The sequence below is a fragment of the Hyperolius riggenbachi genome, chromosome 4, assembly GCF_040937935.1.
Source record: "Hyperolius riggenbachi isolate aHypRig1 chromosome 4, aHypRig1.pri, whole genome shotgun sequence".
Classification (NCBI taxonomy): domain Eukaryota; kingdom Metazoa; phylum Chordata; class Amphibia; order Anura; family Hyperoliidae; genus Hyperolius; species Hyperolius riggenbachi.
The window spans coordinates 83,621,087-83,765,265 of record NC_090649.1 but is presented as its reverse complement, the minus strand read 5'-3'; the positions used below and the strand labels follow the sequence as shown (position 1 = coordinate 83,765,265).

General features: G+C 44.9%; 1 protein-coding gene across 2 annotated transcripts; it reads right to left on the bottom strand.

Moving 5' to 3' along the window:
* Nucleotides 1–34,223: 34,223 nt before the first annotated feature.
* NT5C1B (5'-nucleotidase, cytosolic IB) lies at nt 34,224–99,592 on the bottom strand. 2 transcript variants are annotated; one of them, XM_068279079.1, is made up of 7 exons: nt 99,407–99,592; nt 93,916–94,134; nt 89,251–89,418; nt 61,927–62,056; nt 56,100–56,222; nt 40,686–40,870; nt 34,224–34,922 (listed from the first exon to the last, which is right to left on the bottom strand). In XM_068279079.1, the coding sequence occupies exons 2-7, from the start codon at nt 94,045–94,047 to the stop codon at nt 34,410–34,412; spliced, it is 1,251 nt and encodes a 416-aa protein (XP_068135180.1). In that variant the 5' UTR covers nt 94,048–94,134; nt 99,407–99,592; the 3' UTR covers nt 34,224–34,409. The 2 variants fall into 2 exon arrangements, with proteins under 2 accessions (XP_068135180.1, XP_068135179.1); XM_068279078.1 differs by lacking the exon at nt 99,407–99,592 and having other exon boundaries at nt 93,916–94,202.
* Between the last annotated feature and the right edge of the window lie 44,587 nt (nt 99,593–144,179).

Sequence of the window (144,179 nt, the reverse complement as noted above, 5' to 3'; positions counted from 1 at the left end):
AGGTAGGTAGGTATGGGGCTTTCAGTATAGGTAGGTAGGTATGGGGTCCTCAGTATAGGTAGGTAGGTTTGGGGTCCTCAGTATAGGTAGGTAGCGGGTCCTCAGTATAGGTAGGTAGGTATGGGGTCCTCAGTATAGGTAGGTAGGTTTGGGGTTCTCAGTATAGGTAGGTAGGTATGGGGCCTTCAGTATAGGTAGGTAGGTATGGGGTCCTCAGTATAGGTAGGTAGGTATGGGGTTCTCAGTATAGGTAAGTAGGTAGGTAATGGGGCTTTCAGTATAGGTAGGTAGGTATGGGGCTTTCAGTATAGGTAGGTAGGTATGGGGCTTTTAGTATAGGTAGCTGTGTATAGAGGCTGCCCGCCTGCCCTCCTCCTCCTCCCCGCTCATCCCCCCTCCTCCTCCACCCCCCGCACATCTACAAGCAGCGGCTGCTTACTTCTGCCTCGATTCCAGTGTGGAGCCTGGAGACCACAGCTGCAGACCTCTCTCTCCCTCCTGCTGTTTCCCCGATGCTCGGTTTCTGCTAATGACGTGATCAGCGTCATTGAGAGGGAGTGAAGGGCGGGCGGAGTCGCTGCGATCTGAGGTCTGAGGGAGGGGAGCAAGAGAGGGCGACTCACGGGGCACAGGGGCCATAATTGATTTGGGGCACCATGGCAACAGGTTCATGGGCGGTGCCCCGAATCAAATGGCCTAGCAACGCCACTGTTGCATCATCTGATAATGCAAAGGTCCCTGCACGTGCTGTCGCTTTAAATGTATCAGGAGGGTCTACCTGCAGCCATTTCTAAGACAGGTGCTCTTTGTAAAGGTGCACTTAGCGGTCATGCATGCTGAGACACTTGGTTTTGGGCCTTGCGATATCTGATGATGCACGTGTTGTCACTTTAAATGTATCACGAGGCTCTCGACTGGAACACAATTTCAAGAACGGACAAACTTCCGCGTTAAAACCTGAAATTCCGATTTGTTTCCATTACAAAAATGATCAAAATTACGAAATTCTGCATAAATGCGAAATTTTGCAAAATTACAAATTTTCGTTTAATCGTAATTTTGCAAATTATGCGAAATTTCGTGAAATCTTAATTAGGTCATTACGCTCATCACCAGTCATACTTACAGTTTTATACACACCGTAGGTTTCCTCCAGCCCCATGAGCACGGATCGCTCCCACGCCGTTGTCCTCCGCTGCCTCCAGCTCCGGTATCGGGTCCCGTTAGTTTGGCCAGTCGCGGCCAGTCTATGCAAGAGGAAGTGTGCTCTTTACATATCTCTGGAGATCGTAAATTCAATCTCAACTAAAGCCGTCAATCACAACCAAAACCTCTAGACACAGGAACAGTTTTTTTCCTCAGGCAGTAGCCATACTTAATGCCAGTGGCGTAGCTAAGTAGCTGTGGGCCCCGATGCAAGTTTTACAATGGGGCCCCTCACGCATTCTATAAATAACAATTGATACGGCGCACCGAAACCTGCCAATGGCAACTACAGTGTCAGAGGTGCAAGAAGGGGATGGGGAACAGCTAGTTAATGATTACTACTATTCAAAGTATCTATAGAAGTGATTATTATGAGCACAGGACCAATAGAGAGCTAATACAGCAGTTGAGGGACTGCCCTTTGGGGCCCCTCTGGCCCAAGGGCCCCGATGTGGTCGCAACCTCTCCAACCCCTATTGCTACACCCCTGCTTAATGCAGAACCACGCTAGAGCTGCTAAGACTTGAAAGTAATCAGCACAGAACTGAAAATGAACAATTCTCACCTTTCTTACTGCCATTATACTTACATACTGTTCTTGACTTGTAATATACATACTGTCTGTCCTTGTATCGTTTTTGTTTGTGTTTGTTAAGCAACTGCCAAGACAAATTCCTTGTAGGTGCAAGCTTACTTGGCGAAATAAATGGATTCTGATATGTAAATAGCGCACTTTTTCTTGAGTACACTGGCCACAACTGGCCGAACTAACGGGACCCGATACCGGAGCTGGAGGCAGCGGAGGACAGCGACGTGGGAGCGATCTGTGCTCATGGGGCTGGAGGAAGCTCAAGGTATGTGTAAAGTATGACTGATCTCTGGCTTCTTTTAATCTGCTGTAATCCATCCCAAAGATGTTCTGTTGGGTTGAGTCGAGTTGATTCAAGTTCCTCCACACCAAACTTACTCATCTACGTCTTTATGGACCTTGCTTTGTGCACTGGTGTGCACTCATGTTAGAAGAGCAGGAAAGTGTCATCCTTAAACTGTACCCTCAAAGTTAGGCACATTAAATGGTCCAAAATGCCTTGGTAACCTGAAGCATTCAGAGTTCCTTTCACTGGAACTAAGGACCCAAACTGAACCCCTGAAAAACAGCCCCACACCATAATCCACCTTCCACTAAACTTTACACTTGGCACAATGCAATAAAGTACATTTCACCTGACAGCCTCCAATCCAGGGCTGGTGCTTCCACAGAGGAAATATAAGCAATTGCCCAGGGCCCCAAGTTATTTGATGAGCGCGTCCAGGTCTCCGCCATCAGTCTGCATGTATCCCATTTCCATCTCTGCTGGCCGAATCTTCTCAGTGGCCGCCAGCATGCTATGTGAGTTACATGCCCCAGGTCACTAAGGGGCAGACGGAGGAGCGCTGAACAGGTGAGCTCATTCCACTGCAGAACAGAAGGCCTAACAAAAGCAGGACTCGTCACTGAAGAGAAGTCCAGTGGTGGCATTCTTTGCACTGCACTTGGCGATGCAAGGCTTAGATACAGCTGCTCGGCTATGGAAAATCACTCTGTGAAGAACTCTATGCACTGTTCTTGAGCTAATCTGAAATCTATATGGAATTTGGAGGTGTGTAGCTATGGACTCTGGAGATAGTCAGTGACTTCTGTACTATGTGCAGCTGAGTATGTGCTGACTCCACGATTAGTAGATAGATCCCCACGATTGCCTGTACCCTTCCCCCAACTTATGGATGTGGTGCCTGTTTTTACATTGGATTTGTGAATAAAGAGTTCCAAGTGGATATGCATCACCGCTCTCCTCTCTACGCATGCCGACTCCACTCTGATTTTATGCAACCAACCACTTTGTTGTTGAGTTGCTGTTGTTCCCAGTTGCTTTCATTTTGTTATAACACACCTAACACTCAACAGTGGAATATTTCGTAGAAAAAGGTTCCGCTGCACCAAAGGTTGGGTGAAAAAAGATTGGCTTTTATTGTTCCATCAGCGAATACAAAAGATAAAAAGCTCACACGTATCGAGGCTCATGGCCCCTTAATCATAGCTTGCATACTGATACAAAGTACTGGTTTATATAGTCTAGTACCTCCTCAAAGAAGTGGGGAGGCGTGACTATCAATCTTAAAGTGACAGCGCATTTCTGAACATTTTAACGGACCCTCTAGATGCCTTAGGAACAAGGCCTATATTTCCCAGGTGTCCAGTGTAGCGAAACATTTTTGGAACACACATCAGGGTGACATGAAGGGCTTTGTTTTCCAGGGGGTGGAGAGGGTTGTCCGTTCCATTAGAGGAGGGGATACATACAAACTTTTATGCAAAAGGGAGGCTCTCTGGATTTGGAGGCTGGACACACGGACCCCAAAGGGACTTAATTCTAGGATGGACATCAATTTGGTATATGACCTTGGCTCATAGGTCCTTATATAAAAAGTGATGTCTGCTCTGTCTTAAATGTTTTGCATTGCATAGGAATATTTATTACTATCTTTGAATTTTCCAATATGTACTACTTTTTTTCTCCCATGCCTTTCATACGACTTGATATTGTTGTTGTTTTTGTAAAAGAATTTTTTATATTCTTGTAAATTGTTTTTAATATACTGCAAATAGGATTTCCTGTTACTCTGTACTGAAATTTGTGTGTATGTCACTTTAAGATTGATAGTCACGCCTCCCCACTTCTTTGAGGAGGTACTAGACTATATAAACCAGTACTTTGTATCAGTATGCAAGCTATGATTAAGGGGCCATGAGCCCCGATACGCGTGAGCTTTTTATCTTTTGTATTCGCTGATGGAACAATAAAAGCCAATCTTTTTTCACCAAACCTTTGGTGCAGCAGAACCTTTTTCTACTTGATGTCTTATGAGTTTTGTGGATTCTTGGCTCCCTTTGGCTTATGTGTGTGTGGTTGTAGTAGGTCCAATCCTGTTCTACTAGTGGAATATTTAGAAGCAAAAACATTTTTGAAATAAACCTACTGCACAGGCGGCATCCTTTCATGTTGCCACGCTGGAAGTTATTGAATCCTGAGAGGGACCTATTCTTTCACAAATATTTGTAGAAGTAGTGTGCATACCTAGGTGCTTGATTTTATATACCTGTGGCCATGTAAGTAATTGTAACACCTGCATTCAAAGATTTGTAGGGGCACCCCAATACTTTTGTCAATATAGTGTAATTTGAGCCCAACGCTAATGTAGACCCCTAAAGTGGTCTGAAACTCTGACATAACATTCAATAAAAAATGTGTTTTCCTACTTTTTATTACTCATATTTGCTTTTTGTGCACATATAATATTGTCTGTTAACAAATTACAAGTTTCCAAAGTGTAGTTTCTCTTACCCTATAAGATGGCATTGCATTTTATTTTTTTTCTATTATAACTGCTTTTTATTATATATTAAAATCTTCTAATGAGCTATTCTAAACACTGTGTGTGCCCGAAGCAGAGACAGTTTATCAGAAAGCGTTTGTTTACATTCCAGTGTTGATACATTTGTGTTTAACAATTTAAAAAGATACTGTTATCTCCAGTTTGGATTCAGATTTGAAGCTGAATAGCAGGAGAAAGTGCTTTGTTTAACCATTTCAGTGATGTTCTGCTAGAATTTTTTTTCTGGGATAGTAGCTTTCAAGCTATGAGGAATCTTTTAGAGCAAAGTAGAAATGCTGGCTTTCAGACCACTTTAAATTAACCTCTCAGACCCCCAAAACTACCTGAGCTTCTTGCTCCCAGAATAATATATTTACCTACTTGGATGGGCCTCTGGTCAATGTGGCCTTTCTCAGTAGAACTGCCATTTCTAACCTAGGTTATGTAACGACGAAGAAGTGATTTATAATTTCAAAAATCCATGTTAGAGCCTACAATATCTAAGTAGACATCTACAGCATCCAGCAATCTAACACACTCTTTGAACATTCCAAAAATAACTAACACCGGTGACATCATCTGATTTTTAAACCCAAATACTATTTATTAGTGAGAGGCACCTCTAACAATGAATTTGCTTGACATGACACATTACAGGCCATATTATGTTATCAGTTGGGTGAACTTCTAAACCCCGAGACATACTGTAGACCATTACAGTCCATAGCTGGTATGTTTTCATAACAAGTTAGGTCCAATCAGCTCGATCTTCCACATATGTTTCTCAATTAAAACGTTTTCAAAAGGAAATGTCATGTTTAATATGATATTTAAATCATACAGCTCTTTTGAAAGCTCTGCAGTGACCTAACCCAGACGTTCTGTAGCGTTTATGTGGCTGTGCAAACACCAGTAAAGAAATGAAATATATATGACTTATGCGAATTGCTCTAGACGGGGATTATGACATAAACCAGGAATGAATGGTTCAGTTTGGAATTATTATTAATAAAAACAAGAAGAACATTCTAAATCTAGAAACCTGTTCGATACGCAGATCCTTTTTTTGGGGAGTTCAATCAACGTGATTAGCCTCTCTAACATCTCAGAAGGACATTGCAGGTAATCACATTGTTGTCACAGTTAAATTCATTCATTATTTAATTAAAGCGTATCTGCTTTTTAACCTCTACGTGTGAATGCATATTTGACCTAGAAGTGGTGCATTATGGCTTTGGTTTCTGGATGGATGTGAGCAAATCATGACCTGTAATTGCAACTGAAGGCAAAAGTGGACTTTCCAGTACATTAATTGGGAGGACACATCTAAAATTCATCATCATCAGTCATAGAATGTTGAGGTTTGTTATATCATACCTTTGTCCCTTTAGTTACTACTGCCATAAGTCTCAATCACCATGTCTAATTATCTAATGTATCTATCTACAGAAACAGAGGTGACCACACAAGAGCTCCTGGACATCAGAGGTCCACATGGAGCCCTCCTCAGTCACTGCATTACTGTTGGGGTGGTCGTAAGGATCACCTCTATATGTGTTTTGAACAATGGTAATCATTAACTTACCATTCCTTTAACTCTGCTTACACTTCTCTCACTCAATTACTATTCTTGGAGAACTCGTTGTGGAGGCCTGTATGACAGGATCATTATACATACAGTGGGAGGAGAGGGGTCCTAGTGTAGAGTTCCAATTCTCTTGGAAGTTAATTGATAGGAGTGGCATTGCTGGACAAAATGAACAGATAGAACTGTGTTAATATTTAAGCAGGGAAGGTTCTCTGTCTCACACGGAGAGGGATAGAAGCTTCTCTGCCTTGTTTGATCCTTGGAAGCATTGTTTGATCCTTCAAATACTAAAAAAAAAAGTGATTTTGATAATTTATAGTCACCCTGACACTCTTATCAATTAGCTTCAGTGAAGGGTACCTTTGAGTTATTAACCCTTCCAGGAACTTTATATAGTAAAAAAGTTTTACATAGAAGTTATTATGCGCCATTTGTTTAATGTTTTAGAGCAGAGATTATATTTTTAATGCATAACCCTAACCTACTCCAGGTGTACAGGCCTACCTTATGCCTAACCCTTACCACCTAATCCTGATACTCTCTCCTAGCCCTCCTTAGGTAATGTCTAACCCTAATTTCTTACCCTGAGCGATGCCCGCATTCCGGTGTCTTTGTTTCCATCTGCTTGATTTAAACACTGGCACTCAGCTATTGTGTATCAAATAATGTGTACTTTTGAGAAAATGGAGAAAATTGTAAAAGTAGTACATTGTTTGGAAAAGTACTTTTGTCTACTTTCTACTGATTATTACTGCCCTGAGATACTTAAAGTGAACCAGAGGTGAAATTAAATTTTGGAGATGAACAATTGGATCTGTCCTCCTGCTCCTAAAAATGACTATTTTAGACAACTCATGGTTTTATTTTATGCATAAACATTTTCAAAGTAGATTTAATGTTTTATTGTCTCTGCTTAATTTTAGAGTCTTAGGCATCCCAGAGTGAACATACATGAGCTATTGACTTTTTTTTATCTATCCCTTGCAGTCATAAGCCCAGTTTTCTGCTTAGGAACATGTTTTATAGCTGTAATATGTTATCAGTGAGGGATGCTATATCCCGGCTGGGTCCCGACTGGAGAAAAACTGTCAGCATAGCTAAATATTAACTCTTTCAGACGGGGAAAAAAGAAAAGGAGCACTGCATAGGTGTCTGCATTCTTGCCAGTTTATATACACGTCTATTTCATCACGTCACATGTCATCTGGGACCAGGGCATACATTATTTATTTATTTATTTGTTGTATTTATAAAGCGCCAACATATTACGCAGCGCTGGACAATAAATAGGGATACATACAATATTTAGGGGTGACATACAGCAAAATGACAATACGGGAATACAAGAAAGATCAGATCATGCAGCACAGTATGAGTACAAGGTAATGCTTAGTCAGTCACTGGATGGGAGCATGGAGATTAGGCAAGTTAGGTTCACTCAGATGCCTAGCATGGGTTCACAGTAATGGAGGTGCATGATCAGGTTGGACACAAAAGGAGGAGGACCCTGCCCAAAGGCTTACAATCTAAAGGGAGAGGTAGGGACACGAAAGGTAGGAGACCAGAGTTCAGCTGTGGGTTTAGAGCACTTGTACATATAGTAATAGATGAATCATCCAAAAACTGTCAAGCCAAACACTACTGGATGCATCCAAGTATCTTCTGGCCATTGGTCTGCTCATAGACGGTCAGGCTGATGGCGATGCTAAGTGAACTAAAAATACCTACATTTTATTTTATTAAAGTTTGGGAGACACATGAGCATACTTGTTCAAACTGGCCAAAAAATGTATCAGTTAAGTCATATATTCAAAAGCCCTTGAGTTGCGTGGGGCTAACATTGCCCGGGAGGACACTGGCAGGCGATACGGCGTTACAAAGGGAACATGGTGGAATAGATGGGATTGAGGTCAGTGTTTATGTGGAAGTAGTAGTGGAGGCGATGAAAAAGACGATGTGAGACATGCGGGATTGAGTGTGAAAGACACTACAACAAGTCCTCGCTTGTAACATGCTGAGCTTCCGATCCAAAGCAAACAGCAGACGCAGCTGATGTCATCTGAATGTTATTACTGATATTTGGTACAGCTCAGCTACCCACTGGACTGCCAAAGTAAACAGTATCGGTTTTGGATGTTCTCTCCGTACAAGAAATCACGGCAATATATTTTTTAAAAATCATCTTCTGTAAAGCACGGATAAGCTTGACAGCGCATAACATCCTCTTGTGCATGGATTCTGTTATTCTTATAGAGGTATAGTGCCCAACTTTATTATCTAACTGCTACGTTATGTCATGAAACAGATGCTCCATAGCTGGGTTTATAGATCTCGGTTGGCCACCTAGTACAGTATAGTCTTGTTATAGTAAAATCCAAGGGACCGGTAAAAGTGGTTTACTATATCAGAAATTGTCCTAGAAATGGCCTAGCATGCCCCAGTATATTCTCAGCTGAAAACGACCAACTCTCTCCTCCCATTGGAAGTACAGTACAAGCACTTGCACCTTTGGTGGACCACAAGGTTAAGTATACCTTAGGGCTGCATAGCCAGGCTGGACATAATGCTGGTATCCAGGGCTCCTTAAAGGACACCCGAGGTGAAAATAAACAAATGAAATAAACGATTGTATCTATCTTCCTTCTATTAAAATTGACTTTTTAAGATATTCCAGAGTTTTATTTTGTGTTTAAATCTACTTTTTAAGTTTTGCCGGTTTTATTGTTTTTGCTCAATGACACATTCATTAAAGTATGCCAGAGCTGAAATCTATGAACTATTGACCCTTTTTAGCTCATCCTGCTCTCAGAAGCCATTTTCTGCTAGGAAAGTTTTTTATAGTTGGAATTTCTTATCAGTGAGGGTCACACTGTAGTCACTTCCTGTCTGAGTCAGCCACTTACATACCTGATATTTAACTCTTTCAAGGTGAGAAAGAAAAAAAATCATCAGTGGAGCCATTCATTACAGCAGACAACCCACATGGTTTACTTTACAGGGCCTGTTTTGCAGGGGTATATTCACAAAAAGGATGATAAACTTTATGTTCGCTGTCTGCACCTGCTGAGTTTACTGTCCTTTTGTGAATATATCCCTATGTGTGCTGCTTTTTATGTGTGAAGATGGCCTGAACCTCCGATTTTCAGTTCGCGAACCGTGAACTTCCGCAAAAGTTCGGTTCGCGCAAACTTTCGCGAACGGCAATAGACTTCAATGGGGAGGCAAACTTTGAAAACTAGAAACACTTATGCTGGCCAGAAAAGTGATGGAAAAGATGTTTCAAGGGGTCTAACATCTGAGTTTTTGCATGGATGAGTGGGATAGATGCCAAAAGTCCCGGGGAAAAATCTGGATTTGACGCAAAGCAGCGTTTTAAGGGCAGAATAATAATAATAATCTGAACGTTTATATAGCGCTTTTCTCCTGTCGGACTCAAAGCGCTCAAGAGCTGCAGCCACTGGGACGTGCTCAGGAGGCCACCCTGCAGTGTTAGGAAGTCTTGCCTTGAACTCCTTACTGAATAGGTACTGACCCTAGCCAGGATTCGAACCCTGGTCTCCCATGTCAAAGGCAGAGCCCTTAACCAGTACTCCATTCAGCCACTGCATGCTAAATTGCAGGCCTAAAGTGCTTTAAAACATCTTGCATGTGTATAAATCAATCAGGGAGTGTAATTAGAGTATTGCTTCACACTGACACACCAAACTCACTGTGTAACGCACCGCAAACAGCTGTTTGTGTAGTGACGGCCGTGCTGGACTGGTGCGCACCATGGCGAGAGTGCAGGCGATGGCGGTTTTCAAGCCCATATGGTCGGGCTGAGGTAGCTGAATGATAGAACAACAGTGTCTGAGTGTCCAGCTGATCAAATTTGGTCTGTCCACAATGAAGCAACAACCTTATTATCTTTGGTGTGCCACCCACCAAGACACTCATATAGCCGGCGGTCATTGCTTCATTGTGATACGCAAGCCCCTTCACCGCGGCAAGGTAACAATCACGAAGGGGAATTGACACATGTACATGCCTTTTGTTTTGTTGTTGCAGCCGCAGTGCAGCCAGAAAAATTAGGCAGGCATGTACACGCACCAGAAAAATAAGTGAATGTGTACCGCTTTAAAAATAAAAAAGTCAGATACTCACCTAAGGAGAGGGAAGGCTCGGTCCTAATGAGCCTTCCCTCTCCTCTCCCGGTGCACGGTCCCGCGCAGGATCCCCCGTAGCAGTATTTGACCAGTTCGGTCAAATACTGCCACTTCCACTGCCGAAGGGATGTTTCGGAAGCCTTCGGGAGCACTCGGACTCCATACTACGCATGCGCGAGCGTCCTCTATGACGCAATCGCGCGTGCGTAGTATGGAGCGGCCCGTCTTCGGAAGCCCGAGTGCTCACGAAGACCTCCGAAGTCCCTGCGGCGGCGGACGCGAACGGGGAGCCAGCGCAGCACCGAAGGCATCGGGAGAGGAGAGGGAAGCCTCATTAGGACCAAGCCTTCCCTCTTCTTAGGTGAGTATCTGACTTTTGTATTTTGATAGCGGTACCCATATTTCTGTATCAAAATTCAGGAATCCGCCTGGAGTCCTGGTAGGCCCTGTTGGTGGTGGCGGAGAAGGCAGTCAAGCGGCCTGCAGGCAGAGATGCTGTGTGGGGACCGACTTAGTCTTGGTGCAGGCAGTCACACGGCGTGCAGGCAGAGATGCTGTGTGTGGGGACTGACTTAGTCTTCAGGCAGGCCTGAGCGCGCTTTGCAGACCAGTCATCCGTGGTCAGATGGACCCTTGACCCAATGCTGTGTGCCAGAGATGTCACCACTTGCCTTTCAACATCACGGTACAGTTTAGGTATCGCCTTTTTTGAGAAAAAATTGCAGCCTGGTATCTTCCACTGCGGTGTGTGGCTTTGCTTTTGTGTGCTGCTGTTCCTCAGGTGGTCATCCCATTGCAGTTTGTGCTTTGTAATCATGTGCCTTCGTAAGGTAGTTGTCCCTACGCGGGTCTTGGTCTTTCCACGGCTCAATTTTCGGTGGCAGAGAGTACAGATGGCATTGCTCTCATCTGAGGCAGACACACAAAATAAAATGACCACACCGCTGAGCCCTGGGGTGATGGTACTTTGGTGGTGGCGGCCGACTGAGTGTTAAGTAGGGTGCCAGAATCAGAGCAGGAAGAGGAAGATATGTCACGCTTCCGTGCGGAAGCTGAGAAAGATGAGGTGTTCTGTGTTAAATAGTCAACTACGTCCTGACAATAGACAGAAAAGTGTCCGCACAATGTCCTATGAATCAGGTTCATTTATTATGGACGTATCCAAACGAGCTCACACATCATAGAGCTGACATGTTTCGAACCAACAGGTTCTTACTCATAGCTAAAAGATCAAATGACACTATGCAGCCATATATACCCTCCTCCTGTAGAGGGGGGGGGGGGGGTCTGGGCCAAAAAAGGCAGACACTCCCCTTTGGAAAGGGTCTGTCGCTCCTGATGTGACAAATTAGGTCTACTATCACCCCGGGGCCCCCTCCAATTCAACCAAATCTCTCTCCACTAACTCCTGGAAGGTTTCTACATGATGACTTCGGCTAGCCAAAGGATAAAAAGACGGATTACGGGCATGAATCGGTTTGATATCATCTATGGAGACCAGTCCAGTGCTTTCCGAGGCCAGAGAATCCAAGGCCCATTTAGTACTTAGCTCACTAAAGTCTCCAATATCAGTAACACCATCCACAACCCTATCAACCCGACCCCCAAATTCTTCACTACCAGAAAAATGCTTTCGGAGTAGAATAGCTCTAATAAATCTATTTACATCCACAATAGTCTCAAATACATTCATATGATATGTTGGCGCAAAAGAAAGGCCCTTGGCAAGGACCCGCTCTTCCATATCCGAAAGCACATACTGGGAGAGATTCACCACACTCTGTACCCTCTCCCCCCTGACCTGAGCCGTCCGTGGCGAAGCATTTTCGCCTTGTTCATAGTGGCGACATGTCTTCTTTCCGCTTTCATGGTTTGGAGAGAGTTTTCCCAACCCAGAGGGGTGGGGATTTGTCTAAACGACTCACTAGTCGTGAGGCCCTATGGATTTTTAGAATGGGTACGAGAACCCCCAAGGGTATGAATTCTCGTTGGGATTTAGCACTGATAACCTAATATGTAGCTGCTTAGTATATTTCGCTGTTCTCATACTGTTTTGTCAAAATTTGATTTTATTTATTTTATCAATTGTTCTATACTTTAATGTTTTTAAATAAACTTACATTGCTGGTATACCATATATTAGGTAATTTAAAGGAGAGGTACTGAATAATAGATGTTCATCTCTTTTGGATTGTAAATATCTCTTCCTTGATGTGGAGTTTTAAAGGGGAGTGTCTGCCTTTTTTTGGCCCAGACCCCCCCCCCCCCCCTCTCCACAGGATGAGGGTATATATGGCTGCATAGTGTCATTTGATCTTTTAGCTATGAGTAAGAACCTGTTGGTTCGAAACATGTCAGCTATATGATGTGTGAGCTCGTTTGGATACGTCCATAATAAAGGAACCTGATTCATAGGACATTGTGCGGACACTTTTCTGTCTATGTTCCTTTGGATTGGCCTGTCCTGGTCCTGCACTGTCCTGGGGTGGTGTGAGCGGTTTTCTCCAGTGGTCTCTACGTCCTGACAATATTGGGGGTCGATGGCACGTGCCTTCTTCTGAACACTGTGCTTTGGTCGAGGGCCGCACGAAATCACGACAGCGCAGCCTCAAACAGACCTGCCAGGTGGCCTGCCTCTGGCTCTTCCTTTTGTTTTGTCCATATTGGGGGGGATAAAGCGAAAGGTATGCACTGACTTGACTAATACAATGTACGGTTACACAGGTGCAGTGAACAGGTATTCACGGAGTGGCATATCACACTGCGTGCGCTTACGTAGGTGGGTGCACTGAACAACAGGTAGGTACAGTATATTCTGGCGTATAAGACTACTTTTTAACCCTTAAAAATCTTCTGAAAAGTGGGGGGTCGTCTTATACGCCGGGTGTCATTGATGCCATTTGCGAGATCTGAGAGTCAGAGAAGGAGGTAAATAGGTTACAAGGGCGGGCCAGAAGGGTGAAAGAGGCACAGCGCAATCTATTCTTAAACAGGGAGAGCTGACCAATCCACTATAAGACAGGTAGAGCTATCCAATCTGCTTATAGAGATGGAGAGTTGACCAATCACCTGTATACTGTTATATATACTGGGTACCACATACAGTACAACAGTATCTGTTCACACATAGCACCAGTATATGATTTTTTGGGTGTGCGTTGGAAGAGGGGTAGTCTTATACGTCAAGTATATCCCAAACTCTATATTTTAACTGGAAAAGTTGGGGGGTCGTCTTATACGCCCAGTCATCTTATACGCCGGAATGGTATATGCAGTGATGGGTATTACAAATGTGCACCTGTCACACACACGTACCGTAAACAGGTACAGTGACTGGTGGTATTAAATAGCACACTGCGTGCGCTCACGTAGGTAGGTGGGTGCACTGAACAACAGGTAGTTATATGCAGTGCTGCTGGGTAGTACAAATGTGCACCTGTCACACACACGTAACGTGAACAGGTACAGTGACTGGTGGTATTAAATATCACAATGCGTGCGTTCACCTGGGTAGGTGGGTGCACTGAACAACAGGTAGGTAGGTATATGCAGTGCTGCTGGGTATTACAAATGTGCACCTGTCTCACACACACACACACACACACACACACACACACACACACACACACACACACACACACACACACACGTCCCATGAACAGGTGCAATGACTGGTGGTATTAACAATGCGTGCGCTCACGTAGGTAGGTAGGTGGACTAAACAGTGAACAGGTGCAGTGATTGGGATTACAAATGTGCAGCTGCCTGTCACACACACAGGTAGTCACTGAATGTGCTGGGCCTGGCAGTGGCACAGTAGGAATTACCAAGGTTTCTATGCAACACAAGTGTCTGTGGGAGACACACACACACACACACACAAGATTAGCTCTCAAAAGAGCTGTTGAGGGGTGCTTTTTTAGCAATAAGAATCACCAAGGAGCAGGCTAACAAGCCTACAAGAGCCTAACTAAGCTTTCCCTATGAGAGTCTGCAGCAGCTCTCCCTTCTCTAATTACTGCAGGCACACGAGTGAGTCCAGTGCCTGATGCTGCCTGCCTTTTATAAGGGGGGGGGGGAGGGCCTCCAGGAGGGAGTGTAGCCTGATTGGCTACAATGTGCCTGCTGACTGTGATGTAGAGGGTCAAAGTAGACCCTAATGATGCACTATGGGGGCGAATCGAACTTCCGGAAAAGTTTGCGGTTCTCCGGGAACGCGAACCACGGACGTTCGCTGGCAACTGTTCGCCGGCGAACCGTTCGGGCCATCTCTATTTATGTGACACATTGGAAATTAGATGAGCAATGCACTGTTAGCAGAGACAACGTAACACCTTGGTCAAACTTCAAAGAAATTGATGAAGAAGTCACATCAAGCATCCTCCTTCACGTCCGCCTAACTACCTGTGACCTGGATCCTGGCCCAACACAGTTCATGTTGAACTGCCCCGACCTGTTCGTACCGGTATTCCTCAAAATTGTTAACTGTTCCTTACAATCAGGGATATTTCCAGCTTTACTGAAGGAAGCAATCATCAGGCCTCTCCTCAAAAAATCCTCCCTGGACCCAGATGCAATGACCAGCTACAGACCTGTCTCTAACCTCCCCTTTCTGGGAAAGCTAATTGAAAAAGCTGTATACCTCCAGCTAGAAGCCAGAATCCTACAAAATAACAGTTATGACCCATTCCAGTCTGGCTTCAGGAAACACCACAGCACTGAAACTGCCCTCATCCAAATATGCAACCACCTGCTCATGGCAAGAGACAGAGGAGAGTGCTCGATCCTCATACTGCTAGACCTTTCTGCAGCCTTTGACACAGTTGACCATGACATCTTGATAAACAGGCTACAGGAATACTGCGGCATTGATGGCATAGTACTTCAGTGGTTCCAATCCTTCTTGAGTGGCAGAACCCACAAAGTGTCTATGGGGCCCTTCCTGTCCACCCCTGTAACACTTAAGTATGGGGTGCCCCAGGGCTCAATCCTCTCTCCCCTGCTTTTCGCGATTTACATGCTACCGTTGGGAAAACTAATCCAAAAACATGGCCTGACATACCACTGCTATGCAGACGACACCCAACTATATCTTTCCTTCAAGCCTGGTGTGACAGACCCAACTCTAACTATAAACGCCTGCTTACGTGAACTACAGCAATGGATGAATGACAACTGGCTGAAACTAAATGCAGACAAAACTGAAGTCCTTCTGATTGGAGGGCAGAGCATGATAACAAAACAACTTAACTTGCAGTCTTCACCACTGGGAATAGGAGGCACGGATCTACGCAGCTCTGATCATGTGCGTAGCCTGGGAGTTCTAATTGATGGGGATTTAAACTTCAGAACTCAAATCTCTGCTGTGGTGAAATCATCCTATTTTCACCTGAAGAACATTGCAAAAATCAAGCACCTCATACCCCCAGAAGATCTGCCAACCTTAGTCCACGCCTTCATCACATCCCGACTGGACTACTGCAATGCTCTCTACACTGGCCTTCCAAAAAAGGCCTTGTACCGCCTACAGCTGATACAGAATACTGCTGCCAGACTGCTAACCAACCAACCCCGTCACTGCCACATAACGCCAGTCCTGCATTCCCTTCACTGGCTACCTATAGAATGGAGGGTCCTATTCAAGATCGGCCTACTGACATTTAAATCCCTGAATAATCTAGGCCCTGGATACATGAAAGATATGTTACAGCTGCGTAGCAATCCCCGCATTCTCAGATCCACAGGTTCTAATAATCTAGTCATACCCAGAGTCCACTTAGAAACTTTTGGTCCCAGAGCCTTCTGTCATGCTGCCCCTACGTTTTGGAACTCCTTACCTCAACAGATCAGGACAGCCCCATCCCTGGACGTGTTTAAATCCAGACTGAAAACCCACCTGTTCAGTCTGGCATTTGCAGAAATATAATTTTTGTTGTGTGAATACTTCATCCTACTAATTACTGAATCTGAGAGAGCCTAAGCGCTTTGAGTCCTATGGGAGAAAAGCGCTATAGAAATGTTATTGTATTGTATTGTATTGTACTGTTAGAACCAGTGGACCATTCTCATCTATTGTGGCAATGGATAATCTGCACAATCTAGATAGTAGAAAAGTCCAAAAAGCTGTATTAGAGCAATAAGGTACAGCATAAAATGGCTAACATGTTTCAGACCTGCGTCCTTAATCATATCCCAACATATAAAACATCCACCAAGTATATATACCTGCAGACACACCCCGTAGGGGCGTAGCCCACAAAGAATTTTTGTTTTAAAGTCATAGCATGCATTTTATGATACATAGTGGAAGATCCATTAAAACATCATAAACAAAATAAAAACAAACCTAAAAATTGTAGAAGGATGTTTAGCAAACAAGGTTCAAATCCCACCTGGCATTCAAACTCCCTGGAGCAAGGCTAGTATCCAAAAAGCTTCCCGTAACAGCAATTTCCTATAAGTGTGCCCCTTTCTAACTTAGCAGGTCACCCTCTCCATTTTCATTTACTGCTGCATACATGATCCATTTTTGATGCATGTATTTAATCGTTTTACCATCCCAACCTCAAATACTATGAGATTCACCTAAATATTATCAGCCTATGTAGTTTTGGTCGTCGGCAGAAACTCTGCAAGGAAGGGAGTGCAGGAATCCTTCTAACTGTCCTTGCAAAGCCTTGTCTGATGTCATGGAAACAGAACTATCCTTACCTCTGGACCCCATGAGGAAGTGGGGTAAGCTTTAAGGTGCCCATACACTCGTCAGATTGGCAGCAGATAGATAAGAAATGCATCTGATGATCTATCTGATGCGTTTTTAGAACATTTTTTACCAGGATAGAATTCCAATAGATTTCAGTTTGAAATCTATTGAAATTCGATCTGATGGCATTTTTTTGCCATCAGATTTCCATTAAGGCCAATGCAAACTGATAAGCAATCTCATCAGATCGACCTAAATTTTCCACCCTGCAAGTTCGATGGAAATCCATCGAAATCGGCCATCGATCGGCCAACCGATTTGCAAACGATCAATCGATCGATCGGGATCGATCGGTCGGCCAGAAAATCGGCTGAGTGTATGGGCCCCTTTATGCATGTAGGGAACTGTATGTATCTTATAGTGGATCTTGGAAGGCCTTTTCATAGGCAAGTCTCCAGCTATCTGTCCCACTTCCCCAAGTGGAATGAGTATATTGATTCACTAGTACCCTTTATCCAGCCCCACAAATAATTAAAAGCCAAAAAACAACTGCCACCATCAAAATACACTTTGATTTAAAGTGTACCCGAGGTGACATGTGACATGATGAGATAAACATGTGTATCTACAGTGCAAAACATATTAATTACCAGCTTGAAAGAAAGGGGGAGAACCGAGAGCCCAATATGGTGTAGTATGTTAATGAGGTGATGTCTGATGCAAACACACACAATGGTTATACTCACAAGGACGGGTCGCCTCCAAGGCAACCACTGGATAAGTAGGCGGGGAGAATTGTAACCTGACCCCGCTCAGGGTTAAGAAGTCGCTCTCTGTAGATAGAAGGAAATGGGGATACACCCCTCCACCAAGGGTGGACTAAACAGTTATGTGGTATAACAACAGAGGCGCCAAGTAGAGTAAAATTAGTTAAAATTGTTAAAAAGGGGGAAGTGTGTGGACTCACCTCCCTTCTGAAAAAATGGCCAGACAACGGGCAGGTTACTTCAAGTTTAAAGTAACATTTATTATGAGCTCCAAAAGTGCAACGCGTTTCACGGGTAACAGTCCCGCTTCTTCAGGCAAACAATTTTTGGAGGGAGCAAAGTCGGGTCAAGAGCCAGATATAGCGCCTCTGGAGCTCATAATAAATGTTACTTTAAACTTGAAGTAACCTGCCCGTTGTCTGGCCATTTTTTCAGAAGGGAGGTGAGTCCACCCGCTTCCCCCTTTTTAACAATTTTAACTAATTTTACTCTACTTGGCGCCTCTGTTGTTATACCACATATTAATTACCAGGCTGTTTTACTTGTTTTATTTTGCTGCCTGAGAGAGTTAATTTCTAGGCATAGAAGTGACAGCTTCTATCTTGTCGGTATTTTGTCGGGAATATAGTAAGCATCAATGTTAACCAAATTACAGCCATAAAAGTTTTCCTGGAAAAATACAACTTCTGAGAGCACGGGGAGACATAACAAGGTCAATAGTTTGTGTAGACAAAAAAATATTCAATCTACCGTATAAACTTTTAATTATAAAATAAAACCATGGGATATCTAAAAATAGTAATTTTTAGGAGTAGGAGGATAAATACAATTCTTTATCTCATCAGTTTATTTTCTCCTCAGGTTCAATTTAAAAAGCACACTTGCTTCCTCCCTCACCTTAATCCAAATGTTGTGAGCTGACCCAATTCTTGTAATTCTCTAGGGACATCTTGACAACCTTTTTGGACGGCCGTTATACTGAAGAGGCAGCCCTAACAAAAAAAAAAATCTTTTAATCTCCCATTAATCTAGACTAAGAAGAAATTTATAAATCAGCTCAACAAATCAATGGGAAGCCCCAGGAGAATTCATAGACACTTTTGCTGCGATTTTAACTTGGTTTATTGTTGCAGCGAGATGCATTGAAATGGCAGGTCCAACAAAGGCATTTTTGAATTTAGGGAAAAATATGTATAGATGGATAGAAAACTGGTGAAGTGACAGAAGGTAAAGAGCGGTGGTAAGGTAAACATATCATACTCGGGGTGGCCGGAAGTCCATGGAGTAGGACGCAGCAGCGGTGAGCTCCCGCTCCATTACCCGAATATCTAATCCGTATGTAAAGCCTGCTGATTCTACAGACTTGCAAACTACAGGGAGTGCAGAATTATTAGGCAAATGAGTATTTTGACCACATCATCCTCTTTATGCATGTTGTCTTACTCCAAGCTGTATAGGCTCGAAAGCCTACTACCAATTAAGCATATTAGGTGATGTGCATCTCTGTAATGAGAAGGGGTGTGGTCTAATGACATCAACACCCTATATCAGGTGTGCATAATTATTAGGCAACTTCCTTTCCTTTGGCAAAATGGGTCAAAAGAAGGACTTGACAGGCTCAGAAAAGGCAAAAATAGTGAGATATCTTGCAGAGGGATGCAGCACTCTTAAAATTGCAAAGCTTCTGAAGCGTGATCATTGAACAATCAAGCGTTTCATTCAAAATAGTCAACAGGGTCACAAGAAGCGTGTGGAAAAGCCAAGGCGCAAAATAACTGCCCATGAACTGAGAAAAGTCAAGCGTACAGCTGCCAAGATGCCACTTGCCACCAGTTTGGCCATATTTCAGAGCTGTAACATCACTGGAGTGCCCAAAAGCACAAGGTGTGCAATACTCAGAGACATGGCCAAGGTAAGAAAGGCTGAAAGACGACCACCACTGAACAAGACACAAGCTGAAACGTCAAGACTGGGCCAAGAAATATCTCAAGACTGATTTTTCTAAGGTTTTATGGACTGATGAAATGAGAGTGAGTCTTGATGGGCCCGTGGCTGGATTGGTAAAGGGCAGAGAGCTCCAGTCCGACTCAGACGCCAGCAAGGTGGAGGTGGAGTACTGGTTTGGGCTGGTATCATCAAAGATGTGCTTGTGGGGCCTTTTCGGGTTGAGGATGGAGTCAAGCTCAACTCCCAGTCCTACTGCCAGTTTCTGGAAGACACCTTCTTCAAGCAGTGGTACAGGAAGAAGTCTGCATCCTTCAAGAAAAACATGATTTTCATGCAGGACAATGCTTCATCACAAGCGTCCAAGTACTCCACAGAGTGGCTGGCAAGAAAGGGTAAAAAAGAAGAAAAACTAATGACATGGCCTCCTTGTTCACGAGATCTGAATCCCATTGAGAACCTGTGGTCCATCATAAAATGTGAGATTTACAAGGAGGGAAAACAGTACACCTCTCTGAACAGTGTCTGGGAGGCTGTGGTTGCTGCTGCACGCAATGTTGATGGTTAACAGATCAAAACACCAACAGAATCCATGGATGGCAGGCTTTTGAGTGTCCTTGCAAAGAAAGGTGGCTATATTGGTCACTGATTTGTTTTTGTTTTGTTTTTGAATGTCAGAAATGTATATTTGTGAATGCTAAGATGTTATATTGGTTTCACTGGTAAAAATAAATAATTGAAATGGGTATATATTTGTTTTTTGTTACGTTGCCTAATAATTATGCACAGTAATAATAGTCACCTGCACACACAGATATCCCCCTAAAATAGCTACAACTAAAAACAAACTAAAAACAACTTTCAAAAATATTCAGCTTTGATATTAATGAGTTTTTTTGGGTTCGTTGAGAACATGGTTGTTGTTCAACAATAAAATTATTCCTCAAAAATACCACTTGCCTAATAATTCTGCACTCCCTGTATACCTGCAGCTGGACAGCAGTATCGCTGACCACTGGACCAAGTTGCAGGATGTCCCGACGTGGATCCGAGGCGGTAGCCAAACTACAGAAGTTCAGGCTAGATGCCCAAGATGGCGACAGCCGTGACGGAGTCTGCGCGGAAGATGAAAAAACTCCCCAGCCCTCTCTGAAATAGATAACGGCCTGCCAGGAAGCACTTACCCACATTACCACCAGGCTGGAGGAGGTGAGATCCGACGTCTCGTTACTCAGGGCAGATATGCAGACGCTGCGCACCAGAGTCACGTCGGTGGAAGACCGTGTAGGCGCCATTGAAGACAGGGTAAAACCCCTAGAGCGCGACTCCTCTCAAACCGAGCGTGATGTTCGCATACTGAAGGAGCGCCACGAAGAAACATATCGTACTCAAAATGGCAAACTGTTAGCAAAGGGGTCCCACAAGGGTCGGACTCGGTACTAGGTCCAATCCTTTTTGGTTTATTTATAAACAACTTTGTGAATGAAATAGAGAGCAATTCTCAGATACTTTGAGACGCGCCTGATTTTTCAAATAGTATAAAAATGTTACAATGAGTAGAGCTATTAAATTAAAAAAAATAAATAAAAAAAATAACTAGGCATCATAAAATTTTATAAGAATGTCAATGTATCATAACATTGACATTTGACAGGCCTAGGACTCAACTGAGTAAACTAAAATAAGTAAACTAAACTAAGTAAAGATTCGTATAAAATTTTACTTGCTGGTGGCGTGCGGTACGCTGCGCACCATCTCTCTGGACGTCAGCGCTCGCCATCTTGCCACATTTGCCATCCCATTGCACTTGTTCTCCATCCAATCAGTGCCGTGGGCAATGACAGCGGGGGCAGGAGAGGGTGTGTGCGGCACAGGCGGACACGACGTTGTGGCCAAGTGGTGTGGGGCAGGAGGGGATGCTTATGAAACGGAAGAACGTACAGACACACAGAGGCTGGCATGGAAGTTATTATTATAGACCAGTGACCTTAGCCCGTTTAAAAACAGGCTAAGTCCGTCACTGCTGCCAGCGCGCGTCCCCGCCTGCTACGAGCCAGTGGGCGTGAATGCGGCGGGAGGGTGCACGCGGCCGGGGAGCGCACACGTCCTCCCGGCTGCCCTGCTCCTGGTCCAAAGGGTGTCCTCGCGGCACATGCGCAGTAGCGCAAACGCAGGAACACACACACATGAACAAGGGACGCAGAGACACGGGTTTTATTATAGAGGACAATGCGCAATTAGGGTTCTTTCTTTTAATGGTACTATTCACTATAACATTTTATTTTTTACAATACTACTACAACTAGTATCATTACTCTTTACCAACTCCCCCCCCCCCCCCCCTGCGCAGATGCCTAACTCTTGAACCACCTGGATATGCCTAACCTTAACACCACCCGCCGATGCCCAACCTTAAGACCACCCGCCGATGCCTAACCCCCCTGCAATGCCTAACCGTAAGACTTCTCTGCCGATGCCTAATACCCCACAATGCCTAACCCTAAGACCCTCCCCACTGACGCCTAACCCTAAGGACCCCCTGCCTAAGACCCCCCGGCGATGCCTAACTCTAAAGCCACCTGGAGGTGCCTAACGACCCCCTCCCAATATCCTACCCTAAGACACCCAACGCAATGCTTAACCCTAAGACCCAAAACCTATACATAACACGCCTGCTATGTAAACTGTGGCTACATAAAGCGGGCCTCCGGCACCCAAGTTACCTTTTTACCCAGGCCCCTGTGGATCCCAAATCAACTGCTTTGTGAATGTCACCTTCCATATACCTCAGTTCAGATTATACAGGTAGCCAGTCACGACGGCTCTCGGAAAACAGGTTCATCTTAATGCAGTAACGTCAGCAGGGCAACGGCCGCAAATCACAAAGGCAACAGACATTCTTCCACAGCCATGTTGTCACTGATCCATTCAATTTCCTTCTCCAGCCCTCCAGCTGCATCAAGAAATTGTGAAAATAATCCCTTTGTCTAAATATGGCTTTTCTTTTGAAAATTCACATGCATATTTCTGAGATATTTTTATTTATATTTCATTAGGGAGTGAAGTACGATGCTTTTAAGAATGATGAATACATTTGCATGGCTTTCGCTGCTGCCCCCTTCCTTTGTGCGGACCACTTCCAACTTGTTGATTAGAATTTGGAATTACAGAGCCTTAATACATTTTTAAGCTAAAATAATAGTCTAGTTAACATTTTATGGGGGACACGTAATAGAATTAGCAAGTACCTGCTGCTGATCCAGCCAGGCTGCCTTGCTTCATGTCAGCGTCCCCATGCCAAAGCAAACACAGCTCATTGGCTGCGGCGATGACCGCGGGGTTTACTCTGCTGCACTTGTTTTTTTCCAAATATATAAAAAGCAGCTGCGCACCTGCCCATCAAACCCCACATTAGCAATAACAGGAGACATTGATGAAAACTGGTACAGACATTAATGTAGAAAAATCTGCCGAAAACCACGGGATGCTCACCACGTTTACCATTTCTCAGGGATACACTGCTGTTTCGTTAAAACACTATAGCTTCAAGAGGAACTGTAGTGAAAATAAAGTAATTAATAAAATTGCTTATTTTTTTACAATACTGGCTAACGTTATAACTGTAGTATGCTATAAAGTGGAACTACAGCCAGAATTCCCTCTCTGCTCCAAAAGCTTCACCACACAGCCACACTGTTAGAATGTGTACGAACGAACACATTTCAATAAAAAAAGTGTATGAACGAGTTAATTGGTTTACTTTTATTTTACCCTGGGAGCCTTATCAGAACTCTCCAGGCTGCCAAGGGATGTTGTTTTACATCTGACTGCGTGGGATAAGGCTCATTTACAGCCGGTGGCTTCTGTGTGCAAGCGAAACTGATAGAATGTATGTTCAGGAAAGTAGCAGTGCAATTCTCATGTATCAAACTGGATACCACATTATAATTCAGGATGGCTGTGTGGCATTACTCTGGGCATAAGGCTTTTAGTTGTATGTTATGCCAAACTCTAACTCCTTCTTTTTTAAGAATTATACAATCTTATGGGGTTTAGTTCTAGTGGTAGGTTCTTCACCCCAATTGTTTTAAAAATGCCTGGAAACCACTTCCAATGTTTTCCGTGTGGATTTGAAGCATTTCCCTAGCAGTCTCCAAGACGTTATCAAGCATCTAAAGTTAGTGTTTAATGGCAATGTTACCACTAAGGTTCCTTCCCCCCTACATGAAGGAAAACCATTGTAAAACTGTCTACAAACTGCTTTCTGAATTTGAATTTAAAGGATAACTGTAATGAGAGGGATATGGAGGCTGCCATATTTATCTACTTTTAACCACCTTACGATAACTCTTTATCAGGTGTACGAGGCTTAATGCTTTTAGCTATAGAGCCTGAACAAGCATAATGCAGATCAAGTCTTTCTGACATTATTGTCAGATCTGACAAGATTACCTGCATTCTTGTTTCTGATGTGATTCAGACACTACTGCAGCCAAATAGATCATCAGCAGGGCTGCCAGGCAACTGGTATTGTTTAAAAGAAAATAAATATGGCAACTTCCAGATTCTTCTAACTTCAGTTGTCCTTTAAAGCTTTGAACTGCTATGGTTCCAGTTTTGCAAGTGCTTCTGGGAGCACATCTCCCAGAATTGCAAACACACAAAGAACACAGGATAATAGCATGGGCTTTGCATTTTTGTGGTTGACTTTATGTTGAAGGCTGAATTTGATACAGTAACCCACTTATCAGAAATTTTCACCAGTGGTTGAGGTTTACTATAGTACTTTCTATTTATAATGCTGTAGGTGCAATATAGTCAAATATTTTTTTTTTTCTTAAACGAATTACGTCTCAGGTTTTATACTTACCTGGTGCTTCCTTTAGACCTCTTGCGGCCGCTCCTGTCATCTGCTGGACGGCCCCCGGGGTGCTCCCAGGAGAGTTCTGCGCAGTAGTTACTGCGCAGGCGCAGAATGCTCCCGCCCACGGGAGTGTGACAGGGAAGTGTGAGCAGCCAGGCCGCGCATACAAGACAAAGCGCTACTTCTACAGGGGAAAGGAGCGGCCTGGGGAGATGGCGAGATACCAAGCGGCCTCAAGGAGCTGGAGGAAGCCCCAGCTAGGTATAAAACCTGAGGCGTACTTCTCATGTTTCCTTTAAGGCAGCCTTTAGAACCCCATGTAAGTCAACGTTTGCCAAGTGTTGCGGTTACTCAGCTGCTAAAAATACCATCATATCGCTTCTGAGCACAGTTGCACTCCCATGTGACTCCTGTCCACTGCCCATCCTGAGCGCTACCAAGTGTCCAGCCGGTGCGCAAGAGCAGCTGACAGGCAGTGAATTCACCGCCTTCATTCTCAGGAGAAAGAGGCCTAAATAAGAAAGACAGTCCAGATCCTTGGTGTCCCCACTGGAAATATGTGGAGGTCTCTGGAGGAAGTCAGGCCTAGGCTGAGAATTAAGCTCACAACTCCAAAGCAGCAAGGCGAGAGCTCCAACCCTGATGAAGGGATTTAATTGGGAAAAAAAAAATCACACTAAATATATTTTTTCTTTTTTTTTTATTAAAGCAGACAATTGCAAAAGACACCAAACCAGTATAGAAAAATACAGTATTTTCTTTCAATATTCACAATTGTAGAAAAATGAAAGGAGTAAACAAAAGAAGCACTGCATAGTAATAAACACTGCCTTGCTTTATGGTGGGTGTCGCCTCGTGTAAACATATCACTTGTGACCAATCACAGCAGTGCATTTGGGGTAAATGGCATCACTCACAGAAATGTCACATTATTGCTCTCTTCTGATCAAGGCAGCTGATAAAATTCACCGTTAATACACAATTTATTGTGATACAGTGTCACAAAGGTCATACACAGCACGTCTTAATTGTACAATTTTCCCACATCTATTAAAAGTGGTTTAAAACTCCCTAAATTAAAATGTACGTACCTATTCTTAGGTACATAAAAGAACATTTCAAATCATACTCTGTGGGGAAAGACATTTACTTTCAGTGTGCCCCCCCCTCCCCCACTCTGCTGAAGTGACTCGTCAGCTGTTGCCATGGGGATGTGTCTATTCAGCAGAGAGGAAGGGGGTGCAGAGTGAAGGCACCAGACAGAGACCCTCTCCTGGCCGGTAATGATTATATTTACCGGTAGCAGGAAAAAGTTGTACTACGGTACTCTCTGCACTGAAATAAAGCCTTTGTACACACAGGGAATGCTTTCAAATGTTCTTTTATGCACCTAAAGGTACGTACACACGTCTGATATTTCTGTATGACTTGTCGTTCAAACGACCTGTTTGGAGTGTGTGTACGAGCGATCGTTAGACTGATAGCAGCAGTTTTGACTGATCCGTGTGGCAGATCCGTGTACTAACATCTTGTTGTTTGAAAGTTTAATAGTTTGACACTAATAAACTTTCGAACTACAAATCAGTCATTTGATGTAGTCCATTGTTCTAACAAGTCCATGGACCAGTCAAACGACATGTAAATTAGCTGTAATTAGCATTTCAAACATTTTGTCGTCTGTGTGGACAAGGAGTCTAAACAACTTTATGTTTGAATGGCAAATCTGGTTTGAAAGACAATTGTGCATAAAATCAGACGTGTGTATGCACCTTAAGAGTAAGTACTTACATTTTAGTTTAGGAAGTTTAATCCCTCTGTAAGTATAAAAGCCAACAGATAAAAAAATATATTGATTAGGGAGCCTGTCCTACTAAATGGAAATGGTGAATCTGGTCATAAACTATACAATCTTAATTGTATTTTGTTGCCACAGCTTTGCAGTACGATAGATCGCAAATACTTTGAAAACACTGTTTCACACTACATGGAAGCAGTAACATTGTACAAGATTGTACAGTCACAATCGTGAGATGTATGGTCAACTTAAGTGTAAAGAAAATCTTAAGTCAAAACAAAAAATCAGTTTAACTTACTTGTTTTTTTGCAGCCCCCTGGAATCATCCTATCACCACGACATCCGCCCGAGTCCCTCCGGCAAGCAGCAGCGCCCACCCCAAAGCTGGCTGGCCACATGCCTCCTCACCACGCTCCCGCGGCTGGGAGCGTCCTGTGCATGCGCAGCATGTGAAAACCTCTACTGTGCATGCGTAGAGTGCTTCCAACAGCAGGAACGCGATCAGGGTGTGTGTGGCTTGCAGCAGCACATGTGCAATAGCCTCCGATTGGCCACATCTGGCCTGCTTTGTGGGGGTCGCTGTTGCTCGCCTCTGTTTGATGGAGGGCCTCTGTTAGACAGTGTAGGCACAGGATGACTCCTGGGGATGCAAGAAGCCCCAGGTAAGTTAAACTGATTTTTGTATTTTGACTTAAGTAACCCTTTAAGGATAAGGTTGTATAATTTAGATTGCATGATGTAAGGCCAGCCCAGGAGGTCAGAACACATTAATGTTTTTTGATATCAGTCATTCTACTACATGCCATTTAAAATCATTGCACAAAAAAACCCTCAAATTGCACACACAGATAACCATATGGCACCACACAAGCGTTCATTAATATTCAGGGGGAGGGACAAAGATTGTATTGGGTCGTTCACTCACTTTGCCGAAGAGCTGACAATTACGATGAGGTGAGCTGAGGTGAGGCGTGGCAAATAGTGATTGCACAGACACATCAATGAGGAGTATATAAACTTACAGCGAAAAAAAACAAAAACATGCATTACAGCAAAAAAAAAAAAAAAAAATAGTATTAACTATTCACCAATCCTATACAGCTCACTCATTCCCCACAGCATAAAAATATGTATCATTCTTTTTTCTTTAGTATCCAGCATTAAAATGCAATATCAGAACAGTAATAAACAACCTAAAGTAAACCGTTTACTTTCTCACAGAAAACGAAATAAACTCGTATTTGTGAAACAAGAGATGGTTGGATAGCAAAAGGTATTTCACCATTGCCAAAAACAGGCAAAAAAAAAAAAAAAACAACAACAAAAAACCAACAACAAAGATAAGCAGGAGCAGAGCTGGATAACTTTCTTCACAGCTATATTTAACTGAAGAAGTAGTTTTCTCTACCTTACCTTATTAAGCTTAACCTGAGTTTAATTCATTAGTTGTGAGGAAGTGAAAAGTTAACTTTGAATAAAACTAGACCTCAGGACTAAAGAAAAAATACAATAAACAAAGATATAAAAGTGGTATAAAACTAAAATATTATATTTGGTCTAAAACATTAAACACGGAATAAAACGAATAGAAAAAATATATAAATGGCTTCCAAGTTACTGGAAGGGTTAAAAGTTCAGACTGTGCTCACCTGTGTGTGCAGAGTAAATCTATAAGAAAAGCTTCTCCTGTATAGAGGGGTGAAGCAGAGAACTTCCTCTTTTGCTCAGTAATTACTAAATAACAAGACAATCTGATAATTTGTCCAGCAAACAGGAAATGTAATCAATTAGCTGTAGTTAAATGGAAAAACACTTCCAATGACATTATACCAGTCTTTCCATGTTTTTTGGTATTCTTTATGTTGTGCTTAGTGTTTCAAAGCTTAGATGCAATTTTGAGTTTTATAGCACTTTAAGAAATGGAGGCAAAATAAAAACCCCAACACATTAAATAACTGAATTTCATTGCAAAAAAAGTGCCTATTCACTAATAGGAATGGTCACAGAGAGGCAAACATTTCTGAGTTGATGTTGAATCATGCAAGTATTTTATGCAAATACATGCAGCTTGAAACAGACCAATCACATTAACCTGAGGTGGGATTTGATTGGACCATTTTCAACTGCATATATTTTCATTTAACATTTGTGTAATTCTACATCAGCTTGGCATTATTTGCATCTCACTGACTATTCACCAAGACAGTATGAAGAACAGAAATGGAGGGGATGGGCAAATACAGGTCATTTTTGATGTCATAGTTCCAGTGCTCACACAAAAAAGATCAGAGCTCATCAATACAAAAACCAGCAGCCATGCAAACCAACAGTAATAAAGTTACGCACAGGTGCTAAAATTACCTGAATACATCAAGGCACTAATTCTACGTTATCCAGCAGCTAAATATCTTAAAGGGCCATTCCATTTCTAAATGAAATTCGTTTTTTTTGTGGGGGGGAGGGGGGTAGGTGGATTTACTTAAAGGAACACTTCAGTCATGCAAAAAAAAAAAAATGAGTTTTACTCACCTGGGGCTTCCACCAGCCCCCTGCAGCTGTCCAGTGCCCACGCAGTGTCCATCAGATGCTCCTGTCCCCCGCAGGCAGCCACTTTCGTTTTCGGTGACAGGCTGGGAACGCGAGTGATTCTTCGCGTTACTGTCCGCAATAGCAGTATAGAGGGCGCCATTGCGGCCAGGAACGCGAAGAATAACCCGCGTTCCTGGCCTGTCGGCGCATGTCACCGAAACTGGAAGTGGCTGCCGGCGGGGGACAGGAGCATATGATGGACACTGCATGGGCACAGGACACCTGCAGAGGGCTGGTGGAAGCCCCAGGTGAGTAAAACTCATTTTTTTGCATGACTTAAGTGTCTCTTTCACAACTTCTACAACCTAACTGTGACTACACTAGAAAAGTCTCAGCAATGGACTCCCAGCTCCGCCCACCTGCCACAGCCAGCAGAGAGGTAGTTTCTAAAATACTATTTTTTTTAAAGAATACTCAAGGGTAGGAAACATACTTACCAAGGAAGAGGGAATACTGGATACTATTGAAGCGTCCTGTGTCCTTCTGGCTGCTGTTGGTCTGAACCCTCCCCAACAACGTGGTTGTGCTCCTCTTCAGGCATAAGCGCGGTAGTTCTTCACCTGGGTGAGCATGGCCATGGCCTGTGCAGTAGCACGTGCAGAAGTGGCTCCAGCTTATTGTGCAGGCACGGCTATACTCAAACAGATGCAGTACGGCCGCAGTCACGTCTGAAGAAGAGCGCGGTCCCGACCTTCATTCCAAAAAGCCCTTAAAGAAATTCTTCTTGTAGGACTCAGCTTCACTCTTCTAAGGTAAGTATGTGTTTCTGTACCTGAGGTTCACCTCGAGAACACTTTAATACGATGAATATGTCCGAGGCAGACAAGCAAATCCCTGAGTGACAGAAGAAGCTGGGAGGAGATTCCATAATAAGTGTCCTTCGAACTCAGCAAAGTGGTTCTGGATGGTCTGTCCCTATAACTTACCTACATGCAAAGTGTTTGTAAGGATGTCTTATAAACTAAAGACGGTCAATGAGATCATGGTAATAATTTATAGTTGTAACATGGATGTTAATAATTGGTGCAAATGTTATGCAGCTTAGAAATGGGCCAATCAAATGCAGCAGCAGTCCAACTCCAAGCTAAAGGAGTATGCACAACATTAGCATTAACTGTGAATGATTAGCATGTCATGGGCCATCCCTTGCTATAACCTCCTCTGTTATTCTGGGAATACACCATGAATTTTTTCGGCAGATAGATGGCTCCATAGAAAATTTCCGACAGGTACGATCTGATTTCGATCTCTTTTCTGAATTTTTTTTATAGAAGTGAATGGAAATCGATCAGAAAATCAATCTGGTGGTCGAACGGCCATTGAATCTGCCGAAAAAAATCATTGTGTATTCCCAGCATTAGCTAGGAAAACCTGCACCACTTATCAGTCATACAACTGGGTGAATTGATAGGCTGGTTAATGTTACCAATAGGGTTGCTCAAATCCGGATACGGGGTGCTGGGTGGGCAGGGGGGGTCAAGCTTACATGTCTGGCGTCTTCTTCGTCCGTCCCGCGGCGCCTCCCACGATGCGGTCCACGCGCATCACGTGACTACAAACACTTCCTCCTTCAACCCGGAAGGAGGAAGTGTTTGTAGTCACGTGACCGCCACGTGGAACGCATCGTGGGAGGCGCCAGGGACGGACGAAGAAGACGCCAGACAGGTAAGCTTGACCCCCCGCCCAGGTTTACTGGGAGATATCCGGATAGCAGTTATCCGGGTATCTCCCGGATCCGGATTTGAGCAGCCCTAGTTACCAATACCCAATGATGGCATCAATAAACCATACACAGTGGAAATGGCAATGATGTGCAATAGCCTTTAGCAACCAACCACTATCAATGATGGACTGTAGTGTTACTAATGTGTAGCAGAACTTGACAAGAAGCATGTGATCCCTAAGACTCTGATTCGCTGGCCATGATCATGTATCCGTAAGAGTCTGATTTGCTGACCATGATCATGTGATCCGTAAGTCTCATTCGGTGGCAATGATCATGTGATCCGTAAAAGTCTCATTCGGTGGCCATGATCATGTGATCTGTAAGAGTCTGATTTGCCGGCCATGATCATGTGATCCGTAAAAGTCTGATTTGGTGACCATGATCATGTGCTAAAGCAGGATGGGATCCCAGCGAATCAGAGACTTGGAAATCTATCAGCTGATCAAAATAATCACATGCTTTTCCATGGGTTCAGCTACAAACACCCCTACTGGAGGAATATAGAGAACACGGTAATTAGTAAGAGCAAGAATTTCCATGTACTTATCTAAATAAGATATAAATGGCCAGATAAGGAATACATCTCTACCACCTTCAGAGTTTTCAGACTACAGCTGGCCATACACATATAGATTTCCATGCAATATTCCAAAACAATGGTTTTCAGTCTGGAAGGAATCGATTCCTACCACACACAGCACATTGATTTTTAATAGACTCCAGCGGGGAATCTATTGAAAATTGATAGAACTGCAGTGTTGCACTGTTCGATGCAGTGCAACTTTATGGGCCATCAATCTACCGCTGCTCCAACCCCAACCCATATTGACCTAAATTTCCCATCCTTTCCAATTACTTTTTTGATCAGTAATTCAATTGAGCAGACATTTAAGGCTAATTTCACACTAGCACTAAAAACCTGCGTACATTTACATCTTCTTACCACAAGGTGCTGCAAAAGCAATAAATGTCAATGGAGCCTCATACAGTTAATGCAGTGCGGGGCAGTACGTCGGGAGCATCAGATCTGCTGCAAAGTCTGCAGGCCGTTATCACATGATCTGTGCCTATTGCATGGATTATGCAGCAATGCAAGTCAATGGGCGACGCGGCAAATGTGCACGATGGGAGCGCGGTGCAACGTTGCTTGCATGCACGGACTGAAGGGAATCCCAGTGACATACTTCCTGCCCAGCAAGGAGTACGTCACTAGCTGGGGGCGGCACTATGCATATGGCCCTGTCGCTGCATCTTGGCATAGGGTCATATGAAGGGCGATTATTGTGCTGCAATGTGGGAGAAGCACCACTGCAAACATCAAGTGTAAAACAGGCCTTAAAGAGAACCAGAGATGAAGCACCCTCATGTATTTTACCATATGTATCAGTAAGAACATTACAGAAAACACCTACCATGCTTTCTGTTTCATTCTGCACTGCACATCCTGCTTCTAATCAGCCCTGATAAAATCTCTGACTGAGCATTCAGTCTGGCTTTGCTCAGGAATCTTTATAGCCGAGTCTGTCTTCTCTAATGTCTTTTCAAGCCCAAGCCTGCCCTCTGCTGGCTCTGCTCAGGAATCATTATAGCTGAGTCATTATAGCAAAGCCAGACTGAATGCTCAGTCTGGGATTTTATCAGGGCTGTTAAGAAGCAAGCTGTGCAGTGCAGAATGAAACAGAAAGCATGGTAGGTGTTTTCTCTAATGTTCCCACTGATCTATATGGTAAAATACATGAGGGTGCTTCGTCTCTGGTTCTCTTTAAGGAATCGGTTCCCATCAGAGTGATTAAATCTGCACGGAATCGAATAGGAAATCAATGTGTATGAGCACTTTAATGAAAGCTGGTTGTCAGGTTTTTATGGGTATTGCAAATCATTACTCTTTGACTGTGTTACTGAAGAACTTCCGCATGGAAGTATACTGTATTTGCAGAAGTTCATTGTTCAGCATTTACAGCCTTCAGGTCAATACATTCCACTGAAGAATGAAAGTTTGTGTAAAACGGAGCCCATAACTAACATAAGACACCTCAGTCCCGCAAGCGTGCATGTCCTGCAAACATCTATGGCAGAACTTTCACTAAACCACAGCACTGTTTGTCTTAGATAAGGGCTGAGTCTTCATACAATGATTTGTTCTTTTCTGGAAACAAATGAACTGCAGGTTGTAAAATTAATTAACAGTGATGCAGTAAGTGGAAAGAGTTTAAACTCTCTTCTAAAATACAGGTAGTCCCCAACTCATGAACGCCCAACATATGAACAACCCCACCAATAGGAATGGCCCTAAAAGACAAAATTTTATTCTATGGGAACAAGTTCCAAACTTTTTTTTTTTTCAAAAATACCTTGTAGTTTTTGAAAAAATTGATTAAAAAAAGTTTTTTAAACTCGGTAAAAGTAAAATTGCATTTTGCTGCAGTACACTACACTATATGGTGAGTGCAAAATTAGCAAATTACGATCATCACTAGGAAAGAAGGAGGCACAAAAGGGGGATGGGGGGGAGGGGGGGCAGAGGTGGTACAGAGGGACACAGTGAAGGCTGAGGTGACTCAGTGTGGGGACACTAAAGGCACAGGGAAACAGAGAGACACAGAAAGGGGCACTGGAGGCGCAGAGGAGATACAGTGGACAGAGAGACACAGAAAGGGGCACTGGAGGCGCAGAGGAGGTACAGGGGACAGAGAGACACAGAAAGGGGCACTGGAGGCGCAGAGGAGGTACAGGGGACAGAGAGACACAGAAAGGGGCACTGGAGGCGCAGAGGAGGTACAGGGGACAGAGAGACACAGCAAGGGGCACTGGAGGCGCAGAGAAGGTACAGGGGACAGAGACACAGCAAGGGGCACTGGAGGCGCAGAGGAGGCACAGGGAAACAGAGAGACACAGCAAGGGGCACTGGAGGCGCAGAGGAGGCACAGGGAAACAGAGAGACACAGAAAGGGGCACTGGAGGCGCAGAGGAGGCACAGGGAAACAGAGAGACACAGAAAGGGGCACTGGAGGCGCAGAGGAGATACAGTGGACAGAGAGACACAGAAAGGGGCACTGGAGGCGCAGAGGAGGTACAGGGGACAGAGAGACACAGAAAGGGGCACTGGAGGCGCAGAGGAGGTACAGGGGACAGAGAGACACAGCAAGGGGCACTGGAGGCGCAGAGGAGGTACAGGGGACAGAGACACAGAAAGGGGCACTGGAGGCGCAGAGGAGGTACAGGGGACAGAGAGACACAGCAAGGGGCACTGGAGGCGCAGAGGAGGCACAGGGAAACAGAGAGACACAGAAAGGGGCACTGGAGGCGCAGAGGAGGTACAGGGGACAGAGACACAGAAAGGGGCACTGGAGGCGCAGAGGAGGTACAGGGGACAGAGAGACACAGCAAGGGGCACTGGAGGCACAGAGGAGGTACAGGGGACAGAGATGACACAGTTTTTCGACTTCAGGTTAAGAACAAACCTACAGTCCCTTTTTCGTTCATTATCCGGGGACTACCTGTATTTCTTTAGATTAGCCTTTGTAGAAAGGCGAGAACCACAATATCCATTGTTCACACACCATTAGGTTACAAATTGTAAGTTATGAGGAATGGGTTTTCAAACATTCAACAGAGATACCAGATCACCAAGCTGTAAACTTGCTCAATAACACTAACACAAAAGTACTCTACTTCTTTTTAGGATCGTCCTTTTTTGCCTCCTCTTTCTTAGGTTCCTCCTTTTTAGGCTCCTCCTTCTTAACCTCCTCTTTTTTGGGCTCCTCCTTTTTGGGCTCATCTTTTTTAGGTTCTTCCTTTTTACCTTCCTCTTTTGTTGCTGCTTCCTTTTTAGGCTCCTCCTTTAGAGCTGATTTGTGGTACTTCTGGCCGATACCGTAAGGAACATGCACTGCAATAGTACCCAACTCCTGTGCACCTTCTATGTGGAACATCTGGTCATCAAAGAACAAGTGAGGTCGTATTTTGTCCAAGATAGGTCCTTTTGGGGCTCCTGCTAGGAAAAGTGCTTCATCCACCTCCAGACCCCAGGCCCGTAAGGTCTTCAGAGCCCGGGCTCCCGAACTGGCAGCGCTCCTAGCTGTCACCAGATAAGTCCTTATGGGACAATTAAGTCGGGCGCCTTTAGCGTGAAACTTTCTTTGGAGTTTTCCCAGCGCCTCCAAGAAGCATTTCAGTGGACCCTACAATATATAAGACATTCAGATGCTACATATTGCATTGATGTTGCCAAGATAAAGTCAATACATTAAACTCCCAAGCAGTTTCAGAATAATGTTTACTGATAATATTGCTGACTTTTATTCAGCCTGAGCACCATTTCAAGTCCTGCAGTCTTTATTCAGCAAGAGGCAGTAAACTCTCTATCAGGCACATGTTAAAGTGGATCCGAGGTGAAATTTTACATATTGCATAATTGTGTTCCTTTCCTATTGTTTATAGGGCATTCCTCAAGCCAAATACTTTTTTGTTTTTGTTTTAATACTCCAATTCCCTATAAACTACACAAGCCACGCCCACAGGTTTTCAGAGAGCCTTGGCAGTAGCAAGGGCTCATGGGAGCTCAGTCTGGGCAGGAGGAGGGGGAGGTGTTACTAGCCATTGATGTCAGAGGCAGGAGGGCCGATTAGGTTTTTTTTTACAGGCTGAGTGATCAAGATGCAGATAAGCCTGCCTCTGTGTAATGTTTACAAACAACATGGCTGCTGTCATTGTATCACAGGAAGAAATAATCATATTCTATTAAAGCTGTTTGCAGCTATATTTGCTGTGTAAACTATCTAAACTTTAGATAAGATATATAGACAAGTTACTTGTTATAGTTCGTTTTTCATCTCGGATCCGCTCTAAAGGACGCCTGAAGTGAGTGGGATATGGAGGGTGCTATATTTATTTCCTTTTTAACAATACCAGTTGCCCGGCAGCCTGCTGAGCTATCTGCCTGCAGTAGTGTCTGAATAACACCTGAAACAAGCATGCAGCTAATCTTTTCAGATCTGGCAATAATGTCAGAAACACCTGCTTGCATGCTTGTTCGGGGTTAATGGCTAAAAGTATTAGAGGCAGAGGATCAGCAAAATAGCCAGGCAACTAGTATTGTTTAAAAGGAAATAAATATGGCAGCCTCCATATCCCTCTCACTTCAGGTTCCCTTTAACAGATGTTTTGTAGACCCACATTCTGGATTCCGGGCACACCAGAACAGTGGATTGGAGGTCTCAGGGTATTGGTACAGGGAAAGAGGAAAGGAGAAGTTGATTATATAAGAAGGGTGGACATTCCTGTCATTGGTGTTCATGTAAATGAGCCTTTATACCCACAAGAATGCTTTATTAGGGAAAATATTTATAATCCATCCATGGACTGATTACTACAAGGTAATAGTTATGTTCTGTACAGAGGAAGCTACAGCCAACCATGAAGTCATTCAGAAATGATCATAGGGGATAATGTTGGTCAACAATCACTGTACAGACAGGAAGCTTGGCTAATCTGGGAGGACGACGACACACGACATAAGCAACCAGCGTTTGTGGAAAAACAAACAATGTTCTCATTTGCCATTTGTTGCTTAGTGCTCTGTTGTAACAGGTTGCAAGGCAATGTTGTGGGACAGAACAGAAGATACAGTTCTGTCAGGGATTACCTGAAGAGAGGGTAATTACGGCACTTTTTAAGGGATGGGCTACATTTGATGCTTGACCCTCTGTTCCCTGGTGTTTCCTGTTCAGTCAGTGTTGTTCATCACTTCCTGGCCAGTCGGCTAGTCATTAGCAATGCCTGCGTCTGTCAGAAATTCAGACAGAAGAAAAAGCAGGAAGAATTCCTGCCATGCAAGACCATTTCCTGTGAGGGCGATGGTCTGTCAGAGGGAAGTGGGATGTGGGACTGGAGAGAGGTTTATTATGTCATAAGATCAATGCTTGCTTATTGAGGAAACATGGCTGCCACAGAACTGCAGTGCATACGCACTAACATGTAACTCTGCATGTCTACTCCCTGCAAAATGAACAACGCCAAATTTATACTTAATGGGTATCATTCATAAAGCATTTCCGCATGCGGAAATGCTTAACACCGGTGACTTTCCCGACCACTCAGCATAAGCCCCATTCATAAAGGCTCTTTCCGCATGAAAAGGTGACAGAGCGATACATTTCCGCCTTGTGCGGAGTTTTTCTAGATTAATCTAGAAAAAGCAACAAACACATACATTCATAAAGATTAGAGCAAGCGGTATCCGGAAGGAAAATACCGCTTGCTCGACAGTAGCGATAGGCGGGCGGAATACATATAAATGAATGGGAGGGACCTCCCAAGCAGCATCAGACAGAGCAGCGCAGGGAGGGAATCGGGCAGCTTTTAAGTTTCCGCATGTCTTCCGCCACGCTGCCGCCAGCTTCCTCCAGAAAACCTCCGCACTTCTTCCGCAACAGGCAGACTTCTTTATGAATGGCCACCCAGAAGTCTTAATTACCGGTTGCGGAGAAGAACGGTGTTTTCCCGCACTACCGACAGCCTGTTTATGAATGATACCCAATGTGTCTCTAGACCAAGTATGTTGTGGCTCCCCTTCCTTGTGCAGCAGAGCCCCTCCCATTCCATGTGAAGCTCCCTCATGTGTATCATCCCTGTACTGCAGCCTCTGTCTTTTATGTACAGCTCCCTTGGGCATCAGTTTCTCTTTTTCATGTGTTGCTCCCCATTCTCACCCTCCTCTTTCATATGCAGCAACTACTCTTTTATGTCCAGGTGCCCCCCTGGGCTGCAGCCGCTCAAGACCTGGGCCCTTGTGGCCTTGCCAGAAATCCAGCCCTGAATGAAAATCACAGATCCTTCAGGCAGGGAACACACTTGACTTTCAGTTTTCCGCGCGCGTTTTTCTGCATACTTTTTCTGCACACTAAGTGTGTTTCCATGCAGGAAAACGCGCGCGTTTTTTCACAGCAGCTGATGTAATTGATACAGAAAACTGCCAAAATGTGCAGAATCAGGATGCAGAATGTCAGTTTTTTTTCTGCGTGCGAACAACACAGTAAGTGCGTACTAGCACATTGATTAACATGAGTTCTCAGTTTTTCTGTGCAGAAAACGCGCACGAAAACAGTCAAGTGTGTTCCCTGCCTCACACAAGAGTCCATCTAACTAACTGTGGGGTCAGCATGCTGCTCCACACTATCCTCATCAGTTATTTAGGGGTGGCATAATCAGTAAGGCATTGCCGCGGTGCAATGACAACACAGAGGAAGCAGGCTTTTACCTCAGCACTGATCTGATGGCGGGAAACAGGTGCCTAAATGGGTGCTTTGACCATTGCTCTTAGTAAATAGGCCTGTATAACTGACTCTAATATTTGCTAATTGAACCTGTATGTAGTCTGGCGCACGCATGACGTAACCCAGTCTGGCACTGGGCACAGACTTGGCAACTGTTGCATTTAAAATCATATAACAATTCTACCGCTGTGTTTTGAAAACTTAGAATAACAAATACCGAGAGCGTTCTGTGATACTGGTTACATCAGACACGACTACAGTAAATGAGAGCAAGCTGTTGTCGCAATACAGCCAGGAGTTCAGCCCAGTCTCATCCAGCTGCTTACCCACAACAGCAGAATGTCACCTCAAGGACAACACAGAACCCAGTATGCAGTATAGAGTCACAGCACTCAGGGTGCCCATACATCTATGGGCAGACTGATCAAGAGACGGATCTCTCTCTGAACTAATCTCATTAGAGAAAGAACTGTTGGCTGCCCATACACTGCAGGCCGATTTCAGCAGGAAATCTCTTGTGATGCCGAACCCGCCGCTGTCGCTCCTGATGTAAAATGTGCCCCTGGTACCCCGTGCGGTATACTCTACCTGTCAGTGTCCGCCACTGTATGTGGATGGAGCACGGAGCAAGTGGCGGACACTGACAGGTAAAGTATTTATGCACAGGGCACATTTTACACTAGAGAGGACAACGCAGTCATCCCGTTACCGCTGCGCACTCAATCCAGCATGTTGGCTCTACATCTTGCAGCATGTCCGATTGATACATGCGACCAATTTCATCCCAATATTGGTCACATCCTCAACCTGGCATACTCTTGGCAGCACCGATTTTCATCCATTCCGATAGGACTCGGATCGGGTGGTCGATGGGCCGCCAAGTCAGCTGATGTATGGCCGCCTTTAGGGAAGATATATCTAGGCTTGTTGTGAGTTCCTGGGTCTCTATAAGAGATGAGGATGCACATTTTTTATGCCTCAATCTCGCGGCAAAGTGGGCCTTTCTGGCTCGGCGTGGATTTTCATAATACCATAATTTTTGCCTTTCCACAATTCACCACCATTTTCCGGGGCGGAACTGCATTGAAGAATACCGCCAACATGCTAGAATCTAAGAAGAACGTTGAGAACAAGGGGAAAATCTTTCAAAAAAACCTTGTCCTTTTTGAGGAAATCGATTTTAATGTTACGATAGGAAAAATGTTTTTGTTTTATTTTAAAATGTGGTTAAATGACAGATAATGTATCAACCTATCGGTAGTGACAATTTACATGGATCAACAGAAAGAGCAGTGAATTTCCTGCATGAGTTTCCAGGTGGCCAGTACCCCGTGTGGAATGAAGTGGCAATGATGTGGTCAGAGATGTGGCTGCTACAATACAAGTCTATGGAGTGGTGTGAATCACTTGGCAGCAAATTCATTGAATGCCTTTCTACTTATTCAATCTCTTGATATACAGCAAAGTCCTCTGTATCCTGCACAGGTGGGAATTAAAGGGAACCAGAGACGAAGCACCCTTGTGTATTTTACCATATATATCAGTAAGAACATTAGAGAAAACGCCTACCATGCTCTCTGTTTCATCCTCACTGCTAAAAGTGTCTGTTATCAGCTGTGATAAGAATCCCGGACTGAGCATTCAGTCTGGCTTTGCAGGGAATAATTATAGCTGAGTCATTATGGCAGAGCCACAAGGGGGCAGGCTTGGGCTTAAAAAGACACCAGAGAAGACAGACTCGGCTATAATCATTCCGTAGCAAAGCTAGACTGAATGCTCAGTCGGGGATTCTTATCAAAGGTGATAACAGTCAGATTAAACAGAGAACAATGAAACAAAGAGCAGATTAAGGGCTTGATTCACAAAGCAGTGCTAACCTACTTAGCACGTCTAAAGTCTTTAGAGGCGCTAACCAGGGTGCTAAGTAGGTTAGCACCGAATTTCTCAATCAGATCGTGCGCTAACTTTGCACGCGCAAAGTTCTACGCACGCTAAGTCCCATAAGCTTTAATGGGCACTTCGCGCGGAGCACCCTGCGCTCTGTGCAGTACGCGTGTAAAGTTTTACGCGCATAAAGTTTTGCGCGCGTAAAGTTTTATGCGCGAAAAGCTTGTTTAGACGTGCTAAGGGGGTTTTCACAGGCGTGCTAACAGTTAGCACCGCTTTGTGAATCAAGCCCTAGGTGTTTACTGTCATGTTCTCAATGATTTATAAGGTAAAATACAAGAGGGTGCTTCATCTCTGGTTCTCTTTAAGCACAAACCTCCAATTCCCCCCTCCCCTCGTGCAGCTGAAAATGCTTACCGAGCCTCCAGGCGCCGTCTTCTACCCTTCCTTTAGCTCCTAACGGCTTTCTGCCATCCGCTATGTACAGCTCCTGGCGTGTCACCTGACCTGCATCAGTCAGGTGACAGCCGGGAGCCTCGCAAGGACGCCGAAAAGGGGGCTGCTGGATGGGTAGAAGACAGCTCCTGGAGGCTTGGTAAGCATTTTCTACTCTACAAACCCCCCTATGGTTAGCTGAGACTTCCAATTGCCTGAGTTCTGGATAACGGGGACTTTGCTGTATATTACACTTGCCTTGGCCCAAAGAACTACATGTTCTGAATGTAGGTCCTGTGTTTCCCCTCTTTATTAGCACAACCCTACTTGGTTAGTTTATTTTCATACCTGGGCCAGTGGCTTGTTTTCATTTGTCTTCTCATGCTCGAAAAAGGTATCCAAACCATGTTCTTTCACTATCTGCTCCGATTCGTCTGAGAACAGGACTGCATCTCCATCAAACGCCACCCTCAGCTCCTTCTCCGGCAGGACAATGTCACGCTTTGGTGTAAACATGGTGGCGGCTGCGATACCTGCAAAAAACATAAAAGTCCTTCAGAGTACGTCGGTCATGGTTCCCTTTCACTCAAACAAATCCACTGTGATCAGAATGGAAGGCAGTGTGTGTTCAGTTAGTACAGTATTCCGAGCAGTTAGGAAATGTGCCTTCTGTTCCAGTCTTCTACTATGATTTGTAAATGAGCCACTAGGGGGAGATCTATAGTTGACTCTAATTACTGTTTGTCAGCAACTGTTCAGTTAGAGCCAAATAAAACCCAAAATGTAGAAAAAAAGGCAAATTGCAACAGCAGATAATGGGCTCTTTTCATAAAACATTTGCGGGGAAAAAAATCTTAGAGGGAAAATACTGCATCGGTATTTAAAGAGACACTGAAGCGAGACTAAATCTCGCTTCAGCTCTCATATATAGCAGGGGCACGTGTGCCCCTGCTAAAACGCCGCTATCCCGCGGCTAAACGGTGGTCCCTTCACCCCCAACCCACCCCCCCGCAAAAGTTGGTCGCAAAGTTGGTCGTGGACTTTGCTTCCTGGAGGCAAGGGCTAACGGCCGCACCCCTGCCTCCCAGCGCGTCTATCAGACGCGCATCGCCGCCTCTCCCCCGCCCCTCTCAGTGAAGGAAGACTGCGAGGGGCGGGGGAGAGGCGGAGATACGCGTCTGACAGACGCGCGTGGGGCAGGGCTGCGGCGGTTAGCCCTGCCCCAATGCGGAAGCGCTTCCCCGCATTACGGAGGGGATTTGGGGGGACAGGGACCCCCGCTTAGCCGCGGGATAGCGGCGTTTTAGCAGGGCACACGTGCCCCTGCTAGCTATGAGGTCTGAAGCGAGATCTATTCTCGCTTCAGACTCTCTTTAAGGGCCTGTTTAAATTACACGCAGATTGGATGCAGAATGGATGCAGAAAAACTGACTCCAATGAATGCCTATGGGAAAATCTGCATCAGAAAAACTGCGTTTAGTGGAAACAGGCCCACAGGCTTTCATTGGAGTCAGTTTTTCTGCATCCATTCTGCATCCTATCTGGGTGCAGTGGAAACAGGCCCAAACTTTTGTGTGCTAATTCATAAAAAAGTTTACACTTGCGATAATAGGGCGGGGAATTCCCACACTAAACTAGCTGTACTGGCTGAGTTGTTACATTTTCTCTGTGCAGAGACAGCGTCCCTTTACATATGCATTTCTATTTAATTGCCTCTGCTTGCCCTGAATCTGCGCTGAATCTGTCTATTAGTCTTTCTAAACAATCTATTTAATTGCTGCAGCTTAGAGGAACTTCAAGAAATGTTACATATGCAGGCTTTCTGATGTGAAATATATCTGAAAACAGGTACCCAAGGGGTTAAAAAACACAGCCTTGGTATTCTGGAATGCCTTTTTTGTTCCCATCTCACTGCAGCTGCCTGGGAGGTCTGTCCACATTAGCTTGCCTGTTATCTTGCCTGTTATCGCTGGCTTATCTTCTTTTCTAAACAGTCCCATTCCGCTTGCTCTAATCTTTATGAATTAACCTTCAGTGACCTGTTGTGATAATCTCAGCACAAGGCGGTAATTTCCTGCACTGCTCAGGAATTGTAGCTTTTCATGCGGAAACAGCTTTTATGAATGGACACTTTGCTAAATGGTCGGGAAAGTCAGCTGTTTTGAACATTACGGGAATGTGGGAATGCTTTATGAATAGAGGCCAAAGTGTGATCCCGTTCTGAGCGGGATTTCCTGTATGGGCTTCCCCCGTCGCCATGGCGACGATCGGACTGACGTTATCGACGTCAGGGGGAGTCCCGATCCACCATATAGCGCAGCCTGGCGGTGATTGGCCAGGCTGCGCAAGGGGTCTGCGGGGGCTCTTTCGCGGCGGATCGGCGGCGATCAGAACAAACACGCAGCTAGCAATGCGTGTTTGAAAGAAAAATTATGCAAATCGGCCCACCAGGGCCTGAGCAATCCAGTGCGGCGGTACTGGACGAGTTGAGCTCGCCTGTAACGCCCAGCTGGTTATTAAAGGAGGCTTAGATGCTTTCCTTGCGTTGAAAGACATCCATGGCTACAATTACTAGGTAATGTCCGGTGTTGATCCAGGAATTTTATCTGATTGCCATCTGGAGTCGGGAAGGATTTTTTTCCCTTTTGGTGCTAATTGGACCATGCCTTGTAAGGGTTTTTCGCCTTCCTCCCTCACATATCCTCAACAGGGATATGTGAGGGAGCAGGCTGATGTACTTTGTACTGGTTGAACTCGATGGACCTATGTCTAATTTTCAACCCAAATAACTATGTAACTATGTGACATAATCAATAATAATAATAACAACATACTACACAGCACTATACAATAAATAAGGGGTGTAAATACTGTAACAAACTTTCACACACAACACTTACTGCTCATACGATAACATTGGAGGAAAAATGGACCCTGCCCAGTCCAGCTTATTCAGTCTAGGACATGACAGAGCATTGTATGCAATGGGTAGGGAAAGTGGGCCTGTGATGAAACATGGAAGAGATGGCCGCAGCGAGGAAACCAGGATTCCTCAAGCCTGTTAGAAGAAAACTTTTGGACCTGTTGTATACCTGGCCAGTGTGTTTGCTGTGCAATGCTCCGCCCCCATCACATTGCACCACAAAAACCCTCATTCATATGACCCTGGGTCAGAGTGCACCGACAGGGTCATATGCATAGTGTCTATTTATCAGGTACTCTATAGCTATATCCTACGGTTAGTTAAAGTGGACTTGAACTCTTGCACAGGACAGAAGGAAAACAGAGAAATGCACCCTGCACGTATTAAGAGGGTTTAGCCTGTCTAATTCTCACATACCTGTGACTAACAACAAGTGTAATTTGATCTTTCAGCTGGTTGCCATGGCAGAGAGCTAATTGGTAAACGCAGGATGTTAATAATTTGTTTGCTTCCATGAAAGCAGGAAGTAGACAACTGCAGATTTATTGTACGATTTCTATCAGCTGTAACAAATAAATGTTTTTTCCTTAAAGAGAGCCCAAGGTGGGGCAGTACGGTAAATAAAAAAAAGATCAATGCTATCTGATCCGAGGGGCTGGGCGGATCAGGCAGCCGCCATCTCCTGCTTTCACTTTCTTTTGTGACCCCCGGGGTCACGACGCTGGAAGAGCTGCTCTCACAGAGCAGCGTGTAGGGAGGCGGGGCAGTGGCTGGGGGTGTGGCTGGGGAGAGAGAGCTGCCCAGCTTTGGAAAGGCTGCAGAAACGCCCCTAGTGGGAGTTTAAACAGGGAATACCTCTCTCCTCCCTTACCCTCCGGAATAGCGATACTCGCTAGTCGCTAATTTTGGGGGGTTATAGCGTGACAGTGTGTGTGGGGGGGGGGGGGGGGACATGTGGGGCACACAGAGGCATGTCCTGCAGCAGGGAACATGCCTCTGTGTCCCATCTGCCTCCTTCCACCTCAGGTACACTTTAAAGGTTATTATGATGTTGCTTATCTTTCAGAGCAGAGAGGAAGTTCTGAGTGCAGGTCCGCTTTAAAGTGCATTTCTGGTGTACATCAAAAACACAGAGGTATGCTAATGCTCAAACGTTGGAACATATTGTCAGCCAAGATTCACACCCTGGTCTCCTGTGTCAGAGGCAGAGCCCCTAACCAACACACTTTCCAGGCTTGGTCTGCAGATTTGCGCCACCTGATTGGGGAGGTATGGGACAGGAGACCACTCCACAAGAACATTAAATAAATAAATAAGTACTTATTTAATGTCCTAACTAGATGTGATGTGCCTGGATATATGTATTTTGTTCTTGTTACTGACCCCTGTGGCTAGGGTCTAATTTAGTGCACTCCCTCCTCCCCTGTATGTGTTTGTCAGCATGCACACAGCTTATGCTGGTGTATGTGCATGGTGCACATGGATACATTACGTTAGCTCCCTTGTGCGATTGGTAAGATGCACTGTCTGTCCCAGGAGAGGACGTCAGGATGTGTGCTCCTAATCCATTGATAGGTTTGATGCAATGAATGTGTTTGCATGTCTGCACTATGCATGTTACAGGGCCAGAGTTAGGACACCTATGTTTACCTGGGTACTTCTGCGCAGTATAGGTGACTAAGCATAAGCATAAGGCTTTTAACTTAGCTGTAGGGATAACAGTTGTGCCTGGATGAGTGAATCTGTGAATGCATTTGTTTGAACATTTGCATGTGAGAGTGCGAAGGGTTAATAGATTTTTGCTGTATAATATTTACAGGTGTGTACACACTTATTGCTCAGGAGTGTCTGTGTACATATCCGAGCTATAAATACCTGGGTGTGGCCTGAAACAGAGTCTCGCAACATTTTTACAGTCTGTATGCCATAATGATAGCTGGTAATTTATACCAATGTTATTCTATACTTTCAGTATTGTAGGGAAGGCAAAAGTGGCTGCATTAGATTCCTACAGACCACACCTACATATCAAGTAAGTTTACTAAAGAGTAACGGTATGCTCCATATAGAACGCTGGAAATGTTTCAGCATGGCTGGTGAGAGAAAGATGCAAAGAAGGAGAAGTAGGAGGTGCCCAAGGTATAACAATCTAATATATAGGTAAGAAGATCTTACCTTAAAGCGGATCCGAGATGAAAAACTAAGTATAACAAGTAACTTGTCTATATATCTTATCTAAAGTTTAGACAATTTAAACAGCAAATCTAGCTGCAAACAGCTTCAATAGAATATGATTATGTCTTCCTGTGATACAATGACAGTAGCCATGTTGTTTGTAAACAGTACACAGAGGCAAGCTTATCTGCATCTTGAGCAAAAAAACCTAATCTCCTCCTCCCTCTGAAATCTCTGGCTAGTAATATCTCCCCCTCCTCCTGCCCAGACTGAGCTCCCATGAGTCCTTGCTACTGTCTGAAAGTACCTTGGCTCTCTGAAAACCTGTGGGCGTGGCTTGTTTTGATTATAGGGAATCAGAGTATTAAAACAAAAACAAAAAAGTATTTGGCTTGAGGAATGCCCTATAAACAATAGGAAAGGAATACAATTATGCAATGTGTAAAAGTTCATCTCGGATCCACTTTAAAGTTGTCACATTCAAGAATGCAAGGTTTTCGATAAAATATAACGTTTTATTATGCACATCAGACAACGCATTTCTCGGCAACAAACCTCTTCATCAGGTCAAATTCAAGTGCCCTTGGGAAAGTCCAGACAGAATAATCCCCGAGCCCCTGTGGTGCAGGCGCTCAGGGATTATTCTGTCTGGACTTACCCAAAGGCACTTGAATTTGACCTGATGAAGAGGTTTGTTGCCACGAATTGCGTTGTCTGATGTGTCAGCGCTGCGTAATATGTTGGCGCTTTATAAATAGAATAAATAAATTAAATAAATGTGCATAATAAAACATTATATTTTATCGAAAACCTTGCATTCTTGACAATTTATTAGATTGTTATACCTTGGGCGCCTCCTACTTCTTCCTAGCATATATAGTAACCTCCCGAAGAGGAGCGTACTTAATCTTTGACCTCATATCTTTGCGTAACAAAGACCCCTGTTTTTTGGAGCAGCGGCCACCACGATATCCTATTACAAAGGCCCAGTGAGGACGGTACTTCCTCACATGCTCTTATGAGTGGTTGCTTTCCTTGCAACAATCCTTTGTGAGTATATTTGTACTTATTGATTATCTCCTTTGATCTGACGGTACTACACGATACTGGGCTCCCGGTGTCCCAGTGTCTTTCTGTGGCCTTCACTATCTATCTATCTATCTATCTATCTATCTATCTATCTATCTATCTATCTATCTATCTATCTATCTATCTATCTATCTTAAGGTAGCCATACACTGGTCGATTTACCATCAGATCGACCAACAGATAGATCCCTCTCTGATCGAATCTGATCAGAGAGGGATCGTATGGCTGCCTTTACTGCAAACAGATTGTGAACCAATTTCAGCATGAAATCGATTCACAATCTGTGCAGCTAACCCCCCCCCCCCGCCTACATTACCTGATTCAGCCGGCACGAGCCCCCCGGTCTCCGCTGTCTTCTTCTCCGCGCTCGGCTCCAGCTTCACTTTAAACAGTAGAGGGCGCTCTACTGTTCTAACTTCCTGTCGGGACAGGAAGAAGTGAAGCCTGCAGGAGCCCAGCGGAGAAGGAGCAGCGGTGACACGCACCGGCGGAACAGGTAATGTATTGCCGCTAGCGTCGGTCATTCGAACGGCACTATCGACGCAATCCCGACCCGCCGGCGATTTGGCGAAATCTTCCGCACGGACGGATCGACGGGAACGATCGATTTCGGGCGGAAATCGATCGTTCTGACAGCGTTTGCGCAACGATTTCACAGCAGATTCGACCACAATGATCGAATCTGCTGTATATCGGTGGGAAAATCGTTAAGTGTATGGGCCCCACTATAGTGCCAACATCTTCCGCAGCACTTTTACAGTAAGGATTGTCATTGAGATGCAAATAATTTGGAGTTGATGCAGGATTATGCAAATTTGATTTGCAAATTTATGCATCTTGAAAGGCACCAATCAAACCATTTGTTAGGGGAAGTCAATTAAAGGGAAGCTTAACCCGGGGGGGGGCCTCCCCCAAGCCCCCTGCAGCGGTCCTGTGCCCTCGCATCTCCTCGAGTGTCCTCCTGTCCCCTGCCATGGCTAAGTTTCGTTTTCAGCCAACTAACAGTCTGCTACCGGCCATGCGTCCACCTCTTTGCCTTCATCGCCGTCCAGCATACTGCGCCTGTGCATGAAGGCAAAGAAGAGGACGCATTGCCGGGGGCCGACTGTTAGTTGGCCGAAAACAAAACTAAGCCGCGGCGGGGGACTGGAGGACACTTGATGAGCTGCGAGGGCACAGGATGGCTGCAGGGGGCTTGGGGGAGCCCCAGGTAAGTGAAACTTTTTCTGCCCAGGGTTAAGGTTCCCTTTAACTGATCTGTATGTTTCTAGGATGTGAGAGGAAACCGGAGTGCCTGAAAGAAACCCACACAGACATAAAGAGAAATACAAACTCTGTGCCGTGGCTGGGTTTCAATCCAGGGACTCAGTGCTGTCAGCGAAGAATGCCATCCACTGTGCCACCCTGCTGCCGTACTATCTATAATCTCTGCACGCTTTTTCATGCACAATTCATAGAAAAAATTGTTGCAAAGGTTGTCACACACTAGTAGATTGCACCAAATCTGGCCAAAAAAATCGAGCTCTCTCTGATCTGAATTAGATCAGAGAGGAATCAATTCCTCCCACACACTGCAGACAGATTTTCAATAGATTTCAACGTGATTTAGCAAATTTAACGAAACGCAGAAGTGATCTACTGCCGGTCCGCCCTTCCCCCCGATCAATCAACATACTCTGTACGATCGATAATTCTATCATTTTAAGCTGTAAAGTAGTATTGGAACACACTGTGGTACCATCCCCTCATGAACGCTACTTGAACAGTGCTGTACTGCAGAAAGTAGCGTGTTGCTATAAAAGTGACAAGCAAAAGGCAATCAGTAATATTGGAAGAGAGAGCAAGATAATGATTAACAGTGAGATAATGACCCAATACATAATTTAAAGCTGTGGTGGCAGGTGGTGGCGACAGCTCTGGTCCAGGGTGGAATGTGAACGTCAGCATGGAGCTCTGTTGCTAGACTGCTTTGTTTGTTTGTTATGTGCTATACTGCTGGTTACACTTAAAGAGGAACTGTAACTAAGGATAAAACCTCATCCCAATCAGTAGCTGATACCCCCTTTCCCATGAGAAATCTTTACCTTTTCTCAAACGGGTCATCAGGGAGCTCTGTATGGCTGATATTGTGGTGAAACCCCTCCCACAGTGTGATGTCATGACCAACGTCCTGACAGTTTCCTGTCTGTGAGCCTTGGTGCATTGTGGGAAATAACAACTGTTTCCAGCTGCCAAGCAGCAGTTTCCAACTTCCATCTCCTTCTGTGCATATCTATATATATTTAAAAAAAAAAAAACGTTTTAGCCTATCGCATTGTCAGGCGGTGTGGCTGTAGACAATGGCAGTTGGTGCTGTGTTTTTTTCCATAAAATAATAGATCAACACATTGCAAAGTGAGGAGTAAAAAATTGAAGCAAGATCAAGAAATTATGGATATGCACCATGTAATTTGTTCATATTGTTTGATCCACAATCAGCCTGTATGTAATCATCTTTACTACTGGCAGACATAAAAGAAACCAGACAGCACCAACTGCCATTATCTATAACCACACCCACTAACAATGTGATAGGCTAAAAGGTCGTTTTTATTTTTTACAGATATACATATGCATAGGGGGAGATACTGGTTGCTTGGCAGTTAGAAAAAGGTATTATTTCACACAATGCAACAGGGTTTCACAGAAAACAAACTGTCAGGACCATGGTCATGACATCACACTATGGGAGGGGTTTTACCACAATATCAGCCATACAGACCCACCTGATGCTCTAGTCAAGAAAAGGTAAACATTTCTCATGGGAAAGGGGGTATCAGCTACTGATTGGGATAAAGTTAAATCCTGAGTTAAAATTCCTCTTTAACACAGCTAACTGCAGCTCAGCTCTGCACACTGCGGATGTGGTTTTATTGCATATGCAGTTTGCTTTACTAAACTATGGATTGATGCAATTATATAACAGTGGTGGAATCTAAAGAAATTGAAGTTTTAAACTTGACCTTGTGCCTGCCTATTATTTTCTTCTTGAGGCTACTTACACACCAGGACGTTGAGTTTAGGGGATGTTGCGTTTAGGGGACGTCATAGGGCACATAACGTACGCCTGGTGGTGTTGGAGCAGGACGCTACCAAGAGCCGCGTTACAAGCAGCTCTTGGTGCGCCTGCTCTGTCGGAGGCGCTGCGGAGACCACGTGAGCGGAGCTCTCCGCATCACGTGGTCCCGCCAGCCAATCCGCGGCCGCTCCTGGAAGTAAACACTGCAAGTGCAGTGAATAATAAGTAGCCATGTGCCTGGCTACGTAGCGGCCTCTCCCCGCCTCCTCTCCGCCCATAAAATGAAAAAAAAAAAAAGAAAACCTACTGAGCATGTGCAAACCGTCTAACGCGGCTTAGCCTCGTGTAAAGTACTGCATGCAGTACATTATGTAGACGTGCTGCGTTACAATGTAATGCAACGTGGGCACTGTGAACAGCCCATTGATTTTTCATTGCTGTGCGTTGGGGTGCGTTACAGGCTGCTCTAACGTGCGCCTGTAACGTCCCACTGTGAAAGCAGCCTGATTGGATAACTCCAAGCTATAAAAAACTATGATGGAGAATTCCATTGACCCCAGCGGACAAATAGGATACGGGAGAGGAGAGAGAGATTTATGATTAGACTACACAGGAGGTAAGTATGACGCGTGTATGTTGACTTTTATTTTTCAGTTCAGGTGTTCTTTAAATCCCATCGAGTAGGTTTGGGATGAGCTGGAGAGAAGAGTGAAAGCAAAGCAGCCTAAAAGTGTCACACATTTATGGGAGCTTCTGCAACAGAGCTGGGAAGAACTTCAGGAAGAATATTTGACTTTCATGGTAGAATGTCACCAGGGTGTTCGGCAGTTATATCTATCATTTAAGGCTACACTGAATAGATTAGAATACATTTTGGTTCTATTGTTTTATGCTTACATTACAGAGAAAAATTAGACATTAAGGTGGCCACTAATGATACAATTTTCCTAATGATCGATTATGAACGATTCTTCTTATGAACAATTGTAAATGATCGTTTGGGAGCACTAATGGACAAAAATCTCCTAAACAATCAGATTGACAGGATTGAACACATTTTCAGATCAATTTCATTAATCTGACCAGATTGGTTAGAAGATTTTTGTCCATTAGTGCTCCCAAACGATCATTTACGATCGTTCATAAGAAGAATCGGTCGTAATCGATCGTTCGGCATATTAGATCATTAGTGGCCATCTTAAAACCTGTAGAAATTCAATAAAAAAAATTGGGAAAAATTGGAGTGTTCTAAAACTTTTGACCGGTAATATATAATATACTGTATATATGCCGTATATATGTAAGGTATACATGTACACCACACACATGCACTGTATGTCTGTATTCCTCTTGATGAGGTTATTTACATCATGAACGCTTTCACGTGTATATCTAAAGACATTAAGATTACAGCCCTATTTAAACAGCAGAAATGTAACACCGCTCTGATGGACTGTCTATGGAACACATTTACATTGCAAAACCAAAGTCATGCCAGACATAGGACAACAAACTAAGTACAAAAAATATACACACGTAACACAGATTGCTCAACAGAAACGAGTGACTGACAGTTGCTGGAAAGACTCCAAGATTAGGCAGCCAACTCTCAACCGCCTGCAAAGAGGCTGCTAACCAGTCCTGCCAGGGACAGTGTAACCTGTGGATAGGCACAGACAGAAAAGGAAGCTGCAGACATTAGCTTATTAGGTAAAAACATTTTCAAAAAGGGATGTTTTACCACTTCACCCTGGAAACTTAAAAAAATAAAATAAATAGGTTATAGTATAACCTAAAACGGGGGGAAAAAGTTATATTTTCTTACCTAGGAGTTCTTCTAGCCCCTGTAGCCTTACAGGTCCCTCGTTTCCTCCCGGTCCCCTCCGCCGTGCCACTGTGTGCCCCCAAAAAATTACCAATCGTGAGTTACTGCGCATGCATGGCCTGGGTACATGCACAGAAAGCTTTCAGCAACGGGTGCGTGGTCAAAGTGTCACACGGCCAACGCTGTGCATGTGCAGTCGCCCACAATTGGTCCAGTCTGCAAGCTTTTGGAGAAGCACAACCACACAAGATACGGGGGGTTGTAAGGAGTCCCAGGTAAGTAAAATAGAACATTTCCTCCAGTCTCCTGTTTACTTTAAGAAAATCATCCCTTCCTGCTGTACACACACTGTCGCCCAAGGAATAAGAATCCTAAACAATCCTGAACAAGGCATGTATGTATGTACCTTAAATCCCAACTCCAAACACCAATCTAAATAAACCATAATGTGATAGTTTACAAAGCAAACAGTGCAGGTTTCTAGTTTATGATGCAACTAAGCTTCCAGTTAGAAGAAACACCTCATGTTCTACCAGCCCCATGAAAAGATCACAGAGCCTTTGACAACACAATAAAAGCTTGCTGGATCAGTTGCATCCCGTTGCCCAGTAGGCAATTCGGTGGGGCAAAGACTCTTTGAGAAATAACCTACAGCTGCGGAGGTCTATGCACAGGAAGTGGCTGATACCTCAGTCCAGTGATTTATTTCAACTAGTCAAGGTACTTGTACTAGTCAGTGACAAAACATTTTCTAGCTTGCAAAATAAATCCAGCTAAAAAAAGTTTTTCTTTCGATATATCGTGATCTGGATAAACAAGAGGCTTCACAAGCATTCTGTGCAGCTGGGTTCCTACACAGGATTATCCTGATATTGTTGACACACAAACACTAAGGTTATCATATTGTGTGCTAAACAATACCAGTGTCAGTAACTAGTGCCAACAGGTGCTCTGAAAAGATCAACATAGCAGCCTTGGAACTGGAATCCTTAAAGGAATACTGTAGGGGGGGTTGGGGGAAAATTAGTTGAACTTACCTGGGGATTCTAATGGTCCCCCGCAGACATCCTGTGCCCACGCAGCCACTCACCGATGCTCCGGCCCTGCCTCCGTTTCACTTCTGGAATTTCAGACTTTAAAGTCTGAAAACCACTGCGCCTGCGTTGCCGTGTCCTAGCTCCCACTGACGTCACCAGGAGTGTATAGCACAAGCCCAGTATGGTCTGTGCCTGCGCAGTACACTCCTGGTGACATCAGCGGGAGCAAGGACATGGCAACACAGGCGCAGTGGTTTTCAGACTTTAAAGTCTGAAATTCCAGAAGTGAACTGGAGGCGGGGCCGGAGCATCAGTGAGTGGCTGCGCGGGCACAGGATGTCTGTGGGGGACCATTAGAAGCCCCGGGTAAGTTCAACTAATTTTGCCCAGACCCCCCTACAGTATTCCTTTAACACTGGTTGATTCCAAAGGAAATTCACGCAAACAAGAGAAGAAGATACAATGTAGTAATGCGTATATCAAAATAAATCCTGGGAATGCCAGAAGAACCATTTAACCTTTTCCAATTTAATCCTGGACTTGGTTCGAATGTGGATTATTCCCATCTAGCTCCGATGTTGGACACAAAACTCACTTCAGGATTGATACTTACGTCAGAAGAGGGGAGGTACTGGATAGAGCCTAGAACCTCACCGTTCCTTTGTCTGGCCCAACCTTCCAGCACTGTCCCCTGGTCTAACTATTCAACCCACTGAGTGGAAGAGAACTTCGGAAATATTTGCATACGTGAGTAGGAGGAGTATAGTCCTACTGCGCATGCGTGAGTCCAGTCCATGCATGTGCAGTAGGGATGCACTCGTCCTTGAAACTACATGGAGACACGAGTAGTTCGGAAGAGCTCTTTGGCTAAATATCTAGACAGGAGGACAGGGCTGCAAGGACGGGGCAGACACAGGAACGGGGAGGCTCTGTTATCCAGAGCCTTCTCTCTACTGAGTATCAAACTTGCTGTTTTCTCACGTCAGGTTTGCTTTAACCTGCTAGCATCATCAAGCAAAATATTTAGTTTGACGATGCTGCACCTATTTTAGGCCCGCCGTTTTTTTTCTGGAACGTAAGCGGAACGTATACTGTACAAACGAACGGATGTGAATGGATCCAATGTTAACATACCCGTTCCGGAACGGGTACTTTCTGGCCCCCGGATCAAAAAAATGCCGCAGGCCCTAATTTTCCGGACCGTTCTTCCTAGCGGAACGAATTTGGAAAAAAATACTGCAGCACTGGGGGCAATGGGAAACAGAACGTTTCTTCAAACTAGTGAAGAAACGGACCGTTCCACGGGGGATGGGGGCATGGACTGACGCGATCCTGAGCGACGGGAGATTGCAGCAGCCGGGCTGGTGGGCTAAATACATTCCTAATCTTGTGCAGCAGCCGGCAGTAGAGGCTTCCGTCTTCTTCCGTGTCATGTGACTACATGATGCGTCATGTAACTAGTCACATGACGCGCTGTGTAATCGCAGCGGAAGAAGAGGAAGCCTCTACCGCCGGCTGCTGCACAAGATTAGGTATGTATTTGCTGAGTGAAAATCCGATCAATCATCGATCAGATCTGTTTTCACTATGTGAACGGGCCACGGACTGAGCCATCCGGATCCGGTGAAGCGGACACCGGATCTGCTCAACGGATCGGTTTTGGCCCAAAACGCAGATGTGAACCAGGCCTTAAAGAGAACCCGAGCTGGGTTTGAAGAATGTGATCTGAATACAGAGGCTGGATCTGCCTATACAGCCCAGCCTCTGTTGGTATTCCAAACCCCCCTAATGTCCCCCTGCACTCTGAAATCAGACATAGATCACAGCCGTGCTGTGTGGCTGTGTTTACATCTGTAGTATCAGTCTCGGCTGCTCCCCCGCCTCCTGCAGAGCTCCGGTCCCTGCCCCCCTCCCTTCCCTCTAATCAGTGAGGAGGGAAGGGAGGCAGGCGGGACCGGAGTTCTGCAAGAGGTGGGGAGAGCAGCAGACTGACACTATAGAGAAAAACACAGCCACTGCGACACGCTGTGTGTTGACAGCACGGCTGTGATTTATCAGGGATTGCAGAGTGCAGGGGGACCTTAGGGGGGTTTGGAATACCAACAGATGCTGGGCTGTATAGGCAGATCCAGCCTCACTATGCAGATCACATTGTTCAAACCCAGCTCGGGTTCTCTTTAACCTCAGTCGACTTAGCTTGTTGTTCTACCTACTGAGGTCATGCAGATCGGGGCAGGAAACGGGTTTTTATAATTATCTGCTCCGGCCACCTGCCACCCGGTGGTGGGAGAGGGGAAGAGTCTCTTCCATTACCCCTCTCCCACCACTGGGTGGCTCTGTACCGCTGGCACTATCTTCTGAGTCTCAATCACATCTAATAACGGGATTGGAAGGCAGAAGAGGATGTCGGGAGTGTATCGCTGCTGGTAAGTGAAGAAGAGAAGCTGATCATGTGTCCGGACAGGTAACTATGACAGCTCCCTGAACCATTCTGTATAGCCCACATAGCATGCCAGGCTAGAGAAGGTACACTTCACCAGCGGCAGAAGTTATTTGGCCCTGCAGCCACATAAAGTTTTACTTTGTGGCTGCTAAAAGGTTAAAGGGACCTTGAGCGGCCCCTTAAAATGAAAATCTGTACTTATCTGGGGCTTTCTCCAGCCCCCAGTAGCCCGCGAAGTCCCTCGGCGTCCTCTGGGTCTCTTCTGTGGTCCCTCTGGTGACCCTGTTAGCCCGGCAATTGAATGTGCAGTTCAGCCTTTCGGGATCCCCCCCATGCGCAGGACACTTATGGCAATGGGGGCGTCATCGAGCCAGGTGAATGGATGGTCGCGCATGTGCATGACTTGAAGCCTTCGGACTAATGGGGTCGCCAGCGGGACCACGCAGGGGACCCAGAGGACGCCGAGGGATGTTGTGGGCTACAGGGGGCTGGAGGAAGCCCCAGGAAAGTGCAGATTTTCATTTTAAGGGTCTGCTCAGTGACAGTGCCCCTTTAAGATAATCTTTGATACAGCTTTGCTTTAAACATGGCATTGCTCTTTGCAATATGCTTTATTTAAAACTTTCAATACATTTCTTCTCAGTGGACATCATATCCCAAACTGTATATAACTGTATTGAAGATAACATGGCTACCAGGAATGTCTGACCACACCCTACAGGTCACAAGAGACACCTCTGAAGCCTGTTAATACAGAATGAAGGCGTGGAGGTAACGTACATTGCTTAAAAAGTCTATTATCACACTGCCCGGCGGTGCAGCATCAAATGTGCCATACGTGCGGAGAAAAGTGGGGCTAAGCGCTGAGTTTCCATTTCCACAGATGTGAGGGAAAGCAAGCGCTGCCACTCACCACAAGGAAATGTGATGCAGAGATGAAATACAAGGCACAGGTAGCAGGCGTATTAATGGCATGAATGGGAGTTTTGTGAAAAGAGACAGAAAGGGAAAACGAGAGGTCAGACAGCTCACTGTGTAAGAAGCTCCATTTTAGGCTTTATAAAACATGACTTCATAGAGAAGGCTTGAGACGCTCGGAGCTGTGAGGAGAAAGGCCACATTCACCTACGCACTCTGCCTTTTCCAGACACCAGCAATTTGCCTTCCTGTTTAAAAAGCGAATGAACACACAGGAGAGCGAGCGCACATTACCTTGCTCAATGGCCTCTTGTACTTTCTCCGAGTCTGATGACAGGTACAGGTTGGTAAGGTAAGCCTTCAGGTAGCCAATCGGAGACTTCCCTCCAGTCATGCAGAATCGCTCGATGTTCAGGCCTGAAACACAGGAGATTGATTGGTACGTTTGTGCAGTATAGTGTTGTACTATGTTAGCCATCAGTAAAAGCAAGACGTTTTGAATCAGAATGATACCATTTATTGGCAAACTTAGAAGAAAAGTAGTAAGCTTTCGGCTAATAAACTTTCTTCAGAATTTATGTTCTTGTATATTAACAAGATGTTAAAACACATAGCTTATATACACTGGACATTCAGAGGAGAAAATTATTTCACAAACATAAATAAATGTCTTTAGATGCCTTAATTACAACTTCAGGAGAGTCTCACAGGGATGCTAGATGGAGTTGTCTAATGACATTCCTTTATGTTTGCAAAAGAATGGTTACTCATCCGCATGTCCAGTGTATATAAGCTGTGTGTTTTAACATCTTGTTAAAGTACAAGAACATATCTAAAGTCTGAAGAAGATTTATTAGCCTAAAGCTTAATTTTTATTTATGCTATATTAGCCAATAAATGGTATCATCCTGATTTAAATTTGTACATTACATTTGTTCAGAAACACTGAACCTTACCAAACACCATTATCATTTCACGTAAATGCTGAAGTTCAAGAGTTCCACAAAATCTCACTAATATTATAAATGCGAAAGTTTGGATGTTTGTTACTCAATCACTCAGCAATGGCTGAACGGATTTGAATGAAATTTGGCACACACATAGTACATTACCTGGAATAACACATAGGATACATTTTATCCCCATAACCAAAAAGTGGGCAGAGACAAATACAAATTTCACTGAGAAAATGTAATCTGCACCCACTCTTACACTGGTAATGGCAGGGTCCTCAAACTTTGCACAGTTGGTCACTGGGTGACAGGGATTCATATTCAGAAAAGTGGGTGGAGCCTACAAAAGCCAATCAAAATTCCCCTATTGATTTTCAAGAGCAATATTTAATTGCTGCCATTCTGGCACTGTTAATGGCACAAGCCTCAAACCTGGTACAGTTGGTCATTGGGTGACTGGGGTTCAAATTCAGAAAAGGGGGTGGAGCCACAGCCAATCAGATTTGTTTAATTTCAATGCAAATTATTGATGCCAAAGACTGCAAAGCTCACAAACTAGGTCATTGAGTAATTGTGTGTTAGGGTTAGAAAAAGTGGGCGGAGCCAACACCAGCCAAATACATACCCGAGCAATGCTGGGTCATCAGCTAGTATTTAATAATAATAAATCTTACATTAGCCTTCAAAATCCTTTTCCAAACAAGTATTTTCTCTTGCTAATAATCTACTTTAAAAGATACATTTGATACAAGTTTTCTTGTCTTAAGGTGCATACAAAAGGCTACACTAAGCTCGTCTGAAAATCAAACGCATGTATAGGTAACCCCCAAGTTTGTTTAAGGTGGTATAAAGCTCAAATTTCATCTATGGTCTAAAGCATCAAACACAACAGAAACAAATAGAAAAATAAACAAAAAACATTGGTTTCAAAGTTACTGGAAGGGTTAAGGGGGCCATACACTAGGCGACCAACCAACCAATCGACCATCCAATTCGATTATTATAATCAAATTGAATGAAAATTGGTGCTGCTAAGGGCATGCCCGACCGACAAAGCGACCAATTTCGGGACAGAAATTGGCCGCAGTCGATCGCGCGTGTTGGTAAATTTTGGGCCGAGGTTGGTTGGTCGGGTATGCAGCGGTACGGCGGCCAATTTGCGAACAAGCAACGAGACGACGAAACCCCCGTAGCATTGTATAAATGTGTGTAGTGCATTTACACTACCTGCGCGGTGTCAGCCTCCACGCAGTTTCCGTCCATCTCCGGGTTCCGCATACACGCCGGCGGCGCTCTGACATCACGAAGGCGCATAGCGGCTGACGTCAGATGCTATGCGCCGCTAGCATGTATGCGGCTTACCCGGCGAGATGAAACGGATGGACCCGGGAGCTGCTTAAATGCACTACATAATTTAAATACATTTATACATTTTGGGGGCAGCGGCGCGGCGGACAGCGGCAGCTCAGCCGCTTTCCAGATGTTTTCCTGCTGAAATCGGAAGGGAATCAGCCTGTAGTGTATGGGCAGATTTGATTAGAGATAAATTTGTCTCTTGGTCGAATCTGCCCATATTCGTTCTAGTGAATGGGCACCTTTAATAGTTAAACTCTCCACTTCACATAGAAACTAATTGATACAATTGTTATTGCTTGGCAACATTATCAGATTGTGTTGAAGTGTACTGAGCTGTGTAAACAATGCAGAAACGCTGCTGATGTTTCCAGGGAGAAAACTTTCTCTGCTTTGTTTAGCACAGCAATTAGTTAATTACAAGACAATCTGATAATCTGCCCTTCAAACCTGCAATGATATCAGTTAGCTTCAGTGAAGTGTAAACACGCCTTCAAGTGACAATAAACCTTGTTATGCTTTTTATTCATTTTTTGCTGTGTCTAATGTCTTGGATCAAAAATGTATTTGGATTTTCATACCACTTAAAAAATATGGAATGCCAGATATATAAATGACAGTGATCCCAGAGCTCATTGTTCCCCTCCTTATCCCTTCCACTGGAAGCCACTCTGTCATGCACCGCACTACTGTCCCACCTCCTTCTCACCTTCCTATCCAAAGAAACAGTAAGCGTTGCTCTGTTATACCATACTGAGGGATTTGTACTGCACTTTACCCCACACTGTCGACTGGTGGGGTGAATAAATGGACTTTATGGCCTACTTCAATCTTATCAGTGCATTATTACTCTGTTAACGAAAAATCTCCTGCTGTTTCTAGGGGAATGACAAATAATACTGTTTAAACCAGGTGACGGATTTACCATAAGACATTGTAGGCACGTGTCTACAGGCACCTGAATAGAAAAGGCGGCTCACTCCCATCCCCGAGCGCCTCCCTCTCTCCTTCCCTATGCAGAGTCCTGGTGAGTGTGTAAATGAGAAGTTAGTCACCCTATAATGTTACTCACCAGCATTCCACTGATGAGATCTCCCTCCAGTCAGGGGAGCCTCTAGCTACTTAAAACTGAGGGTACCTCTGGCTACCTAATACTAAAGGGCACCTGTAGCTACCTATGACGGGCAATGGAAGTAAGGGCCAGCCAGCACACTTGCAAAGTTTAGGGTGCCAGAACATCTGTGCCAATAGGCTTCTGTGAGGTAAACCCGGGCCTGGGTTAAGCCATGTACAAATGTTGATTCGATGGCTGAAACAATAACTGTTTGATCGCTCTGGCCGATAGTTTGCTGCCAGGCAGTGACAGTTCATACACACTATGCTGATCTGAGAGGCACACCCTGCCCTATGCACTGTAGAGAGCAGGGGGATGAAACAAAGCAGGAAATGTGGATGCCCTCTATCGGCAGTAACTGAGGCGCAGCTGTAGGCACCATTTTAAATTGCGGCTATAGTGCGAGATTTGAGCCCCCAATATATAGCAAGCACTTTTATTCAGCCCCAAATTTCACACTATAGCCGCAATTTATAATGGCCCCTATGGAGTGCCCTAACATCATCGTAATTGTGGCAGTGTTTGGTTAAGGGGCGTGTGTGGGGTGCATGGTTGAGATTAGGCGGGGGGGGGGGGGGGGGGGGGGGAGTTAAGGTTTGGCATCGGTTAGGGAGGGTTCTGTGTGAGTGTAGTGTTAGGTTTATTTACCCATATTTTATTATGGTAATTTACACTTTTAAAACATAGAATATCAGTACATTTTACCAATATTCTACTAGCTGAAATTAGTGGCCCAGGTTTCCTTGCACCCCGAATTTCATGCAGGTGGATGAAAGGCATAATGCTAGGTACACACAATACAATTTTCTGGTAGATTTACCTGCCAAATCGTTTTTTTTTTATATGACCGATCTGAATTTTGATCGATTTTCCAATCGATTTATTTTTACTTTTATGGAAATCGATCGGAGAAACGATCGGAAAATCGATCTGCATTCAAATCGGACATGTTGGATAAAATCAATGTGGCAGGTAAGTCTGCCAGAAAATGGTATCGTGTGTACTTAGCATAAGGCACCCCATGACAAACTTTAATGTCTGCATGCACTTCTGATCTTAGAGTTTGTCCTGTATTGCCTCATTACAACCTGAAGTTAAAATGAAATAGCTGGCACCAGTTAGTCATACAACACACCTACAACTTTGAAGGTGCAGAATATTTTCATGTGACACAAACAGAAAACATGAGTCTGCATAAGTATTCATTTCACAAAGGCAATACTTTGTCCGCTAGATTCTCAGCATAGAGTCGTTATCAGCTGCATCGGTTTCATCTAGGGCATACATTTCAAACTCCGGCCTGTGGGCCAAGTCTGGCCCCTCTGAGCCATTATATTTGGCACTTGGGTAGTTTCCCTACTTTGCATTATGCTTGGCCCACTTAGGACCACCAAAGAAGCTATATTGGAAGGTAAGCCCTAGATCACCAGGGAAGCCATATGGGGAGGGGGAGGGGGGGGGAATCACTAGATACCAGGGAACTATGTCGGAGAAGGAGGGAGAACCACTAAACATCAGAGAATTGTATAGGGGAGGGAGAAAGAAGCACTAAAAACCAGGAAACTGTATAAATGAGGGTGGAGGGCCACTAGACACCAGGGAACCATATAGGGGAAGGAGGGGGACACGAGGGGACCGAATAGGGGATAGAGGGGGGGGGGGAGCTATTAGACACCAGGGAACTTTATAAGGGGGAGAGGTGGCCACTAGACATTCAGATTGGCTCAGGACAGCTCAATTTCAGCCCACTCTGTATTTGAATTTAACAATGGGTGTGTATGAGGTTTTACAGACAGGAGAGAAGAACTTTGTATCAGAGTAACACTATGACAAAGCTCTTCAGTAAGTGGCCACATGGAATGACCAACACATTGAACTCAGAAGAGCGGAACTGCTACCCTACTAACATCTGGACCACAAAACTATCTGCAGCCCACCGTGTGTGAAAAGTGATGGGGTGCTTTAAATTCATAACTTAAAAAAAAAAATATATATACTCTGCGTTTGCATCACCATCCCACAAAAGGGAAAAGTCCGATGCACGGTAATTTGTGAGGTGAGGAATCAATTTGAAGAAATATGCTGCAGTTTGAAATAATTGATTTGAAACAGCAGGACTCATCAGAGGAACAAAGGCCCAGGCTTACTGCGTGTTTAACTTGAAAAAGAAACACTAGGGTTTGTTATTGTTCAGCGCTTGACATAGGTGTCATGATGAAAGTCTTCGGTAAGACCACCCTGGGGCAGCCCCATTTCCTGATTAACTTCTCTCAGAGCTCTATATGCTGACCTCAAACTTACTGAAGCATCTCTGCCCCAGCTGCCTGTTGTGTTTCTCTCTTTCAACTTCTCACACTTCCCAGCGGCAAGGGGGGGAGATGTCATCATTACTCATGACTGAGAAATCTGCACATAATCCTCCTGTTAAGACAACTGTATCAGCGGAGCCTCAAAATGGGGGGCCTGCGGGAGGAGGTGGCGGCGGCCATTTTGTTCACTGATGGTTCTAACATGACAAGTTAAGTCTGCAATGCTAGGATCGAGCATCTGCTGAAAGCAGAAAAATGTGTGTTGTCACCAGGGTCCTGACATAAGCAAATAAACACGTCCACATTACAGAAGGCCGCTGAGTGGATGAAGCAAATGCTTCCCTTCATTGTGGTAGCAAACCTAAGCCTGGCAAGCTATTTATTTGACTTACCGTAGTGATTGATGCTGTTTATGAGGCGTACTCCAACCTGGGCGTGGTTATTGGTCATCAGAACAATATCAAAGATTTCCTCGCTATCTGGATATAGTGTTCGCAGCTGCATGTTTACCTCTTCCACCGCCTGAATCAGAGGGAGAAAAAGGAGGATGGGTCAGAATTCGACCCCAGAACACCAAAATACCAACATTCATAAGTGTGAAGAGAACCAGTTGCTAAAATGCATTTCCTATAACAAGAATATACACTAACTGATCTAAGGAGGGACTACCATTGTATACATTACATGTCCCCAGTTAAAGGGGCACTATGGCGAGATATTTTAAAATGTATTTATTTATTTTATTTATTTAAGTATTTATATAGCGCCGACATATTACGCAGCGCTGTACAGAGTATATTGTCTTGTCACTAACTGTCCCTCAGAGGGGCTCACAATCTAGCCCTGCCATAGTCATATGTATGTATCGTGTAGTGCATGTATGGTCTAGGGCCAATTTTTTTGGGGGGGGAAGCCAATTAACTATGTTTTTGGGATGTGGGAGGAAACCGGAGTGCCCAGAGGAAACCCACGCAGACACGGGGAGAACATGCAAGCTCCTTGCAGATGTTGACCTGGCTGGGATTCGAACTGGGGACCCAGTGCTTGCAAGGCGAGAGCGCTAACCACTATGCCACCGTGCAAACATAGACAAATAAGAAGTAAGTTTTTTTTCCAGAGTAAAATGAGCCATACATTACTTTTCTCCTATGTTGCTGTCACTTACAGGAGGTAGTAGAAATCTGACAGAAGTGATACGTTTTGGACTAGTAACATTCGATGCCAGCGTTAAACGATGAGGATGGATGCTAGCAACCGTCCGTCTGAACCAGCCCTTCAAACTTGTCCATCTACAAAGCTTACAGATGCAGGATTAAGAGACAGGTCCGCTTTCATTTCACCGCAAGAAATTGGAGAGGCCAATGTAGAACTCTAGATATGACTCAGATACACCGAGGCCCTATGTGACAGCTTCTCCTGTACCTCCAAGCTCTGTGGGGCTTACTAGCCTGGACACCAATCCCCCAGGAAACTGTGTGGAATGTAAAAAATAAAATATGTCTTAAAGGCACAAGTATTTCAATGTCTTCAGGACATGTGTTCTGGGGAGCTGTGCTAGAAAGCATCACATATCAGCTATACATGTCAGTCACATGCACCTGCTCATTACACAGCTGAAATGACAATAAGTAAGTGCTGCATTTTTACAGCTGGAAACTTGCTTCTTCAGTAAGAGTATCGTGCAGAGAATCTCCACTCCATCCTGACCAACCCAGGCCTCCTCAGGCTCAGGAAGTGATAGAGGTCACATGACTGGGCTTGAGGAGGACCATATGTGGGTGAATAATGCAAGGTTGCGAATGTACCCTAGTTTTGTTTTCTCTTGCTTCTACTCAAATACATGACTCTCAGATCTTTGCATATGGAATTGCCGACATGAAACCAACAAGCATTGATTCAGGCAATACCTTTAATGACTATATGGTTTATTGCAAGCTATCGGTTAACATGTTTTTTTTTTTTTTTAACTGAGATGACAATAGTTTGGGAAGTGCTGCTAAATACTGGCGTATACATTTGAATGCTTATTTCTTTGTTTACTGTTATCAAATTCCTTTCACACTTCCCTGATGCAAAATCTGATGGAACAGTGAACCATGAGGGGGGGGGGGGGGATTCCCTCACGCTACAATTGTTAACCCTGTGTGTGAGATAGGTATCACTAGCTTAACTGCAGCTGCCTGTGTCTCTGAATGAGCTGTCTGCACAAAGAGCAGAGGAAACATGTATCTTGTTTGTAATTGTGTGTGAAACCTGACACCTGAAACTTTTCATATAGCTCTGTAGTCTCACATAAAAAGAAAAGCACTGGCCCTGTAATACAGAAGCACAGGCACACACCTTTGCAAATGAATCATCCCAATGCAGTTAAAATCTACACACAACGAGTTACAGCGTTTGCCTCTGATATTCGACAAGTAGGAAAATGTTTACACAGCTACTTAGACATTATTAGTACATTATCATTTTAGAACACTTGGTTATTGATAGTGTTCCTTTAATGAAGTCTTTCGAAAACTATAGGTTTCTTCTTCAGGAATGATACAGAACTGGATTATTTTTTCTTCAGGTACACTTTTAGGCCCCTTTTACACTTGTCTTGTAAGTGTGCGCTGCGTTACCCTGTTTTGCCACAGGGTAATGCTATGACAATGCAAGGCAATGGGGCCTAGCACACATATGGAATCACGCTGCACCTGAGCCACTGCAAAGTCAACAATGTGTTACCGTCAGACTTCCACACAGTGGCTTGCAAAAGTATTCGGCCCCCTTGAAGTTTTCCACATTTTGTCACATTACTGCCACAAACATGAATCAATTTTATTGGAATTCCACATGAAAGACCAATACAAAGTGGTGTACACGTGAGAAGTGGAATGAAAATCATACATGATTCCAAACATTTTTTACAAATCAATAACTGCAAAGTGGGGTGTGCGTAATTATTTAGCCCCTTTGGTCTGAGTGCAGTCTGTTGCCCATAGACATTGCCTGATGAGTGCTAATGATTAAAGAGACACTGAAGCGAAAAAAAAATGATGATATTATGATTTGTATGTGTAGCACAGCTAAGAAATAAAACATTAAGATCAGATACATCAGTGTAATTGTTTCCAGTACAGGAAGAGTTGAGAAACTCCAGTTGTTATCTCTATGCAAACAAGCCATTAAGCTCTCCGACTAAGTTAGTCGTGAAGAGGGCTGTTATCTGACTTTTATTATCTCAACTGTTCCTGGACTATTTACCTTTCCTCTGCTAGAGGAGAGGTCATTACTTCACAGACTGCTCTGAAAGACTCATTTTGAATGCTGAGTGTTGTGTAATGTGCACATATTATAGAATGATGCAATGTTAGAAAAAACACTATATACCTGAAAATAAAAGTATGAGAATATTTTCTTTGCTGCTAATCTTCTAGTAATTATTCATAGTACACAACCAATTCACTATATCATATTTTTTTTCCGCTTCAGTGTCTCTTTAAATAGAGTGCACCTGTGTGTAATCTAATGTCAGTACAAATACAGCTGCTCTGTGATGGCCTCAGAGGTTATCTAAGAGAATATTGGGAGCAACAACACCGTGAAGTCCAAAGAATACATCAGAGAAATTTAAAGCAGGCTTAGGCTACAAAAAGATTTCCAAAGCCTTGAACATCCCACGGAGCACTGTTCAAGCGATCAATAAGAAATGGAAGGAGTATGGCACAACTGTAAGCCCCCATGTGGGGGACACAGCTAACATGTGGAAGAAGGTGCTCTGGTCAGATGAGACCAAAATGGGACTTTTTGGCCAAAATGTAAAACGCTATGTGTGGCGGAAAACTAACACTGCACATCACTCTGAACACACCATCCCCACTGTCAAAAATGGTGGTGGCAGCATCACGCTCTGGGGTTGCTTCTCTTCAGCAGGGACAGGGAAGCTGGTCAAAGTTGATGGGAAGATGGATGGAGCTAAATACAGGGCAATCTTGGAAGAAAACCTCTTAGAGCCTGCAAAAGACTTGAGACTGGGGCGGAGGTTCATCTTCCAGCAGGACAACGACCCTAAACATAAAGCCAGGCCAACAATGGTATGGTTTAACCACTTCCCGACCGCCGTATGTACAATTGGCGGCCGGGAAGTGCACCCCGCAAGGACCGCCGTATTGACAATTGGCGGCGGTCCTTGTAGGGGCATGGGCGGAGCGATCGCGTCATCAGTGACGCGATCCTCCGCCTCCGCCTGGCGCCGCTCACCCGCCGCAACATCCCGCCGGCTATACGGAAGCGCCGGCGGGATGTTAACCCCGCGATCGCCGCATACAAAGTGTATAATACACTTTGTAATGTTTACAAAGTGTATTATACAGGCTGCCTCCTGCCCTGGTGGTCCCAGTGTCCGAGGGACCACCAGGGCAGGCTGCAGCCACCCTAGTCTGCACCAAAGCACACTGATTTCTCCCCCCCCCTGCCCCAGATCGCCCACAGCACCCATCAGACCCCCCCCTGCCCACCCCCCAGACCCCTGTTTGCACCCAATCACCCCCCTAATCACCCATCAATCACTCCCTGTCACTATCTGTCAACGCTATTTTTTTTTTATCCCCCACCCTGCTCCTTGCCCCCTCCTGATCACCCCCCACCCCTCAGATTCTCCCCAGACCCCCCAGACCACCCCCCCTGTTTACTGTATGCATCTATCCCCCTGATCACCTGTCAATCACCTGTCAATCACTTGTCAATCACCTGTCAATCACCCATCAATCACCCGTCAATCACCCCCTGTCACTGCCACCCATCAGCCAGCCCCTAACCTGCCCCTTGCGGGCAATCTGATCACCCCCCCACACCAATAGATCGCCCGCAGATCCGACATCAGATCACCTCCCAAATCCATTGTTTACATCTATTCTCTCCTCTAAACACCCACTAATTACCCATCAATCACCCATCAATCACCCCCTATCACCACCTGTCACTTTTACCTATCAGATCAGACCCCAATCTGCCCCTTGCGGGCACCCAATCACCCGCCCACACGCTCAGATTGCCCTCTGACCCCCCCTTATCAATTCACCAGTGCATTAATTACATCTGTTCTTCCCTGTAATAACCCACTGATCACCTGTCAATCACCTGCCAATCACCTATCACCCATCAATCACCCCCTGTCACCCCCTGTCACTGCCACCCATCAATCAGCCCCTAACCTGCCCCTTGCGGGCAATCTGATCACCCACCCACACCATTAGATCGCCCGCAAACCCGCCGTCAGATTACCTCCCAAATGTATTGTTTACATCTGTTATCTTCTCTAAACACCCACTAATTACCCATCAATCACCCATCAATCACCCCCTATCACCACCTGTCACTGTTACCTATCAGATCAGACCCTAATCTGCCCCTTGCGGGCACCCAATCACCCGCCCACACGCTCAGATTGCCCTCAGACCCCCCCCCCCCTTATCAATTCGCCAGTGCATTAATTACATCTGTCCTTCCCTGTAATAACCCACTGATCACCTGTCAATCACCTGCCAATCACCTATCACCCATCAATCACCCCCTGTCACTGCCACCCAACAATCAGCCCCTAACCTGCCCCTTGCGGGCAATCTGATCACCCACCCACACCAATAGATCGCCCGCAGATCCGACATCAGATCACCACCCAAGCGCAGCGTTTACATCTATTCTCTCCTCTAAACACCCACTAATTACCCATCAATCACCCCCTATCACCACCTGTCACTGTTACCCATCAGATCAGACCCTAATCTGCCCCTTGCGGGCACCCAATCGCCCGCCTACACGCTCAGATTGCCCTCAGACCCCCCCTTATCAATTCGCCAGTGCAATATTTACATCTGTTCTCCCCTGTAATAACCCACTGATTACCTGTCAATCACCTATCAATCACCCATCAATCACCCCCTGTCACTGCCACCCATCAATCACCCCATGTCACTGCCACCCATCAATCACCCGCTGTCACTGCCACCCATCAATCAGCCCCTAACCTGCCCCTTGCGGGCAAACTGATCACCCACCCACACCAATAGATCGCCCGCAGATCCGACATCAGATCACCACCCAAGCGCAGTGTTTCCATCTATTCTCTACCCTAAACACCCACTAATTACCCATCAATCACCCCCTGTCACTGCTACCTATCAGATTAGACCCCTATCTGCCCCTAGGGCACTCAATCACCCGCCCACACCCTCAGAATGCCCTCAGACCCCAGCCCTGATCACCTCGCCAGTGCATTGCTTGCATCTATTCCCCCCTCTAATCACACCTTGAGACACCCATCAATCACCTCCTGTCACCCCCTAGCACACCTACCCATCAGATCAGGCCCCAATTTGCCCCGTGTGGGCTCCTGATCACTCGGCCAATCCCTCAGATCCCCCTCAGACCCCCTTCCGATCACCTCCCCAGTGCATTGATTGCATCTATTTTCCCCTCTAACCACCCCCTGAGACACCCATCAATCACCTCCTGTCACCCCCCTAGCACTCCTATCCATCAGATCAGGCCCAATACAACCTGTCATCTAAAAGGCCACCCTGCTTATGACCGGTTCCACAAAATTCGCCCCCTCATAGACCACCTGTCATCAAAATTTGCAGATGCTTATACCCCTGAACAGTCATTTTGAGACATTTGGTTTCCAGACCACTCACGGTTTTGGGCCTGTAAAATGCCAGGGCGGTATAGGAACCCCACAAGTGACCCCATTTTAGAAAAAAAGACACCCCAAGGTATTCTGTTAGGTGTATGACGAGTTCATAGAAGATTTTATTTTTTGTCAAAAGTTAGCGGAAATTAATTTTTATTGGTTTTTTTTCACAAAGTGTCATTTTTCACTAACTTGTGACAAAAAATAAAATCTTCTATGAACTCGCCATACACCTAACGGAATACCTTGGGGTGTCTTCTTTCTAAAATGGGGTCACTTGTGGGGTTCCTATACTGCCCTGGCATTTTAGGGGCCCTAAACCGCGAGGAGTAGTCTAGAAAACAAATGCTTCAAAATGACCTGTGAATAGGACGTTGGGCCCCTTAGCGCACCTAGGCTGCAAAAAATTGTCACACATGTGGTACCGCCGTACTCAGGAAAAGTAGTATAATGTGTTTTGGGGTGTATTTTTACACATACCCATGCTGGATGGGAGAAATTTCTATGTAAATGGACAATTGTGTGTAAAAAAATCAAACAATTGTCATTTACAGAGATATTTCTCCCACTTAGCATGGGTATGTGTAAAAATACACCCCAAAACGCATTATACTACTTCTCCTGAGTACGGCGGTACCACATGTGTGGCACTTTTTTACACCCTAAGTACGCTAAGGGGCCCAAAGTCCAATGAGTACCTTTAGGATTTCACAGGTCATTTTGCGACATTTGGTTTCAAGACTACTCCTCACGGTTTAGGGCCCCTAAAATGCCAGGGCAGTATAGGACCCCATTCTAGAGAGAAGACACCCAAAGGTATTCCGTACGGAGTATGGTGAGTTCATAGAAGATTTTATTTTTTGTCACAAGTTAGCGGAAAATTACACTTTGTGAAAAAAAACTATTAAAATCAATTTCCGCTAACTTGTGACAAAAAAATAAAAACTTCTATGAACTCACCATACTCCTAACGGAATACCTTGGGGTGTCTTCTTTCTAAAATGGGGTCATTAGTGGGGTTCCTATACTGCCCTGGCATTTTAGGGGCCCTAAACCGTGAGGAGTAGTCTTGAAACAAAAATGACCTGTGAAATCCTAAAGGTACTCATTGGACTTTGGGCCCCTTAGTGCAGTTAGGGTGCAAAAAAGTGCCACACATGTGGTATCGCCGTACTCGGGAGAAGTAGTATAATGTGTTTTGGGGTGTATTTTTACACATACCCATGCTGGGTGGGAGAAATACCTCTGTAAATGACAATCTTTTGATTTTTTTACACACAATTGTCCATTTACAGAGGTGTTTCTCCCACCCAGCATGGGTATGTGTAAAAATACACCCCAAAACACATTGTACTACTTCTCCCGAGTATGGCGATACCACATGTGTGGCACTTTTTTGCACCCTAACTGCGCTAAAGGGCCCAAAGTCCAATGAGTACCTTTAGAATTTCACAGGTCATTTTGAGAAATTTTGTTTCAAGACTACTCCTCACGGTTTAGGGCCCCTAAAATGCCAGGGCAGTATAGGAACCCCACAAATGACCCCATTTTAGAAAGAAGACACCCCAAGGTATTCCGTTAGGAGTATGGTGAGTTCATAGAAGATTTTATTTTTTGTCAAAAGTTAGCGGAAATTGATTTTAATTGTGTTTTTTCACAAAGTGTCATTTTCCGCTAACTTTTGACAAAAAATAAATTCTTCTATGAACTCACCATACTCCTAACGGAATACCTTGGGGTGTCTTCTTTCTAAAATGGGGTCATTTGTGGGGTTACTATACTGCCCTGGCATTTTAGGGGCCCTAAACCGTGAGGAGTAGTCTTGAAACGAAATTTCTCAAAATGACCTGTGAAATTCTAAAGGTACTCATTGGACTTTGGGCCCTTTAGCGCAGTTAGGGTGCAAAAAAGTGCCACACATGTGGTATCGCCGTACTCAGGAGAAGTAGTATAATGTGTTTTGTAGTGTATTTTTACACATACCCATGCTGAGTGGGAGAAAGATCTCTGTAAATGGACAATTGTGTGTAAAAAAAATTAACAAATTGTCATTTACAGAGATATTTCTCCCACCCAGCATGGGTATGTGTAAAAATACACCCCAAAACACATTATACTACTTCTCCTGAGTACGGCAATACCACATGTGTGGCACTTTTTTGCAGCCTAACTGCGCTAAGGGGTCCAAAGTCCAATGAGCACCTTTAGGCTTTACAGGGGTGCTTACAATTTAGCACCCCCCAAAATGTCAGGACAGTAAACACACCCCACAAATGACCCCATTTTGGAAAGTAGACCCTTCAAGGTATTCAGAGAGGGGCATGGTGAGTCCGTGGCAGATTTCATTTTTTTTTTGTCGCAAGTTAGAAGAAATGGAAACTTTTTTTTTTTTTTTTTCACAAAGTGTCATTTTCCGCTTACTTGTGACAAAAAATAATATCTTCTATGAACTCACTATGCCTCTCAGTGAATACTTTGGGATGTCTTCTTTCCAAAATGGGGTCATTTGGGGGGTATTTATACTATCCTGGAATTCTAGCCCCTCATGAAACATGACAGAGGGTCAGAAAAGTCAGAGATGCTTGAAAATGGGAAAATTCACTTTTTGCACCATAGTTTGTAAACGCTATAACTTTTACCCAAACCAATAAATATACACTGAATGGGGTTTTTTTTATCAAAAACATGTTTGTCCACATTTTTCGCACTGCATGTATACAGAAATTTTACTTTATTTGAAAACTGTCAGCACAGAAAGTTAAAAAAATCATTTTTTTGCCAAAATTCATGTCTTTTTTGCTGAATATAATAAAAAGTAAAAATCGCAGGAGCAATCAAATAGCACCAAAAGAAAGCTTTATTAGTGACAAGAAAAGGAGCCAAAATTCATTTAGGTGGTAGGTTGTATGAGCGAGCAATAAACCGTGAAAGCTGCAGTGGTCTGAATGGAAAAAAAGTGGCCGGTCCTTAAGGGGTAGAAAGCCCTAGGTCCTCAAGTGGTTAAAACAAACATATCCATGTGCTAGAATAGTCCAGTCAAAGTCCAGATCTAAATCCAATTGAGAATCTGTGGCAAGATCTGAAAACTGCTGTTCACAAACGCTGTCCATCTAATCTGACTGAGCTGGAGCTGTTTTGCAATGAAGAATGGGCAAGGATTTCAGTCTCTAGATGTGCAAAGCTGGTAGAGACATACCCTAAAAGACTGGCAGCTGTAACTGCAGCAAAAGGTGGTTCTACAAAGTATTGACTCAGGGGGCTGAATAACTACGCACACCCCACTTTGCAGTTATCTATTTGTAAAAAATGTTTGGAATCATATGATTTTCGTTCCACTTCTCATGTGTACACCACTTTGTATAGGTCTTCATGTGGAATTCCAATAAAATTGATTCATGTTTGTGGCAGTAATGTGACAAAATGTGGAAAACTTTAAGGGGGCCGAATACTTTTGCAAGCCACTGTATGTTGGTGGCGGTGGTGCAGCACGAATGCACAGAACGACGGAAATACGATGGGGAAACCAGAGAATCCCAGTGACGTACTTCCTGTCCAGCAGGAAGTATGTCATGCGCTGAGGGGCTGCAGGGGGGCGGCGCTATGCATATGACCCTGTCGGTGCACTCTGCTGCAGGGTCATATGAATGACATTTTGTGTGTTGTGGTGTTTTATGTCCAGGTGTAGAACCGGCTTTCAGCTCACAACACTGCGCAGTGATACAATGTATCAGGAGATATTGTCTGAGCTATAACCGCTATTTCTATAGCTGTTCTTCTCCAGTGCAGGTCAAGGCTCAAGGCGTCACCTCCCTCTGAAAGACCTGCACAGCTCTAACCAGGCAGCACTCTGGGGAGGATGGTGAAGCTGCATGTTACTTAATCATCCTGAAATCTCCCAATTAATAAACTCAGATTTTCACAAAACCCTTTAGAAATCCCATTGAAAATAATCCAGTCAAAATAATGTAATAAAAAAGTGCTTCATTTTTACAATAATTATGTATACATGATTTAGTCAGTGTTTTCCCATTGTAAAAGCTTTCCACTCCCTGATTTTACATTCTGACATTTACCACATGGTAACAGTTTTACTGTTGGCAGGTGATGTCACTGGAAGTAGCTGCTGCTTGCTTTTTTGGCAGTTGGAAACAGCTGTAAACAGCTATTTCCCACAATGCAATGAGGTTCACAGACAGGAAACTGCCAGGACCATAGTCCTGACAGTTTCCTGTGGAGGGGTTTCACCACAATATCAGCCATACAGAGCCCCCTGATGATCCGTTTGTGAAAAGGAAAAGATTTCTCACGGGAAAGGGGGTATCAGTTACTGATTGGGATGAAGATCAATTCTTGGTCAAGGTTTCTCTTTAAACCATAAGTACTGGATCGGGATTAAGCCCAATATGACAGAATTGTATAAAAGCTATGACAAGTCTTATAGCTGTTTTGGTTTTCTCTCTCTCTCTCTTTTTTCTTTTTCTTTACTGCACGTCTTATGTGCTTATTGAATTCTAAATCCTGTGTGTTTCGGACATATGTGTAGGCATTCAGCGGCAGAGCGTCTATTTAATCGCATATAATCTCTGTCATTTGCCAATGTCAGGTTAACCACTTGCCAGGAGCTTCTTCCCCAGCCACTTCCTGCAGCACAAATTCTGCTCCCTGATGCTTCCATTAAAAGTGGACCTGAACTATACCACAGGAGAGAACACAGAGAAATCCACCCTGCGTGTGTTTATAGAGAACAGCCTGTCTAATTCTCCCTTCTCAGCAAGTACTGAGCTAGTGTAATTTTAGCTCCCCGCTGTCTGCTGAGTTGAGAGCTAATATGTAAACACCGGAGTTTAACCTGCGCTCCCTGCAAACCAGGAAGTAACTGGACTGTAGCATCTCTGTAGGAGCTCTTTAACCTCTTCACCCCAAAGGGGTTTTTACCCTAACGGACAAGAGCGATTTTCACCTTCCAGTGCTTATCCCTTTCATTTGCCAATAGCTTAATCACTACTAATCACAATGAAATGATCTATATCTTGTTTTTTTCACCACCAATTGGGCTTTTTGGGGTTGATACCGTATATACTCGCAAGCAAGCCGACCGGCATATAAGCCGACCCCCCAACTTTTACCTGAAAAAACAGGAAAAAAAGATTGACCCTCATATAAGCCGGGGCTAGGAAATGCTGGACGCGTGATCCCCCCAGTGTGCCCCAGTATAGCTAGTATAGTGCCCAGTATAGCTAGTATAGTGCCCAGTATAGCTAGTAAAGTGCCCAGTATAGCTAGTATAGTGCCCCAGTATAGCTAGTATAGTGCCCAGTATAGCTAGTATAGTGCCCCAATATAGCTAGTATAGTGCCCCAGTATAGCTAGTATAGTGCCCAGTATAGCTAGTATAGTGCCCCAATATAGCTAGTATAGGGCCCCAGTGTGCCCCAGTATAGCTAGTATAGTGCCCAGTATGGGTAGGTAGTGCCCCAGTATAGTGCCCAGTATGGGTAGGTAGTGCCCCAGTTTAGCTAGTATAGTGCCAAGTATAGCTAGTATAGTGCCCTGTATAGCTAGTATAGTGTCCAGTATAGGTAGGTAGTGCCCAGTATAGCACCCAGTATAGCTAGTATAGTGTCCAGTATAGGTAGGTAGTGCCCAGTATAGCACCCAGTATAGCTAGTATAGTGCCCAGTATAGGTAGGTAGTGCCCAGTATAGCTAGTATAGTGCCCAGTATAGGTAGGTAGTGCCCAGTATAGCTAGTATAGTGCCCAGTATAGGTAGGTAGTGCCCAGTATAGGTAGGTAGTGCCCAGTATAGTGCCCCAGTATAGCTAGTATAGTGCCCAGTATAGGTAGGTAGTGCCCAGTATAGCTAGTATAGTGCTCTGTATAGCTAGTATAGTGCCCAGTATAGGTAGGTAGTGCCCAGTATAGCACCCAGTATAGCTAGTATAGTGCCCAGTATAGGTAGGTAGTGCCCAGTATAGCTAGTATAGTGCCCAGTATAGGTAGGTAGTGCCCAGTATAGCGCCCAGTATAGCTAGTATAGTGCCCAGTATAGGTAGGTAGTGCCCAGTATAGCTAGTATAGTGCCCAGTATAGGTAGGTAGTGCCCAGTATAGCGCCCAGTATAGCTAGTATAGTGCTCTGTATAGCTAGTATAGTGCCCAGTATAGGTAGCTAGTGCCCCAGTTTAGCTAGTATAGTGCCCTGTATAGCTAGTATAGTGCCCAGTATTGGTAGGTAGTGCCTAGTATAGCTAGTATAGTGCCCTGTATAGCTAGTATAGTGGCCAGTATAGGTAGGTAGTGGCCAGTATAGCTAGTATAGTGCCCAGTATAGGTAGGTAGTGCCCAGTATAGCTAGTACAGTGCCCAGTATAGGTAGTGCCCCCTCCTCTCCCCCGGGTGCATCCGTACTGCCCATGTACAAGCCTGGACTCGCATGTGCGCATGAGCTGTCCCAAAGCATGGAGTCGGCATAGATTGCTTTTAAACTCTGTCTCTACAGATTGTGGTTTGGGCATCTATTCTATGACCTGTACCTGATGCTTATGTATATTGTGTGCCTCTGAGGAAGTGGCTTGTTGGCCGTGAAACACGTGTCAGGCAATCTTTTTGTTGAATTGGACTTCTGAATTATGTCTATACCCTGTATCTGCCAGCTACAAGACGTGTGATTGAAGAATAAAGAGTGGAATTGTTCCTTTATAACAGTGTTCCCCTACCCTGTCCTCAAGGCCCACCAACACTGCATGTTTTGTGGAAATCTACAGAGGTATTTGATCAGTTCTGCTGAGACACTAATTACCTCACCTGTAAATGTTTGTTGTTTCCTGCAAAACATGTACTGTTGGTAAGCCTTGAGGACAGGGTTGGGAAACTCTGCTTTAGAACTCCATTTTGTCTTGTTTGGACTTCTGCATGTTGGTATAACGACGAGGAAATAGTGCTACACTGAACATTCATTCATCTGCAATCAGACTATACAAGGAGAACGGCATAAGCAGCTTCTGCTATTCTGTAACAATAGGTGTACTTCAATATAGTGAAACATGCATGCACAATACAGCATTTCCTCTACAGGAAAGCACTGTTTCCACATCGACTTGCAGCACACGTGTACTTCTTGGATGGACTTTCAGAAAAAGAATTGTGTTTAGGGGAAACTTGATACAGATGGGAGGCCTTTCAATTCGTATATCTGGGCACAAACGTCACAGAACAATGGAAAGCATAGCACCTCAAGTTACATTTGCAAACCATTTCAATGAACCTCCTTTAACCAAGCAAAAATGTTTTGTGCTCTGCAGTGTTTTCCAAAGTTTGAGACTAGTAACACTTGTGGAATTCACACCATATAGGTGGGACCCTGCAGATCTTAAAGGGAACCTGAAGTGAAAGGGATATGAAGGCTGCCATATTTATTTCCTTTTAAACAATACCAGTTGCCTGGCAGTGCTGCTTATCTATTTGGCTGCAGTAGTGTCTGAATCACACACCTGAAAAAAGCATGCGGCTAATCTTGTCAGATTTTTCTTAAAAACATCTGATCTGCATGCTTATTCAGGGTCTATGTTCAAAAATCGGATGGAGGAGCACCCATGCAAGGCAGGAATAGTAGTGTGCCTAAGCCTCGAGTCCCAGTACCATCGGGATTCCTTAGTCCAATCCACAAGAAAGGCTGGCACCACAAAAGTAAAAATCAGCTCTTTATTAGTTTGTCATTAGAATGACATAAATGTCAACAAAAAGGTTAAAAAATGGCGATAGCAGCGACAGCCCGCTGTTTCGAGCTGGCAAGCCATGGCTGAGTGGCTTGAAAAAGAGCTTGCCAGCTCGAAACAGCGGGCTGTCGCTGCTATCGCCATTTTTTGATCTTTTTGTTGACATTTATGTCATTCTAATGACAAACTAATAAAGAATGATAGAGGAATGAAAGGAAGATCGGCACCAAATGTAACAACAGGCAGCCTTCTGGGGGGTCCTCAACACTTGCTCCCTGTGCCTCCGGTTGAAAGACAACAATTGTGATGTGATAAGAGGATAAAGGATGCCGGGCACCAGCTGCTTTGCAAGGTTAATTTATTTCATCCCACCAAGACAGACACCAAAATTCAGGCAGTAGGTCTAACAGCCGTTTCGCAAGCTGACAATGCTTGCTTCCTCAGAGACCATCTGCTACCACCATAATACACGCATATAGTATATGCAGAGAATGATGCTCCTGACAGCTCATGGCAGGTTCCATGTTTGTCTGTCTCCTATGAAGCCAAATGTGTGGTCATGTCCTCCCTGCTTCCTGATCACAGAAAAGCTTGTACTGAATAACACTAGTGTGCAGTGAATATTAATTAGCCATGTGGCTAGGAACAATAGCGGACTCCTGCAGTGTACTCTGCCAGGAGATTTATCAGTGCTGTGCGCTGGACTGAGTTACATGCTATTGTTACTTGACCCTGTAACTTCTCATTAGCAGCCGAGGGGAGAGCCCCAGAATGCTTTGCAGTATGGTATGCGGCTTGCGTCTTCTTCAGGCCTTGTTTCCATCTGTCCGCTTCTATCCGCTTTTTATCAGCACATCAATGTTACAGATTGATACATGTTGCTGAAAAGCGGACAGAAGCGCACAGATGGAAACAAGGCCTCAGAGCTTGGGAATAACAGCTTTGCAGATAAGCACACATCAAATGTAAGAGAGATTTTTATCTTCAGTAATGCCTTTTTGGCTTCCTTCTAAACTGTTTAACACAGGAGAATAGAGGTTTAAATTAGCTTTTGTAGCCTGACAGTTAAGGGGCCCATACACTCAGCCGATTTTCTGGCCGACCGATCGATCCCGATCGATCGATCGTTTGCAAATCGGTTGGCCAATCGACCGATCCATGGCCGATTTCGATCGATTTCGATGGATTTCCATCGAGCTGGCTTATCAGTTTGCATTGGCCTTAATGGAAATCTGATGGCAAAAAAATGCCATCAGATAGAATTCCAATAGATTTCAAACAGAAATCTATTGGAATTCTATCCTGGTAAAAAAATGTTCTAAAAACGCATCAGATAGATCATCAGATGCATTTCTTATCTATCTGCTGCCAATCTGACGAGTGTATGGGCACCTTAACTCTTTAAATATTAGAAGCAAAGGATCAGCAGGATAGCCATGCAACTGGTATTGATTAAAAGGAAATAAATATGTCAGACTGGAACAGGAAAAAAAGGGTGCTGCCATAGGCATTTATTATAATAGCCGCAATTTGCGCCCGCTATGAAAAGCCGCAATTTGCATATCTGCAAGACTCGGCACCTTCCTGCACCCAAATTTACTCTCACTGCAGCTCTGCAGCGGGGGCCGGGGAGTTAAAGGGGAACTGAAGAGAGAGGTATATGGAGGCTGCCATGTTTATTTCCTTTTAAGCAATACCAGTTGCCTGGCAGCCCTGCTGATCCTCTGTCTCGAATACTATTAGCCATAGCCCCTGAACAAGCATGCAGCAGATCAGGTGTTTCAGATTTTAAAGTCAGATCTGACAAGACTAGCTGCATGCTTGTTTCTGGTGTTATTCAGATGCTACTGCAGAGAAATAGACCAGCAGGGCTGTCAGGCAACTGGTATTGATTAAAAGGAAATAAATATGGCAGCCTCCGTATACCTCTTACTTCAGTTCCCCTTTAAGATTTAGGCAAATTTTAATGAAATTCCACATGAAGTAAAAATCTACAGTATGTGAATTGTCGTGGAGATTTTTTGGAAAATCACCAAACTACTGTATTAGGCCTCGTTCACATTTAAAATCGTAATCCCAGCGGGTTTTTTCCCCCTCTCCCGGCGCTCTACTGCGTGCTAAGCGCTTTTCCAGAGCGGTTTTGTCATTCACTCCCTGACGCAAGTCACGAAGTGAACTCTTAGACCCGGAAAAGAATAAATACAATGTATTCTAAAAACCGCGAACGCAATCGCCGCATAAAACGATTTTGTGAGCTTTTAGCACTCTTCCTATACCTTCCATTATTGCAAAAACGCCCCAAAAATGGTACAGGCACCGCTTTGCTGACCACAAAGCAGACGCAACGCGCCGATATGAACCTTCTCATAGAGATTCATTACAAAAGCGTTTTGTAGGCGATTTTAAAAATCGCCTGCGCTGGAAAAAAGGGCAAAAATGCCCCTAGTGTGAACGAGTCCTCATGTGTGAATCTTAGTAAATCTGGGGAACAAAAAACGTCTAAAAAATACAGAATACTGTATTTTACACACCCTTTATTTTTTACTGAACGCATTTTAGTGAATACACCGTACTGTAGAATCTCTTTATAGAAAACTTCAAGGGACCAGGAAAAGTAGCTTACTAGATCAGAAGTTTACTATATCAGATTTGGTCATACATTGTATATTTCTACAGACGCTTTTGCTGGGACCTGAGGACTGAGTTTACTTTACCAAAGGTTACTATATGACAGTTTGCTATAACAAGAGTCTCTCCTGTACATGTAAAGTACTTTCACAAGCTTTAGATTGCATTTCTCCCCATTCTGTGTATGTGAGGCTTCCACTGCTCACTACATCCCTTCTAGAGACCACAAACTGTAGAAATGCTGAAGAGATTAAAAAAGCAAGTGAAACGTGTGACTGCTGCAACTGAAAATGATGTAACCAGTAAGCAGGTCATTCAGGATTGCAAACAGGTCCTGACAATGAACTGAGAAATCCCTCACAGGGGGGTGCCATGTTTTTCTAGTAGTTCCTGGCATTGAGCAGTGGTAGATGGGAAACCCCACCATGCACTCCACCTACACAGCCACATCCGGTGTAATCTGCAGATGAAGCCATCTATCAGTAAACCACTTACAAACTCACGGCAGACATTTCGCAATGAAATGTGAAGAAAGGGTATAAGTAGATTGTTGACTATCTATAATTTAAAGGGGCACTATGGCAAAAAACTGTAACATTTAAAAAATGTGCAAACATAGACAAATAAGAAGTACATTTATTCCAGAGTAAAATGAGCCACAAATTACTTTCCTCCTATGTTGCTGTCATTTACAGTAGGTAGCAGAAATCTGACAGAAATGACAGGTTTTGGACTATTCCATCTCTTCATAGGGGATTCTCAGCAAAGTTTTTATTCTTTATAAAGATATTCCCTAAAAAGTATTTAAACAATGATGCTTGCCAGCTTCCCTGCTCGCTACACAATTTTTTGGCAGTTGGACAGATTAAACAATGATGCTGGCCAGCTTCCCTGCTCGCTACACAATTTTTTGGCAGTTGGACAGATTAAACAGTGATGCTGGCCAGCTTCCCTGCTCGCTACACAATTTTTTGGCAGTTGGACAGAGCAACTGACATTCACTAAATGCTTTTGAAAATAAATAAATCCCTGAGAATCTCCCCATGAAGAGATGGACTAGTCCAAAACCTGTCGCTTCTGTCAGCTTTCTACTACCTACTGTAAGTGACAGCAGCAACAGCTCATTTTACTGTGGAAAAAAACATGCTTCGTATTTGTTTATGTTTACACATATTTTAAAAATGTTCGCTATAGTGCCCCTTTAACTAACATGTCAGCTGTGGAATTAGAGCAAAACTGACAGGAGATCGTGCTCTGAGGAGAACCTGCTGCCTCCTATAAACTAAGCCCGTACCCACTGTGCAAATTTTCTGATGAATTATCCAACAACCGGTGGTTTTTTTTGAGCCATCGTTTCCACTATCTTGCGACATGGGTGCAGGCGTGCAATGGTGCAGGCGTGCGATTATGCAAACGACGCTTAGCGTAGTGCAGCGATAACGACCATCACAGCGGATCTTTAAGATCCCAGACGACTCCCATGCAAAGTACCGCCATCGCTTGAACTCTAGTTCATGCCCGTCGTGTGATGTTGCGTCTACCCGCCGCCAGGAAGATGGATAGAGGAGCGCTCATAGTCATGGGACATCGCTGGGATCCATCTTCCTGGGTCACAAGGTAAGTATTCCGCTTTAGCCACATACCACTAGATTTTTGCTCCCTGATATTCATCATTTACCAGGATTACCCACTTGCACCACCCATTATTGATCAGATCTCAGTAAAAATCTGATCGGTGATTGATTGGAAAACCGCTACTGGTAGCTTTGTACTGTGCAATGTAGTAGACAGCTTTGCAATCATCGATCCTGCTCACTTCATAGAGAAAAGAATGGATATTCCTGATTATAGTTTATTGGATATTGAATAAAAACTGATTGGCCTAGCTTTTTAACATATTATCATCCAACTTGAGGTTTTGCCCATTTTACCATTAAGCATCTAGTCTATTAAACACATTCAAAGCTGTTTACATGTGTTACATTAAATGTGGCTAATTTCTCTGCTGAGAATATAGCATGAGTACAGTGGCCCCAAACAAACCACTTCCTGTCCAGGCAGGAAGTAGTGTCAAACCAACTACTTCCTGTCCAGACAGGAAGTAGGGGAATCTCTTGAAGAGTGAGAAAAATTGCAGAAAATTAAACATCCTTATAGAGCAAGAATTCACCTTCACATGATTATTATGTCTTTTAGCACTTACACAGCACTTTACAGAGAACCTATTCATGTCACCGACTGTCCCTCAGAGAAGCTAACAATCTAATCCCTATCCTACCTAGTCTACTGTTCCAAGCAACTTGACAGTATGTTTTTAGGACGTGGAAAGAAATCGGAATTCCCAGAGAAAACACACGCAAACATGAGAAGAACATACAAACTCCATGTAGATAGTGTCTTGTTCAGAAACTGAGCCCCGGACTCTAGCATTCACATGAGTATAAAGTAATGCATCACCTTTGGACACTAAGTGAATACAAATTATTCCATTATGTCTGAACGCCACCCAGCCAGCAGGAGATTTTAGGTATGGTGGAAAAGTATTTAGATTTGGACAAAAGTTATGCTGCATTTGGAGGAGAAAAAGTATTTGGCGCTAGGGTGATATAATGGCTTTTAGGCAAGAGAGAGTCTGGAAAAGTGATCCATGGCGTTTATGTGTGCCCCAGATTTCTCTCACCTGCACTGCAACTTGTATCTGCCCCACTATTTTGTGTACCCCCTGAGACAGGTACTCAGGTGAGCAGATGGATCCACAACAGGAATTGGCCGTTTACCCTTAGAGGACTAATCATGTGACAACTAAAAGGCTAATCAAGCCAGTCTAATCTAGGGCCAATTTAGGGAGAAGCCAGTTTTTGGGACGTGAGAGGAAAACCAGAGTGCCCGGAGAAAATCAATGCAAATATGGGCATTGCATACAGACTCTGTGCAAATTGTGCCCTGGCTGGGTTCCGTGGACCTATCACTGCAAGGCAAGAGTGCTACACCACCATGCTGCCCTTGTAGAAGATTTGCCCTTGTCTCTATGGAGACATCTACAAGGACTGGTTAGCACTGCGGACATAATGCAGTTTTACCTATTACTGCCCTCCTTGAAGCTTGAGGTTATTGCTCAACATTAAACCACCCATTTACTGTGCAAGGCTGACGAGAAACAGTCTGCCTCAGGCCTACACAACGTTTAAGGCACATATGGAAAATGTTTATGTTAGCATGGGTTAATTTTTAACAGTGTGAGTGATTAGTTTAGTCAGAGCAGATAAGATCTGAAATGATGATGGTACAGTGGGTAGAAATGTTTTGCTTTTATTAAACCAATGAACTAAGGAGGCCTGACCACTGCTTCCATAACCTGTTTCTGCATGCACTGCAGCAGCCCTAAGTGAAACCCTGCATTGCTACGGTAATGCAGGGTTTCTGGGAAGTGTAGTTTGGCATGTATTCCTATCCCTACTTGGTGTGTCTCCTGAATGATCCACTGAAAGTGAGTTATACTTTATTACCGTATCAAGTATGTTTGGCTCATGAAAAAGGTAGTATGTAACTAGGCCACGTTAGTTGGTAGCAGCATAACTACAAACGATGGGACCCCCAGCAAAACTTTAATGAGTGCCCCCATTCCTGTGCTCCCGCCACCTCCATGTGGTGACCCCAGGGCTATAACATCCTTCCTATCCCCTATAAAATGTGTGGCCACTTCAACTCCTATCTCAGCTGCATAACTTTCCCCTCAGAATATACAGATACTACAGCAGAGTCCCTTTATAGGAAACTTCTAGGAACTTGGCCAAGTAGTTTACTATATCGGAAGATTACTATATCAGGATTTGTCATACATTGTATATTCATACAGGCGCATGGCCGGGACCTGGGGATTGACTTTACTATATCCAGGAGGTTTACCAGAGTTTACTATAACGAGATTGCACATCTTCATCTACCAAAGACAGTGAAGCCACCAAACCTTCGACAGTACTTCCAACTCCTAACATGCGCTGCAACCGTGCTACCTCGGCAAGCTGGACCACCATAACTTCCCCCTCAAATGACAAGCGTGGCCAATACAATTCCCCCTAGTAAGATGTATGGTCAGCCCTGCCCCCCACCCCTCCCCTTTCCAAACATAGAGCATGCAGCCAGCTTTCTCCTCCCCCAATATTACCTCTCCCAGCACCATAACCATTATCCACCCTGGATAATACCCTCCATCACCCACTCTCCGCCTTCTGGTCTCTGGACTTCCGGACTGTCATGTGATCTCGTGGAACATGCAGAAGACCAGGACAGAGCCAGAGAGCAGGTCGCTGCAGCAGAGGCGTACGGACAGCAGACTCGTCGCTGGAGGAGGTAAGATTCCAGCACCACCGCTGTACTTCTCTTTCCGATCTTGGCTGAGACAACTACTGGAAAGCACAATATTGATGCCCTCAGAGGCTGGAAGGGGGTAAAGAAGGGGGGGCCTCCTCCTCCTATCGGAATAACGAGGCTTGCTTAATGCACTGTTCCATAGAAACACACACGTTACAGGCATACAGCCTTTTGTGCATCAGGCCCATAGTTCCATAGCAGAGACAAACAATGAGCATTTTACGACATCATTTCGATTTGCATACAGCTTGGAATCGGCAGAAACTGCATTTGATGGGCCCATAAAAATCACAGATAATTTTGCATCAAGCTGGGGAAAAAAAAATAACACCTTATCAATCGTACCTACTTTTTAAAATGGACCTGAACTCTTGCACAGGACAGAAGGAAAATAGAGAAATGCACCCTGAATGTATATAGGGAGTTTAGCCTAATTTCCCCTCTTCTGTGACTAAGCTCAAGTTGCAATTTAGTGTACAAGATACAGAGGAGCCAAAAGAATAAAAGGTAATTAAATGAACTTAAAAAACCAACTGGTTAAACAGAGGAGGCAGCGGTGGTCTTACCCCCTCCAAAACGACAGAGGCAAGGACTGCGATTCAGACAGTCAACAATTTATTCGGAACTCCAAAAAACAATGCAACGCGTTTCACGGGCCATACATCCCGCTTCCTCAGGCAAAATACAGTAGGAGTCACAGCATCTGTATTATATCAGCGAGCTCGGCGCCTCTGCATAATACAGATGCTGTGACTCCTACTGTATTTTGCCTGAGGAAGCGGGATGTATGGCCCGTGAAACGCGTTGCATTGTTTTTTGGAGTTCCGAATAAATTGTTGACTGTCTGAATCGCAGTCCTTGCCTGTGTCTGTTTGGAGGGGGTAAGACCACCGCTGCCTCCTCTGTTTAACCAGTTGGTTTTTTAAGTTGATTTAATTACCTTTTATTCTTTTGGCGCCTCTGTATCTTGTACACTACATTGAGTCCACCCTGGGTGGAGGGTTGTTACCCTATTTTCCTGTCTACAGTGAGCGACTTTTTATTCCTGAGTGGGGTCAGGATTGTTCTCCCCACCTGCCTATACAGTGGTTGCCTATTGGTAACCCTGGTTTGTAAGTATAAATTTAACTTCTCATTTATTTTGTTGTCCCCAAGACGAATTACACTATTGGGGCTCTTGGTGTCCCTCTGCTTTATCAAGTTGCAATTTGATTCCTCCAGTGTTTCAGCTGACTGCCACAGCAGAGCAGCTAAGTGGTAAACACAGGATGTTAAACCTATGTCTGCTTCCAAAAAAGCAGGAAGTAGACACACAGATTTATTGCAGGATTTGTATCAGCTGTAACAAATAAATGTTTTTCTTTAACCACTTGACGACCTCAGTGGTAACCCTCCCTAAAGACCAGGCTCATGTTTGCATTGCTGGGCTGTGCAGGCTTTTCAGCCTTCTGCACAGCCCAGCTTAGGTGCCCAGCGATCGGACTCACCTCCTTTTTTTGTCCCTAAGCAGACATGCCTCCGGAGGGGTCCGATCGCTGCAGACTTTGTATATTTTTTTTTACTTGCCTCAACGAGGCTCTCTCTCTCCCCGTCCCCCTCCTTCCCTCCGTGAACTAGGATTGGATCACGGTGATCTGTCCCGTCAGAGGCCGGGGATCGCCGATCTGTACAGCGCTGCGGCCCTCAGCAGCGCTGTATGCTTGTAAACAAAGGGGATTTCTTTCCCCTTATGTTTACAAGCAGCCTGCTAGCCGTGATCGACGGCTAGCAGGCTATTCACGGAACTCCGTTCCGTTAAGCGGCAGGGAACGATCGCGCATGCGCGCGGCCGTTCCCTGGGAAACTGCAGCCCCAGGACTTGACGCCAATTGGCGTTAGGCGGTCCTAGGGCTGCCGCCGAGGTCACGCCCATTGGCGTGACGCGGTCGTATAGTAGTTAAAGGGACCCTGAACAGGTAAAACAAAAAGACAGAATTACACTTACCTGGAGTTTCCTCCAGCCCACCATAGGCCGCAAGGTCCACCAACTTGGCTCCTTCCCTGGTCCGGGCTCCGGTTACACGACGACTTCGGCCTGAAATCATCAGGTTTGCTTCCCGCTGAGGACGATAGCAGCATTACGCCAGCTAGCTACGCATCATCACGCCGGCCAGCGTTGAGAGTCCTGCTCATGCGTGGTTCAATCTTCCAGAACAGCGCCTGCGCAGGACTCTCACGTCGGCCGGCGTGATGATACGATTGTCTGCAGCGGGAAGCAGACCTGACAAATGCAGGCCGAAGTTGTCCTGTAGCCGGAGCTGGGACCGGCACCAGGGAAGGAGCCAGGAGGACCTCACTACCTGCGGTGGGCTGGAGGAAGCCCCAGGTAAGTCTAAATTCTGTTTTTATAACCTGCTCAGGGTCTCTTTAAAGGTTATTATGCCGTTCCTTATCTTTTAGAGCAGAAAAGAAGTCCTGAGTTCAGGTCTGCTTTAAGAAGGCAAACTTCTGTTTTGGTCTCTTTCAGCCCCTTACACGCTCCCAGGAGTTCTGCTTCACCATGAGCTTGCTTGGCAGTCTGGAAATCTACAGTTCAGTAATCAGACTGCAGAAGGCCGGCTGTGACCACAGTCCCTCACCAGCTCTATTGCTCCATACCATCCATATCAGCTTTGAGCCAGCCATTCCTGCTGCCGGCTGGTCCTACATGACCGAGCCACCAGAGGCAGGTCACTCTCAGGGCACCGCTGACTAATGAGCTCCGTGCTGACATTTTATGACAAATATAAGCTATGACTGAGAGGGGGGACCTGTCTCATTTCTATAGGTGTGTATACAGAAGAGCAGTGTGTGGCCATTTTACAGAGCTCTCTATAGCTGCTTCATTAATGTCACTGCTGTGATTAAGTGATCACTAAGTGAAGCAGTGTCCCATGGAGCCAGCATCCCCACGTCTGTTCTCTTCAGCCCAGGGACCGCCCCAGTTAAATGAATGTAGTTAGGACCACTGTGTGGGAGCTACAAAGGATCTGACATGAGCGCCTCATCTTTCTGTCTGTGCCATTGGCTCAGGGCTTGCCCAGAGGAACTTTCAGGGCTGGTGCACACCGAGCGGCTTTTTGGGCGTTTTCAGATCCACTTGCGGCTGCGGATCTGCTTGGTCAATGTATCTCAATGGGGTGGTGCACACCAGAGCGGCAGGCGTTTTGCAGAAACGAAAAATGCCTGGGTGAGGCATTTTTTGGATTGTGGATGCGTTTCTGCCTCAATGTTAAGTATAGGAAAAACGCAAACCGCTCTGAAAAACGGCAGTTCAGAGCGGTTTGCCAGGCGTTTTTGTTACAGTAGCTGTTCAGTAACAGCTTTACTGTAACAATACAGGAAATCTACTACACCAAAACCGCTAGACAAAAACGCAAAACGCTAGCTGAAAATCTACAGAAAAAGAAGAAAAAGCGTTTCAAAATCTGCTAGCATTTTGCGGATCTGCTAGCGGTTTTTGGTGTGCACCGGGCCTCACCGAGGATTTAACTTCATCCTAATCAGTAGCTGATACCCCTTTTACCACGTGAAATCTTTACCTTTTCTCAAATGGATCATCAGGGGGTCTGTATGGCTGATATTGTGGTGAAACCCCTCCCACAATGTGATGTCATGACCATGGTCCTGACAGTTTGCTGTCTGTGAACCTCGTTGCATTGTGGGAAATATAGCTGTTCCCAACTGCCAAGCCAGCAATATCTCCCTCTGTGCATGGAACTCTCAGTAACATTACGTACAGATCCCCTGGCAGAACTAAAGATGTCACCACCTGTGATAAATTAGATTTTACAATGGGGAAACACTGACTTCGATCAATAAATGAATATCGTGAACAATAAGCAATTTTACAAATTTTGTTATTTTCACTCCAGTTCCTACAGAGCTAATGAATTGCAGCGGGTGCAGAGCGGCGAGATCGGCAGTAACGCGTGATTCATTGCGATACTGAAGTCAGAGCCTGCTGGACGTAGATTCAAACTGCGTCGGTCCCGAACTAGTGAACTATGTTTGGTCTATTATTATTATTAATGTTATTTAGTATTTACAAGCTCACTGCACTGATCCATTCATTACACAGGGAAGAAGAATAGACATCGGTTGGAATGGCACAGACACATCATAGAGAATGCGGTGGACATCACTCTTGCTTTGCAGCGCTGGGTCCCACGTTTGAATTTGCATGGAGTTTGTATGTTCTCCCTGTGTTTGTGTGGGTTTTCTCCAGGCTCTTTGGTTTATTCTCAAATATATTCTGTATATTGGTGGAAGCCAATACAAAGCAAGCCTTCGGGGATTACAGCGTTAGTATGTGTTGATCCCCATCTGACTCCGATCCAGACAGGAAGTGATGCTCGCTTGCAAAGTGCACGGAAGCGGACCGCCCTCCTTTTTAAAACCCCTGCGTCTCCATAGACTTAATTGACTTACAGTCAGCCGCACGTTGCCGCAGAGGTTGCGCAGTGTATCCGTGCAGTAAATAGGTGCACCGCATACTGTATGAAAGCACACATAGGCTTTCATTAGCATAGCGGTAGGGTGCGGTAAAATGACCCACCGCACCAGTGTGAAAGGGCCCTCAAGCTATCTTCCCACGGCAAGATGTGTCAGGGATCTCCACCAACAAATGATCGTTCCCCGATCCATCCGGCCGAATCGACAAGCGTCGTGCGTGGCCGCCAAAATGTACAATCGCATATTGTTTACACAATCGCCGGGAACTACCGCAAAAACTGATGGTATTCGGCATGACCGTGTGACCGTGGCCTAAGGCTCGGTTCACATATAAATCTTCTGTGCTTTCTGGTCCAGTCCTGTCCAGTTAATTTTGCATCAGTTTTCTATCAGTTTTCCCTAACTGGACTGGAACGGTACCACTTTTATGTGTGAACACAGCCATAATAACACATACAAAACTGATGCAAGACTGACAGGACAGGACTGGACCGGAAATATACAGATTTATGTGTGAACCAAGCAATACAAAACTCAACTGTCAAAAGCTTGTAGTACTGGGCACCTTTTATGTGTGAACCCAGCCTTACATGGGTTGAAAGAAATTCTATACAAAAGCAAAGGATGAACACTTTCAGACACACCTAAGTCAAAGCCATTGCTGTAACTGTCATCAGCAGTAGCTCTGGTGCCTGCAGCCTGGGTTAGAGCAGCAATATGAGTGTTATCTCCTCAGCAGGAATGTGGTCTGGACAGGGATGGGAAAGGCCTGCAGGCAGTGTTACTGTGCTATGTGTGGTATGCCAGAGAAGTGTGCAATACAGGGGATGCCTGCAGCACTGATGCTAGTCATTACAGGAACTCAGCAACACTGGATGGACTGAGCGAGATTATGAGAGAACCAGAACCGACAGAGCTGGAGAACTTCTATACAAATGATACTTTGTGTTTTATTTACAGGAGAAGCAGAACTAAAAGAATGACTGTAGCACCTTCCCTTCAGGTGTAATCATTAGATGTAAAGCAAACCTGTAGCTAAACTGACATGATGAATTGTATTTGTAGATTCATCCTAAATAGAACTTCCCTTTAAAGGAAACCTGTAATAAGTTTAAGAAAAAAAGCGTTTTATTTACCTGGGGCTTCTGCCAGCCCCCTGCAGCCGCCCTGTGCCCGCGCAGTCACGTACTCCAGCCCCCTGCCACAGCTCACTTTTGGTGACTGAACCTGTCACCGGCCACTGCCACTCGTGTCCTTGTTCCTGCTTATGTTGCTGGGAGCGTCCTCCGCAGGCACAGTACAAAGTTTTCTCGTACTGCGTCTGCGCAAGATGCTCCCGGCGATGAAAGCACAAATGAGGGCACGTATGGCCAGGACTACGCAGGCGCAGTGGACGCCGACTCGCAAGTCAGCAGGGAACTGGAGGATCGTTCTGTGATGGAGCAGGCACAGGGCGGCTGGCAGAAGCCCCAGGTAAGTGAACTTGTTACAGGTTTCCTTTAAAATGTTCCCCTGAGCTGAGGCTCGGGTACAAATTGAGATACTTACCTAAAAAGAGGGAAGCCTCAGGATCCTATTGAGGCTTTCCTCTGTGCTCTGGTGTCCTCCATCGCTGAGTGTGGCCCTCCGAAAGGTTAGTGAAAATGCACTGTCTTCTTGTAGCGAGGCCGCGCAGAAGACGGCTGGCTAAAATATCGATGAATAGTATTACCCTATTGTCAGTCATTGAGGAACATACATCGTGTAGCATCCGAACAGCTGATTCTCATTTGCATGAATGGACATCACTGGTTAAATCTGATTGGCTGCTTTGGTAATTTCACATGACAGACAGGTAAATGGGCGGGATAATGTACCTTCACAAAGGGAAACGCAGGCCCAGGCTTCAGCGGGATCTCCTCATTCTCCTGCTGATACAGGACATATTTCTCCACTCCTTCCTCTTCGTACATCTTCCTGTCGTCCACCATGTTAAACAGGACTCTGGATGACACAGCGAGGGTGATCGCATTCTGCGGCTTGGGCTGTGGAGACACACAACCATTATCACACTCTATTTATACCACAGTGCAAATGCAATGGTGTTCTCAAGAACCCCTGAAGTAAGAAAACATGTTGTGGAACAAACTTCTGCCTCGTTCACCTCATGACACGCTTCTGTGCACATTTGGAAGTGCGCATGATGTGCGACACACGGAAGAAGGACATAGACAGCCCTTCTGATGTTCATAATAGGCACTATGCAGCAGTGCGATGCGCTATGATGCGCTTGCGTACTGCTGCATGTGTTCTGTCCGCAAGAATAGTGCTGACCCATTCACTGTAACGAATGGGATCAGCAGCGTACGCGTTGCGGTCCAATCGCTCAGATGTGGAAGATTACCAAGCCAAGGCGCCCTCGCACCACACGGTCCGTAGATAAGGTTATCTGTTCTGTACTGACCTGAGGAAGCGGGCTGGGCACCTTGAAACACGTGGTCTACAGTATAACCATTTTTAATAAAGACTCCTTTTCCACCCATGTGAGTCCTCATTGGAGGTAAGAGACCTCCTTTATTATTTTTATATGCAAGTCATCACAACTATTTTTTAGGCACCTCCCCCAACATTGACCCAAAGATGCCTTATGGTGGGCTAGATTCCCTGACCTACTTCGTGATGCTTGTTGTCTTCAGTGTCCACCCTCCCACCCCATTCTTTCATAAGTTCAACAAGATTCCCATTGTGCTAGTAGCCATTGTGCCAGTAGTACCCACTATGCAATTTCACCGAGGACCAGGAATTTTTTGAGGGACGAGCAATGGTTTCTGCGATCTCGCAATGTGGGTATAGGCACGCGATTACGCGAATGGTGTCTGGCGACACATGCCGACAATGACCGTTACGGCAGATACGATTTTTAAGATCTTTGACGACTCCCGTACAAAGTACCACGATTGCTTGAACTCTCTTGTGTGCGTATACCCGCTGGCAGGAAGATGGATCAGGGAACGCCTTCATTGTGGGACGTCGCTGGGATCCATCTTCCTGCATTGGCCTCAATTCACTAAGCTTTATCAAACACTTTATCGAACGTTTGATAATTTACCTCATGAGTAAAATCTAATTTTGAATTAACTAAGGTGTTATAGATTTATTGAATGTTTTATCGATAAAACATTCAATAAATCTATAACACCTTAGTGAATTCAAAATTAGATTTTACTCATGAGGTAAATTATCAAACATTCGATAAAGTGTTCGGTAAAGCTTAGTGAAGGCCATTGTGAGGTGAGTATTCAGCTTAAAACTAAAACTTAAAAACAAGCGGTGGCAGGGTTACCCCTTATGCTGGCCACACACTGATATATTGATCTGGCAGATATTTGGCAGAATTTACTGACAGCAGAAGAATGAGGTGCCACTTTTTTTTTCGGAGCACCTTCAAAGAAAATTAGAAAAAAACAAAAACATTAGTTAGTGTGTGGGCAGCATGAACAGAATCCCCTACTCTCACTTACAGATTCCACAAATGGGATATTCATTTATTTAAAGGAGAACTCCACCCAGTGCTACCAGGCAGGGTAGGTGGAGCTACGTGTTTCATACATACCACCGGTGGCTGTCACTGGAACAACTTGCTTGCAGAGGCAGTCCCTTGACCATTCCTCCAACCCGTGGCAGCCGCTATGTCCCTCGCTGCAGCTCCGCACTCAGCTGTTGGCTCTTGGTCCCCTCCGCTGCAGAGGATGACCTCGCCAGGTCGTCCTCTACTGCGCCTGCGCGAGTGCCGCTGTCAATCACTCGCACGTGATGTGGAGTGTACTGCGCAGGTGCTGTAGTTCAGCGGTACATTCCATACCATGGGCTCGATTCACAAAGCGGTGATAACCCAGTTAAAGACTTTAGGCGTGATAACCATTTTTATCATGCCTAAACTCAGTTTAGGCATGATAAGTTTAGGCATGATGAGTTTAGATCGCATGCAAAGTCCCGCACGCAAAGCAGCGCCATTAAACTCTATGCAAAGTGCACCAGACTTTGCTAGCGCAAAACTTTTGATCAGCTGTGCACTGCGGTGCTAACCCAGTTGGTGCTTAAACTTATCACGCCTAAAAACTTATCATGCCTAAACTTATCACACCTAAACTTATCATGCCTAAACAGAGTTTAGGCGCGATAAAGGGCTTTTCATCACGGTGCTAACTGTTAGCACCGCTTTGTGAATCAGGCCCCATGTGCGAGTGATTGACAGCAGTGCTCGCACAGGCGCAGTAGAGGACAACCTGGCAGCGGAGGGGACCGGGAGACAGCAGCTGAGTGCAGAGCTACGGCAAGGGGCATAGCGGCTGCTGGGGGCTGGAAGAAGTCCCGGGTAAGTAAAGGTCTTTTTTTTTTCAGCTGCTTGGACCTTCCCTTTAAAGGACCACTATAGCGAAAAAAATAAGCAGTCAAAATCTGACAGAAACCACAGGTTTTGGACTAGTCCATTTCCTCATGGGGAGTCTCGGTGTTTTCAAAAGCATTTAGTGAATGGCAGATGCTAATTCTAACTGCCACAATAGTAAGATACCAGCCAGCTTCCCTAATCACTTGCAAACTATTTTTGCAGTTACACCTTGCAAGTGCTGTTCAGGAAATGCTGTTGAAAACAAAGAAACCATGAGAATCCCCTATGAGGAGATGAACTAGTCCAAAACCTTTAAGTTCTCTCAGATTTAAGCTGCTTACTGTTTTTCACTGGAGTGGTCCTTAAACAAACAAAACACATACCTGAACTCACCTCTATCCACCCTGTCAAATCGCATACAGTGAGGCATACGATACAATGGAAGTATGCCTCACTGCCACTGTAAACGCACACCTTAGCCTATAAATGTGCATGCGCTGCATGCTGTGTGTTATCCTGGCGGAACTCATGATAGCTCCATAGAAATATCCTGGCATTGCAATGATTTCTTCCGTTGCTCTTTCACTATTTGGTGTCTTTGAATTTTCTATCCTTTTTTGTTTATCTAGTTATATTTGTCGCTGTAATTACTATATCTACCAATTCTGTATGGTGTACCAACTTCTAGATTTCGTGAATACAATTATTACATACCCCACATTTGTTCTTAGGCCTTGTTCATAGCATGACGTGCAGATGGCCATGAACGTAACGCATATGATCGCACTGCCATTCCATACATTGCGTAGCTGATCCCATTCACTGTAGCGAATGGGTCAGCCGTGCGTTTTGCCCCAAAAAAATGCCTGCAGCAGTGCGATCGCACATCACACTGCAATGCATGTAAGGTGAACATCAGACAGTGCAATCTTTGCACTTCTGATGTTTGTGCGTGTCTGCTTCCATACGCATTGCCGAAATACGGACAGCGTTGCGTGTAATGGGAACGAGGCCTCTGTACAGCGCCTCAAAATACGTTGGTGCTTTATAAAAAGGTGCCCATTGGTGGTACAATATTTTCATCAGATGCGATCTTTTGACGCACTTTTTACGATCGTGAGTAATGGGAAGGTAATTCTTGATTGTTCCCATAAATAGGCCAATTAGGGCATATACTCTCCAGATTATGTACCTAAATTCCAACTTTTGGATCAAATACATCTTCTGTTCCAACTGACCAAAGCATCATTTTACATACGCACCCCGTGCAGTTTTCTGTACAGTTTGATCATAAAAAGTGCACCGAAAGATTACATCTTATAAAAAAATTGTGGTCATTAAAACGGATCAATATTTTCATCTGATGCGGTCTTTTGATGCAGTATTTACAATCGAATTGTACAGAAAACAGCACAGTGTTTGGTAAAAAGTGATGTGAAACGATTCTTTGGTCAATTGGCACAAAAAATTCCTTTAATCCGCAAGCTGGATTTAAAAATCATATCTGAAAAGAGAAAATGCCCTAAATGACCTGTGTATGGGAAACAATCGAGAATGACCTTCCGATGACTTTTGACCATAAAAAGTGCAGTGAAAGATCGCATGAAAAACATTGTACTGTTAGTGGGCACCTTAAGTTAGTGGGCACAACACCAGATGCAAGTGCATCACCAGGCAGCATCTGCATCTTAGTTTAGACTACAATGGCTATATGATGATCTACCCCATGTTTTTTGCTTACTTTGTACAGCGCCACGGAATATGTTGGCGCTTTATAAATAAAGAATAAGGGCTCTTTCACACTACAGGCAGCGGTAAAAGGCTAAAACGCTGCGTTTTGGCTGCTGGCGTTTTTAAGGCGCTTTTAAGGCGTTTAACGCCAATACATTAGTATCAATTGTAATGAGAAACGCCGCGGTCAGCCCTAAAAAAGCTCCTGGGAGCGTTGAAACGCAACGCTCCAAAACGCAGCGTTAGATGTGAAAGGTAAAATGAAAGTCTATGGACTTTCATTTTACCTAGGAAAACGCCAACTTCGGCCGTGGCGTTAAAACACTGAAAAAGCCCTCTGGTGTGAAAGGGCCCTAATAAAATGATTTAATTCTTTAGCGATTGGTTCTCCCTTAATGTACAATTACCTGGCTATACTTACCAGCTTGGGTTTTTTCTTGGGGGCGATGCTGTCGTAGAAAGCCTTGGCTGCGCTGGTGTCCTGATGGGCACCTCCATTCTCCACCTGGGGGGCAGCACTGCTGGGTGCAGGGGTATCTTTGGTGGCACTCATGCTGGGGCAGTTCTCTCAGTTGTTGTTGGTGAGGAGTGAGATCAGCAGAGGAGGCAGCAGACCTGCACTGTGCTCAGCGGTCAGGCCCTGTGAAAAGTGAAGGAAAAGTTTTCAGTAGCTGCTAGAAGTTCAGGGAGATGCTACAGAAAGATGACACTTCCGCATCAGGCAGACAGGAGCTGGGAGATGAACCAACGCCCTCCGCCTATGACTCACCAGGAGGGAGTGCTCTGCGCTGACCTGTGTGTGACAACTCTATGGAGGCCTCCTACAGCAAGCCTGGCACTGGGGGCGGGACTCTGCTAACTTCTGCAGCCAATCACAGAGGAGGAATGCAGAGAGGATGGGAGGGGGGGGGGACGCAGAGTTTCACTCTCGCATCCTGCCCTACCTACATACTGCTTCTCTCTGCTGAGATGCTGGAAATAACTTTATTATTGTGATTATGCAGTTATGCAGCACTGACTGACACAAAGTTTGCCACGTGCTTCACACAGTGAATTGTGGAGTTCTTATCAAAAACTTCTGTTCCATTGGCCTCAATTCACTAAGCTTTATCAAACACTTTATCAAACGTTTGATAATTTATCTCATGGGTAAAATCTAATTTTGAATTCACTAAGGTGTTATATATCTATCTAATGTTTTATCGATAAAACGTTCATTAAGCAGGGAACACACTACATGCGTTTTTGCGCATTTTGCCGAAAACGGCAAAACGCGCACGATTTTAAAGGCTATTGAAATTAATGCCACATGCGTTTGTGCGCATTTGCGTTCTCGGTTTTTTCCGCGTTTTCTAACCGCACAGTTTTCTGCTTTTTCCCGCACGTTGCATGGCAGTACATGCTATATAAACGCGGAAACGCACGCAGAAAAACGCACGCGTTAGACGCGTTAGGAAACGTTGGATAAAGTGTTTGATAATGCTTAGTGAATTGAGGCCTTTCCTGCTGTCAAACGCAGATGGCTGTACAATCAGAACGAGATGCGCACGATAGCACCTCCCTCTGCACCTCCATGTGTTGCACTGCTGATCCCATTCATTGCACTGCTAGTGTAAACATCAGACAATGCCCTCTATGCACTTCTGTTGTTCTTGCATGCCGCATACTACATGCATTGCCAAAATGTGCATGGCAATGCGCATAATTAGAGATGGCACGAACAGTTCGCTGCGAACGTAGGCCGTTCGCATTTTTACACAATTTTTTTTTAAAGAAAACCTGTAACATCAAAAAGTTCCCCTGGGGGTACTCACCTCGGGAGGGGGAAGCCTCAGGGCCCCAACGAGGCTTCCCACGCCGTCCTCCATCCCTCGGGGGCCTCGCTGCAGCCCTCCGGACAGTGGCAATGTAAATATTTACCTTCCTGGCTCCTGCGCAGGCGCTGTGGCGGCTCCCGGCTCCGAATTAGGTGGAAATACCCGATCGCCGTCGGGTCTGCTCTACTGCGCAGGTGCAAGTCTCCGCAGTAGAGCAGACCCGACTGAGATCGGGTATTTCCGTCTATTTCGGAGCCGAAAGCCGCAACATCGCCTGCGCAGGAGCCTGGAAAGGTAAATATTGAACAAGCTGACGGATTTTTCGGGCCGCTGTTCGGAGGGCTGCAGCGAGACCCCCGAGGGACGGAGGACGACGTGGAAAGCCTCATTGGGACCCTGAGGCTTCCCCCTCCCGAGGTGAGTACCCCCCAGGCGAACTTTTTGATGTTACAGTGTCTCTTTAAATTTGCTTTTGCATTTTTACATTGGAAGTCACTGGCCGCCGACTTTAGCGGTTACTAACAAAGCCCCATTACGTGCTAGAACCCCCGAATTTGCAGGTAATGTGGGAGAGGTCATAGTGGGTACATGAGGGAAGAAAAATCAAAAGACCTTATAGTTTTTGAGATATTCGATTTTAAAGTTCTCCTTCTGAATGTGGGAAAAGTTTTAACGCCCGCTGACTTTAGCGGTTAATACCAAAGCCCCCTTACATGCTAGAAACACCACATTTGCTGGGTATGTGGGAGAGGACGGTGGGTACAAGAAGAACATTTTTTTTATCAAAAAGACCTTATAGTTTTATTTTTCTTCTTTATGTTCAGAGCCTGGGATAGCCAGAATGCGAGCCCCGGCCGCGTGGGGCTTTGCACCCTGAGCTACTCCAGCCCGCATGGTCCATGGTATGGGGGGGCTCCGGGGGAGAGGGGCGGCCAAGCCTTCCTTTTTAACCGCTAAAGTCGGCGGCCGTTCGCCTGCCATTTAAGTCTATAGAGCCTGCTGCGAATAGCCAGTTTGCAAACATTTGTGGAAATTCACGTTCACTATTTGCAAACCGAAAATTTGATGTTCGCTACATCTCTACGTATGATTTGAACGAGGCCTAAGGGCCTGAGCCCACTAAAGCAGTTGTGTCTGCTTCTCAGTATCTATAACACTGATATGTTGCTGAAAAGCAGACACAACTGCGTTAAGCCTCATTCACACTATATGCGTTGTGCGCATTTCGGCAACACGTATAGTGTGCAACACGCAAGAACATCAGAAGTGCATAGACTGTGCATAGACTGCACTGTCTGATGTTCAGATTACATGCGCTGCGCTATCACACTGACCCATGCAAATGGCATGAGCAACGCACAGCAGCGCAGATGACATGCGTTTGTGTGCGTTGCATTATGTGAACGAGCTTGTGCGCTCAGGCCCTCAGAGAAAGCCCAAAGCCCCCTAATCCAATCCCTACCTGAGAAAGGCTGATTTGGAGAAACTAGGTGATCAGTATAAAGGTGCCCATTAATGGGCCAATATAGTCCTCGATCTTAAAGCGGATCCGAGATGAAAAACTAACTATAACAAGTAACTTGTCTATTTATGTTACCTAAAGTTTAGATAGTTTACACAGCAAATCTAGCTGCAAACAGCTTTAATAGAATATGATTAGGTCTTCCTGTGATACAATGACAGCAGCCATGTTGTTTGTAAACATTACAGAGGCAGGCTTATCTGCATCTTGACCAAAAAAACCTAACCCTCCCTCCTCCTCCCCTCTGCCTCTGAAATCTCTGGCTAGTAATACCTCCCCCTCCTCCTGCCCAGACTGAGCTCCCACGAGCCCTTGCTACTGCCAAGGCTCTCTGAAAACCTGTGGGCGTAGCTTGTGTAGTTTATAGGGAATTAGAGTATTAAAACAAAAACAAAAAAAGTATTTGGCTTGAGGAATGCCCTATAAACAATAGGAAAGGAACCCAATTATGCAATGAGTAAAAGTTCATCTCGGATACACTTTAAGAAAATCAACAAGAAATGATTCTATGGTCAATTGGAACACAGAATATTGCGGATCGTTATGTTGGATTTTAGGATTGTATGCAATGAGAGAAAGTGCCCTAATCAACCCGTTTATAGGAACAATCGATAATGACCTTCTGATTGTGTATGATCCTGAAAATCTGATAGTATGATCACATCCGAGGAATATATTGTACCGCTAATGGGCACCTTATATTTGGAATGTGGGAGGAGACATACACACCCCATGCATATATGGTCATGACTAAAGCCCCATCTACACAATACAATTTTTTTCGCAATTCTATTTACGATCCAATTAAATCCGACATGTCCGATCAGGATTCTATTCGATTCAATTCGATTTGCCATTGTTTTGCAATGGCAAATCAAACTGAATCGAATCCCTGTCGGACATGTCGGATTTAATTTGATCGTAAATAGAATCGTAAATCGCACAAAGAATCGTATCGTGTATATTGGGCTTAAAGCCTCATCTACACGGTACAATTTTCCATCAGATCAACCGGTGATCTGATAAGAAATTGCATCGTGTGTAAACAACCAAATTGTTTCTGATCAATTTTGTGATAGATTTTGCATTGATAAGTACCCAAAATCTATTGTAAAATCTATCGCAATCCGATTGGACTGGATAGAAATGATCTAATAGATCCGTCTATCTGACGTAAAATTGTTCTGTTTAGATGAGGCTTAATGCTGGCTACACACAGTGCGTTGTTTTGGTCGATTTTTCCGTCCGATAAATTTTCAATTTGATTTTCCGATCGATTTCCAAATCGATTCTGTTATCTCTTCTTATATATTTCCATTCACTTCTATGAGAAATCGATCAGAAAAACGATTGAAAATAAGATCGGACATGACGGAAATTATCTATTGTACCTAGCATAAGATTTTCAATGTTGAACCCCACCGCTGCAAGGCAGAAGTATTAGCTGGACACTGTCCTATGCCAGTGATTTGTCAGTATTTGATGTTAAAACAAAGCAGTTTTTCACTTTCCTATACTTAACATTGAGGCAGAAACGCCTCAGAAATCTAAAAAATGCTGCAGGACCCAAGTTTGCGTTTGGGGGGAAAAATGAACCGCTCTGGTTTAAAAACCGCTCCAGAACTGTTCTGGTGTGCCCCAGCCCAGTGAGTGAAGAGGGAGAAGCAGGAGAGCAGCAGTGTTTTGTTCTGTTCAAATGATAAAAGCTTTTCTGCTTCTGCTTAGAATGAGAGCGTTTGTGTAAGCTTTTGCGTTTAGCAGATTAGGGAGTACTATGACAAATGTGTTGTGTGTTGCAAGCTGCCGACTCCAGAATCTGCATGTAGCATCTGGGAAAACTTGATCAACCGCTTTGTTTAACCCCCTTGCCGTTACAATTCTGGTGGCAAGGGGGCAGCGCAGCACTTTTTTTTTTTTTTTTTTTTTTTTTTTTTAAATCATGTAGCGAGCCCAGGGCTTGCTACATGATAGCCGCTGACAAGCGGCATCCCCCTATCCACTCTGATCGCCTTCGGCGATCAGAGTAAGCAGGAAATCCCGTTCAGAACGGGATTCCCTGCTGGGCTTCTCCGATCGCCATGGCGACTGAGCGGGATGCGTCGGGACGTCAGAGGGAATCCCGAACTACCGCTCAGCGCTGCCTGGCACTGATTGGCCAGGCTGCGCAAGGAGTCTGGAGGGGGGGACGTCGCGGGTAGCGGCGAATCGGCGGCGAGTGGCAACGATCGGAAACTGCACGCAGCTAGCAAAGTGCTAGCTGCGTGCAGTAAAAAAAATTGTGAAAATCGGCCCAGCGGGGCCTGACAGATCCTCCTACGCAGGTTACCCCGAGCTGAGCTCGGGATAACTGGCATGGAGGTTAAAGGAACATTATCAAAGAAAGCAGTTTTGTGGCAACTTTGCCAAGGACTCTGCCTTCATTTTTGCCGTGCTTTTTTTTGCTTATCATGTACCTGTCTGACAGCAGTGGACAGAGGAATAGACCACCTTTGCAGGTGACGCCGCTGAGGTTAAAAATGTAGTGAAGGGGGTTTATATCCTGGTCTCCCACCTGAACGTTAGTTGTAACTTACGTGGCCACTGCAGTAAGATTGTTTGAGGAACGAGAGAAACCCGCTGTCGCTCCTATTATGCCCACCAATAGCAGAGGAGCGAGAGTGTCTCTCCCTTGTCTCGCTCCTGTCCTGGACGTCCGTGTTCACACTATTAATGTGTCCCACCGCATCACTGGATGTTTGCTGTTGCTATGCAATAGCAAACAACTAAGGCAAAGGAGAGCGGAAACGATTTGAATATGTTTTAATGTAAGCGGTGCACAACAGAATGGGACACTTCTGCCCTCATTTGCTTTAGTTGTTTGTTGTTGCATAGCAACAGCAAACATCCAGTGATGCGGTGGGGCACTGGGTGAGCACAGCTCTCACTCCTCTGCTATTGGTGGGCATAATAGAAGCGAGAGCGGTTGTCTCTTGTTCCTCAAACAATCTTACTGTGGTGGCCATGTGAGGTACAACTTGAGGAGCAGCTGAAAAAGTCGCAGCCAAAGATGGATGCAATTGTTATTTATCATTATATGTGGGCACGATTGTTATTTATTGATATATGTGGGCATAATTGTTATTCATAGGAATATAGAAAGCCGTTACGCTGTTTAGCGGGCGGCTGCAATTCAATGTAAATTTATCATATTATTGGTAGCGGGGATCAGGGGGTTTTAAGGTTGGGCACCACTAGGGGGGGGGGGGGGTCTTAGGGTTAGGCACCACCAGGGGGGTTTTAGGGTTAGGCACCACCAGGGAGGACTTAGGGTTGGGCACCACCAGGGGGAGTCTTAGGGTTAGGCAACACTAGGCGGGGGGGGGGGTCTTAGGGTTAGGCACCACCAGGGGGGTCTTAGGGTTAGGCACCACCAGGGGGGTCTTAGGGCTAGGCACCACCATGAGGGTCTTAGGGTTATGCACCACCATGGGGGTCTTAGGGCTAGGCACCACCAGGGGGGTCTTAGGGCTAGGCACCACCAGGGGGGTCTTAGGGTTAGGCATCACCAGGGGGGACTCAGGGTTAGGCACCACCAGGGGGGACTTAGGGTTAGGCACTACCAGGGGGGTCTTAGGGCTAGGCACCACCATGAGGGTCTTAGGGTTAAGCACCACCATGAGGGTCTTAGGGTTAGGCACCACCAGGGGGGTATTAGGGTTAGGCATCACCCGGGGGGACTTAGGGTTAGGCAACACCAGGGTGATTTAAGGGTTAGGCACCACCAGGGGTAGGTTCTGTGTGAGAGTAGGGAGAGGTTTGGGTATAGTTACGTTCAACATTATCTGTAAATTTACTGATAATGTAATGCCGCAATTAAATTGCTACTTACCGTTTTTTGTTATCGATTTTGTTATTTAATGTTGCTCTTAAATTGTTATTTACCAATATTGCTAGTAATATCGTTATTTAACGTCGCGCCTAAATTAGCTCGCAACTTTTTCAAATGTATGCACAACTCGCAATTGGGCGGGGCAGCCAAGAAATACAACGAGCCGCTCAGTTTTTACATCAGGTTTCCTCCCTCATCCCAAAAACATACTGATGAGTTAATTGGTTTTCCCAAAAATTGGTCCTAGACTATGGAATCTGTAAAGGGCTGCAAAATATATAGTATATACTGTAAATGGTAAAGCTATAAAAACAATTAAAATATTAAAAGATGTTTAAGATGTAATTTGTCTCTGGTAGAATCTATGAAAAGGTGAATGCTTAGCTGATACCCATAATTTGGAGAGTCACTACCTTCATGTCAGAGAATCATCATTTCTGAGGAGGAGAGGTGTGGGCAATTTCCTCTTAAGTGTGAGAGAACGCGGAAAAGCCGCCGCGTGTGCTGCTGAGGAGGCGGCGGATTCCGCGTCCAATGCGGCGGTTTGCACGCGGAAGCGTGCGTCTGGTAACAGGGCAGAACGCGGAAAAGCCGCCGCATGTAACAACAGTAAGGCGGCTGGTTCCGTGTCCAGCACGGCGGTTGACTCGCGGCAGCATGTGTCTGGTGTGGCTGAGTCTGTTAGTGCACACAGGCTTAGGAATACGCGCTGAGAGGCAGAACTCTTATACTGGGCAAGGAGAGATCAGCTGATCACGCCGATCAGCTGACTCCAGAGCAGGTTACTATTGGTTGATTAATTAGGGGTGGTGCCGGAGAGCACTACTCCATATATAGTTACTGCTGGCCAGTCTCAAGTTGTCGTGGAAGCACTCAGACCTTAGTCAGATCCAACAGTGTGTTTGATCCAGGTGGACCTGGGAATTCACACTGAGCCAGGTTACTTGTACTGTTAATCTGTTTATACTTAGGCTAGTTCCAGGGTGTAGTGACCACGGACCTCACACCCAGACTAGGAAACTTGTGTTATCCATCTGTTATACTTCAGACTAGTTCCAGGGTGTAGAGACCACGGACCTCACACCCAGACTAGGGAACTTGCGTTATCTATCTGTTATTCATCAGACTAGTTCCAGGGTGTAGAGACCAAGGACCTCAAACCCAGACTAGGCATTGTTGATATCTGTTATGACTTACTGCTTTCCTGACTATCCCTTTTGATCTCTGATTCGGTACCTCGCATATCTGATATTCCGTTGCCAGACCCTGCTTGCCTTGGATACCGAATCAGCCTTCTGTCTGTGTACTTTATCTGTCCGTGGGTTGCCGACCAGGCGTGCCCGACCTCGAGAGCTATCTCTCCTCTTAAGAGATAGTCTCCAGATCAGATAGTGACATCCACCTTCAGGTGTCACTCACTCTCTGGTCCTTCCTATCTCCAGCCTGACTCCACCCCTTGGAGAGTCTCAGGCTGCTGGAAGGTTCCTGTGCCCTCAAGAGCAGTATTCCTTTACTGCCTATGATCACCTGCTCAGCAGGTGCATTACTCAAAGTACTACTGTTACACCAAACACTCACATACCTATAGGTGTCCAGAGGTTAGCAATATATCTGTAGTATCGGTGATTCTGCAGATCATCAATAATCAGGTATATATCTGCATTCTTGGTGATACTGCAGATCACCAATAATCACATTCTCTCTGCGTGCTGACACCAATCGTTACATTAAGCAATTTGGTTGCATAAACACCAACCATTCTTGAGATGCCTTTCACGTTACACATCCATTGTTTCACCAAAGGTAATACACTGTTTTATAAGTCCTCCCCTATGGGGGAAGGTGGCAGGACAGGTTTTTGGGATCACTTAAGGTGGCCATACACTGGTCAATCTATCTTCAGATCAACCATCAAATCAAGCCCTCTCTGATTAAATATGACTAAAGAAGGATCTATTGGCTGCCCAGTGCCCACACACTGCAGACAGATTTCCAGTGGATTTCAGCAAGTCATCTACTGGAAATTGTCCTTGCGCCGCTTGCCGGATTGCCCCCCCCCCCCCTCCAAGTGATGGGTGTAGGAGGTTCACCTGTCACAGCTATGCAAATCCTCACATCCCCCTGTGTTCAACATCTCTTTGAATTGCACCAGGAGACACTGGCTCATGCAGTGATGTCAGTACAAACGCCAGTGTCACATGGCACAGGCACTCGCGGTGACAAAGACGACAGACAGGAGGTGAGGATTTGCGTGACAGGTGAGCTTACAATGTGGGTCGGGGGGGGGGGATAGTGTGTGTGTGTGTGGGGGGGGGGGGGGGGGGGGTTGTTGAAGGACACATACACTTGGGCGAGACTAGCTGAGTAACTGACTCACATTTTCCAGCATGCCTAATCAATCTTTTCAACTGATTGTGCCTGCAAATCATTCAAAGCAATCGATTAGGTGGCCATGTTGCGGCATCATTATCTACCATATTCAGTCATTGAATTGGCTTGATATCGAAAATTGAATCATGTATGGGCACCCTAACTTTCTCCACGACCTTAACAACACAACCTAGTAAATCAGACCCATGTATGGCCCCGCTATCTATCACCCAACGTCAAGCATTATACTGGAGAAATATCTCCCCAATTATCTCCTGAGATACGCTCAGCTCTGATACGCTCCAGAAACTTTTCCGCCTCAGTAAGTGGAAATATTTTCAATAGCTGTTTCCCAATCAATCACGTTGTATTTTAGATTGTGGGCCCGTTCCTGCTGAAGCTGGAATCACAGATGATGTAGCCCTGGAGGGCCACTATGGGATGCTGCAGAGATAACAGTAAGTGGCTTGCATTTGTCAAAGCATTGCGGTGTCAGCCTGGGCTCTTGGCACGACCAGAGTTTACTTTATTCGTCCAGTAATATAATAAATCTTCAGATATGCGATAAAGTGAGACAAATCCATAACCAGCACCGAGTCCTGATTACATCATGCTATCTAGATTGTAATCAGCTTTATAATTGCTGCGTGGCTCCTATGGGAATTGGGGCAGGCTTTCATCTTGGCTCGCCTTAGTTGGGAACTCGCTTGTGCCATTGGAGACTTGCACTATTTTCTTTAGATAAACATTTATTATCCTATACTGTACTTACATCCAAACTCTGGACCTTTTTTAAAGTCTACATTAGACTAGATTGTTAGCCCTTCTGAGGGACAGTTAAGGTGCATAGACACGCACTATGGCCGCCAACGACGGGTCCGTCAGACCCTCCCACTGGGCGGACTTTCAGGCGACAGTAGCGCGTGTGTACGCACTGTCAGAGGACTGATAAGGCTGTTTCTGAGCGATCCGCCGGTCGGATCGCTCAGAAACACTCTTATCAGTCCGCCGACAGTGCGTACACACGCGCTACTGTCGCCTGAAAGTTCGCCCAGCGGGAGGGTCTAACGGACCCGTCATTGGCGGCCGTAGTGCGTGTGTACGCACCTTTAGTGACAAGACAATATATCCTCTGTACAGCGATGCGTAATATGTCGGATATATATATATATATATATATATAGAGATATATATATATATATATATATATATATATATAGATATATATATATATATATATATATATATATATATATATATATATATAGAGAGAGAGAGAGAGATATATATATATATATATATATATATATATAGAGATATATATATATATATATATATAGAGAGATATATATATATATATAGAGAGAGATATATATATATATATATAGAGAGAGATATATATATATATATATAGAGAGAGATATATATATATATATAGAGAGAGATATATATATATATATATATATAGAGAGATATATATATATATATATATATATATATATATATATATATATATGTTACGGCCAGAACCCGAAGTTTGGCCACTTCGGGTTCTGGCCGGCCAATGTGCGAAGTGCCCGCTGCGCTGCGGCCAATGTGAGAAATGGGATGAATTATGTAACATTAATGGATCTGCTAGTCGCAGCGCAGCGGGCAAATGTATCGCAACTTAGTTATTTTAATGAAATTAAGCCGGTGGCAATGAAACAGATGAAGCCACCGGCTTTTTCTCTGCCTCTCTCTCCTTCTCTTATTATGGGCAGCCGGTGGAGACACGTGTATCCCCTCCAGAGTCGTTCGTCACGGCAGGGAAGCCTGCCGTTCTTGCAGAGCGCGTGCTGGCAGAAGCAATGTCTGCAGCCTCCCTGCTCTGCTTTACTGCCGCGACGAACGACTCTGGAGGGGGACACGAGTGCTGCCCATAATAAGAAAAGGAGAGAGAGGCGGGGGGGAGGAGAGAGAGGCAGAGCAAAAGCCGGCGGCTTCATCTGTTTCATTGCCGCCGGCTTAATTTCATTAAATTAACTAGGTTGCGATACATTTGGCCACTGCGCTGCGGCCAGAAGATACATTAATGTTACATGAATCATTCCATTCCTCACATTGGCCGCAGCGCAGCGGCCACTTCGCACATTGGCCGGCCAGAACCCGAAGTGGCCGGCCAGAACTAGAAGTGGCCAAACTTCGGGTTCTGGCCGTAACATATATAAAAAACTAAAAAAAAAAAATACAATTCCTGCAATAAATTTGAAATCTTTCTACTTTCTGCTTTTATGAAAGCAGAGATAGGGTTAACATCCTGTGTTTACAAATTAGATGCTTTGCCATGGCAGAGGAGATTCCTTAGCTGACACAGCTGAGAGATCAAATTACAGTTGTGATTGGTCACATGTAAGGGGGAATTAGATAGGCTAAGCTCTCTAAAAACATTTAGGATGCATTTCTCTCTGCTTTCCTTCTGTCCTATGCAAGAGTTCAGGTCCACTTTAATATAAGATAGAGTAGAGAGGAATTAGTAAACCTGTCTGTATGTATTTTTGTACAGCAGGAAAAATTGGCAGTGTTTTCAGACAGAAACTGTACCCGAATTTGCTATTTGCAAACATGTGCAGAGCTCCAAAATATGGACAAAATTACACAACATGCATTCAAAACAGGTACTGCAAAGGAGGGCATTAGCTTCAGTATAAATAATATATAATATATGCACAAATTATTACTGAATTAAATATGTATCAATACATTTAACTCTGTAGACATGTAGCTGCCAGTTATGATTTTGATGATAGTGCAGGTAACAAATTAAACTATGACTATGGTAAGGATTAGACTTTGAGCTCCTCTGACAGGAGGTTGTCCTGGAAGGATTTTTTTCCCTTGAAAATCTTGATATTTAAAGCACACCTGAAGTGGAAAAAAACCCTATTAAATAATGAATTGTGTGTGTAGTACAGATAAGGAATATAACATTAGTAGCAAAGAAAAGAGTCTCATATTGTTATTTTCAGTAGTGATGTCATGTCTAGGAGAACTCCTGGAGAAGCATGTGATTTGTTTGATCAGCTGATAGATTTCCAAAGCTCTGATTTGCTGTGATAAAATGCAGTAAAGCCTTATCTCAAGCTGTCTCCCACTGTTTCTTGGCTGTTTTAGTGCTTGAGAAAACAGGACTGTGTTCTGGAGAGATCGGGGAAGCTCTTTCGCATAGATAGGCTTTTTAACTCTTCCTGTACTGGAAAACAATATGATACTTTTTCTTTGCTACTAATGTTCTATTTCTTAGCCGTACTACACATTTAATACTTTATCTTATTAGCTTTCTGGGGACCACTTGTAATAAATTCTATGTCGCACTTGTGGCTGCGTAAGCCTGATGTGGCGTACGATTTACGCCACCTGCCATTTCCACTCCCGACGCGATCGTGCGCACCTGAGAGGGGAGATTAAGCTGTCATATGACAGTGGACATCTCCCCTCAGTGATCAGGAGCCATCACAATTGCCTCCTGGTCACGTGATCACTACGATCGTTGGCCGATCGTAGTGATTACTATTGGCAGCGGCGGTCTGAGGGGAAGAAGAGGACAAGGACTCACCTTCCTGACGTTCCCCCGGCGATTGGAATTCCCTTTGGTTCTGGCCGGCATCCCCGCTCGCTCTGCCTTAAGATGTCATCAAGCCATGACACAGAACTTAACAGCAGTGGGAGCGGAGATGCCGGCCATAGCGGAAGGGGTTAGAGCTTCTCATCGCTGGAGCCAGGAAGGTGGTTAAAGGCTGCTGGCTATGCGGGGGACACCTGGCTATACTGCGGACACCATACCTAGCTAACTATAGTGGGGATCCGGCTGCCAGACCCCCCCAAACATGCCCCCCCCCCCGCATGTAAAATGGCCTGGTCCTTAACCACTTAAGGACCAGGGGATTTTGCTGTGATCGGTGCTGCGTGGACTCTCCAGCCCGCAACACCAATCAGGATTGAGCCAGGGCGACCAGACTTCCTCCCTTTTTTACCCACTAGGGGGATGTCCTGCTGGGGGGATCTGATCACCGCCGGCTATTTCTGCTTAGCGGGGGGGTCCTCAAAGCCCCCCTCCGCAGCGATTTCAGCCCTCTTTGCCCTTACCTGCCTCTCCCGCAGGCTATGGGCTGCGCAGGACGGATATCCGTCCTGCGCCGTCTAGGATAGGCTTCAGCCTATCAGATGCCGGCGATCCCCGGCCAATCAGAGGCCGGGGATCGCCGATCTGCTTCACGCCGCTGCTGTGCAGCATCGCCATATGATGTAAACAGCGGGGATTTCTTTCCCGCGTGTTTACATTTCGAGTGCGAGCCGCGATCTGCGGCTCGCAGTCTGTTCACGGAGACACCCTCCGTTGAACTGACGTGGAAAGGCCACTTGTACGAACGGCCGTTTCCATGTAATACCACTTTCGACCTGCCGACGCCTATCGGCGTTAGGCGGTCGTTAAGTGTGGAGGGTTAGGCAGCCGGTCCACAGAGGGTACGTTTATTTACGCTTCAGGTTTGCTTTTAAAATCTAGTGCAAAGCAAAATTTATTGAAAAAACAAAATCGCTGTTACAGCAGGCTTCTGAGATCGCTGTACAAATCTGCCGTACAAATCTGTGATGCATGTGAAAGGCGCTGATTCGTATAGACAAAGATCGAAGAGCTGCTGAAATCAGCAGGATAATTTACAAAAACTCGGTACAAACTAACACACTGCAAAAGCGACAACAAGTTTACTCTGATTCTACTGGTCCCACCAAAGACCAAACCCCGCATTCCAGACTCAGCATACAGGATACAGCAGAAGATAATTTCTCAGGCCGTCCGTGGAACAAACTTGTTCTACAACATAAACCAGTCTGGGCGGATTGAGGTCTGATTCTCATTGCTTCCCAGCAACCATTTTCTGCACAGAACCATTTGAGGCTTGGCTTAAATTAGGGTTTACTCTGCATAAGGCTTGTAGGATAACCTAAATATATGGGCAATAAGGAGATGGGAGAGAAAAAGGCCGTCCGTGGAACAAACTTGTTCTACAACATAAACCAGTGTGGGTGGATTTAGGTCTGATTCTCATTCATTCCCAGCAACCATTTTCTGTGCAGAACCATTTGAAGATTGGCTTAAATTAGGGTTTACTCTGCATAAGGCTTGTAGGATAACCTAACTATATGGGCAATAAGGAGATGGGAGAGAAGTTTTTCCATGTATATTGTGCCAGACGGTAATTGCACTATAATGCCCTTTCCTTGACAACTCCCCAAGTTCAGACACTTCAGCAATGCATAGCTGAGTGCTTGCAGCCAAGTGAACACCACTGTATAAACAGTAGAGATGGGCCGAACATCAAATGTAAGATTTGCGAACGACGAACGCAAATTTCCGCAAATATTTGTGAACAGGCGAATCTGGCGTATCTCCATAGACTTCAATGCACAGGTGAATTTTAAAACCTACAGGGACTGTTTCTGGCCACAAAAGTGATGAAAAAGTTCTTTCAAGGGGCCTAACTCCTGGCCGGGGGCATGCCAGAGGGGGATCCATGACAAAAGTTGCACCACAAATTACGGAGTTGACACAGAGTCATGTTTTAATTGCAGAAATCACAGTACATTCCTAAATTGGTGGAATAAAGTGCTTTAAGCATCCGGCATGTGATCAGGTAGTGTAAGGGTTATGCCCACTTCACACTGACAGACGAAACACCGCTTTTATCGCACTGTATTTTGCAAACAACCGCAAAGACCTTTAGTGATTACCTCAGGTGAGCATTTCTTTATTTTTACTAGTTGACACCTCCAGGACATAAATGTTATGCTGCATACACACTTGAGATAAAAGTCTTTGGAAAAGGCAAGATCACAGACCAATTTTACCTCCTTCCATGTAGTATAAGAGCCATACCTACACAGTCTATTCTATGAAGCTGCACTCCCCATCAGATAAAATCTCTGCAAGATGCTGCACACACAGATGCCCGTACACATTCAAAAGATCAGTATCTGCAAAAGATCTCTTCCTGCAAAAGATCCATTCCTGCAAAATGCATTCATAGTCTATGAGATCTGCAGATCCTCATACACACCTTGTTTAACAGACTTCATCTGCAGATCTCGCAATCATCTGCAGATCTGAAAATCCATCCTGGTGGATCTGATCTGCAGATGATTGCCTGTTAAACAAGGTGTGTATGATGATCTGCAGGTCTCATAGACTATGAATGCATTTTGCAGGAATGGATCTTTTAAATGTGTATCTTTGTGTGCAGCATCTTGCAAAGATTTTATCTGATGGGGAGTTCAGCTCCATAGAATAGACTGTGTAGAGTATGGCTCTCATATTACATGGAATGGGGTAAAATTGGTCTGTCATCTTGTCTTTTCCAAAGACTTTTATCTCAAGTGTGTATGCAGCATTAGTCCTCTCGGCAGCAATCCTTGTGTAGTGGTGTGTAGTGGGCACCGTGCTTGTGCGCACAATCGTGGGAGTGCAGGCGATCACGCTTTTTTCAGCTTCTATGGTCAAGTTGAGGTAGTTCAATGACAGTTAAGTGACCAAAAAAACACTGATTCTGCACTGAGGCCTTATAAAGGGGCCAGTAGTGGATACTAGATGCCAGTAGGGGTGTGAAGGATTATTGGGTTATGGTTGGTACACTACTAGGACCAGCAGACCTGTCTCCAACAGCACTGAGGTCTTATTTTTATTATTATTATTGATTTATAAAGCGCCAACATATTCCGTGGCTCTGTACAAAGTAAGAAACAAACATGGGGTACATAATACAGACAATGGTGTACACTAATATACAAGATACATAATTAGTGACAAAATACAAAAAATGATACAGCATACAGAATACAAAATACAGAAGTGGTAATGACAGTGATAAAAGTAACATGATGAATAAAATGTATAATGATTTCCCAGACACAAAAGGGGGAGTGAGCCCTGCCCTTGCGAGCTTACAATCTAAAGGGAATGGGGGGAAACAAGAGGAGGGGCAGTATACGATAAAATATATAAAAGCAGTGTGTTTTAGCATACCTAGTAGGAGTGCAATTTGGTCTTAGGACAAAGGGAAGTGGCTTAAGGTAGCGCATATGCTTGTCGGAACAAATGAGTTTTTAGAGAGCGTTTAAAAGTAACAAAGGTTGGCGAGTGACAGATGTGTTGTGGGAGGGGATTCCAGAGAAGGGGTGAAGCGCGTGCAAAATCTTGTAAGCGTGAATGTGAGGAGGTGATTCTAGAGGAGGACAACAGAAGATCGTGTGCAGATCTGAGATTGCGATTGGGTTTGTATCTGGAAATTAGTGAGGATATGTACCGGGGAGAGAGTTTGTGGAGAGCTTTGTAGGTTAGGGTTATTATTATTATTATTTATATAGCGCCGACATATTACGCAGCGCTGTACAGTGTATATATATTGTCTTGTCACTAACTGTCCCTCAAAGGAGCTCACAATCGAATCCCTACCATTGCCATATGTCTATATTATGTAGTGTAAGTACTGTAGTCTAGGGCCAATTTTTAGGGGGAGCCAATTAACTTATCTGTATGTTTTTGGAATGTGGGAGGAAACTGGAGTGCCCGGAGGAAACCCACACAGACAGGGTTAGGAGTTTAAACTGGATGCTCTGGTTAATTTGCAGCCAGTGAAGAGCTTGACAGAGAGGGTCAGCCGAGGAAGATCGAGAAGAAAGATGAATGAGATGAGCAGCTGAGTTATACAGGGGCCAGTAGTGGATACCAGATGCCAGTAGTTGTGTGAAGGATTATTGGGTTATGGTAGGTGCACTACTAGGACCAGCAAAACTGTTAACCACGGCTAACTTGTGCACTGGCCACAGAAGTGCAATGCAATAGTAAAAAAAAATGTATCAGCTCTAAGAAGGGCTTAGCTGTTGAGGACAAAGTGGTAGCAGCAAGAATCTGCACAGAGGACACAGAACACAGGCCTACCTAATGCTCACCCTTTCACAACACACTGTCCCTCATCTGCCTAGCACAGAAGCCAGACACAGACTGCAAAATGGCTTCTATGGTGGCTTTCTGATAGATAGGTGGGGGGGAGGGGTGTGTGTTCCAGGTGGAAGGCATAGCTGATTGGCTCCCATGTGCATGCTGACTGTGAGGTAGGGGGTCAAGGTTTACCTCAATGATGATGTATAGGGGTCGAACACGCCATGCATTCTCCTGAAAGGGCGAATGCGAACACCCCTTATTCGCTGAAAAAATTCACTGGGCGAATAGTTCGGCCCACCTTTTATTACCAGTGGCGTAACTAAGGAGCTTGGGGCCCCAATGCGAGTTTCACATCGGGCCCCGAGCACTCTATCGATATGGAACCCTAAAACTTATCAAGGACAGCTGCAATGTCAGAGAGTTGTATTTAAAGTAGGGAAACAGTTTTTCTGTTTGTTAAAGTTTACCACTATGCAGTGAACATATTTATTACCAACATGGCACCGATGAAAAGCTAATAAGATGGATGAAGGCTCCCCCTAGAGGCCCCCTCTGGTCCAGGGGCCCTGGTGCACTCACAACCTCTGTATCCCCTATTGCTACGCTACTGTGGATTACGCACATTCAGCTTCCCAACGCTTCTCCCTGCATCTCTTCAAAGAGAGGTGAGCAGTACAGGTGGGCAGAGCCAAAGAATCCACAAGGCAAACCTAGGCAGGTGCCTAGGGCCTGAAGAGAGACTAGGGGCCTTCAAATCTTACAAAGAAATAAGAAAAAAAGCTAGGTGGCCATCAAGAGTGGGCCCAAAGATGGTACTTGCCTAATGCCCCACTTCACCATAATCCTTTTCTGCAGGTGGGGTCTTAAACGCAGCCACTGTCTGGGACCTCCACCTGAAATATACACCATAGGGTGCAGAGCAAGTGGCCCCCCAGTGCCCTCACCAGCAGGGAACTGCCCACAACTACTAACCAAATTACACACAAACACAAGCAGAGGCAAAGGCACCTTTCACTAGAAGCATATGATTCCCATGTAGATTTTCGGATTCAAAATTTTCATTTAAATACATGCACTATTGACATTATTGATCACGAATGCAAAAACACACCAAAAAAAACCACAAATGAGAAAACGCATGCAAAAACAGCATGCAGCATCCAAAAAATATCACACATACGAGTTCACTGGAGTGCAAATTTTTGTGCTAAAATAAAATGCACAAATTCATACCTAGTGAAGATGGGCCCTAAATGGTCTGCAGGGTAAAGCCAATCAGCAAATTTAAAGACACAGCACGTGCATCTACAGTACCAGAACTTGCATGGGCTGAACCGATTACACAATCTCCTCTGTCCTAGAAGGAGACTTCAGTTTCACATAACGATGCAGCCAGTCTTCATGCCCACCCAGGGGCGGGCCGCCCATGACACCAAGTGTAGCTAGTTCATCAGGCGACATGGATGCTGGAGCGGCAACCCGCCCACCCCCTCTCTCCCCACGGCCCCAGTATAGATTAGCCAAGTAGGTGGCCAGCCTTCTCCCCCCTCCCTTCCCACGGCCACCACCCATCTTACCTTCTAAGCTGGCGACCGCTTCCTCTAGGATAGAACCCAGCCCCCTTGCCGCATCATAGACCTCAGATCAGCGGGACCCGCAGTGCTGTTGAGAAGAGGAAGCAGGAGAGCGGTTCCAAGTAATTACTTCCTGTATATGTGCCGTTATCAAGGGAACCACTCTCCTGCTTCCACTTCACAGCAGCGCTGCGGGTCGATGTGAGGTCTATGATGAGGCGAGGGGGCCAGGGACTATCCTAGAGGAAACAAACGCCGGTTCAGAAGGTAAGACGAGCGGCGGCCGTGGGAAGGGAGGGGGGAGCAGGCTGGCCACCTACTTGGCTAATCTATACTGGAGGCTTCTACCTGGCATTCCGAGATCTCATCCTACATCAGCTTCTGTGAAAACTCCTGTGTACCCACCAAGTCCTTTAAGATCTAACCTAATGTCAAACCGTGGTTTTCCAGCAAGCTGCGTGAACTGGGAAAGCGCAAGGAAGCCGTGCACAAGTCCTGCTCCCCCCTGGAAGACTTCAGGATGGTAAGAAACTCCCTCAGTCGAGAACTGCGAGCTGCAAATCATTCCTACACTGAAAGGATACAGTACAACCTCAGCTCAAACGACCCCCAAGCTGTCTGGAAGGGCTTTAAGGCTGCCACCAACTACAAGCCTCCACCCCCCCAACATGCTACACAAAGCTTTGAGCTAGCCGAGGAACTCAGTAACTTCTACTGCAGGTTTAAGGACTTGGCAGCCTCAGAAGGGGCACTCAATGTCTTCTGTCCCCCCACCTCTGCCCCTGTGAGTTTTGAACTTAGTTTGATCACATGCCCCATGGCAGTAACCAAGGCCGATGTTCTGCGCCTCCTATCTACTCAAACACAAGGAAAGCCTCTGGCCCTGATGGCGTGTCACCAGCATGTTTGAAGTCCTACTCACGTCAGCTGGCCCCGTCCTCACCTCCGTCTTTTGCCAAGTCCCTTAGTGAAGGGAAGGTTCCTGCATGCTTCAAGAAATCCACCATCATCCCTGTACTGAAAAAGCAAGGGGTTTCTGATCTAAACAACTTCAGGCCCATGGCCCTTACATCCGTAGTCATGTAGACCCTTGAAAGAGTGGTCATGTCCCACCTCAAGCACACCACACTGGACCAACTGGACCCACTCCAGGTCGCCTACAGAGCAAACAGGTCCACCGACGATGCCATTAAAATCTGCCTGGAGTTTATCACTGATCACCTGCACGGGCTGGACTCATAAGCCAGAATCCTTCTCCTGGCCTTTAATGTCATCTGACCCCTGCATTCTGCTTGACAATCTCATGAGCTCAAAGTCCATCCAACTCTCTGTCTTTGGATCACGGACTTTCTCTCTAACAGGTCTCAGGTTGGTAAGCTGGGAGACATTTCTTTCAGACCCAGAGTGACCAACCCTGGAGCCCCTCAGCACTGCATCTTGTCACCATTCCTGTTCTCTCTGTACACAAATAACTGCACATCTGCAGCAAACTCTTTCAAAATCAAATTTGCAGACAATACCTAACCATTAATTTGTGGGTCCTTTTATCTCTTAATGTGTTTAAAGTGAACCAGAGACGAAGCACAATCATGTATTTTACCATATATATCAGTGGGGTCATTAGAGAAAACACCTACCATGCTTTCTGTTTCATTCTTCACTGTTCAGATTGCTTCTATTCAGCCCTGATAAAATCCCCGACAGAGCATTGAGTCTGGCTTTGCTCAGGAATCATTATAGCTGAGTCATTATAGCAGAGCCAGCAGGGGGCAGGCTTGAAAAGACATCAGAGAAGACAGACTCAGCTATAATGATTCCTGAGCAAAGCCAGAATGAGTGCTCAGTCGGGAATTTTATCAGGGCCGATTAGAAGCAGGCTGAACAGTGAAGAATGAAACAGAGAGCAGGGTAGGTGTTTTCTCTAATGTTCCCACTGATATATATTTTAAAATACATGCGGGTGCTTCGTCTCTGGTTCACTTTAATGCATTGCGTTAAGTTGCGTCACGTTTCAGCATGCTTTTTGCAAAATGGGACACGATGCGACACAACGCATTAAAATGCATTAAGTGTAAAAGGGCCCTAATGAAAAGCGCTTGAGCCGCAGTCATTTAACACCTGTTCAATGCCCATGTGAACCGGCCTTAATCCAGCATAGGTACGTAGATTTTACCTCACATTTAGTCACCCTTCAGTCTTTTCTGTGTCTCATCCTGAACTCTTGCACAGGACAGAAGGAAAGCATTGAGAAATGCATATTGTATGTATTTAGAGAGCCTGTGTAAGTCCTCCTCATCTGTGACTAATTACCAGTTGATCTCAGCTGAGTCGGCTAATTGGTAAACAAAGCATGTTAACAATATGTCTGCTTCCATGAAAGCAGGAGGTAGACACCCTGCAGATGTATTGCGGGAAATATTTTTCTTTAAAGATTATTATGCTGCTGCTTCTCTTTTTAAAGCAGAGAGGAAGTTCTGAGTTCAGGCCTGCTTTAATACTTCAATTCTTTCTGTGCCTAATACCTGATTATACTTATCGCTGTACCTCACTTGAGTGTTCCTGGGCACATAATAAGCTTCCCCACTCAGCATGTTCTCTCCAACCTACACTGCACCCCCTACAGGAAGAAACAGGCTAGGTCAGTCAGAGCTCGTTGTGTGTGCGTAGAAAACTGCGTCCCCCAGTGAGCAGAGGGAGTTGGAGTCAGGTCATGTTACCAGGTCCCTCCAGTTGTGTCATATCATGGCAAGCTGTCTAGCTATTGGCCTCCATATATCTCCTCTCATTTAATGGACGCAGGACAAATTTATAAGAACAATGATTAAAAAAAATATTTTAAAAAATTTGTTCTATGATTCAGTCTATTCCTTGGAGTCATATCTGACATGTGTTCAATCACAAATGGTAAGCTTTTGTAGAAATTTGCCAAAACTAACTGACTTTGTTCTGATTTTATGATGTAAGCTGATATATCCTTTGACCTGTATTATTATTTTGTCTTTTTTTTGGTTAAATATTATCATAAAACCGTGCACGCTTTTCTGATACACATGAAACAGATTTGTCATGAAAAATGGAGGATTTTCGTCAGCGTGATCGGAGCTGGCTCTGGCTGTTCTCTTTCTTAATGTTCTGCAGTCTGTTCTGTACACGAATGTAGAATTGTTGGAGCTGACCCTTTTGTGATAAGGTTGGATGGACAAGACGTAAAATTATATATTTTGCATTAAGAAAGCAGAAGGCTGCATGTCAAAGGGGATCTATGGGGACTTATTTAGTTGGAAGCTTAGTAAATTAACAATTAATTGGAGCCTTGTGCAGGAATTCTCACTGCGGGCGAGACTTCAATCACACAGCTGTTTATTCTCTAAAGGCCGATACCCACTAAACGATTTTATGCGTAAAATTTTTTTTTGCGATATCTCACAACATGGTTTAAAAAAAGTTTGTTAAACAATGTTCAACAATGGCAAATTTCGCATGATAATAATTCACTTTGAACGGCCACCATAGATCCAATCGTGGACGATCATTCCAATTGCCATTGACCCCCGCGTTAATTGCCATGATCGTTCAATGACACATTTGCACCCCATATGGTTCTGATCCAGTTCTTTATCTGATCCAGTCCTGTATTATGCCTGACGAAGAAATGTAATGTTTCGAAAGCTTGCAGAGAAATCCTGTACAGTCACTCATTAGAGGTATCACCTAAACAACTATTGTTGTTATGTCTTCAGATTCCCTCCATGACTAACATCGGAACACACGCAACCATATGGATTTACAGAACCAAATACATAGGTAAGAGGCTCCTATTGGATAATTTCCGCTTGAATGATTATGTTTCCCAAAGAATGAGTAATTTAGAGTGATTAAAATGTGGAATGTATTGCCACAGGAAGTAGTTATGGCAAATTCTATATGTGCGTTTAAAGGGGGCTTAGATGCGTTCCTTGCTTTGAAAGACATCCATGGCTATAATTACTAGGTAATGCCTAATGATGTTGATCCAGGGGGATTTTATCTGATTGCCATCTGAAGTCGAAAATTATTTTTTTCCCTTTTGAAGCTAATTGGACCATTCCTTGTAAGGGTTTTTCGCCTTCCTCTGGATCAATAGGGATATGTGAGGGAGCAGGCTGGTGTTGTACTTTTTTTTTTTTTTAATGACATGGACGTATGTCTTTTTTTTAACTCAAATAGCTATGTAACTATGTAATGAGGTCAGCTGTCTCCTTAAATATAACTTGTCAATAAAATGTCTTCTACGCCACCAGCAAACAAGAAAATACTCAAAATAATTTTGATAGTACGGTACTTTTTCACTTTTTTCGTTAAAAAATGCTGAAAATCTTTTTTTAAAAATATGTTGAAAAGTTATCTCCTAGGAGAAAACTCAGTTTAAAAAGTGAATTGCATATGGGCCATGGATTAACCACCACAGTGTCCAGACCTTAACCTCATTGAGAATCTTCGGGATGTGCCAGAGAAGAATTCCCAGCTCTTTACAAGATCGTGGCAGAAAATCAATGCAACTCTGGAAGGATATAGATTTTGTGACATTGCAAGCTCATCGACAGGATGCCACAGTGAATGTAGTACAATCTAGATTGTAAGCCTTTGGGCTTGGTCCTCCTCCTTTTGTGTCCTACCTGATCATGCACCTCCATTACTGTGAACCCATGCTATGCATCTGAGTGAACCTAACTTGCCTAATCTCCATGCTCCATCCAGTGACTGACTAAGCATTACCTTGTACTCATACTGTGCTGTGTGATCTGGTTTTCTTGTATTCCTGTAGTGTCATATTGCTGTATGTCACCCCTAAATACTGTCTGTAACCTAAACTAATGTCCAGCGCTGTGTAATATGTTGGCGCTTTATAAATACAATAAATAAATAAATAAATTAGTGTCCTTATCAAAGCAAAAGGTGGTCCAACAAGTCCAACAAAATATTAGAGCGTATGACCCTTTTTTTGGACAGGCAGTGTACAGTATATACTATGGGCTTGATTCACAAAGCTGTGCAAACTGTCTAGCACTGTCTAGTGCCGTTCGCGGACTTTTGCGTGCGCAAAGTGGCGCGATTCGCACGGTCGCGGACTTTTGCGCACGCAATTTGCATCAAATTGTGCGCGCAAAAGTCTGCAATCGCGCGAATCGCGGCACTTTGCGCGCGGAAGAGTCCGCGAACGGCACTTTACGTGCTAACTGTTTAGCACACCCATGCTAAACAGTTTGCATGGCTTTGTGAATCAAGCCCTATGCTCCAAAAGATCCACAGCTGTAATGCTGGGACCTTCACAATATGACCCACTTGTGTCCTGTTCTACAGAAAGAGGTACTAAAGAGATCTGACATTGAACCCTTTGCACAATCCAGTATCTGCCCTCTTGTCACATCACAGACACATTTACAACAGCGCACATATATAATCTGCATACAAAGCTCTCTAACATTCTTCTGGTAGGAAAGGTTACGGTGTAAGAAAATAACAAGGAAGCACTGATTGATTTTATGGTTTCTGTTCCCACATACCAGATTCCCCATAATTCCACACAATCATCATAACTTATTCTGTGTAATTGCCTACTTAACGTGCCAAATGATACATAATACAACAAACACGTCCAGCTTACTGCTCCTATTCCCCAAATAACCAAGTTTAAAAATATCATAAATTGAGACATTCTGAAATATATGTGTACGGCATGCACAGAGGGTAAAAAAAAATGGCTCGGGAGTAAATCTTAAAGGAACCTGCGGGAGGGAGCGCGGTGTACGACCGCTGAGGTCCACGACAAGCCAATGTCAGTGAGAACATTATGCCCCCTGATGGTTTATTTGCATTAACACCATAATGACAATTTACTTGTATAGGGTCCTTTGAAAAGTGGACCTGTCCTTGTTTTATTTCCGGCCCACCATTAAACAAGCCTTCATCTTTAGAAAGCTTGGGGCCTTCAAAAATAAATCACCTCTGCCGTTGCAGCTGCCAAGTTAAATAGCTCCAGTTTCTGACAATTATGTAATTTCCAGATTTGTTACAACGGCAATTGCTGATAAGTCAATCGTCAAGAAAAGAAATGTTCCAGACCCCTACTTTATTAGTTTGTCCTTCGCTGATGTATGGAAAATAATCTATTTTTTTTTTCATAACATCATTATTCTTCCCCCTCCGTCTATAGGCCAAGCTTTCATCGTAACTGGCTCACTCTGGAGAATGTCAGGACTTTTTTTGTTTAAAAAAAAAAGCCTATGAAGAAACGGGATAGAACGCTTTCAGTGTTAATATAATATTCCCACCATTCAGTAAACGGCACATGGATAAGGCAATACGATCTTCAAACAATAATGCATCTAATTCACCTAAGAAGAAGTTTAGTCAGCTCAGCTGTAGAAAGCAATTCAGCATATTGAAAGTCCTTATGTTGCATACATTAAGTGTCTTTAGTGGCGTGTCTACAATTACAAATCCCCAGCAAAATTTCAATAGACTCCCCCCCAACGTTCATGCCCTTCTCTTCCAGGTGTTCCCCACAGCATGAAGAGCGTAGAGCATGGAGGGACGTGTCTACAAATCACCAGCAAAACATTGATAGACACCCCACCCTCAGCGTTCATGCCCTTCACTTCCAGGTGTTCCCCACAGCATGGAGAGCACGGAGCATGGAGGGACGTGTCTGAAAATCACCAGCAAAACATTGATAGACTCCTACCAATGTTCACACCCCTCTCTCCCAGGTGACCCCCACAGCATGGAGACATCTCTGCCAAGTTTTTTAGTGTAGCCAGCTTGATCTTCCACCTGTCATATGTATGGCCATCATGATTCCCCCCAACTATAACAAGTGGAGCCATGATGATCACCCCCATAACAAGTGAGTTTGTGTCCCCACAGCTCTGGGCCTTTCCCCCGGTTGCTGGGACTGTTACCCTGTCGTTACAAAGCCTGGTATCTCTATGGAAACAGGAACTGATAGGGCCGGTTCAAATGTTGTTATGCTAGCGTTTGGCATTGGTTCCCGTCGGTTCATCATAACGTTTTCATCTCAATGTGTCATGGAGAGGGTGGGAGGAGTAATGTTGGCCCCTCTCACGGGATACCACAAGACCACCACCCAAACTAAGTGTGTGTGTGGGTGGGGGGGGGGGGGGGAGTGTCAACCACCAGACTACCAGGGATGTCACATGGGGGAGTACCACTAGACCACTGAGGATGCCACATGGGGGGTACCACTCAACAACATCCCCCCCCCCAAAAAAAAATAAAAAATAAAAATCAATTGTTTGATTGAGGTGGTGGGGTTGTCTATAAATGATCAGCACCTATATCAAGTACCCTAGGCACGCCACTGCCTCTCTCTTGTTTTACTGTACCTACATCTCTCTCTCTACCTTCCACTTTTCATTTCTCCCTCAACCTTCTATCACTCTCACTTTGTTTTTTGTTTGCTTTGATTTTTCCACCTCTTGATTGTCTCTATTGCTCTTGCCTTGTGACCTTTTACCTGCCTCTTGGCTGCCTCTTTCACTCTTCCCCTCCCCAAACTTTCCCTCCCAGCCTAAATCTGCACCTCTTTCATCATCTCCCACCTGTGTCCAAACAGGAACACATCTGCTTATGTTGTAACACTTTCTGAAGAAATTGTCAGCTGGTATGGGCAGGGCTGTCTCTCTCTAGTTTTATCTTGTTTTTCTTCTTATTTTATCCTGTAATTGTTTTATGAACCTGATATGTCAATGTTTTATTTGAAAGCAAGGCCAGGTGGAGATTTTTTTTTCTGCATGATGTATTTTTCATAGGCAAACATTCTAGAATGGGAACCATGCATAAGGAAGTATAATCGCCACTAAAGAGCAAAACTAGTTTTAACCCTTTCTGTACCAGCAGTCTCTGCCCTTGGTTTCAAAAAACGGTGCTTACGGACATCACGCCGCATGGACCGGCCGCTACCGCTGCTCATAACGCTTTCCCGTTGCTGTAGCCCCCCTGCTCTGCTGTCCCTGTGATGGCATGTTGCTACTCTTCAGAGAAAATTAAAGGAGGAGGGAAACTTACAAATGACCCCCTTATATACTGTGTAAGGGATAGCGGAGACAACGCCGCCATGCGGGGCAGCATGGCGGCGGTCTCCGCTTCCCAGCCGGCGGACTCCGTCGCTCATGCGGAGCAGCCGGCATAGGCTGGTAGGGACACCGCCGCCGCGACTGGCGACACGGCGGCGGGTCTCACATGGCGGCAAGCGGATTTCAGTCCGCGGGCGGACGCGGACCTGGGGCCTGGCCTCTCCATCCCACAGAGGCAGAGGGTCACACACGCGCGCGCTAAGAGGCAGGACTTTTACCTCCTACGTAGGAGGCTCAGCTGACTCCCCAGTCAGCTGACCTCAGGAGGAGTCCTGATTGGTTGGGACTTTGGGGCGGCACTGAGTAGCTTGCTAGCTACAAATTGGACTTGCTGGGCAGTAGCTAGTTGTCTGCTGTCATGAATACATTACTGTGTTAGCGCTCAGACCTTAGCTCAGTGCCCTGGTGTTGATGCTAAGGATTTCACACCTTAGTTAAGATTGTATTGATATTGTATCTGTGTTTTGACTCCGGCTATCCTTGACTACTCTCTCTCTCTACGTTATTGTACCTCTGCCTATCTGATTCTTGTTGCCGACCTCTGCCTGATTACCGATTACTCTTCTGCCTTACGCTCCTGTACTGCTGTCGCCATCTCTGTTGCCGAACCCTTGCCTGTCTGACCTTTCTCCCTTCAGTGGAACGTCTCCCACTGGAGGGTTATCTCTGAGGCTTGCCTCTTCGAGACGCCTGCCCCAAGCAGATGATTACTGCTAGGGGTCGAGATTCCTCACTCTGCCTGGTTAGAGGATCTCACTCACGGGGTTCCCATTAAGAGGTAACCACACGGAATTGCCGAGAGGTGGATATTTCCACACTTCTGTGATATTACTGTCTTTATTGTAGCAGTAGGGTATTGTACCGTGTTAGCCATCAGTAAAAGCAAGAAGTTTTAAATCAGGATGATACCATTTATTGGCTAACTACAAATGAATAAGAATAAACAAGCTTTCGGCCTTGCAGCCTTCGTCAGGTTTACATCCTGTTAGTTTGCAAGCTGGTGGTACAGACAGCTTATATACATGCAACATCAAAAGGGAAAACAGATATTTTTTTCAAGATAAGATAAGATAAGGATCCTTGTTTACTCTATTGCTCACAGACCTGGTATTAGGATTGACCCAGAGGTATCGTAAATTCTTAGTTCACAAGTTCAGCTAGAGTGGCTGAGACAGTTCATATATCATCAATCTCATACCAATATAGAAAGTTGTTGTCCTTATTCAAACCCTTCTGCACAGCTTTGAACCAATTTATAAATTTTGTTTCTGCTATTAATCGGTCATTTGACGTTTTGAAGCCGCCCTTCAGGGCAGTGACACGAAGATCATCCATGCTGTGTCCGTTGGACTGAAAGTGTGTAGCAACTGGGAGTCCAGATTTGGTATCATTAATAGTGTGCCTGTGTCCATTCATACGTTTGCGCAGTGTTTGTCCAGTTTCTCCCACGTACATAACATTGGGGCATTTAGCACACATGATCAGATATACCAGATTGGTGGACCCACAGGAAAATTTACCTTGTACTCTGTACTCCTGTTGTGAACCTGGTATCGTTACCCTGTCAGTGGAGTAAATGTGTCTGCAGGCATGGCCGGATTTCTGGCAAGGCCACATAGGCCATGGCCTAGGGCACCAGATAAACAAGGGGCGGCCTGCAGACAGTAGGCATTATTTTCAGGGCATTATTTGCAAGTGTCCAAACAAATGAAAGTGGTCAGGATAACTGCACTATTAGTACCAGCTGGCATCTGCCTGTGCTGTGCTACAGGCAGCTGCAGTCCGTTAACCAAACGTTTGTGAACAGTGTGTGACTAGCAAAAAGCCAGACCTTGTCCAATGACATAGCAGCAGCTCCAGGCAGTTACAGAAGGCCGGGTCCCACGCACTTGGTGTGGGGGATGAAAGGACCAGGGGCAGCACCAGCAAATAGTACAGAATACATAAGGCAGCCTCTCACAGTACCCATTTCTTAATTATTGACTGGCCAGCGCTGTTACCCTGGAGACAGCAGTGGGTACAGGACTCACTTTTACGTGTTGCTGACCCCACCCAATGTCCAATTGTGAGCCACTTTTGACTATGTGTGTGTGGTGGATGGCTCCCACCACGCCCATCACCTGTAGATCGCTTGATTGACCAGTTCCCCCGTGTGACATGATTGATTCACTTCACGTTGCCATGGAGACCTCGGCACTAGCCCCAATAGTGGACACCATCGGCCCAAAATTTTTTGCGTGGGTGTGTGTGTGGAAAGAGGTAGTAGGATACAGTTTCGGTTGGGGCGGCTGGTAATAGTCGGCCTTGGGCGGTAAGAAGTACAAATCCGGCCCTGTCTGCAGGTCCCACATATTTTTTGTCGGCAGGGTGATGTTCCGTTTTTTTGAGGCCTATTCAAAGAGCTCCTGACAATCATCTGTTTTAGATTGTGTGGTTGCCGATATGACAAGAGTGGAGGTTTAGGGAATATCGTTCTCAGTCTGTGATCCTTGTGTAAAATGGGATGAAGTTCCTTAGCAATCCTTCTTAAGATTTCCAGGTGTGGGTTGTAGGTGACAACCAAAGGGACACGTTCCTCTTTCTGGTTTTGCTTATATTTCAGGAGTTCAGTCCTGGGGATGTTGCTGGCTTTCCTGATTTGGGCCTCAGCCATGGGAGGACTGTAACCTTTATTGTGTTTCCTTTGCTGGGTGTCCAGAGGTTAGCAATATATCCGTATTATCTGTGATTCTGGAGATCACCAATAATCGGGTATATATCTGCATTCTTGGCGATACTGCAGATCGCCAATAATCAGATTCTCTCTGTGTGCTGACACTGATCGTTACAGAACAGCAGACCACTAGTATGGAAGCACTACGCAGTCAGATTGAGACTCTAGCCACCTCACTTAACAACCTTATTGAGGTGGTTAATTCGCAACAGACTCAGATCGACCAATTGGCTGGGTCTGTACGAGTCTTACAGACGACTGTGGCCACTGTGCAATCTCCTCCGGTCACTGATCTCCGTATGCCAGTGCCCGAAAGTTTTCAGGGCAAAGATCCGACTTCCAGAACTTTCCCAACCGGGTTTTGTCTTATTTTGAACTATGACCAACTGCGTCAGGTTCTGAGCAGCAAAAGGTGACCTTTATTAAGACCTTATTGTCCGGGGACTCACAAACCTGGGCATATGGTCTTTCGCCTGAGGATACAGCACTGACGTCAGTTGAGGAGTTCTTTAAAGCAATGGCTATAATTTATGATGACCCGGATGCTTCGATCACTGCTGAGAGGAAGCTCAAAACTCTCAAGCAGGGTCGAGATTCGGTTGAAGTTTATGCGGCCGAATTCAGAAGGTGGGCTGTGTCATCTAGGTGGGGGTCCTACGCCTTATTAGACTGCTTCCTCTCAGGCCTGTCAGACGCAGTCTCTGAATTGATGTTAGGACACCCAGAACCCAAGTCCGTCGATGACGCCATTTCCCTGGCGATACGTGCGGATCGCAGATTGCGCTATCAGCGCCAATCGAGAGGCAGGAACGCAGTAAGAGCTCTCTCTTATGCATCCTCATCGCCTACTCCTCCTACTGACGAGCCGATGCAAATCGGACATTCTCAGTTGACTCGGGCCGAGAAAGAACGCAGAAGGGCAGAAAATCTTTGTTTATATTGTGCAGAGCAGGGTCATATTGCTCAAAATTGCCCCAGGAAATCGGGAAACGCTGCTGTCTAGGTGTAGTTAGAGGTAATACCCTAGATGCACAGAGCTTACCTCTAAATCAGAATAATCGGTTACTCCTCCTGTGTTCCATTTCCTGGGGGAATTTTACTGTGTGTACAGAAGCTTTCGTGGACTCTGGGTCCGCGGCCAATTTTATTGATTACGAATTTGTGAAAGGACTGGGTGTTCCCTTACAGCCCTTAGACCGACAAATAGTCGTCACAGCAGTGGATGATTCTCCCCTACAGTGTAGACAACCCCTATCTCAGACCCCAAGGTTGTCATGCTCGATAGGGGTTCTACATAAGGAGACTTTACAGTTTATTGTTTTACGCATGGCAACCTCCACCGTAATTCTCGGTCTGCCCTGGTTGCAGCTCCATTCTCCACAGATAGATTGGGCCTCAGGTCAGCTACTCAGCTGGTCACCCTATTGCAACACTCATTGTTTGGGGAGGATTGCCATTTGCGCTGCCAAGGTAGAGGTTAAAGGGGTACCAGCACAATACACTGAATTTGCGGATGTGTTCTGTCCTAGGTCCGCTGACAAACTCCCACCACATCGGAGTTTCGACTGCCCTATCAACCTAAGATCTGGTTGTATGCCCCCTAGGGGTAATTTCTATAATCTTTCCGGGCCGGAGAAACTGGCAATACGGGAGTACATTACTGAGAACCTGGCAAAGGGGTTCATCCGCCCTTCTCGGTCACCAGCCGGGGCAGGGTTTTTTTTTCGTTCAGAAGAATGATTGTGGTCTTAGACCTTGTATTGACTACCGGGGTCTAAACAAGATCACCATAAAGAATCGCTATCCGTTACCTCTGATAGACGATCTCTTTGCCCAGATTATCAATGCCAGTATTTTCTCAAAATTGGACCTACGTGGGGCAAACAACCTGGTGCACATTAGGGCTGGTGACGTGTGGAAGACGGCCTTCAATACACCCGATGGGCATTACAAGTATCTAGTTATGCCCTTCGGGTTGTGTAATGCCCCGGCCGTCTTCCAAGAATTGATTAACGAGGTTTTCAGGGAGGTGTTGGCGAAGTTTGTCTTGGTATACCTTGATGACATACTGATTTTTTCTCCAAACCTCATCGAGCATCGCAAGCATGTCAAATATGTATTGAAGAAGTTGAGACAAAATTTATTGTATGCAAAACTAGAGAAGTGCCTCTTTGAGGTCACTCAAATTCCTTTTCTGGGATACATTATTTCAACATCAGGTCTCTCTATGGACCCAGAAAAGGTTTCGGCTGTTTTAGAGTGGCCGCAACCGGTAGGCTTGAAGGCACGTCAGAGATTCCTTGGTTTTGCTAACTACTACCGGAGATTTATCAAGGGATTCTCTTCGGTAGTAGCCCCTTTGACTAGTCTAACCAAGAAAGGGGCGGACCCGTACCATTGGTCCTCAGAGGCCCAGTCAGCCTTCAACACCCTTAAAAAACTATTTTGCCTCTGGCAGGGTGAAAATAAAGTTGCAATATTTGCAGTATCCTAAGGATGAGGGGGGTTTAGCTGTCCCCAATGCTTGGGTATATTTTCTCGCCTCTCAAGCACAGCACTTAGTAGGCTGGGACTCAGAAGAATTGTTGGATTCTACTAGAAAGATCTTAAACTTTAAGTTAGGGATTTCTTCTATATATGCTGCTCTAGAAGCAACCCCTGGTCCCCTTATTTGCAATGAAAAGCTTCCCACCATAGCAATGATGCACAAAATTTGGAACAGATTGCGGTCAATGCAAAATATAGATGGTATTACATCATTCACCCCAGTGAACGGTAATTCCCGTATGGTGGAGTTAAGAGACCTCTCGTTCCTGAGCTCGTGGGCTAAAAAGGGTATCTCTTATTTGGCACAGGTCCTGAATGACGCTGAGGTTAATCCTCTTCCAGTCCTCGCGGACACAATGAAGCTCACAATAACACCTTTGTTGCTTTTCCAACATGCTCAATTGGTACATGCAATCCGTAAACAGCAAAAGAGTCATTCAATTAAAATGTTCCCCTCCCCTATTTTTAATCTGATAGCCCAGTCTACTTCAAAGAGTGGATTTATTTCTCAATGTTATGCTATGCTATTAGATATCTTCCTAAAGCGATTCCCCCTAAAAAGCTATGATAAATGGGCGGAGGAACTGGGTGATCTATCTGAACAAGATTGGGAGGAGATTCTTCATAATGTACCAATGGTTTCAGTAAACGCTACTCATAAATTATCCCAATTAAATATCTTACATAGAACCTTACTGACACCTAAAAGATTACATTCTATGCATTACAGAACCGACCCGATCTGTGCCCGATGCAGAAGAGACCACTGTGACCTTATTCATATGCTGTGGCACTGCCCCAAGCTGCATAGGTACTGGGGGACCATCCTAGATACCTTAGATAATGTTACCAATTTATCTGTCCCAAGAACATTTCAATTTTGTATACTAGGGCTATTCACAGGGTTGAACCTCACGGAACCAATGCAAATTATGCTTCACAGAATCTTATTTCAAGCTCGAAAACGTATTCTTTCAGTTTGGATTGACCCTGTTCCTCCCTCCGTGTCTTCATGGGTAGCTCAAACTAATTCATATATTAGATTAGAAAAATTGGTCTATGTTCATAGAGATGCACCTCAAAAATTTGAGAAAATCTGGGCACCGTGGCTAGATACGCCCAGACTTCCTGATAGGGATATGGTTCTGAATAGGATGTTCAGTTTGGGCTAAGAAGCTCTAAAAGGCAATGGCGCTATAGACGAAGGAATTTCTGCTCTATATTATTCATGCTATAATTGCAATGCTTTGTGCCATGTCAAAGTTCCAACTGCACTCTCCCATGCTTCATCATGTAAAGAATGTCTGTAAAGTGTTTTGGCTGCTGCTGCATTACTTGTTGTTTTATCAAAAGTTGTATTGTTGTACACTTGTTTTCTTTACTTTAATAAAGGCTGATTTAAAAAAAACAGAACTATTTTGCTCTGCACCAATATTGAGACATATCGATGTCACCCTTCCCTTCATGGTAGAGGTAGATGCCTCAGAGATTGGGGTGGGGGCAGTCCTGTCTCAACGTTCAGGTGTGCAGGGCAAGACACATCCCTGTGCCTACTTTTCACGTAGATTCTCTCCTGCTGAAAGAAACTACGATGTAGGCAACAGGGAACTCCTTGCCATCAAGCTGGCCTTTCAGGAATGGCGTCATTGGCTTGAGGGTGCAGAACATACCATTGTTGTCTTTACTGACCATAAGAACCTGGAGTACATTGAGGGCGCCAAGAGACTTACTCCCAGACAGGCCCGCTGGTCTTTGTTCTTTACACGCTTCAGATTTGTCATTACGTACACTCCAGGTTCTAAAAATGTCAAGGCAGATGCCCTCTCCAGATGTTTTGAGCCTGAGACAGCCCAGTCAACATTCCCTGAGGGTATTCTGCCTCCCAAGGTGGTGCTAGCTGCAGTTGAGACCTGGGAGGATTGGGCAGCCACATTAGCTGATTATCAGTTAGACACCCCGGAAGGGAAGCCAGAAGGGGTTCTCTTCATGCCACTTCCTTTCTGATTACGAATCATGCAGCTGTTCCATGCCCATAAGAATGCAGGTCACCCTGGGGTCACTCGCACTCTAGATCTGCTCACTAGGTGTGTGTGGTGGCCGTCATTGGCTTCAGATTGCAGAGAATTTGTTAGAGAGTGTGTTGTCTGTGCCAGGAACAAATCTTCTCTCCAGGGCACCTTACAAGCCTTGCCAGTACCGAGTGAATCGTGGACCCATTTGTCCATAGATTTCGTTGGCGAGCTCCCCAGGTCCGAAGGTATGACAGTTATCTGGGTAATTGTAGACAGGTTCAGCAAGATGGCCCATTTCGTTCCACTTAAAGGGTTTCCTTCAGCCCAATAATTGGCCGATCTTTTTATACAACATGTCTTCCGGTTACACGGAATCCCGGATGATGTGGTTTCTGATAGGGGAGTCCAATTCGTGGCAAAGTTTTGGAGGGCTTTTTGCCATACATTGGGGATGAACCTTTCCTTCTCTTCAGGGTATCACCCACAGACCAACGGGCAGACCGAGAGGGTTAATCAGGCCCTGGAACAGTTCCTGAGATGCTATGTGGCGGACGCGCAAACCGAATGGGTTAAATTTTTACCCTTTGCCGAGTTTGCGCACAACAACCTGAAGAATACGTCAACAGGGTCGTCTCCTTTTCAGGTTGTGTCAGAAAGATCCCCTAAGTTTTCCCCATTGCCTGTGTGTTCCTCCCCCTTCCCTGCCTTAGAGGATTGGCAGAAAGCTTTGAAGGAGCGTTGGGGACAGGTGAAAAGAAATTTGGGCATAGCCTTTCAGAGACAAAAGAAACAGGCCGATAAGAGACGGTCTGCTGAGTGGCACTTTGCTCCAGGAGACAAGGTGTGGGTGTCAACTAAACATTTGACACTCAGACAACCGTCCACCAAGTTGGGTCCTAGGTTCATAGGGCCTTACCCGGTGGCCAAAAAGATCAATGAGGTTTCTTATGTTATTGATCTTCCAGCCAGTATGAGATGTGGGAGATCATTCCACGTCTCCTTACTGAAACCGGCAGTTTAGGTAGATTCCTCTCACTCCCCCCCCCCCCCCCCCTCCCAGTGGTAGTAGAGGGTCAGAAAGAATACGAAGTTGAAAGGATTCTGGATTCTCGACTGGTGCAGAATTTGGTGCAGTATCTGGTCCATTGGAAAGGGTATGGTGTAGAGGACAGGTCCTGGGTGCCGGAGGATCGCATGCATGCTGAGAGATTGAGGAAGAAGTTTCATCAGTTGCACCCTGAGAAACCGTGTAGGAGGTGTCCGGAGTCCACTCCTCAAGGGGGGGGGGTACTGTAAGGGATAGCGGAGACAACGCCGCCATGCGGGGCAGCATGGCGGCGGTCTCCGCTTCCCAGCCGGCGGACTCCGTCGCTCATGCGGAGCGGCCGGCACAGGCTGGTAGGGACACCGCCGCCACGACTGGTGACACGGCGGCGGGTCTCACATGGCGGCAAGCGGATTTCAGTCCGCGGGCGGACGCGGACCCGGGGGCCTGGCCTCTCCATCCCACAGAGGCAGAGGGTCGCACGCGCTCGATAAGAGGCAGGACTTTTACCTCCTACGTAGGAGGCTCAGCTGACTCCCCAGTCAGCTGACCTCAGGAGGTGTCCTGATTGGTTGGGACTTTGGGGCGGAGCTGAGTAGCTTGCTAGCTACAAATTGGACTTGTTGGGCAGTAGCTAGTTGTCTGCTGTCGTGAATACATTACTGTGTTAGCGCTCAGACCTTAGCTCAGTGCCCTGGTGTTGATACTAAGGATTTCACACCTTAGTTAGGATTGTATTGATATTGTATCTGTGTTTTCACTCCGGCTATCCTTGAGTACTCGCTCTCTCCACGCTATTGTACCTCTGTCTATCTGATTCTTGTTGCCGACCTCTGCCTGATTACCGATTACTCTTCTGCCTTACGCTCCTGTACTGCTGTCGCCTTCTCTGTTGCCGAACCCTTGCCTGTCTGACCTTTCTCCCTTCAGTGGAACGTCTCCCACTGGAGGGTTATCTCTGAGGCTTGCCTCTCCGAGACGCCTGCCCCAAGCAGACGATTACTGCTAGGGGCCGAGATTCCTCACTCTGCCTGGTTAGAGGATCTCACTCACGGGGTTCCCATTCAGAGGTAACCACACCTCTGAGGAATTGCCGAGAGGTGGATATTTCCACACTTCTGTGATATTACTGTTTTTATTGTGTTTCCTTTGCTGGGTGTCCAGAGGTTAGCAATATATCTGATTATCGGTGATACTGCAGATCGCCAATAATCGGGTATATATCTGCATTCTTGCCGATACTGCAGATCGCCAATAATCAGATTCTCTCTGTGTGCTGACACCGATCGTTACATACTCTTTCTCATAATTCGATTCCCCTGTGTATGTAGGTCAGGGGTCACTGAGCTTACTAAGCCAATTTGAGTTCCAATAATTAGTTCTAATGGTTTTGGAATCAATATAATGACAACATTTATGCACCTGCCTAATTTTATTTAAACAATTATTGCGCACTTTCTGTAAATCCAATAAACTTAATTTCACTTCTCAAATATCACTGTGTGTGTCTCCTATATGATAAATTTAAGCAACATTTTTTATCCTAACAACCACCGATTTATACAGGAAAAGCATGACGATTAACAAAGGTTGCCCAAACTTTCGCATCCCACTGTAATTTATCCAAGATTGAAGAAGAAAAGTAGGTCCGGCACCAATCTGCTGCTTCAGTAAGAATTTTAATCCAACAGGTACAGTAAGGTTAACATTGGAAGATACAAAAGGACGGCCTGACAGCCGTTTCGCAGGTCACCCCGCTTCGTCAGAGGCCTCTGACGAAGCGGGGTGACCTGCGAAACGGCTGTCAGGCCGTCCTTTTGTATCTTCCAATGTTAACCTTACTGTACCTGTTGGATTAAAATTCTTACTGAAGCAGCAGATTGGTGCCGGACCTACTTTTCTTCTTCAATCTTGGATATATGCCTGTTATAGTGTTGAGCACAATCTACTCGGTAACCCAATCCAACTGCAATTTCCAGCAAGTATTGAGTGCCAGTCATTCCTGTTTTCTCTGACTGACCACTGTAATTTAGTCAGAGAGCAGTGCTATTTTCTGAAGCACGTATCTCAGCCTGTCTCTCACTGTTTCTTATTTGTTTAAGGTTTTTCTGCCAGGAAGTTCAAAGGGTCATTAGCTCTGCTCTGTTTCATCACTTCAAATACAGAGTGTAATTTGTATACTGCAAATATTAGAGAATGAGGCAATGTTATAGAAAAACAGCGATATAACTGAAAATCAAATATGAGACTCTTTTCTTTGCTGCTAATGTTCTATTAATCATCTATACTACACATACAATTCATTCTATCATATTTTTTTGTGTCACTTTAAAAGGACCCTAAAGTGGAGGATATTTGTAGGCTGGCATATTTATTTCCTTTTAAACAATGCAGGTTGCCATGGCCTCCAGATGATCTCTTTGGCTGCAGTAGAGAAATCCCTTACCAGAAACAAGCATGCAGCAAATCTAGTCAGACTTCAGTCAGAAATATCTGACCTGCATGCTTGTTCAGGGTCTGCCGCTAAAAGTATTAGAAGCACAGGATCTGCACAACAGCAAGGCAATTTATATTGTTTGACATGAAATAAATATGTCAGCTATGTTCGCCTCCATATCCCTTTCAGGCCCAGTGCACACCAAAAAGCGCTAGCGTAATCGCAAACGCTCAGCGCTATTTGAAGTTATTTTTCAGAGCAATTTTAGGCATGTGCAGAGCGATTTTCTAAACATGCCTAGCGATTTGTGGAGCGTTTTGGAGTAGCGTTTTTGTTATATTTTGTTACAGTAGAGCTGATACTGAACAGCTTCTGTAATATAAATGCTTCGAAAATCTGATCTAGCGTTTTTCAGAGCGATTTTCCACTTTCGTATACTTAACATTGAGGCTGAATCGTCTCAGAAATCAGCAAAAATGCTGCAGGACCCACGTTTGCCTTTGGGAAAAAAGCACATCGCTCTGGTGTGTTTCATCCCATTCTAATACATTAGCCAATCGCTTTTCAAAGCGCTGGCGATTTTAAAAGCGCTCTTGGTGTGCACCGGCCCGATCTTCAGGTTCCCATTAAAGCAGGGGTCTCAAACTCGCGGCCCGCGGGCCATTTGCGGCCCGCGATACAATATTTTGTGGCCCCAGGGCCCCAGAGCTTGTAGGGGCCCCCAGTGGCTACAAGAGGAAAAAAAAAATTTTCAAATCGGCCTTATAGTTTTTGAGAAAATCGATTTTAAAGTTGCAAAGGAAAAAAATACACATTTAAAAACCCGCCGACTTTAATGGTTAATAGCAAATCCACCTTAAATGCTAGAAACCCTAAATTTGCAGGATATGTTAAGGAGATCATTAGGAATAAGAGGAAAAAACAATTTTTCAAAAAGACCTTATAGTTCTTGAGAAAATCGATTTTAAAGTTTCGAAGGAAAATAGTATACTTTTAAATGCGGTAAATGTCACTTTTAGTAGCAAGCCTAACGGTAGTGTAATTTTACATGTATCAAAAGAAAGAGCAATACATTTCCTGACAGAGTTTCCAGGGGGTCCATACGCAGCCGCAGCGCTTTGGCCAGGGATCGCTATACAGCCGTAATATGGCTGTATGAAGATTCCGGGCATTTTTTCCTATTTTCCCAATTTTTTTTTTTATGTTTAGAGTGGGCGGGCAGAGGCGGCGATCCGCCGCGATTGACGTCAGGAGGGGCAGAGCTGAAGCTGAAAGCTCTGCCCCTTCCAGGAAATGCCGGCGGATTGCCCCCGGGGCGATTTGGGGGCTCTGCAGCCCTCGTTTTGCGGCGGGGACACGTGAACTCCCTTATGCGGCCCAGCCTCATCCTGACTTTGCCTCCTGCGGCCCCCGGGTAAATTGAGTTTGAGACCCCTGCATTAAAGGGAACATAAACTGAGAGGGATATGGATGTTTCCTTTTAAACAATACAAGTTGCCTGGCAGTCCTGCTGATCTCCTTGGCTGCAGCAGTGGCTGAATCACACACCAGAAACAAGCATGCAGCTAATCCAGTCTGACTTCAGTCAGAGCACCTGAGCTGCATGCTTGTTCAGGGGCTGTGGCTAAACGTATTAGAGACACAGGATCAGCAGGAGAGTCAGGCAACTGGTATTATTTTAAAAGGAAAAAGCCATATCCTTCTCAGTTTAGGTTCCCATTAAGGACACTACAAGTAAAAAAAAACAAAAAACTCAAGTTAACTCGTCCTACATCCTTTCTGGCTTGCTGGATTATAAATGATTTCATATACATAATATGCACAATTATATACTTACAGTAAAAGAACAGGGGGTTGGTTTCAAAAAACTTGTCTCATTTAATATTGATCCTTATTTATCACTGCATCTATTAAAAAGATCAACGTATTCCAAGCAACAAAAAAAATTTAGGAAGTTTTTCTTTGAAAAAAAAAAGGTGGCAGGATGATGGGTCTTGCCAATGGTTTACCAAAGCATTAAAGCTAATGGGAATTGAAAAAAAAAATCAAACAGATACTCCCTATGGAGTGGAAAGACTCTGGGTCCTATAGAGCATTGCCACTCCTCTCACGGTTCCCGCGTTCCAGTGATGTCACCCCATTTGACCCTTCCACCGTGGGAGGCTTTGGAAGTCTTCAGGAGCCCACAGACGGCTCTGTACTGCGCATATGCGAGCGCGTGAGAGGGCATTTGTGCAGGCGCAGTACAGAGCCATCCATTCGGGCTCCCGAAGACGTTCAAAGCCTCCTGTGGTGGTAGAAAGCAGGTTGAATACTGCTTACAGGGGTAACAGTCCTGGAACGCAGGGACCGTGAAAGGAAAAAATGGTGTTGCCCTAGGCACCTATTATAAAACCTGCAATTTGTGGCAAAGAACGGAAATTTGGGTGCCAATCAGGCGCCAATCAGGCACCAAAATCACAGCTATGCGGTAAAGAAGGTACATTTCGGTGCCCGGAGAAGAACAATTAGCGGCGAACACTCTAAATGTTGTCGTCTGATAGAATCACAGGCGCCGGGGGGCTTGGGAGTATACAAATTGCGTCATTGCATAGCAGGAGCTGAAATTTAGCTTGTTTGCCGCTTATCACGGCTTTGCGGCAGCACCTATGGTCACCCAAATTGACTTTCTAGCTGCAAAATGGGACTCTGTGGTGGTGGTGGTGGTGGTGGTGGGGGGGGGGGGGTGTTAAGGTTTAGACAAGGGTGGAGGGGGGGGGGTTAGGGTTAGGTGCTGGGGTGGAGGAAGTTAGGCACCACCAGAGGTTGGTCTTAGGGTTAGGCACCACCAGGTTAGGTCTTAGGGTTAGGCACCACCAGGTTAGGTCTTAGGGTTAGGCACCACCAGGTTAGGTCTTAGGGTTAGGCACCACCAGGTTAGGTCTTAGGGTTAGGCACCACCAGGTTAGGTCTTAGGGTTAGGCACCACCAGGTTAGGTCTTAGGGTTAGGCACCACCAGGAAGGGTTTAGGGTTAGCCCCCTCCCAAGGGCATAGGGTGATAGAGGGAGGGTTCTGTGCGAGAGTAAGGTTAGGTTTAACCATAAACATTACCGATATTTTACTATCAAAATCCAGCAGTAGAATATTGCTAATTAAATAGATAGTCCACTAACGGCAAACCCCTGTGTCCTTTTTTCCAGGCGCCTTATTTCATGTATGCCAGCACAACAGCTGGGCAACTGGCATTGTTTATAAGGGAATGAAGAGGGCGGCTTCTGTATTCCTCTCACGTCAGGTTCCCTTATAGATACAGGCAGCTATAAAATTACCACTGGAATCCATGATCGTAGATTTGCCATTCACAAATTTACTGCACGTAATGTTGGATCTGATACAGTGTTTTAATTGGTGTGAGTAGGTTACATGTGAGCACACAGATGTGGAGCAATGTCCTAATTGTGTCACATGTAGGGTTGAGCCGAAATTTTTGAAATTTCGCGTTACTATAATTACGCATGCGAAATTTGCTATTACGATGCGAAATTATGGTAGCGTAATTGCCATTAAAATAGTAATTGAAAATACAGTAAGCGTAATTTTCAACGCGTAATTTCGCGTTTCGTTCATAACGTAATTTCGTGTTAAACCATAACGTAATTTCGCATTTCTTCGTAATTTCGCGAATTTCGTAATTACTTGTTAGCTATAAAAAATTACTTGTTCGCATTAGCCAATCAGAAGCGAATCAGCGGTAGTCAGACGAACGCTAACAAATTTTCGCATATAAACGCTTTTTCGCGTTAAATAATGTAAAAACTAAGCATGCGCAGTTCAAGGGTGTAAACTACGCTTACAAACGTTTGCATGCAAGGCAAACATAATTTCGCGATACCCACCGTAACGCGAAAACGACGCGAAAATTAACGCTTACAGTAATATGAACTATCGCGAAATTACGTTATGTAACTACGCTTACAAACGGTTGCATGCAAGGCAAACGTAATTTCGCGATACCCACTGTAATGCGAAAATTACGCGAAAATTACGCTTACGCGGAATTTCGCGAAATCCTTCTTCATTACGATTATGTACTTACGCCCATAATAGTAATTACACTAATTACGCGAAATTTCGCGAAATCGTAATTAAGTCATTACGCTCATCTCTAGTCACATGGTGTGCGCAGGTAGATATAGGGGACCCTGCAGCATCAGTTATAGCAGGACACTTTACCCTGTGACCTGTTGCTGGAAGATCTTCAGTCAGTTTTCACTTACTAGGACTTGCTACTGTTTTTGGCTTGTGACCCAGCTTGTTATTGGATTCCTGTTTCAAGTTGTGTTGTTCAGTTAATTGTCTGTGATACTTCACTGCCTGTCTGGGATAATATGTTCCTGCCTTTGGCTACTTGACCCCAAATTGTTCTGTTGTTGGTGAGACTACACAGCCTGCTTTGATTGTGACCTGACTACTGACTTAAATGAGGACTATTCACCCCAACCTCAGCCTGACTGCAGATCTTGCTTGAGAGTCTGTTCTCTTAATTGTCTTCCTTAGCATATCGGCCCTGGGTTGGGGTCATTGAGTATTGCCAGCCTGCCGTCTAGTATTCCAAGCTATTGGAGTGACGAAGGTTGCATCTTGGAGGTGTTTTCACATCCGAGACCTTCTTGCGAGGGGCTAAAGTGAAGGTCATGTGCTACTTAAAGTCTGAAGCCATTTGAAAACAAAAAAACAAAAAACAGATGCTCACCTAAGGAAAGAGAAGGCTCTGGGTCCTATAGAATGTTCTTGTTCCTCTCATGATCCGCTCGTCCCAGCGCAGTAGCCCCTGTTCAAATCCCCCACTGTGGGAGGCTTCAGCAGTCTTCTGGTGTAGGAATGCTCCCAAAGACAGGTGGCTTCCTACTGCGCATGTGCGAGTGCATGAGAAAGCGGGCTTCCGCATGCACAGTATGGAGTGGCCAAAGTGCCCCTGAAGACTTCTGAAGTCTCGGGCAGCGGCAGAAAGTAGGCTCTGACCCATCAGTTGGAGACTGCTAACGGAGAATCCAGTGCTAGAGCGAGGGGGACAAGAGAGGAGCGGGAAGGCTCTATAGGACCCAGAGCCTTCCCTCTCCTTAGGTGAGTATCTGTTTTTTTCAAATGGCTTCAAACTACCTTTAAACAACCTAAAAACATCCAAAGGGTTGACAGACATGGGATATGGAATATGATACAACCACCTTTAGAGGTTGGTTTCCATCAGCCGTTCATTCTGTAAACTGAAATGTTGAGCTCAGTATAGCATTCGTTTATGTTTATTGCCTTGCGCTCTCGATTGGTAATGCCTCTGTACTTGAGTTCTCAGTAAAGGGACTCAGTAAAGAGACAAATATGCCATAATGAACTTACCTGGGGCTTCCTCAAGCCCCCTGTACTCTGTGAGGACCCTCCGAATTCTCTAGGTTCCCTCTGTTCTTCCCTTTAAGTCCAAATCAATCAGCAAAAAAAAAAAAAAAAAAAAAAACAGGCACTTCCTTATGAAGTTATTTATTAGGTCCACAATATTGAGCTGACCACACCTCTGGTAAATAGCAGAGGAATGAGAGATAGCATAGAGGTGAGGGATTACAGGTGGACAGGTAATAATAATAATACAATTATAAAATACTAGTGACCTTAGCCCGTTTAATAATGGGCTAGGTCAGTCACCGCTGCCAGTGCTCGCGCACCTACCGGCCTGCCACACGTGCGCACACGCCCGGCCCGGCCCCTGGCTGTCCTGCTCCCTGTCCAAAGGGTGTCCCTGCGGCACATGCGCAGTAGCGCAAACGCAGGGACACACACGGACAAGGGACGCAGAGACACAGGGGGTTTTATTATAGAGGATAACTTTCAATTACAATTTTGATAACAAACAGGTATGACAAACATAATATAAAATCCATATGTACACCCAGAGAAGACCAGAAAGGCCAATACGTACCACCACTCAATTATGGTTTTAGAAAAGTATACAGGATCTTTATTATAACATGATCAAATGCTAATGCAATATATCATAATAGTACAATCAGGGCCGGATTTACCATAAGGCACTGTAGGTGCATTCCTACAGGCTCCTTATGGGGCAGAGGCGGTTCCCCTCCATTCCTCAATGTCTCCTCTCTCAACAGAGCCGGAGGGCGATGTCACTCACCACCCAGCTCCAGTCCGGCGCCGCAGACATGTAGTTAGGGGCAGTAAACAAGGCTAAAACAATGTGTCCTGTATAAGTGAGAGTAGCATGGTGAGCAGTGTTGGTATTGCATCCTCTCTGCACCCCATCCACTCTGGCCACAAACACTGCAATTTGCCACCTGCTCCTCTCATCTTTGCGGTGGGTGCGCTTGAGGCAATTTTAAGGTGGAGATTTGAGAGCTGTGTGTAGCACCACTTATGTGCCCCGCCTCGAATTGTGTGTAGGCTGTTTTGTATGGTAACTAGGGCCATATATATGATTACAATTTTTTTTTCATTATTAAAGTAGAGGGTGCCTTTTACAAGATTTGTCTGGGCAGGCCCGCTCTTTGCTTTACACCGCTTCTAGATTCACAGGCCCGGATTTACATCACAGGAGCCTATAGGCACAGATGTCCTGGCGCCCTAGACTTTGCCCTCCATGAATCTACAAACCCCCACCGAACCGCACTGCAAGTATGCTGGCTGGCTCAGCTGTCACTTCTACCTTACTTCCCTTGCCCGTCATAGCTAGCTACAGGTATCCCTTAGCATCAGGTAGCAGAGGTACCCTCAGTATTATGTAGTTGAGGTGCCTGACTAACCAGAGATCTCATCAGTGGAATGCCGAGACCCAGGTGAGTAACCTCTCACTTACACTCCTGTTGGGACTCTGCATAGGGAGGGAGTCACATGGGGAGGGGAGCCGCCTCTCCATCACCAGGCGCCTGTAGGCACATGCCTACAGAGCCTTATGGAAAATCCAGCCCTGTAGGTTCATGTACATTTAGCTCTTAATGTGATATAAGAAAATAAGGGCTAGGATTGGGGGTGTGGACTGTGTTGAGAAGCACAGTTTAGGGTGCTATAATCTCTGTGCCTAGTTCCTGAAGTGTAAATCCGGCCCTGAGTACAATGCAATTAGAAACAAATTAAAAAACAATAAAAATCTTTGCCATGACACAATAACCTATTATAATATTGCTGCCCAACTAGAATATACTGTCAGCATCAGCGGTTCACAAATGTGTGATAAGGGTGCTAATGAGCAATGCGTAAGGGATATAGTGAATGATCGGAATCTGCCAATTTTGATTACGCAAAATTTTGCTTCATTTTCTGCAATTATGGCCATACGTAATTACGATTTGGACATTCAGTTCATTTGGATAATCTTTATGCTGACTGTAGCGGTAAATAGCAACGTCATCATACATGCTATTGTCACCAAAATTGCTACGTATGTTAAACTGAGAACAAGTGAAAAAAAAAAAAAAGAAATTTTTTAAAGAACTTGTAGTTTTTGGGAAAATGGATTTTAAACATGCAAAGGAATAATGGCTTTCAAAAATGATTTTTAAAAATGTTAGTTTAAAAAATATTTTTCCTTTGCATTTTCGAAATCCATTTTCTCAAAAACTACAGGGTATTTTTGAAAAATTCATTTTCTGACATATTCCCAGTCCTACTTTTTCCCTTAAAGGGACCCTGAGCAGAGGCCGTGGGTATGCATATAAGCATACCCACGTCTATTTGGTAAAGGAGATACATTTACCGGACCCTTATTTACGCTATCCTGCTAAGGTTCTCCTCACTCCTTTGTGTAGCCACTGTGCAGCCTATTACCTTGTAACAACACAGAGGAGTGAGAGAGGACCTCTACTACCGCCTAGCTCAAGTGAAGTATGAAGCTCTGTTGTGGCTGTTCTACAAGATCTTTGGGCAAGGGGAAGGTTGAGGAGAGTTTGTGAGGTGCACACATGGGAGAGCTTGAGGGGCAGCAGGCACAAGGCACCATTTAAAAAAAATAAATTAGCCCACACAGGCACGGTGGTGGTGGTGGAGGAGGAGCATCCTGCTGAACCTTGCTGGGGGGGCCGGGCCTACCTCAGTTATGCCCCTGAATTCTGATATGATGCATACACCATTAAATGCTTGGATGACTTTACTGGAGTGGGTCACGCGGTCACTGGTAGAGTTATTAAGCATCCCCCCCATTGTGGTTGCTACATCTCTATAATGCCGTTGGACAGTGTGACTGCTCCTCATCAGTAGACACAGAACAAAAGAAGGTTACAATAGCATAACATTCTTACAAGCTGCACCGAAAAGCGTTCTTCAAGTCCTGTGTTTTCCTTGTGCCTTAAATCACTTCCTCGGGGAGGCAGTTTTGAGGGCCGCACACATTTTTATAATTACAACCATCCCCGGTATAGTCTTACAGTTCACACACACACACAAATATAGAATTCTCAGTCACATCAAAACGCATATCACATTTCAAACACAACGCAGAGTCCGTCACACACACCGAGAACACACTGCAAGGCTGGAAGCGAAAGAAAGGGATGTCAAGAGAAGAACAAAAAGAGGGGGGAAAAAATTAAAAACGTACTTAAAGACCCACCTGCTTAGGTAATGAATCAGAAATATATTTCAGCTTTGAGAGCCTGTCTCTATTACCCCAAGGAGGTCTGTGTTTCCTACCTGTCTGCTTGCCAGACTATTCATACTTGTTTTTACCGAAAAGCAGATTTCGTTTTTTGGCATTTTGTATTCTCTTGGTGGCCTCAGCTTCACTATTTTATTTTATTTTTTTTTCTTGTAAGAAATTGAATGTAAAATTCAAAACGTATTGATGTTTTAAAATAACCATTGCGGATGGATATTATTACTTGTTTGGTTGAACTGAAGAGCAATTCAAGATCCCCTTACTCTAAAAAGTTAAATTATAAGTAAAAACAGGACTCACTGCCTGTCAGCTGCTCCAGTCCACCAGCCGGGTGCTTGCGATAGCTCGGCACAAGCAGTAGACAGGTGCCCCCCTCAAGTAACTATAATAAATCAGAATGCTTTGGTCTCAAGTGTAATTAACATGTAAATACTTTTATTGTATCAAAATTCAGGGAGAATAAAAATAGGGATAATTAAAAACTAGGGAAGGGATGTTGCGGAGTCAAAAATAGCATAATACATGGCCGGCCAATCATACCAATCCACTCACTCCAAACACACCAATAATTCCCCCTTATGCAACCCAATGGAGCTCAGCGCTGGAAAAGAGATTTCGCAGAATAGCGTGATTTAAAGTCCAGTGATTCACTAGTAGCTCTTCAATATTAATAGATCTTAGTATCCAAACGAAAGTTCATATAGCAGAAAGTTCATGAAGCAATAAGCAGCCAGTAGCAAGTTTTCAGCATATAGCATATAGCGTGCATGGCATGATAAATAAGCATAGATCTCACCAAACTGGCTTCCGACTTCCGCAGCGCTGCTTTGATAGATTGTTGGGTTGAGGAGATAGGTGGATTGTAGTCTCTGGGGGCTCCCCTCTCTAACTTTTCTTCTGCCAGGTCGCCATACTGAGAGGGCTTTTCTGTAAGGCACGTGTGGAATCGAGGCTGGCTGGCGTCCCAGCACAGCTCCAACAGCGATCTCCACGGTCCTCCAATGGGAACGGCCACTCTATTGCCTGCAATGGCTCCTGGGTAGGGTAGGGTAGTTCCCCGTAAGGAGTGGTCAGCACGGCCAGACGTTGCAATTGACTCCGCTCCCCTCAAGTAGTTGCAACTGAGCATGGAAGTTAAGACATGAGATGAGTTTTTCGCCACCAGGTAATGCTGCTGTGGTGATACTGAACACTGCATGTTACTGCAGCCAAATGGTGCTTGTGGACAAGACAAACGAGCAGTTCAGCAGTCCGTGGAAAAGATGCCTTAAAGAGAAACCGTGACCAAGAATTGAACTTCATCCCAATCAGTAGCTGATACCCCCTTTCCCATGAGAAATCTATTCCTTTTCACAATCGCATCATCGGGGTTCTGTATGGCTGATATTCAGGGGGCTCTGTATGGCTGATATTGTGGTGAAAGCCCTCCCACAAGAAACTCTGAGGACCATGGTCCTGGCAGTTTGCTGTCTGTGAACCTTGTTGCATTGTGGGAAATAGCTGTTTACAGCTGTTTCCAACTGCCAAGAAAAAGCAAGCAGCCGCTACATCACCTGCCAGAAGTAAAAATGTCACCATGTGGTAAATGTCAGAATGTAAATGAGGGAGAGGAAAGATTTTACAATGGGCAAACACTGACTAAATCATTTATACATAATTATTATATCATTTTCACTGGAGTTCCTCTTTAAGCTTCATACTACTGACTATGTGCTTCTCTGGGTAGCTCTGCCTGTCTGGGCTACGCTAGGTATGGGAGACCAACATGCCTTCCCTACCTGCCACATGAGAACAGTTCTCTTTATTATTACAGAAGCCACAGAATATCCACAGTGTAAAGTGTAGCCTACGGTTCTGTCTGAGATTGTATTCTCATCTAACTGTATAGACCCATTTGGAGTATAGACCCATTGGGAGTATGGACCCATTGGGAGTATGGACCCATTGGGAGTATGGACCCATTGACAAATGAGTGTACAGCCGGCTCATAATTATCGCCTCTATGCAGTAGTTCCTTGTGCATCATCAGTGCGTTGGCTCCGTTGTGCGTCGGGCTCTATAGTAATAATACGAGCCGAGTTGTGCACTACCAGACATCATGCACCTTACGCCCACATTGCACATAACTATAGACGATGTACCACGGTACGTGCATCACTGGAAGGTGCAAATGTTGAAATCCCTTAACGAATTTGTTGTGAGCTTATCCTCAGGCTCTAAGTGTGGAGTGAAGCTTGGTAATCTGCTTGAGGTGGGTGATAACGTGAGTCACGTGTCCTCTGATGTTGAGGACATAGTAAGTAAGTTGAGTTTAACAATGGAGATCTCTCAATTTTTGTAGGATGAGAGGGGGAATCCTGGCCCGCTCTTCCATGGTCAGCTGGATAGTGTACTGGTAAGGCTGTTGCCTTTGATGTGGGATCTGAGCCCTTTGACCAGGGTTTGAGTCTCAGCTTAAGCCAGTATGTTAAACAGTTAGGAGTCTCTGGGCAAGGTTTCCTAATGATCCTGGTTGCCTGTGGAACATGCTTTGAGAGGCTGCAGCTCTGGCTCATTGAGTCCACCAGGAGAAAAGCGTGAGATAAATTTTCTGTGTCTTGTCTGTATCTTTCTTCAATAGGAAAAAATGGTTCTTCAACCAGAACTGACCACCAATACAAAAGATATCATGTTAGTAGCAAGGTTCACTGCACTGTGAGTTAAAGAAGAATAATGTGTACCTTCGTACCTTTGTAAAATCTGTGAATCCTTCCCAGCAGAAATTTCTGGTAGCTTATAATTACTGCCACATTTGGAAGAAGCAGAACAAGCCTATCAAAGTCAGAACCATTATGTGGGCAGGGCTGGCTTCTTTTCACAATCCTTTATTACAGGTCATGCAAAGGGGGAAATATAATTAAATGAATTTAAATGAGACATGAGGGATACTTTTACTTAAAGCGTGACTCCGCTTTAACAAACAAAAAAATAACAATCTTAACCAGCCGCTCTGTGTCTTTAAAGGGAATGTCCAAGCAAAATAAAAAAATGAGTTTCACTTACCTGGGGCTTCTACCAGCCCCATGCAGCCATCCTGTGCCCTCGTAGTCACTCACTGCTGCTCCAGTCCCCCGCTGGCAGCTTGCCGACCTCAGAGGTCGGCGGGCCGCATTGCGTACTTCTTTACGCATTCCCGCTAGTGCAGGAACATTAACGCATACAATTTTACGCGTTACTGGTTCAATGCGTAAAAAAATTACGCATTAAACCAGTAATGCGTAAAATGTATGTGTTAATGTTCATGCACCAGCGGAAATTGCGTAAAAATGTATGCAATGCGGCCCGCCGACCTCCGAGGTCGGCAAGCTGCCAGCGGGGGACTGGAGCAGCAGTGAGTGACTACGAGGGCACAGGAAGGCTGCATGGGGCTGGTAGAAGCCCCAGGTAAGTGAAACTCATTTTTTTATTTTGCTTGGACATTCCCTTTAAAGGGACTGCTATTTCTGGAAAAGTGCTGCAACAGTGGAACCATATTGGGGTGGTTCCACAGCAGTGATGCCCTTCTATCTCCCTTTACTGAACAGACGCATTGCCCTGGCAACAGCTGAGTCACTTCAGCAGAAAAGGAGGAGGACAAAATGAAGTAAATAGTCATATTGCCTCAGAGAGCTTTAGCCAGCAATGATTACATTTGACATTAGAGATAAGCTATCTTGTACTGCAGTGAAAGTACCATACATAATCGCATATAAGCCGACCGCGTATATGCCGAGGTATCCACTTTTCCCTCAGAAACCAGGAAAAAGTGATTGACTCTCATATAAGCCCCACCCCAGTATAGCCCCCTCCACAGTAGCCAGATGTGCCAGATGTGCAGCCAGTACAAGTCAGCCCCTCTCCCCGTAGCCAGATGTACCCTAAGGATGATACAGCTGTGTTCCAAGAAGTCATTAGATGGGGTCATAAATATGAGACAGTGAATGCCACACAGAAAGAATCCCTGATCATTGCACCCCTGACACGTTGCTTGCATGCTCTGCTCCACAAGCCAGGGGAC

Coding starts and splice junctions, on each gene's coding strand:
- NT5C1B (XM_068279079.1), bottom strand. CDS start 94,047: ATGAGTGCCACCAAAGATACCCCTGCACCCAGCAGTGCTGCCCCCCAG. Junction 56,223..61,926: donor AAACAGCATCAATCACTACG/GTAAGTCAAATA, acceptor CCTGTGTTTCAG/GCCTGAACATCGAGCGATTC. Junction 34,923..40,685: donor AAAACAAGCCACTGGCCCAG/GTATGAAAATAA, acceptor TATATATTGTAG/GGTCCACTGAAATGCTTCTT.